This window comes from Drosophila bipectinata, chromosome 3R, assembly GCF_030179905.1.
Source record: "Drosophila bipectinata strain 14024-0381.07 chromosome 3R, DbipHiC1v2, whole genome shotgun sequence".
Taxonomy (NCBI): Eukaryota; Metazoa; Arthropoda; class Insecta; order Diptera; family Drosophilidae; genus Drosophila; species Drosophila bipectinata.
This window is the reverse complement of record NC_091739.1, coordinates 8300865-8436373: the sequence shown is the minus strand read 5'-3', so window position 1 is coordinate 8436373 and position 135509 is coordinate 8300865. Positions and strand designations below refer to the sequence as shown.

General features: G+C 42.2%; 22 protein-coding genes and 1 long non-coding RNA gene across 30 annotated transcripts in view; 12 read left to right on the top strand and 11 right to left on the bottom strand.

The window, feature by feature from the left end:
• Nucleotides 1-15337: 15337 nt before the first annotated feature.
• On the top strand, nt 15338-16050 carry LOC138926780 (uncharacterized). Its single transcript, XR_011443431.1, has 2 exons — nt 15338-15483; nt 15598-16050. It is a non-coding gene; the product is annotated as an uncharacterized lncRNA (long non-coding RNA).
• Leash (leash) lies at nt 15875-26788 on the bottom strand. Its single transcript, XM_017246560.3, has 3 exons — nt 26244-26788; nt 16078-17460; nt 15875-16015 (listed from the first exon to the last, which is right to left on the bottom strand). The coding sequence occupies exons 1-3, from the start codon at nt 26356-26358 to the stop codon at nt 15957-15959; spliced, it is 1557 nt and encodes a 518-aa protein (XP_017102049.2). The 5' UTR covers nt 26359-26788; the 3' UTR covers nt 15875-15956.
• LOC108128767 (tetratricopeptide repeat protein 14 homolog) lies at nt 17731-21564 on the top strand. The gene is made up of 7 exons (XM_017246559.3): nt 17731-18256; nt 18321-18532; nt 18587-18798; nt 18858-19076; nt 19195-19685; nt 19740-20034; nt 20268-21564. The coding sequence occupies exons 1-7, from the start codon at nt 17989-17991 to the stop codon at nt 21358-21360; spliced, it is 2790 nt and encodes a 929-aa protein (XP_017102048.2). The 5' UTR covers nt 17731-17988; the 3' UTR covers nt 21361-21564.
• Ak3 (Adenylate kinase 3) lies at nt 22863-25201 on the top strand. The gene is made up of 2 exons (XM_017246563.3): nt 22863-23189; nt 24011-25201. Exon 2 carries the CDS (start codon nt 24043-24045, stop codon nt 24697-24699), a length of 657 nt encoding a protein of 218 aa, XP_017102052.2. The 5' UTR covers nt 22863-23189; nt 24011-24042; the 3' UTR covers nt 24700-25201.
• Nucleotides 26789-27146: 358 nt separating the features above from the next.
• Nucleotides 27147-28304, top strand: LOC108128598 (pre-mRNA-splicing factor ISY1 homolog). The gene is made up of 4 exons (XM_017246275.3): nt 27147-27265; nt 27326-27348; nt 27413-27573; nt 27638-28304. Exons 1-4 carry the CDS (start codon nt 27263-27265, stop codon nt 28270-28272), a joined length of 822 nt encoding a protein of 273 aa, XP_017101764.2. The 5' UTR covers nt 27147-27262; the 3' UTR covers nt 28273-28304.
• Nucleotides 28305-29140: 836 nt separating this feature from the next.
• On the bottom strand, nt 29141-32072 carry LOC108128918 (probable ATP-dependent RNA helicase DDX43). The gene is made up of 5 exons (XM_043212240.2): nt 31925-32072; nt 31075-31807; nt 30510-31018; nt 29816-30451; nt 29141-29744 (listed from the first exon to the last, which is right to left on the bottom strand). Exons 2-5 carry the CDS (start codon nt 31678-31680, stop codon nt 29390-29392), a joined length of 2106 nt encoding a protein of 701 aa, XP_043068175.1. The 5' UTR covers nt 31681-31807; nt 31925-32072; the 3' UTR covers nt 29141-29389.
• A 231-nt stretch (nt 32073-32303) lies between these two features.
• Nucleotides 32304-47370, bottom strand: puc (puckered). 2 transcript variants are annotated; one of them, XM_017246532.3, is made up of 4 exons: nt 46642-47370; nt 44647-44805; nt 41832-42056; nt 32304-34028 (listed from the first exon to the last, which is right to left on the bottom strand). In XM_017246532.3, the coding sequence occupies exons 1-4, from the start codon at nt 46895-46897 to the stop codon at nt 33172-33174; spliced, it is 1497 nt and encodes a 498-aa protein (XP_017102021.2). In that variant the 5' UTR covers nt 46898-47370; the 3' UTR covers nt 32304-33171. The 2 variants fall into 2 exon arrangements, with proteins under 2 accessions (XP_017102021.2, XP_070138259.1); XM_070282158.1 differs by lacking the exon at nt 46642-47370 and having other exon boundaries at nt 32304-34026; nt 44647-44787.
• An 803-nt stretch (nt 47371-48173) lies between these two features.
• On the bottom strand, nt 48174-50321 carry LOC108128557 (fatty-acid amide hydrolase 2-A). Its single transcript, XM_017246234.3, has 4 exons — nt 50125-50321; nt 49518-49961; nt 48769-49461; nt 48174-48492 (listed from the first exon to the last, which is right to left on the bottom strand). Exons 1-4 carry the CDS (start codon nt 50302-50304, stop codon nt 48202-48204), a joined length of 1608 nt encoding a protein of 535 aa, XP_017101723.2. The 5' UTR covers nt 50305-50321; the 3' UTR covers nt 48174-48201.
• A 486-nt stretch (nt 50322-50807) lies between these two features.
• On the top strand, nt 50808-53175 carry sav (scaffold protein salvador). Its single transcript, XM_017246690.3, has 3 exons — nt 50808-51740; nt 51824-52759; nt 52828-53175. Exons 1-3 carry the CDS (start codon nt 50926-50928, stop codon nt 52886-52888), a joined length of 1812 nt encoding a protein of 603 aa, XP_017102179.2. The 5' UTR covers nt 50808-50925; the 3' UTR covers nt 52889-53175.
• A 104-nt stretch (nt 53176-53279) lies between these two features.
• Gr94a (Gustatory receptor 94a) lies at nt 53280-63210 on the bottom strand. 4 transcript variants are annotated; one of them, XR_011443425.1, is made up of 3 exons: nt 62959-63210; nt 53632-54519; nt 53280-53452 (listed from the first exon to the last, which is right to left on the bottom strand). XR_011443425.1 is itself a non-coding variant. In XM_017246654.3 (3 exons), exon 2 carries the CDS (start codon nt 59864-59866, stop codon nt 58652-58654), a length of 1215 nt encoding a protein of 404 aa, XP_017102143.2. In that variant the 5' UTR covers nt 59867-59946; nt 62959-63210; the 3' UTR covers nt 58395-58536; nt 58609-58651. The 4 variants fall into 4 exon arrangements, 3 of the variants coding, with proteins under 3 accessions (XP_017102143.2, XP_070138261.1, XP_070138260.1); XM_017246654.3 differs by lacking the exons at nt 53280-53452; nt 53632-54519 and adding exons at nt 58395-58536; nt 58609-59946; XM_070282160.1 differs by lacking the exons at nt 53280-53452; nt 53632-54519 and adding exons at nt 58395-58536; nt 58609-59224.
• On the top strand, nt 54259-57196 carry Ctns (lysosomal cystine transporter cystinosin). The gene is made up of 8 exons (XM_017246691.3): nt 54259-54378; nt 55427-55533; nt 55600-55696; nt 55761-55946; nt 56007-56367; nt 56437-56725; nt 56784-56886; nt 57004-57196. Exons 2-8 carry the CDS (start codon nt 55494-55496, stop codon nt 57104-57106), a joined length of 1179 nt encoding a protein of 392 aa, XP_017102180.2. The 5' UTR covers nt 54259-54378; nt 55427-55493; the 3' UTR covers nt 57107-57196.
• p53 lies at nt 57500-61818 on the top strand. 2 transcript variants are annotated; one of them, XM_043212277.2, is made up of 9 exons: nt 57500-57627; nt 57687-57968; nt 58346-58456; nt 58515-58551; nt 58611-58637; nt 60363-60672; nt 60733-60982; nt 61066-61484; nt 61548-61818. In XM_043212277.2, exons 1-9 carry the CDS (start codon nt 57584-57586, stop codon nt 61568-61570), a joined length of 1503 nt encoding a protein of 500 aa, XP_043068212.2. In that variant the 5' UTR covers nt 57500-57583; the 3' UTR covers nt 61571-61818. The 2 variants fall into 2 exon arrangements, with proteins under 2 accessions (XP_043068212.2, XP_017102142.2); XM_017246653.3 differs by lacking the exons at nt 57500-57627; nt 57687-57968 and adding an exon at nt 58049-58190.
• A 29-nt stretch (nt 63211-63239) lies between the features above and the next one.
• On the top strand, nt 63240-66904 carry LOC108128833 (short-chain dehydrogenase/reductase family 16C member 6). The gene is made up of 7 exons (XM_017246655.3): nt 63240-63744; nt 65302-65457; nt 65521-65697; nt 65945-66017; nt 66082-66259; nt 66316-66441; nt 66513-66904. The coding sequence occupies exons 1-7, from the start codon at nt 63451-63453 to the stop codon at nt 66598-66600; spliced, it is 1092 nt and encodes a 363-aa protein (XP_017102144.2). The 5' UTR covers nt 63240-63450; the 3' UTR covers nt 66601-66904.
• On the bottom strand, nt 66858-68602 carry LOC108128834 (uncharacterized). The gene has a single exon (XM_017246656.3). The coding sequence runs from the start codon at nt 67586-67588 to the stop codon at nt 66890-66892; it is 699 nt and encodes a 232-aa protein (XP_017102145.2). The 5' UTR covers nt 67589-68602; the 3' UTR covers nt 66858-66889.
• A 143-nt stretch (nt 68603-68745) lies between these two features.
• Nucleotides 68746-69238, bottom strand: LOC108128835 (uncharacterized). Its single transcript, XM_017246657.3, has one exon. The coding sequence runs from the start codon at nt 69128-69130 to the stop codon at nt 68858-68860; it is 273 nt and encodes a 90-aa protein (XP_017102146.2). The 5' UTR covers nt 69131-69238; the 3' UTR covers nt 68746-68857.
• A 6391-nt stretch (nt 69239-75629) lies between these two features.
• LOC108128526 (estradiol 17-beta-dehydrogenase 11) lies at nt 75630-78614 on the top strand. Its single transcript, XM_017246204.3, has 5 exons — nt 75630-75955; nt 76594-76749; nt 77572-77748; nt 78058-78130; nt 78197-78614. Exons 1-5 carry the CDS (start codon nt 75788-75790, stop codon nt 78586-78588), a joined length of 966 nt encoding a protein of 321 aa, XP_017101693.2. The 5' UTR covers nt 75630-75787; the 3' UTR covers nt 78589-78614.
• A 6513-nt stretch (nt 78615-85127) lies between these two features.
• lmd (lame duck) lies at nt 85128-90722 on the top strand. The gene is made up of 3 exons (XM_017246809.3): nt 85128-86903; nt 87781-87942; nt 89502-90722. Exons 1-3 carry the CDS (start codon nt 85458-85460, stop codon nt 90399-90401), a joined length of 2508 nt encoding a protein of 835 aa, XP_017102298.2. The 5' UTR covers nt 85128-85457; the 3' UTR covers nt 90402-90722.
• Nucleotides 90723-96420: 5698 nt separating this feature from the next.
• On the bottom strand, nt 96421-99642 carry LOC108128585 (uncharacterized). Its single transcript, XM_017246262.3, has 4 exons — nt 99343-99642; nt 99171-99239; nt 97944-98066; nt 96421-97889 (listed from the first exon to the last, which is right to left on the bottom strand). The coding sequence occupies exons 1-4, from the start codon at nt 99538-99540 to the stop codon at nt 96861-96863; spliced, it is 1419 nt and encodes a 472-aa protein (XP_017101751.2). The 5' UTR covers nt 99541-99642; the 3' UTR covers nt 96421-96860.
• Nucleotides 99643-101596: 1954 nt separating this feature from the next.
• Nucleotides 101597-112424, top strand: LOC108128934 (uncharacterized). Of its 2 annotated transcripts, none has more exons than XM_017246819.3 (5): nt 101597-101740; nt 104358-104677; nt 105949-106038; nt 109328-109499; nt 110880-112424. In XM_017246819.3, exons 2-5 carry the CDS (start codon nt 104363-104365, stop codon nt 112121-112123), a joined length of 1821 nt encoding a protein of 606 aa, XP_017102308.2. In that variant the 5' UTR covers nt 101597-101740; nt 104358-104362; the 3' UTR covers nt 112124-112424. The 2 variants fall into 2 exon arrangements, with proteins under 2 accessions (XP_017102308.2, XP_070138042.1); XM_070281941.1 differs by lacking the exon at nt 101597-101740 and adding an exon at nt 102540-102605.
• Nucleotides 112425-114254: 1830 nt separating this feature from the next.
• On the top strand, nt 114255-131035 carry Nha2 (Na[+]/H[+] hydrogen antiporter 2). 2 transcript variants are annotated; one of them, XM_017246753.3, is made up of 11 exons: nt 114255-114444; nt 114608-114877; nt 120910-121312; nt 125440-125727; nt 125785-125967; nt 126395-126570; nt 126638-126744; nt 128441-128629; nt 129300-129443; nt 129783-129884; nt 130613-131035. In XM_017246753.3, the coding sequence occupies exons 1-11, from the start codon at nt 114429-114431 to the stop codon at nt 130871-130873; spliced, it is 2139 nt and encodes a 712-aa protein (XP_017102242.2). In that variant the 5' UTR covers nt 114255-114428; the 3' UTR covers nt 130874-131035. The 2 variants fall into 2 exon arrangements, with proteins under 2 accessions (XP_017102242.2, XP_070137762.1); XM_070281661.1 differs by lacking the exons at nt 114255-114444; nt 114608-114877 and adding an exon at nt 118813-118963.
• Nucleotides 121897-123113, bottom strand: Or94b (Odorant receptor 94b). The gene is made up of 2 exons (XM_017246754.2): nt 122013-123113; nt 121897-121950 (listed from the first exon to the last, which is right to left on the bottom strand). The coding sequence occupies exons 1-2, from the start codon at nt 123111-123113 to the stop codon at nt 121897-121899; spliced, it is 1155 nt and encodes a 384-aa protein (XP_017102243.2).
• Nucleotides 124019-125296, bottom strand: Or94a (Odorant receptor 94a). The gene is made up of 3 exons (XM_070281624.1): nt 124554-125296; nt 124134-124500; nt 124019-124072 (listed from the first exon to the last, which is right to left on the bottom strand). The coding sequence occupies exons 1-3, from the start codon at nt 125294-125296 to the stop codon at nt 124019-124021; spliced, it is 1164 nt and encodes a 387-aa protein (XP_070137725.1).
• Nucleotides 131036-135346: 4311 nt separating the features above from the next.
• Gbp3 (Growth-blocking peptide 3) overlaps nt 135347-135509 on the bottom strand; it is a 618-nt gene continuing 455 nt past the window's right edge. Inside the window, exon 1 of the mRNA XM_017246271.3 lies at nt 135347-135509. This exon is cut by the window's right edge and continues 455 nt beyond it. Coding sequence (XP_017101760.2) covers nt 135451-135509 — 59 coding nt within the window. The 3' untranslated portion in view covers nt 135347-135450.

Below are 135509 nucleotides of genomic sequence, written 5' to 3'. Positions count from 1 at the left end.
CGGGTGGGCGAAGGCTTGGACCTGTTCATGCAGAAAATTATATGCATTAAGACCGTGATTATGTTGTCCAGACTGGCCTGTCGTTATTACAACTGGGAAAAAAAAGCCCAAAGCTCAGGAGAGGGGAATTGTGACAAAAAATGCACACCAAGCATTGAATACACTTTCTAAAAAAAATGTTTTAAGAAATAACGGTAAAGACATTTAAAATATATTTTTAAAAATTTAAAATATATTATTAAAATTTAAAGATTATAAATACTTTCCAGCTTTATCCTTTATACTTTAATAATTTGTAACCTTATGTAGTTAATCCAAAAGGCTCCAATACCTTGTCTATCACAAACTTTTAACATTTGAAAGGACCTCGTGTAAGGGGCCTGGAAAACGCAAACACAATACGGGAAGTTTGTGGGCGTGGCCTGAACTTGCTCAGGTACAAGCCAGCCAAAAGGGGGCGCCACTTTAACGCGACAATAGAAACACAAAAACTTAACCTAAAAAAAAACGAGGAAAGGAGGAAACAAACAGGCTCAGTTGCTTTATGGAAAGTCATTTTGGTTGAGTTTTCCACTGCCAGAAAGGTAACGCCACCCTACCCTTGCACTCGCTCTGCAGCCGTAAGCCTGGGGCAATTATAACACGACATCCATATGTTGCAAGTGGCACTAAGAGCTGTGGCAGCTGTGTTCTAGATTCATTTGCCTTTTTCTCCTGCGCTGCGGGTTGCAAGTTGCAACCCGTTAATGTGTTGCACTTAAAATTTATACGCCCCAAAAAGGAGAAAGCAGACAACTTTAACTTTTTTCAGTTATGATCCTTTTTTTTAAAAGGAGAGAGTGGGCTTTAAGTGCTGTGGACAAGCCACAGGACATCGCACGGGCAATGTGCAATGTGCAGAGTTCTCCCAGACTTGGGGGCCGTAGCTGTGGTCGACCGCCACAGGTGCAATATATAATTCAACCGCAATTTTAATTATGTTGGTAAAAACAAGCTGCGGCAGCACCGGAAAAAGCACAGGTCTTAAGACACCATGCTGCGTATCCGTAATCTTTAAAGGAAACTTTAAACTAAATAGTTTTAAACTCAAAAACTATAGTTTGCGTAACATAATTAGCATCCATAAAATAAATTTATAAAAACTTACATATTTTTTAAGTATACACTGCGTATACGTAATCTTTCATCTCTACGTTTAACAAGTTGCCTTTTAATACCGTTTTAGTGGTATTGCTTCCCTGATCAGTACGTTTTCAGTAAATTTATGTACCTGCACTATCGGGTGGCCAGAGATTTATAGAACTGCATTAAATTTCCATTAACGTTAAAACTAAGCAAATATTTTAGCCGCCTGCCTTTAACAAAACGAGTCGAAACCAACCCTTTGACAGAAAGGGTAAATAGATACAGACACAGACGTGGCTTAGATGCAGATACAAATGCAGTGGTAGCTACAAACACAGAAACCGATACAGTTGCAGTGGCAGTTGCAAAACAAACTCAAACAAAGCACAAAAGCTGAAGAGCAAAGGCGACGGCCGCAGTAAATGAACATGGAATTGTGTGCATCATGGATTCGTTTTGGCAGTGTGTTTAAAATGTTAATTTGCTTGTTTAACTTCGGTTTGGCTGCATTATAAAGCAAACCTGGCAAAATCTCTTTTGAGCTGCTCTCGAGTCTCTGTTCTAGTCCAAACTAAATGCATAATTTATTTCCAAGCCAGATAAATTGCCAACTATTTATTTTGGACTTCTTTTGAACAACTTAATTTAATGTTCGCCAATTTATTTTGCCTGCAAGCTGTTTTCAACCTGCACTTTGCTTAAATAACTCGGAAAATCCATAATAAATACATATAATAAATGTCACTTAGAGGTAGACTGGTCGACTAGCTCACCGAAAGAGCTTTCAAAACATTTTCTTTATTTTAAATCGCATTAATACCATACAAACGAAGCTTATAATTTATGATATTTTTCTGTCTTCTGTTTTCGGCGACAGATTTTATGTTTGAGTTGGCATTTGCCAGAAAATTAAGAATAAAGACAACATTTTCTTTCAAATCTATTTATAAAAAGTTAAAGTATTTAGCAATCGCTTGCTACTTTCCGAACTATTTAATTTAAACGAAAATAATCTGCATGTTGGCAGGCATTTAACCAATTAAACTTATTAAATCCATCCCGACGTTCTATCAGATTTCACGCTTTTCAATTTTAAAAATAAAAAAAATAAAACCAACAAAAGCAGTCAGAAAGTAAACAATTTTCCATCCAAACATACAAAAACTGGAGACTTAAAACATGTTTGCTTGAAATTAGATACAATATACAATAATTAATTAAAAACAAGCAATCGAGAACTCAACGAGAAAAAATAAGGTCAAAGAACTAACGATAGCAATTATCATTATCATCGGCATAAATGTAAATTACACTTTTGTGTTTTTCCATGGCCGTGCAGGAGGAAAAATTGCAAACGAACCAAAACAAGCCGGTCACGAAGACGGGCCCAAAAAAGTGTGCTATAAAGCCATGCACTTTACAATTGCACTCAAAACGAGGCAGCTGAAAATATAGAAGTTGTGGGGAAAAACGGAGAGATGAGGAAGCCAGACAATACATAACTGTGAATTTAGATTACTTATGATTATTATGAGGCCCGAGTTTCGTGCCAAACCCGTAAAGTTCTCCTTGGCCCGTGCATGTGCAATGGACTATTCCAACAAAGTGCACTTCCCGATGGCTCCTTAACGATCTGCTGTTTAGCATACCTCGGTTTTTGGCTCAAACAAGCCCAGGGCACTAGTGCGGATCGTAAAAAATACCCCCAAGCGGTCGAGTGTTCCTTTATTACCTTCATAAAGCGGCAACAGTCATTCCAGAAATAAGTTAACACTAATGCAATCCATAGCTGAGCTGAGCTCACTTCTCCTCGGTTTATATCATTTTTAGTATTTCCTCATTCAGATCCCCATAATTGCTTCAAGGATTTACGGCTCGAATATGAGGTTGTAATGAGAAAGCTTCTTATCGAGAAGCTTATATAATACTTATCGTAGAGCTAAGTATTTTTTTAATAATTAAAACGAAAATAATTTGTTGTACGTAATTCACTCGGCCAGACTCTGGAAAAAACTTTATTCACTGGCAATTTATATTATTAAAATGTAATGGAGCCGTTCAGTCTCTGGAGCGTCGTTATTCGAGTCTGTACTTATAATTAGTGGCTGTAACTGCCGATTGCCAATGCCATGCCCCCTACCCCGATCCCAAGCTGTGGCCTCGGTATCTTTTGGTTACTATTTGGACCCTGGCCAGTGTTAAGTTTAATTTAATTGCCCAACAAAAGGCCGAAAGGAGCAACAATGTGGCCCAAAGCAACAACAGGAGATTCCCAACACCCGCAATCGCATACTCACCCATTTATCATTATTCATGTGCGGTGCACACACACTCACACACACGTAGACTTATTACCAACAACATCGCCCACACATTTGTCGCCGCTGCTTGCTGCCACATTCGCAAGCCAGGGATGTGTATGTGTAAGCCATGTTATATTGAGGTCGCCACTTTATGTTTGTTCTTCCCGCCCAGCATGCCTACGCACATGCCAGTGTGTGTGTCACATACACGTTAATAATTGTAAATACGCACACAGCCATACATACAAATGTACCTACAGACAAATTGCGTGAGCTTTATTATTGCCCAGCGTTTTTGGCGTTTGTTGGCTTAAACGTAACCGCACATTTGGGGCAATTATAGTTAATAAGCAGCTGCGTTTTGCCATTAAACCCAACCTCCCATCCAGCCGCTAAAATCCCAGCTGAATCCAATTGGAACTCCATTTCAATCACCGAGCTTACCATCGAAAATGTCCTTTGGTTGAACAAAAATAAAATAAAGTTTGAAATTATTTTGCAGAATTATTATTTTGCATATTTTTCCGATTTGAAACAAAGCTGTTGATATACAGCATATATAGTTTTCTGTCCATAAATCTGTATTTTTGTTATTTTTTGTATACCGTTCCGCTTAAAATGGCAACAATATAAAGTATTAGCATTCCTTCTAGAAGCCTACCATAGTTTGTCTGAGCAGTTGCATTGTATTTTTAATTGAAATATCAAAAAGATAATTAGCATAATAATATTCCGCTCCAACATGACTCCCACGCACACACAAACAAGCCGACCATGCATACAATGGAAGCTGAAATAAATTCAAAATGGAAGGCGAAAATAGCATAGCATAGCGCCTGAGGGGAGGGACTGAAATTTATTACCGCCAACACACGTTGCGCTCCCATAAAGCGCTTTTTCACATACATTCACACGTCTGCCCACCTACACACCCACTTCTCCACCTACACCAACCACATTAGCGTTTTAAAATCAACTCATGGGAGCGGGAGACCCAGAATTTTCTTCTCCCCTTAAAACTCTTTGGCACAAATTTGAATTTTATTTGCTACTTCCGTCGCTATATTGTTTGCAGGTGGGGTCGTCTCCAACTTCTACTATTTCAACCTACCCAGCGATGAAGCTGCATATGCATTATTGCCAGCCCGGCGGCGTTTTAGCTATTGCCACTGCCAACTATAAGTTAGAGACAAGTCTGCAGGCTAATGTGCCGAAAATTGGCGCAAAAATTAGATAAGAGTACATTGAAGAATTCCTGTGAAGAAGATAGTTCAGTTGGGGAATTTAAAGTCTTCTTTTAACCGCTTGTGTCTATTTTTCACCCAACTACTGGCAAAGTCTCTGATCCTCAACGAAATCAATACTTTTTATTCACACATATGTACACACATATTACTTTATAATCCCTACAATATTTTTCGTAATTGGAAGAACATCCTGATAAATTTTTCCTGAATATCCTGTTGCGTCCAATCCCTTCACTTTATTAAATATATTTTCAGAAATCTGCAATGACTTTATTCTAAAATTGGCTTAATTCAACTGTTAGGCCACACAGCTCAACGAAAACTTTTACATTTTCGCCATTGGATCCTGACAAAAACGACACTAAATTAAAAAATCGCAGCTTTGTGCAGATTTTTTTAATTAAATCCCTGCATATTTGACTTGTTCGTAAAGCTGTAACTCAGCTAAAAAAAAAATTAAAATAAATTCCAGTCGCTGAAAGGAGGGCATTTCGTTTATGGAAATGTTTATATGTAGGCATGAATGTTTATATATTTTTATTTCCGTTATCCTAGTTTATAATTGAATTACAACAGATTGGAATGGACGCGTACGAGTGCGCATTTTAGCATACATTCAAATATATGAATGTATATCCACGAATATATATATGTTTTTAGAGAATAATTTGCATGGCCTGGACGCTGAATCTAGCTGACAAATTGCTAATTGAAAGAGCACGGCAACTTTACATGAACGAGGCGTGGCAGGCACACATACTCTTACATAGTACCATACAAAAACTCCAACAAGCAGTACACTTGGCGAAAAAGCCGAACATGCTAAGAGGCTTCATTTAACACCCTATCGTTTGACAAACTAGGCTTAGATATATGGATACTTATATCTTCTAAACCTGCCGGGCTATCTATAAATACTTCTAAGCATATTAGGTAGACATGTATACCACTAGTTTTTTCAAGCGTATCACACAGTTTGCTCTGAATACGCAGTGACCTGTACGAATCGCGTTTGTTTGCCCAAATGCAGAACATGTGAGCTTTTGAGCTGGCAGCGCCTAACTCGCCGCGATTCTGCCCTGGACATTGGATTGGGTTTTTGGATTGGATGCCTGGCAAACAGCCCCGGCCCGTCCCACACCTCCCCCTACCCCACTGAAAGCCGATGCAGCGGGTGCCCCGCCCCCTCGGCTCACTGATTTATATGCAAAACGCGACGAGCGACGAAAAACAGTTTTTCAATTAAATTCGTTTGAGTTGTCGTCTCTGGATTTCAATTTGAAGGCTGTCGTATAATTTATTAGCATTAACATTAACCCCGCCACGACTTGATCCGCCTCCATAGCATTCACCTACCAGGCCGCCCACCACCCAAGCTTCCTGCAGCAACCGCAGCTTTATCAAATGCGGCTCAATCCAATAACAGAATGTGAAAAGAGAGAAAATGTGACAAATTTGCTTTTCACTTTGCAAAATTAAAAACGCTCACATAAAGTATACACCCACGACAGTAAAGTGGAGCGAAAACAAAAAAAAAGACCCAAGAAATTGAAAGAATATATTTTCATTCATCATCGCAAAAATTTGCTTGATGAAGCCGGCGGCAATAGACGATTTAGGTGCTTTATTCAGATGTCCTTTCCGAGGCTAATAACCATCTAAGAGGATTTCTTTTTGTAAAATTTTGTGTAGAATTAGCATTCCAATTTCGGAGAGTGACTTATTAAATATGAGATATTGTAATATTGAGGTTTACAAAACCTCTTCACTAGGTTTTCGCTAAAATAAAGCTATTCGGAAGAGCATAAAACTTGCAGTCTATGCCAGGAAGTAAATTTGTCCGCTTCTCGGCACTGTGACTTTGCAAACTTAAATCCCAGGCATTTGATATTGATTTACTTAAAAGGCAATATCAGTTTGCAAAGCAGCAACCCTTAGCCCTACCCTGACAGAACTCCCCCAAAATGTCCTTCTCCAAAAATCTGAGACCCCTTGGAAACATATCGAAAAATGCGAGAATTGTACAATGAAAATTGAAGTGAAATTAAACTAAAGCCCTGGGGCGATAACGACTGGCTTGTCACCCTCTTCGGGGCACCCGCCCCACTCCAAAAGTCCTAACCTCCTACCCACAGTTCCTGCAGTTCCTGCCCCGACACAGACTCGACTTGTTGGCATTCATTTAGCTCTGTGGCCGGCACAACTTTGGGACACTTAAGCGTCGTTGGCCACGTTGACAATGTCTGAATGTTCGAGGGCCAGGAATGTGATGGCCCGGGCCAGCCCTTGCCCCCTGCCACACCAGCAATCCATACCCTTCGCATACTTTCTAATGAGACAAAAATTGCGATTTGAATGCAAATAACTGCAGGGCTGCTCCAGACGGACAACAATTACATGGCTTCCCATGCGGAGAGGGGCTGGAGGATCAGAGTTACACAAGGGAAAAATTTTTGAAATATAAATCATAATCAGTCTATAAATTATAAAGAACTCTTGGACTGGTAAAACTACCAGTAATTTATTTTTTATTAAGCCTATTAGAAACTATTGTTACATGGTAACAAGATAAACTTGCTTAAAATTTATTTTTTCTACAAAACTCACTTGGATTTTTTATGCTGTGGATCAGAATAAATTCTTAATAGGCGTATTGGGTAGAAGCTGTTGTCAAGGGGCATTTAAATTTGACAAAATGAAATGAACGAAATATTTGGTTTTGGTTTCGAGCTCTGCGTCGTCCGACGTCGGCTGTTGGAATTTTAATGAAGTTCTTAAAACTCAGGGGGGCAAGATGAGGCCAAAGGGAAAGAGGAGAGTCTCGGTGAGTTTACCGAGCAGGTGGGACAGGTGGGCAACTTCTATTTGCATTTAATTAAATGCCAATAATTGAATCAATTTGCACATGGAATGTGAAAAATCCTTGGCATTGTCATGGCAGACTAATCAACTGCTCCTGCTGGTTAACTGACGCCCAGCTCTGTGAATATTTGTATTATATTAATTTGGATATTTACCGGGCAAGGACTGGCAGCCACCGCAAGAATGTGGCCAGCAGTGGGGACAGGACTTGGACTTCTTCAGAGGTATGATGGTGCAAACGTATTTTGTCATGGCCCAGCATACCGGAACATTCCACTTTAATTTGATTTACTTGTCTTTGGCATTCACCGAAGTTTACCGTCGGTTGTCGTCCTGCGGCCGAAAGAGAATATTCAGATATTCAATTTGGTGCACATTCTGCCCAGATAACGAAATAACTCGGTTCAAAAACCAACATTCATACCTTTTATTTTTCTAAACGATCGAACAAAATGAACTGGATTTCGAATGGAATTTAAAACTTATTGCAAGCCTGGTCAAAGATATTGAACTGACTTTTGATAAATTACCAATTTAACCTCATATATTCGACTATTAAAAATATATATTAAAAGGTGTAGTTTTCGATTCACCTTAACCAGTTTAACTTTTTTGCAGCATCCTTTTTTTCTGATAAATTGATTTTAATTCCATTTCGTTTTCATTTCCGAGATAAATTTTGCTGGTCAAATCAAATTTCAACTTGCTACTAATTATATGCATATGTTTTTATTTACTTTTATTCATTCATTTTTTCTATATTTTTTGCATGAAATGCAATCAAATATTTATTGTTTTTTTTCCATATCATCGTAGTCTGGTGTGAGTTGGGGTTTGTTAGCTTGTTTTGATTTGATTAAATGCTAACATTTTGCACAAGTTAACTGCAATAAATTCGAAATTTTAAATCGACGAGCGGAAAATGGGAATGAACGTTCATTACGCAAATATTGCAATTAGTTTTTTTCGCATTTGTTGGCAAATGTTTTCAGCAAATATCTTTAATTCAATTGAGCGCATAAAATCAGCCCTGTCACAGATTAAAGTGTTAATGCATATAAATGTTATTCTTATTTGCATATATTTTTATTCGGCTGGTTTTTTGCGTGTTTCTGGTTTAGCGAACAATTTGAATTGAGCCGCAGATACTTTCGGTATTACAATGATAAACTGATTATCCAAAAGAGAAAACGGTCCGGTCCGGTCCTGTCTGGCCATCATTATAAATTCAATTTAACCAATCAAAGTGTCGTAATTTGATTATGTTGATTCTTGCACATTAATTGCATATTTATTGACTGTGAGCCACAAAAAAGTGCAGCTATTTCCTCACTGTTTTTAATGTTTCATCATCAACGAAAACGTTATTCCTGTCATTGCCAAAGTATTTTAAATGCCAATTAGAATGATTGCGTTATAATTGACCAACTATAGGGCCAGTACGAATTCTCAATTAATTAGGAGTCTTTAAGGCAGTGTCCTAATCTTAGTGGGTGATTTTGACTTATTTTAATTGCTTTCCAAAAACACTGCTGCCCGACCAATATATTTCACACTCAAATGGACTTGGCAAAGGTAATTGGCCAAAGCCAAAGAGCAAGTTGGCTTGCACAGCACGATTGCTTTTTAAACGCTCATAATTTCTCCACAGCCATGTTCTTTGTTGTGGCCTCTGGCCATTGGAAAATTGGCTGGTGGCTTACGGATTTCTTTCTTGGCCATTTTTAGCTCACTGGCATATCAAATTATATGCACACACCGCAAGCTTTTGCTGTGGCTTCTTTTGCCAATCGAGCCGGACTCGGATGGACTGGGCCGAGTCGGTTCGGGCTTTATTTCGCCAGCTTCCATTCCTCCAGCTCGTCCTCCTTCGGCATCAATCAGCCGGACTCTCGAGTTTAGTTTGGAAACTCGACCCCACTGCACATTCCACCCGGCAGGCGGCAGTCCAGCTACACCACTATCCGCCGGACAGCTGCAGTTCATCTCCGGGACCGCAGAGGGAATTCTTTCACAAGCTGTGCCCGCCCGCAGTTCGTGCGAACGTGTCTCAATAACGAAATTAACAGAAATTGCAACATATTGTGTGTGTGTATGTGTGGGGGGTCCGTGTTGTGCGTGCCACAGGGGCTAGGTTTGTGGGCGGGGAAGAGGTTTTTGCGGGGTGGATGGCTTCAATCAAATTGCACAGAAAAATGAACACACACAGTACGTGGAGGCCAACAACTGTGTCAAATTGATATTAAAACTAAAGTCAAGATGTTGCACCTTCGTTGGATTCGCAATTTAAATTTAGGTTTGAAAACTACATTTTCAAATTGAATGTCTTTACGGCAATTAGGATTTGCCCACTATACGGTGGAAATTATTTCTGTTTTCCTTATTTAGTATGTACATACAAAAGAAAAAATAGGAAAACCTTTTCCGTTCTATTGTGGAAAATGCATGGGAAGATCCATATGGCCCCCCTCGAAGGCTATTTCTTTGCGAATTATTATCTGATCCTTGAGCGGAAAACATTAAACAATTTGTGGATCGATTCTCCACAAATCTGCATCAAAATGTCAGAACATAATATTTTTTAGATTTTTTGTCAAATTTCCTGGATTTCCTTCGAAAATCCCCGAAAAGGCATGGATCCACTATATAACCCACAGCGATAGCTATATCTTTACCAAAATTCATCCGATTCTTGAACGGAGTACCTTAAACGATTTTTGGGTTGATCTAAATCTTAAATTAAATCTGCATCAAAATCTGAGAACATAATATTTTTTAGATTTGTTGTTAAATTTCCTGGTGGGTCCCCCTGAAAATCCCCAAAAATGCATGGATCCACTATATGGCCACAGCGATAGCTATATCTTTGCCAAAAATCATCCGATTCTTGAGCGGAATACCTTTAACGATTCGTTGGTCGATTCTCCATAAATCTGCATCAAAATCTAAGAACAAAATATTTTTTAGATTTGTTGTCAAATTTCCTGGATGGTCCCCTTCGAAAATCCTAATAAATTCATGAATCCACTATATGGCCCACAGCGATAGCTCTATCTTTGCCAAAAATCATCCGGTTCTTGAGCGGAATACCTTAAACGATTTGTGGATCGATTCTCCATTAATCTGCATCAAAATCAGAGATTATAATTTGTTTTACATTTTTTGTCAAATTTCCTGGAAGGTCCCCTTCGAAAATCTCCAAAAATGCATGGATCCACTATATGGCCCACAGCGATAGCTATATCTTTGACAAAAATCATCAGATTCTTGAGCGGAATACCTTAAACGATTCGTGGGTCGATTCTGCATAAATCTGCATCAAAATCTGAGAACACAATATTTTTTAGATTTTTTGTCAAATTTCCTGGATGGTCCCCTTCGAAAATCCCCATAAATGCATGGATCCACTGTATGGCCTACAGCAATAGCTCTATCTTTGGCAAAAATCATCAGATTCTTGAGCGGAATACCTTAAACGATTTGTGGATCGATTTTCCATAAATCTGCATCAAAATCTGAGAACACAATATTTTTTAGATTTTTTGTCAAATTTCCTGGAGTGTCCCCTTCGAAAATCTCCAAAAATGCATGGATCCACTGTATGGCCCACAGCAATAGCTATATCTTTGGCAAAAATCATCCGATTCATGAGCGGAAAACCCTTAACGATTTGTGGATCGACTCTCCATAAATCTGCATCAAAATCTGAGAACACAAAATTTTTAATATTTTTTGTCAAATTTCCTGGAAGGTCCCCTTGAAAATCTCCAAAAATGCATGGATCCACTATATGGCCTACAGCGATAGCTATGTATATTTTTGCCAAAAATCATCCGGTTCTTGAGCGGAATACCTTAAACGATTTGTGGATCGATTCTCCATTAATCTGCATCAAAATCAGAGATTATAATTTTTTTTACATTTTTTGTCAAATTTCCTGGAAGGTCCCCTTCGAAAATCTCCAAAAATGCATGGATCCACTATATGGCCCACAGCGATAGCTATATCTTTGACAAAAATCATCAGATTCTTGAGCGGAATACCTTAAACGATTCGTGGATCGATTCTCCATAAATCTGCATCAAAAACTGAGAAAATAATACTTTTTAGATTTTTTGACAAATTTCCTGGATGGTCCCCTTCGAAAATCCTAATAAATGCATGGATCCACTATATGGCCCACAGCGATAGCTATATCTTTGGCAAAAATCATCAGATTCTTGAGCGGAATAACTTAAACGATTTGTGGATCGATTCTCCATAAATCTGCATCAAAATCTGAGAACGCAATATTTTTTAGATTTTTTGTCAAATTTCCTGGATGGTCCCCTTCGAAAATCCTAATAAATGCATGGATCCACTATATGGCCCACAGCAATAGCTATATCTTTGCCAAAAATCATCAGATTCTTGAGCGGAATACCTTAAACGATTTGTGGATCGATTTTCCATAAATCTGCATCAAAATCTGAGAACACAATATTTTTTAGATTTCTTGTCCAATTTCCTGGAAAATCGAAAATCTCCAAAAATTCATCGATCCACTATATGGCCAACAGCAATAACTATATCTTTGCCAAAAATAATCCGATTCTTGAGCGGAATACCTTAAACGATTTGTGGATCGATTCTCCATAAATCTGCATCAAATTCTGAGAACCGATAGTAACATATATTTTTTTTTAGATTTTTGTCAACTGAGTGTCGCCCTCAGAATGTGGAAAATGCATGGGAAGGTTAATATGGCCCACTTTGAAGGCTATATCTTATTATTATCCGAATGTGTTCCAAATGTGAGAAATGAATGGGTAATATGGGTAATATGGGTAATATGGGTAATATGACTTTCCGCGAAATCTACTGATTATTCTATTCTATCTGAGATTATTCTATTCTTAAACGGAATACCTTAATTATCGCTTGACTAACTTCCCTTCCTGGAAGTTCCCTCGAAAACAAACTTCAACTCCTCGTATCCGTCACAGCTGGCCCCCAGCAACAAAAAAGCTTAATGAAGCGACCAAGCTAGGAACCAAGAAAAAAACACGTATTTTGGGGACTGGGGACCAAGAAGGTCGCAGTCTTTGGCAACTGTTGCCCAAAACGAGAGCCGAGCTCGTTGCGGGACCATTCACATAAGTGGGGGAGAGTTTCAGGAAAGAAAAAAAACATGCGAGGAAAGGAACCCACTGTGACCACAACGGGCAGAGACACACATGTGTCCAAGAGTTTTTTTTCTCTGGGATGGCACAAGCCAGAAATTGGAGCGACCATTGAATATGATAGAAATAGAAATACGTACGTGCAAAAATTTCAACGCTTGATTAAATTTCAGTCACAGTCGTGGAGGATGGTGGACGGGATTCGGAGGGACGGGGACCAACTGTGGGCCAACTTGAAAGACAATCAGGCAGCAATTTAAAACCATTTTCACTGTGGGCAGGGCCACCCACAAATCCCTGACAAGTCGGATGCCACCTGCTGTGCGGCAGTTGCAGTAACTTCTGCTTGATTAGTTTTGATTTGGTTATTTGGCATTAGCCCATGTGCCTAGCCTTTTTTAACATGCTCCTTGGGTCTCCCTCAGCTTCCCTTTGAATTCCTCTTTTTTTCTGTCTCTCTGGCCAATGGGATGAACTAATTCCCAGCCATTCGATGTCGCAGCTGGCTTTTGGTTTCGACCAATTTAAGGGGCGCCCAAAAACTACGGTGAAGGGTCTTCGATTCCTGAGACATGTGGCTCAAGTTTTAATATAAACTTGATCATTGTGGGCTACATGCCATGTGCGTCGCAAGTTGGGCCAAAACATTTCGATTAAGTGAGAAATGTACATGAGATAGTGTATAAATATCCATTTTCTGATTTCTGCGTATTTTTTGACCCAAAATATGTTGAGAACATAAAAATATAATTGCATGTTCCAATGTCGGCCATAGACATAAGTGGTACGTGTTTATAAATCTGTATTTGTTTCAGGGCTGTGACACTGACACACATGGCGTATACTTAATATCCGTTAGTAGCACGTTTCGATGCCGAAAAGTAAAGCTTCAAATTGCTTCAATTGCACCGCAGCCCCGCGAATGGTCAACAAACCATTAACCTGCCACCCTCCCAGAAAGTCAAATAGAAGTTAAACCCAACCGCGATTAAGACATTTAAGTACACGAAAACGGGTGAGTGGCTGGGGAGTGGGGGAGGTGAGTTTGCTTCTAGCACCTCTGTAATTTGACGAAATGGAAACGGGGGCGTGAGTCGGAATGAGTCCTGGGGGTAATCCTTGGGGGGGACAATAACAAAGCAAGGCCTTTGGCCGAGGACCTGCGATCGTTTGTCGCGCGTGCTGAAGTTTGCAGAATGCGGGAGGCACTACACTTCCGCTAAATGTCGCTATTATTTAACAATTTTGTTTATGTATGTATGCCCCGCTAGGCGGAATATAATTTATGGTTACTCTGATTCCCCCCAGGACCGGCGTCCGAGCCAAATTGTCGCCCTCGGCAGCGGCAGCTGGAAAAATATGAAAGAAAACAATTACACCCGACTTAACACTTCCGTTGCTTGTTACAAAAGCCGCACACGTCCACTGAGGTAGTACGTCCACACAGCTCAGTCACTCGCCCCACTCGCCTGGCCAAAACGGCATAGACAGGTAACATAGCTGCGTGGGCGACTGCGACGCACTTCCCTCCAAGCACTTGAAATTGTAATTTAACACGTACCATAAGTACGTTAGTGGGCATTTTTTCCTGCTAAGAAAAGTTTCTGGGGTTGCCCGGGGACTGGCCCGTTTAAACATTCTGGAGTGATATGCAAAGATTGTTACCCTGGGAAACGATTTTATGAGATTCTTCTTGAAGTAGTATTTAAATAAATAGATAATATAAAAATAAACACAAATCTTAACAGATTATATAAACTCAAGGTTTACCTAAAAGATCAAAAATACTCATAGTACACTAATAGTATAATGATTATACTATAATCATATTGATAACGTTAATATTTATAACTCACCCTTACCTTTAAGCTGATAGGTACCCCCATTTCCCCTAACTAAAATTTCAACACCTTTGCTTTGTAATTATATTAACATTTTATTCGTTTCCTTGCTTATTTAAATCATATTGAAATTTAGTTCACATGCACTAAATTCAAAGAAAACACAAAAAATTGGTATCCAAAAATAGTGTGATTTGTAAAGCACCTTAACGAAATCCTTTGTTCGTACGTAATCTGCATATGTGCGCTTAAAACTAAAAGATTACTCTGCTCTCGAATGATGTGTATAAAATTGGTTTCTCATCAATACCATTCATCATTCAACACATTCATCATACAGAGGCACTAAAGCTTATCAATCAGATTCTTTTGCGTTGAAAGAATCGACTCTCATTCAAAGTATTCGATTTGTGCTTAAGTACTTAAGTTCTAACAATATATTCCAGTGGGAGAAATAAATATTAATGGTACACCTGTTTTGGTTTAGAATATAATGGTGTGTCTCAATCCTTCGTTTCGATTAGAATCTTTTGATATGGACGTATTAAAAGTAAGAAATGTTGGATAAATAGGCGGGTTTGGTGCGAAAGTGTGATAAATAGTCATGGGATGAGTAATGCTCAAGATGTAATTCATATAGAAATGCACAAAGTTTGGCTCTTCAGATATTCAGATATTTTGATAAATTAATTTGAACCGAAGACAGACTTTTGGAGATATCTTTAAACTCTTTTTAAAAGCAGAAAAATGTTCATATTGCGATTTAATATTGCGATTTATTGCGATTCTCTGATAATATGCATAGTTTAATTGCGTGTATAGTTTTAGTCTTGGCTCCTTCAAGCTAACTACAACATAGATCTTAGACTTTGGAGATTCTACATAACTTAAATGTGTGTTTTAAGCTCAATTTTTAGTACGAAAGGACAAGGCAAATAGTCGGGTTAGTTTATTGTCATTTAGAGAATATTCTACGTAATATTGTACGTATCAAGTGATGAAAAATGAATATAAAAAAATGCTGAAAGAGAATCTCATTTATGAATTTATATTTCAGACTTTGAGGAACCAGACTTTTGAGAAAAAAGTGGTATTATTCGAGCGGCGTATAAGAGATATGAGATTGCACAAAATATAACTTTAAGGAAGTATTTGCCTTATCAAAAAAATAAACAAAAATGTGAAAAAGAAACAAATCCTCATCACAATAAATCCGTTCGATTAAACTTTTAACGATTTTTAAAAAGCAATCGTTAATAAACAAAAAAAGCTGACTTGTGCACAATTTGCATATTTGTGGCTCTCGAACCTTTCTGTTATCAGTATCAGTAACACTCTAAAGTAAACCTGAAGCTCTATGTCTAGGCAAAGCTTGGACGTAACTGGGTGGCTTCTTATAAGGACTCTGAATCCCCTTCATTTGGGAGTTTCCGGAGGAGCATTGGCCATTCCAAACAATTCCTCATAGGAGGGAGCTGAAATGAAATAAAAGAAATAGATTAAATAAATCCTTTTTATGAAATAATTGAATCCTTACGAAGCTCATGCGCTCCTGGAGGCTGACGGGACTGCAGAAGCGAAGACGATCCTGAGGTGGATGGCAGCTGACTGTATGCTGGGACCCCTGATCCTGCTCCGGCTGTAGCAGGAGATGGTGCTGCATTTGGTGGCGGTGTCAGGGCAAGGAGAGAGTACTGGGGCGACTCTGGCAGGGGATAGGCGGGCAGGTGAGGAGGTGGATATGACTGCACCATCAGGGGGCTGGACGAGTAGGGCATGTAGGGCACGTTGGAGCTGCGCAGACTGGTCCTGGCCGAAGGACTGCCGTACTGCGATGACTGCGAGCCGGAAGTGTAGGATACCTCGACACCACCCACGCCACCGCCCACGGCCGGACTCAAAGTGGCCGCCGAGGAGTCGGAGGTGATGGAGTTGATGCTGCTGCATTCACTAAACTGCGAAGAATGCGACGGCGAGCCTATCGAAGAGTCCAGCGACGGGTAAACGGGGAGCGTGGGCTCGAAGGGATTGCCAGTGCCCACATCGGGACCGGGAGGCCCATCATTTGGGCGCGGTGGTGGCGGTGGACGCACGGCTGACTCTCGATTGGAGGTGTCCTGTGAGTACACCTTAAAGGGAAGATTTAGCACCAGATTTTTAAAGAATCCTCGCAGCACAGCCTCCACACGCAGCTCATACACGATGGTGATAACTCCACTCATTTGATCATCCGTGGGCTGGGTTCCCTCGGGCAGGAGCAGCTCATGAGCGAAACTGCGCTCGCTTTTCTTCTGCACCGAGCCGGTTTCCTTGTTGGCCACAGAAATGCACTCCACCTTCTGCACACGGAGCGGCACGTGACTATAATAGGTGACATACTGGAGTACAGTGAATCGCAACTTCTCCACGGCCGTGGTGCTGTTGTTTATCACGGTGGCACAGATTCTTAGGGGCTCGCCTCGGACAGCAAAGTCCTCTGGCAAAAGGGCCAGCAGGCTTATGGGTCGGGTGCCAAACAAGCTGATCGTCTTGGTCACCTGCTTCTCCAGAGGACTGGGCACGCTGCGGTGCGATGCTCGCAACGGCATGTACTTCACCACCGTAAACGGAATTGTGTGCCGTTCGTCGAAGGTCCACGGCCGCTGGATGAGTACCCGCATCTTGTACTTGATCCCGCCGTAACTGCCCTTGAAGCTCGAGGGCAGTTGCCTGCCAAGCGCCACCTCGAAGATGAAGGTGTGCTCCCCGGGCGAGAGCTCCAGGCCTCTAGGCTCGAAGTCCGGCAGAGCCGTCTCACTGTGCTCATACACCTCTTTGCTGGTGTAGAACAGACTGCGCGAGTATTCATTGTTGTTGGAGTTCTTCCGGAGGATCTCGATCCACTTGCACTTTCCCTTGCCGGTCACCTGGACTTTAATTGCTAAAATATACGAAAAAATAATTTTATTTAATATTATAATTTTACAAATACTTAAATTTCTGTAATATTTGTGTAATATGTATTAAATGTTCTTTTTATAATTAACTAAACCAACTTAAATACAAAATTTTAAATATTTTAACTATCAATAAATGGTTCTTGTCTTGACTATTTTTGACATGTACTTATACATGGGGGAAAAAACAAATACATGCAACGGTCACATCCTTTTAGCGTGGTCGGGTGGCAACGCCAGACGCAAATTTCCGGCAACATTATCGGAGCAACACGACTTGGCCGAAAATATTTAATATTTTTTGCTAAAAAATTACAATATTGATTAAAATATTGTGAAAAACAAGGAAAAGGCAGAGCTATCGTTGGTCAAAGTTCACAACACAATAATAATAAGTGGCACCCTCTTTAAAAGGTTGAAGTTTTCTTATCGTCTTCCTTTTCCAATCGGCTCCCGAAAAAAAAGGAAAAAATATACAAATGTTCTAGGAAGTAGAAACGAAAGAGTTCAAAATGAACTTTGAGTATATTGGCCACGCCTTGGGCTACCATGGGCAGCCAATGCAAAAGATTTGGGATGACGAAAGGGGCGTGGACGACTTGCGGCTGATGGGACTCACCCAGGTGAACTACAGCGTCTACCTGGAGCGCCAGAAGTACTTGACCTTCCAAGAGCGGGCCAAGCGCCTCAAGATGCACCAGTTCCTGGCCAGAAAGGCTACCGATCTCTATGATCGCAGCCTGGTGGCCAATACTATGGAGGATAAAGTTCTGGCCCAAGGTAGGATTAAGTAACCATCCAAAAAGTAGGACAAGAATGAACCTAAAGAACATAATTTTTCTAGGCAAGAGTAGTATGGTAGTTCAGCCACCCTACGAGTTCTTCCTGTCGCCGAAAGATAGACACAAGGCTTGGACGCAACGCCTGGAATCTCTGAAGCAGGGTGACATCATATACGCCTCGGTGATAAAGGTGACCTCTACAGTTCGGCTCATGGTAAAGCCGCTGTGCACTGCTGAGCCCGTTTGTTCCTACTTGGCTGACATACCCATAAAAGTAAGTACTAAAATCTTACCAAGTACTAAGTACTAAATCATGTATTTCTTGCAGGCCCTAATCATTCAGGACTACTGGGGACCTCTGCCACTGGACAAGCAGGGTAATCCGCGCCCCTTCACAGTCAACGACATTCTGCGCTGCGAAGTTTGCAACATCTCCGCGGAAACGGAGCGAGTTACTCTCAACATGATCGGAATGTACAACAAGTCACCGGACTTGAAGTTGGGGCTCTGCAGTATTGAGGACTTGCCAAAATACTACAAGTAATGGTGGAATTGGAAACAAAAGGCACCACAAAACCTAATCATTTCAAATCTTGCAGGAAAATACACAATTCTGAGCATCCATCAGCGGTGCACTATGAGGATCGACTCACCGCCGCTCTGGAGTTCCAGAACCCCAACTGCGACGCCCTCTTCCAAATGAACGGTCTGCAACCGAATGAGAACCTCACCCTAATGAGCCACTTGAAAGCCGGCTTTCCAGATGCAGAATACGCCACGGAACTGCGACAGAAACAGGCCTCCCAATGGGCATTCCGGTAAGTAAAGACTTAGTATTATAGTTTGAGTTATTCTACAGTAGAGATTGTGTGTGCCAATCATATCATCACAAATCACTCATCCATTGCACCGATCCCACCTTTTCCGACTTATCAGCTCCGTGGCTGATGGCATTGAGCACTTTAAGAACGGCCAGCAGGTCGAGGCCTTTCAGTGCCTGAACAAGGCCCTGACCATTGATCCGCGCAATGTTGAAGGCCTTGTGGCGCGTGGGGCTCTGTACGCCAACCGCGGCAGCTTCCTCAAGGGGCTGCAGGACTTCGAGAAGGCGCTCCACCTTAACAAGTATCATGTGAATGCGCGCAAATACATGGGCGAGACGCTGGTTGCCCTGGGTCGCAGCTACGAGGAGGAGAACCGCATCCCCGATGCGGTGAAAGCCTACACCGACTGCCTCAACTTGCTGCCGCAGCATGAGGAGGCGCGTCAGTCTCTGGATCTACTGCAGCGCCCCCAGTTCCCAGGGCCGAGCGGTAGTGGCGTTGTAAGTGGGGACGGTAAGCCTAGACTAAGTACCGCGCCTGGCGGACACTCTTCAGACGAGTCCAGTTCCTCGAGTGGCAGTGAAAGTGAAACCGAAGATCAGAGTAAGTTCCAAGGCGTGGCAGGTGTTCCCAACTCTATCCTATTTCCCATTTTAGCAACCAAAGGAAAGGTTAACTTTAATAAACCCTTCTATGCCCAGTCCCAGGCGAAGGGTGGGGACAAGCTGGCGGTTATTGATGCCCAGAAGGCCAACGAGTTCCGACTGGACGATGACGAGACCGTGTCCAGTGTTCGCAAGCTGCTCCGCGAGGCCAGCAAGCACAAGAAGGCAAAGAAAAAGGGGAAGAAGAAAAAGGACAAGAAGGAGAAGGAGAAGAAGCCCAAGACAAAGACCAAGGAGGAGGATCCCCTGGAAACGCTCAAGAAGCTTGACTTTAACGAGGCCTACAGGTAAAGTGCCATTGAAACATCTTTTAAAATGTTTAAATATATGAATTCTATTGCGATTTCTCTGCTTAAACCATTTGATAGACAAAGCAAGTATGTACCAAGAATATTATTAAAGTTTTAAGCTGTAATTACACCACTTAAAAATAAATATTAAGAAATTCCAGCTCTCATTAGCGGTGTAACTGCAGTTTAAAGTTCCAGACTACATTTTTTTACCCGCAACTTCTTTTTAGGCTCATGAGCAGCGCCGGAAATGAGGCAGAACTGAAGGCCAAACTGAAGAACTACTTGCAACAACAAGGTGGCGGTGGCGGTGGCGTTGCCGGTGACCGTGATTCCCCTCCGCCTGCCCCACCGTCTCTCAAAAAGACAACCGCTTTTGAAAAGCGAGCCAACTTTGACGACATGGGACCCAGCACTTCCCGCCATGCGGTGGCCAATTCCGTATTGAACAACGAGGAACCACCTCCGCCACCAAAGTTCCAGGAGGTACGGAAGCCCCCGCAACCGGCAACCAAACTTTCGTTCCAAATCAAGAAGCGTCCGTTGCAAATGGATAAGTTTGGACTGATTCGTCTCGCTGCCCCGCCTGAGGGAATGCCAACAAGTCGGAGCGGCAGTTCCCGCAGTCGTACCAGGAGTCGCAGCCGCAGCCGGAGTCGTTCGCGCCATCATCGGCGTCGTCGTGATTCACGGCGTCGCAGCTCTTCGCCGAAGCGTAGAAACCGTCATCGGTCACCATCCAGGTCCCGCACTCGCTCCCGATCGAGATTCCGCTCTCGGTCAAGGTCTCGCAGAAATCGCAGCATCTCGAGGTCGCGATCGCGCAGCCGCTCCCGTTCTCCTCCTCCAAAACGCTATGGGAGGGGCCGATTTGTTAATCGCCGGTCACGCTCTAGATCACCACATCGTTGGAATGCTCGGTCACCGTTTGTGAAACGGCGCACTCCCTCGCCTTTCGATCCCAACCGTTCGCCCTCGCACTCACCCGCGTCCCGACATCGTCGCCACCGTTCCCCATCCCGATCTCGTTCGCGTTCTAGGAACCGCTCGCGCAGCTACAGTCCGTACCGCTATTCGGGACGCTTTCAACATTGGGGTCGGGGTCGAGGTCGTGGTCGTGGTCGCGGGCGATTCAACAACCGAAATGCTTGGTATAACCGGGATGCTCGCTCAGGCTCGGACTCGGATCCAAATGGTAGGGACAGAAAGAGGAGTTCATCGCCGGAAAAACAATCCCCACCGCAGAGTTCGGACAGACGAACTGCTAGTGCAGGTGGTGATGAGAAAACTGAACTGATCAAGGATACCGCCAGCAAGGATTAGGGCCATAGGAGCTGCCCATAAACATAAACATTAACTTAGATGTATAGGGTTCCTTTCAGGTGTAAGAATTACCTTAATACTTAATTTTGACATTTACGATTTGCGAAATTTGTGAAAACAATACCAATATCGATGTTCAGAAACCAACTAATAAAGAAGCTTTCGAAGCAAACTTTTGGCATTAAATGATAATCCTTAAAAAAAGTGTTTTATTTCGGTTCCTTTGAAACTTTTAGGTAATTCGTTACTCAAATGGCAAGTTTATTTTGAAGTTTACTCACAATTTTTTAAAAATAACTGGTAAGTTGATAATACTTTTACACCTATTATCTATTACACTTTAAGTTTAAATTTAAAAGTTTAAAATTTAAATTTAAAAATATATTTTATTTCAGTTTTTTCTTCATTTAGTTTAGAAATAGTACGATAATGGAATACCCTAGCCAAGGACTGGGTAAGTAATGATTGTGTCAGTAAGACAGATATTAAGGGGCTATACTCAGTTGCACCCAAAAAAAATCAGCTTTTTTTTAAGATTTTTACGAAGAGAACTTAAGATGTTTCAAGACAATTACTTACTTTAATAATTTAATTATTACCTTAAGAAGAAGCTTTTAAAAGAAAATAGCATGAAGATTATAAAAAAACATTTCCAATTTGACTTCTGTAGCTTTTGTAAAAAAAGCCTTCGAAAAAACAATGGAGCTTTGCAGTGATCTCGTTTTAGTCGGCTTAGAATATCCCAATTCGAATAAATTTATTGATTCTTTTATTCTTTACGTACATCAATGTACGTAATTAACGAAGAATTTAAAAAAAATCCCATTTTTGGCAAAAAAGCTTAACTTTAAATTAAAAATTCCTTTTTTTGCTGAAATGTTTCCATTAAATTGAAGAAAAAAATAGTAATAAAATTTACAAAATAAATTCCTACCTGCAGAATATATCCAAGAAGATTGTGTATACATTTTAGACCAATCATTTTATTCATTTTTGAGAAATCGATATCACCGACTTTACAAACACTGTATATCTATATAACACTATACATACAGTGTTCTGAAAATATTTATCGGATGGAGTTCAAATTGTGAAAGGACATAAACATTCATATATGAAGATAAAAAATGTTTTTGAAAATCCAAACTGAGTATAACCCCTTAACGCAAAATGATTACAAAAATAAAATAATTTTAATGGAAACAAGCGATTAAAAATAAGAAGATAAGTATTCGCCAAACTACTCGATTTTTTTTCAGTTTTTAGTTGAAAATGAAAGATTTATGTAAAATATCTTTTAGCCCATGGAATACCGGCCCATACCGAAGTCCAAAGTCGGTGCAGTTGAGACCCCCTGTTCGTGTTGCACCCACTCACACACACACCCAAACACGAGAAAGGGGAGCCGCGGAGAGCACCCAAAGGAGAGCTGAGAGCGCAGAGAAAACCCCACAGCAGTTGGCCAAGTATTTGAGATGGCAGAGCGAGGACGAAATTGAGAAAACGAAACGAACACCGGCTGTCAGTTTTTGAAATTGTTGGAGAGGAGAGGAGAGTAGAGCTAGAGCTCTGGCATGGAGAGCCAAGCACAGACCAGATAAAGACTTGTTTCATTTGATATTCGCGGCACTACCAAATCAAATACGCTGGAGTTTACGGGGGAACCGGCAGCGTAGATGTGACGCCGATTTAGCATTATTAGCTGGCAGTTATCGCACAATTAGTACGCGGGCGAGAATTAAAATTGAGAAGTCAGGCCAGGCACCTGTGATACGTTTTATTCCCAAATCGGTTCGGTAATCGGAAGTGTCGGACAACAATAGTTTGGTGTAAGTGTGAGAAAAAATCGTCTTTAACAGCTGCTACTTTACATAACGAAATGCTAATGCTAAGTGAAAGAATGCAAGTGCAAGAATGCAGAATTGCACACCCCAAAAATATAATAAAAAGACACGCGCGACTTTTAACCTATTCCATAATTTTCCACTTGGACTTTGAACGATAAGCACGACAACAACTGGTAGTGCGGAGACAAAGAACATACATAGGACCAACAAGCCACGCTTGCCTCTCTTTCCAATGTTTACTACCAGTTGTTGTTGTTGTCTGCTCTCTGGCCAGTGCGGTGTGCGCTACACTTGTTGCCATGCGGCTTATTGGCACGCATATGGCGACTGCCGCCTTATGATTTACGGTTTTATCTCGAACCCGGGTGATAGCCAACAGTTGACAAGTGTTTTATTATAATAACAATAAATTGATAGTGTTCTTGTGCCAAACTCAATGGAATCTGCTCAGTCTTGTGATTCAGTCTTCATAAAAGCCAGAAAGAAAATCAAACTTCGGGCTAAGCCGAAGATCATACACTCTTGCAGTTGCTTCATACTGAAAAATATATGGACTTTATAGACCCACATTTATACAAAGGGTATACAAAATAACAAGAACTATTTGACCTTCATCAGTGGGTATTGTATTATTAAAGCACCTGGCAATCTAATCAAACCCTGGCAATAGATTGTGAAAAGCGGTCAACAACTTTATTCTATGTAGTCCTATTTTTGGTTTTAGTGGTTTTAGCCAATCAGTTATTAACCTCAGCGTCACTTCCGCATCTTGTAACCTTTCTTTAAAACTTTCTATATTGCAGCCCAAAAATATTAGAGGGAGAGGAACAAAACCATGTATTCAAAAATCTTTCGCACTGTGATAATCGGAGCTCCAGGCTCCGGAAAAGGCACCATTTCCGAACTTATCGTGCAGACCTTTGGATTCCTGCACATTTCGTCTGGGGACATTCTTCGCCAGAACATCCTGAACAACACCGACCTGGGCAAGAAAGCGCGGCAGTACATCAGTTCTGGAAGACTAGTGCCGGATGATATTCTGAACAAAACAATGCTTGGTCGCATCACAGAAGTGGGAAACAAGTCCTACATCCTGGATGGTTTTCCACGAAACAAAGCGCAGGCCCAAGTGCTGGCGGGCAGTGAGCAAATTGATGCCGTCATCAATCTCGTAGTTCCCCACGATGTAATCATTGATCGAGTCAAGAACCGATGGATTCACCAGGCCTCAGGAAGGGTCTACAACATTGGCTTCAACGATCCCCAGGTGCCTGGAGTAGATGATGAGACAGGCGAACCGTTGGTGCAACGCGAAGATGATAAGCCCGAGGTGGTGAAAAAACGGCTGATGCTGTACGACGAAATAATGCTTCCAGTTTTGGATTATTACAAAGAACGGGGTTTAGTCAGCACGTTTAGGGGTTCCAAAAGCAAGGAGATCTGGCCGCGAGTAGAGCTCTTTCTCAGAGAAAAGATCCATAAGTGCCGTTGATCCATATGTGATCCAATGCCCGTACTGACATTGAATTCCACCTATTGGGCACAAAATACCAATAAGTAACGATTTCAAAAACAAGTCTAGAGGTATAAGAAATAAAAAATTATTTTTTAATGCTTTTCAGGATAATCATGGAACTTTCATAGAAAATTTAAACAATAAAGCAAACCCCCATTGAAAGCCAACCTACAATTGTTGCATTTTCTATGAGAAGCTATGGCTATCTTGAAAATATTACGTCATGTGTTTAATTAAGTGCATAGTTTTTCTATAAATGTGTGTATATGTACGTTGTACATATGGCTAAGAGTCAGATGGACGCAAACAAAATAATTGAATTTGAGAAGCCTTACATTGCGAAATCGAAATTGAACCATTTAGCCAACAGATACTTTCTTACTATAGTCTCCGCAGCTGTTTTTTTATGAACATATTTTTGTAATTGTAGTACGTGCTCTGATAATAAAGTGTTTGTTATATTTGGCGCTGATAACAACCGTCTTTCAGTTTGCGGATAGCTATGCATCTATTTTTAGCGCCTAAGGCGAGCACTCTACTCTGTGCGTGGACTTGACATTTATGGCTTCACCTGATGACACACAAATGCCCTTCTACTTGGGAGTAGCGCATAAGAACCCGAAAGATACGGGATAGGCAATCACAACAGAGAGGTTGAACCTTTACAGTAAAGGTCTCTAAAGTGTGTCAGGTATAAAAAGTAGCTTAAAAAGGTCAATTAAATTATAAAGTAAATCAAAAAAGTTTGTTAAAAAAAAGATTGTATGATTACATTTGTAAGAATGATTATTTGAATATATTTTTATTTTTATTAGCAATGTTTAAGCTAGTTGTTTTATATGAAAAATCGGCGTTGAATAGTTTAATTAAGGGTTTTAAAGTTTTTAATTAAAACATTTTTAGTGCTACTTTGCTGATGACTGGATGTTTTTTCAAAAACACCTTTTTAAAAGTAACCTTTATTTTGTCCATTATTGTGCTGAGAGTGACTCTCTTACCGCTCTCAGACCTGACTTGTCGCTTGGGCCAAATTACGGCATTTTCGGCATTGGAGCAGAAACGCTTGCGCCTCTCTTCGCACGGCCCCCCTTCCATTCAATCGCACTCTGGGAAATGCGCCTGCCATTTCCTGAAACAAATGCCAGAGCACCAAGAGGCGAACCAAGAAGGAAAGTAGATGCAATTGAATTCTTATCGATGAATGAAAGGCGGGTGCAAAAGGCAATTGGAGGAATTCGCCAGGGCCGAAACAATCACAGCATCTGTGGGGGTAGGGGGAGGTTGGGTCATAAAATGGCTGCTTGGCTTTGCTTTGCTTTGTGGAGTTCTTTGTTTATGCGAATGGGGCCGCAACGAGAGTCCAGGGGGCTAGCGGGCAAACAATGGACACGACATCGAAACCACAACTTGCTGACTGTGCGGGAGTTTGAGTCATGGATGATGCAAGCCGGGCTTACGGGGAAATAGTGTTTCAGGGAACTTCCGGTATCCATCCAGAGGTATGCTTGACCTTTACTTACCGCGTATTTTGGTGCGCTTGCTAAGATTCATCCAGATTTCGCCTCGAATTATGTCGCCGGCGAAATAGACGCGATCCGAACTGTCCAGCGTGATACGCAACCGCTCGCTTTCCATTCTGCCAATAGTGCCAATGATGAAGATGCCCCCTCTCTCATCAAACGCTTATCCAAAAATAATTTCGTCATCAAAATGCCGCAACATACAAAACGATGCACTACCGACTTGTATGCAGAATAATAGTACTACACCACACCACACACACACACCCACCCAATTATAACCAGGCCGATTTACTACACACCGCGAGCTTTTTTTTCCTTTTGGGTATAACGTGAGTAGTCAGTCCACTTCTTCGGCAAATTGTAAAACTTCACATGCAAGTTGACACCAGCACTCACAAGTGTTTTGCTTTACGAACCCTGTCGCACACTTTGGGTAATTTAATTCGATTGGCTCGGTTCGGGCGGGTTGAATAATTAAATTTCTTATAAATTTAGGAGATCCGAGCGTTCTGATGTTGTTGTAGTTGCTCTCTCAGCTGTTTTCCGATAGGCGAGAGAGCGCTTTTTCGATAACTAAAAGAAGATTGTGGGACGACGATGCCTGCAATAAATCTCAATTGTTTTTGTTTCAATAAAATATCAATTTTACTCAGCATAAGACTAATATTTACCATTTACCTCAATTTTACTTTTTTTGACTAAAACTTAGGTCAGGCAAAAAACCTTTCTATTTGTGGGTTTCACGTATAATATCAGGAAATTATAATTTTTTAATATAAAATGAATCTGTTAACCTGATTTAACATTAAGTAATACATTTTATCCATACATTTTTGAAAAAAAATATACTTTAAAAAAGAAGAAAACAAAAGTTTTCAAAAAAGGCTAGATATGGCATCCCTGTTCAGGTGTTAAAAAACACAAGACGATAAAAATTTAATTTGGTCATACTAACTGTGCAACCGATAACTGATAACCGATAAAGACGAGGTAGAAGAAGCAGAAGGTAAACAAACATGGTAAGTCGCTAAATATTGTATTTATTATGAATAAAATCTATAATATTTGTACCATTTCAGGCAAGAAATGCAGAAAAGGCAATGTGAGTATGCATATTGACACAACAAACTTAATGGTTTCTTAAACTGCCACTTTATTCGCTGTAGGACAACCTTGGCACGTTGGCGGGCCGCCAAGGAAGTCGAGTCCGGCGAAAAGGAACGCCGGCCGTATTTGGCCTCGGAGTGCCACGACCTGCCCCGATGTGAAAAGTTCCGCCTGGAGATTATCAGGGAGATATCCAAGAAAGTGGCTCAGATACAAAATGGTACTTATAATATACAAGAGTTGTAGGTTCCATTTCTAATCTTCTATTATTTATCTTCTCTCAGCCGGCTTGGGGGAATTCCGCATTCGTGATCTCAATGATGAAATCAACAAGCTACTTAGAGAAAAGCGCCATTGGGAGAACCAGATTTCCTCACTTGGCGGCCCACATTACAGAAGATATGGTCCCAAGATGTTCGATGCGGAGGGACGCGAAGTTCCTGGAAATAGGGGTTACAAGTACTTTGGAGCTGCAAAGGACTTACCGGGCGTTCGCGAGCTCTTTGAACAGGATCCACCTCCGCCACCCAGAAAATCCCGCGCCGAACTCATGAAGGATTTCGATGCTGCGTACTATGGCTATCGAGATGACGAAGACGGTGTTCTGATTCCTCTTGAAGAACGAATTGAACGAGCTGCCATACAGAAAGCTGTGCAAGAGTGGCGCGAAAAAATGGCCAGAGATGGCCGCATCATCGATGACGACGAGGAGGAGGACGAAATATATCCGCTGTCAGGACCTGCTCGTGAAGCTGCCGAAGATGCCAAAGCCAGGGCAGCCGTGGAGGATCCACATGGCTTGTTGGCACCCAAATTTACGGCCCATGTGCCGGTTCCGACGCAACAGGATGTCCAGGAGGCCTTGCTGCGCAAACGAAAACAAGAACTGCTCGAGAAATATGCGGGAGGAGCTAATTAATTTAAATAAACGTTCCATCTTTTGATTTTTAATTTAAGGTGTGTGCTGCTTTTATTATACCCGGTACTTGTAGAGTACAAGGGCCGTTTGTTGGGTATATTGTAGTCGTGTGAATGTATGTAACAACGAGAAGGAATCATCTCCGACCCCATAAAGTATATATATTCTTAAACAGCCGAGTCGATAAACACATGTCCGTATGGACGCATGGATCTCAGAGACTATAAGAGATAGAGCTATAGTATTTGGCATGGAGACTCCTATAATAGCCAGGCAGTTCAGGCATTTTGCCATGCCCCCTCCCGCCCCAAAAAATCGCGAAATTTCTGTAGCGTCGGTACAGGAAGGTTTTTAAAAAACGTTTTGGTGCCAAGCTATTTCTATAGTTAATATATCCAATGAAGATATACACATATACACAGATCAAGTTTGTGTCAAACGCCCACTCCCTCACCCAAAACAGAAATCTTATGTTATACAGTTCGGTAATGTTTTTGGAAAATGTTTTAATGGCAAACTGTTCCAATGGCTACCATACCATACCATACACCTACAAATCAGCCAAATCGGATAATTTTTAGAGGAGTTATAGACTTTTTAGTCTGCTTCCCAACTGGATCGGTAAAGTAATCCAGAAAACATAAACCATGAATAATTATGAATGTGTTAGGCAATATCCGGATAATCCTCAATAAGTTGTTCCGCAGGATTGTTTTTGTTGTTTACTGTTTAAGTTTAAACTTTAAGATTTATTAAATTGTGGGTGGAAGAGATGAGTACCGGGTATAATATAGTCGGGAAACTCGACTATAGCAGTCCTTTTGGGAACGTGATTTTATTTCAAAACTAAATCTCTTCCAGTAATCACTTCTAATAAAACAAAATTATTATTTATTCGATTCAAGTAACCTGAGAGTATTCGTTCTTAAAATATGATACAGACCTTTTTTTTTTTTTTTAAACGACACTTCAACTCAAAACTCGAAAAATTATGTGTTAGTTGAAAATTATTTTTTGTGGGTATCCTACCCCATTGTTTCTTAAACAATTACAAGGCACTTCAATGTGCTGAAGTCGCTTACACTAGAAAAATGGCAAAAAATGTGTTGGTATTAAATTAGTGCTGGAAACGGCCAAAGTCGCGTCCGCCTCCTCCTCTGTTTCCTCCAAAGCGACCTCCGCCAGAACGACCGCCTCCCCCGCCGGAACGACCGCCGCCACCTCCTCCGAAGGCCTGTCCCTCGGCAGCTCGTCGGTCCTTCATGGCCTGGAAGCGCTTAGCCATATTGTGAAGCTCTTCAGGAACCTCTTGCTCTGCCTCCGTCAGGATATCGATGAGTTCCTTGGCCATACCCCAGTCTTCGCGGGTAATAAAGCTAATGGAGGTACCTTTGCGTCCGGCGCGTCCAGTTCGGCCCACACGATGCACATACTCCTCAATATTACGCGGAAAGTCATAGTTAATGACGTGCCTAAAAGGTTAAAAAAAAAAATTATATATAAAATTATATAAAAACTTCAAAATATTCCCATGCAGGCTTACGAGATGTCCTCAATGTCCAAGCCTCGCGAAGCCACATCGGTGGCAACGAGAATGCGCACAACACCAGACTTAATGTCGGCAATGGCTTGCTCACGATCGCTCTGGTCCCGGTTTCCATGAATGCACTGGGTGTTAAAGCCATCCAATGTCAGATCACTGGACAAGTCGTCGGCACGAGCCTTCCGCCCGCAGAATATGATTATTTTGTCCGTTTTAGTCATATTCTGCACGAAGGACTTGATGGTGCGGAACTTCTCAGCGTCGTCCTCGAGATGTTGAATTATTTGCTTCACCGAATGAGTGGCCGCCAAGTCCAGAGAACCCACACACACCTGGATCGGGTTCTTCATGTAGCTCTGGGCAAGCCGACGCACACCAGGTGGCCATGTTGCCGAGGTCATGATTGTCTGCCGATCCGGACGGATGTCCAGCAGTACCTTTCGGATCTGGGGCTCAAAGCCCATATCCAGCATACGATCGGCTTCGTCCAGCACCAAGTACGTGATGCTGCTAACATCGATCACATTCGCCTGCACCAGGTCATTCAGCCGTCCCGGAGTGCAGATGATGATCTCTGCGCCGCGTTCCACGTCCGAGATTTGCATGCGGCGATCGCCTCCACCATAAACACACACACTGAAAAAAGAAATAAAAATTTTAATATTTAAAAATATAATATGTCTCTGCAACTTACGCTTTCATGTTACGGAACGTGTATTTCTTGACCTCCATTTCGATCTGTAGGGCCAGCTCTCGAGTAGGCGCCAGGATAAGGACGTTAGGGCCACCCCTCTTGCCCCTTGGAATACTTTGATACTCCGTGTGTATCATTCCGGGTAGCAGGAAAGCCAAAGTCTTGCCAGTACCCGTTTGGGCTATCCCAATCATATCGTGACCTTTTAGGAGAATGGGCCACGCTTGGGACTGAATGGGCGATGGTTTGGAGAAACCCTGTTTCATGACCTCGCCCAGTAGGTCCGGGTACTTTGCGAAGCATTGCTCAAACTTCCAAACTGGATTGGGAATAGGAGGCAAAGTTTCCCCCTCTTTTGCCACAAAAACATGCGACACCGTAGTCCCGTTGTTCTCCTTCCGTATCTTTTCAGCCTCGGATGCGCTTAAATCAGCCACTTCGGGTGATTCCTCGTAAAAGTCCTTTGTTAGAGGAGGACACTTTGCCCAACGAGCTGCAGCAGCTTTTTCCTAAAAATTTAGTTTAAAATGTAATACTTAGTCAGGTATAAGGATCTTTCAATTACCGAAGCTTTGTTCAGAGCATCCCAGTCAATGGTGCCCGTAAGATCACCCGATTGGGGTGTTTCCGCCGTGGGTGGAGGTGCAAAATCATAATTGCTTCCACCATAGGGGCGTCTAGACCCGCCATCATCAGGATCCCGATCACGACCTTTTCCGGAATCGGAGACTTGTTTTCGTACAGCATTCATTGCATCGCTAACGTTCCTCTGGATACTTCCGTAGATTTTAACCATTTGGTCGCCCCTGTCCACCTTGACACGGACATTGAAATCATTCTGTAGGCGTTTGATGTTCTCGCCGGCCCTTCCGATAACCTTTCCAATCATTTCGGCGGCAATAGAGAGCGTCTCACTGAAGTCGCTTAACTCGAAGCTGCCACGACGTGCCCCACGTCCGCCGTAATCATCACGACTGCCCTTTCCGTAGGAATTGTCCCGGTTATTACGTTTTTCGCTCCCGTAGTCATCTCTCCTTCCTCCATCTTGATATCTACGCGGCTCAGCGTCACGACGCACGCTTCTCTCGTACTTCTCATTCATCGCAGCATGATCTCGGGGCTTTACGGGACCTTCAACATAGTTTGGATCGTCCCAATCGAGGTCGGACATATCAGACTCAAAGCTGCGCTTTATTTTGAAGAAATTTGTTAAAAAAAACAAGACGCACGTGGAAAATGCTGAGTTTGCAACTCCTCCGAGATTCAAACGGTAAAACGAGCGAGAAGAAAAAAAAACGCTGACAAAGTAAAAGAAATATGAAACTTTTTGTTTAGATTCTAAAGTTTAGATCATGTTTTTCTTAATGATACTTATTCACTGTAATTCATTAAGAAAAGAATTAATATTTACTCACACAGCTTTAAAACAACTTATTTCCTCAACAAATAGGAGCTTTGCGAAAAATTAAATGACCGTTTTGATGGACGCCGTTTGAACAGGGTTGTCAGTCCCTTAAAATTGATCGAAGCTTGCCAATTCTTCAGGGTCTAATCAAAATAATTTTAAACATAAAAAAACAAGAAATTTAAGCTTTTCAAAATAATTAAAATGTACATGTAGCCTAATACTTACTGATTTTGCACAAAAGTTTAATTAACGCATTTATTCGATAAATAACGATATTTTGCGTAGCCCTGGTCAGTGTTGTTAAGTCGACAAACCCAAAAGCTTTTGCAGCACTATCTTTGTTTTGAGCGGTTCTGTTCAAAAGTTGAAAGAAAAAGACCATCAGGTTTAGTTACTTTTCAAAATTTCCATTTACTTAACACAATGGTTACACTTTATGGATGTGTAGCTTAGTCTAGTTGCTTACAGCCTAATACATGTGAATTAAATAGCATTCATGACCAACTCACGCGCTCGCTTCATATAAATAACTAAAACTAGAAAACACAAACACAAACTCTTTCCTTATTTCCAAAAGATACTAAATTAAATGTGTGGGTGGCTAAAGCGGTTTGATAAAACTTAGAACAGTTTTGATAAGATCTTTGCAGTGTATATGGCGGATTTGTTTCTCATAATTGTTGAAACCATAGGGAGTTGGAGAGGTTGGTGGTGTGTGGTGTGTGGCAAGTCAGCAGAAATTGTTGCAGTGCATTTCGGATTTTCATTGTTCTATTTAAAGTTTAATATATAGTTTATGTGTGTATAGATATAGTTAAGAATCACTTATGGCTAGGTTTATGCTAAATTATAATATACGAGGTTATCTTTCATTTTGCAACAAACTGTTGATGGGTTGCATGTTTTGGATTAATTCTTCAGGGGAGAAATACATTACAAAAGCTCTTAGGCTGCCCTTAGCATTCCTCATTCCTTGTTTTTGTTTTTAGGTACGTTTGTATGTACAATATACACAGAGGTGGATATCATCACCTTGCTTATATAGGAAGTTTTATCAGCCATTTTTACGACTTACATTTGGTAATGATAAAATGTAATTTGTTTTTTCCTAAAAAACTAAACAATTCCTCAAAATAGTTTTTAGTTTTTTTTGGTAAAAAAAAGTACAATTTACAATCATAATGAAACCACCTTGGGGCCGTATCTTTTCTTTCTATTCACAGCTGCTTTGCGGCGGCTCTGGCTCTTTCTATCTCAGTCCCGCGACAGGTGATTGCTCCTGTCCGCCGGCGCCTTCTCGCCAGTGGGGGTGGATGGGATTGCGATGCAGGAGATGGACTTGGGGAGGGGCGAGGCGGGGCAGTAGTTGGACGCCAGGTCCAACCTCAGCTTGGCCGGTGAGTTGCGCTTAAACACCGCCAGCTGCCGTGTGGGCGAGAGCAGCGACGAGGATGATAGCTTGCTAGTGGTGGCAGCGGCGCAGGATGCAGGAGTTGGGCTGTTATTCGATTGCATCAGGGAGCACATTCCGCTTGACGAGCTAGTCGATCCCGGGGAGTCCAGTTCCGACACTGAGGACGCAGCCGCTGAAGTGCTGGGCGCCTCGTCGTCGGGCGTGATCGGGGGTGAGGTCAACCGCGAGGAGCAGTTGCTCCCAGCCAAGCTGCCGGCTCCACTGTCCACATCGTCATAGTCGTAGACATCCTCATCCATGGCCTCGCTGTCCGACTTGGACCTATTCTCCCGCTCCCGCTCCCTCCTATTCTGTCTCTGTTCCTCGATTTCCTCCTGCTCTGGCTGCTCCAATAGTTGACTAGATGATGCTACACATCCTCCCACCGTAGTGCCTGCATGAATACTGGGACTATTCAGGAGCGGAGTGGCTGGCGCCAGGACTCCGCTCTTGCGCAGACTCTGCTCCAGCTCCAGCAGCTGGCCCATGAAGTTCAGGTTGGGCGAGATGATCGGCCGGGCCACTTTCACCAGCTTGTAGGCCTCCAGGAGGGAGAGTGACTTGTACCGCATCACATAGGCGATGGCGATGGTGGCGCTCCTCGAGATGCCCGCGTGACAATGGAGCAGAACACGAGATCCCGTTATCCTGGCATCCTCTGTAAATAAAATAGAAATAATGGATGTTTTAGTTAAGCTGCTCAACATTATTGATTATATTTTATTATAAGATCTTAAATATTATTTAAAAGTTTAATATTTCAGCATCTCTAACTGGAGGGAGAAACTTTCAAGTCTCTGGCTGTCGAATTTCGATGATGTTGCCTTCTTCTTTCTCGTTGTTGTTTTTGTTTTTGTGCCTGTGCTCTTGATGCGGCTGTCGATAGTGGTCTGTGTGTGTGTGTGTTGGTGAGTGTGGCCGTTCTCACTACTCGCCACCTCTGGCGCGCTCTCCCACCTCAACTCTGCCGCTCTGCCCACTCTCTCCCGCTAAACTTAACTGTGTGAATTTTGCTGGATGAGTCATCATCGTCCATTGCTGCCAGCAACAACAAAAACATTGAGCACAAAGCTTATTGACAGAACATTTTTATACCCTCACACGAGCACACACACACACTCGCACACACACACACGTGGGGCACATTAACTCATAATTTACGTTGTTATTTTTGGGCAAGATAAGCAACAGCAGGAAGAAGCAGACAACCAGAGAAGGAGGAAGAGGAAGAGAACCCAGAAGAATCCACAGCATACGGCGTACTTTTTTTTTTTTTCATCCAAGGCTCAAATAATAAAGTGTATAAAATATCTTGCAGATACATTTGGAAGTACATATCTCTCCCCCGCTTCTAGAACACACCCCTTAAACTAGAATTCTTCGTATTTTCGGGTTATGGAAGCCTGCCTGTAATCACTGCCACCACCCCACACCCCACTGCCCACTGATATCTTATCGGCCAGGAGTTGTGGTGTGATTTTGGTGACGGGCTGAAAAAAATATACAAAAAAAAAATATAATGAAATGAAACAAAAACTGAATGGAACGGAGTAGGGAGGACGGTGGGTTCGGGGAGCCTTTCCTAATCGATGCTTACTCATAATGCAAACAAGTCGACACTTGTCTGATTTCCAAACAGTTGATAACTCGAAAGAAGCCTTGTTAGTCACCATGCCCGTGATGGGCCTCTAAAGTTCTACAGACATGTTTCATATAAAACCCTTTCCGATGATGGTGATATCAGCGATAAACATGGAAGGCGCGTGTAACGCACTTGGAATTGCAACCAGCCAGCCTGCCCCCCTCCCCCTTTTTTCCAATTCAAGTGGCAAGAGCGGCCAGGTGAGATAACACACAGTATTCCCGATTTATCAATGAATGGGTGCAAAGTAGACACCGATAAGGACACCATTCCCACACAACGCCAAACTAGGGATTCGCATTTTCAAACACCATTATGAATTGCAGTTTCCACTCCACTCCACCCCACAACCCCACCCCACTTAGACTAGTGATATCACATCGTTCTACCATGATATGGCAACTAAGTACAGCCTGGGGAAAATCCATCATAAATAAATAATCGATGATAACATAATCACTAAAATTGAAGGCCTTTGAGTACATTTGCACGTCAGAGTTTCCAAATAGATAGATATTATATATCCCCTAGCTTAAGAAGTCTTTTTTCTTTCAGTGTATTAAAAATGAATCAAAAATTAAAAAAGAAATAAAAAATACCAACCTATGTATAGGCTGGCCAAAAATAGCCCCTCAGATAAAGAAAGATGATCATTAAGCGTACAATGGCAGACAATTGGTCACCGTCCCGTTTCATTCTGGCCGTGTCACCTCTCCCAGCCCCCTTCTTCTGGGCCATAAATCCTCTTAGTTAATGACCCAGTCGTTCAGTCAGTTAAAATCGGACATAAAAACGCGCTGTATGTCTCGCGTAGACGCCATGACTCATGTGGCTAGGAAAACGGCCCCGAAACGGGGGGAGTTTCGAAACAAAACTCCCAAGAAGTAACTGAATGGATTTCGCAAAATTCTAGATTGAGTAACAATAGAGTCAAGTGTGGGGTGTACCTATAAGGTATAGTATTAGGATAGGATCTGTATTAGGTTAGTAACTGTATTAGGAGTTTAGGTGGTTAGGTGGTTGGTTAAACTATTAGGTTCAGTTAGGATAGGAGTAAACAGGTCCTAGTCCTACTTTAACCCCTATATCTTTTTTTCTTTTTAGCATCTTTAGTCTGAAGTATCTTGTAAGGAACTATCCATCTAGGAGAGGAATGGACAGGACCTAGTCCTAATCTTAGCCTCTGTATCTTTTCTCTTATTAGTATCTCAAGTCTGAAGTATCTTATATCTTAAAGTATAAGGAACTATCCAATTAGGAGAGGATTGGACAGGACCTAGTCCTATCTTAGCCAATGTATCTTTTCTCTTTTTAGTATCTCAAGTCCCAAGTATCTTGAAAATAACTATCCATCTTTGTTCCATTTATAGAAACTGGAACTCGAAACTAGATACATATGTTGAAGCTTTGTCAGATTATCGGGAAGCCAAGCTTAGGTAATTGTTTATTTTTCAAATGACACATATATGTGCAACATGCTGGGAAGCTTAGTAAGCGCCAATAGTGCCGCACTTATTCATGACTAAGTTCCAGTTTACCGGCGCGGTCACATAGTCCACCGATGAGTATGGCTGAGTGATCCCTAAAAGTCGTGCCCACCATTACCATACCATTCCATACCACAGGGCTAATAGTCGTGACTCCCCATTTTAGGGGCGATGCGTAATGCCGCCGCCGTCAACCCCCAAAAAGCCTCCCACTTTCATTTCTCACCGATTCTGATTGGGATTCCTATGATTAAGTGCAACAGTAGCCGGTCCCCAGAATGCGTATGCGTCATCTGGTGATTTCGGCCCAGAAGTGGGCCAAGTGGCAGACAACTGTCTGACAGCTGCGAGGCAGTGGAAGTGAATCTGTATGGTGCATACACTGAACAAAAATCTAACTAAGTTCTTTTTTAAAGTTTATAACTAAATGAGGAATAAATTCTGTATTTTTAGTATAAAACCTTAATAGTTAGTTAATAATATTATCTTTTTTGTAGAGTTTTTTTTAAGTGTAGTAGACATCCATGTCTCTCCACAATGATGATGACTCGGAGTTCTGGTTCTCAATGTCCGATTGGCCAATATATCACTCCCGTTTCACTTTCCACGCGATGATTAAGAGCCGGATCTCGGATTCCGGACCTGGGAGTCTTGCTTTTCAGAACCCAAGGGTCAACCCAGGCAGTGTCAGTGTCTCCCAGGGCGCTAAACTCTGACTCATGTCCACAAAACAATAACAATAACAAAACAGCAAGCCAGAGTTGAAAAAAAGATACTTCAAGAGAACCATCAGTACCTGGAAGCTAAGAATATAGGACTGATCTATTGATGATTATATTCTAATAAGAGGAACTAGACTTGAACTCTATTATTATGCAACATGGATCAGGATAGTATATGTTGTCAAGCAACAAGTAGTTTTGTTTATTTTTTTCAAAATATTTAATTACTTTCGGCGACTGTTTATCGGCGACGAAGAATGCCCGCTTACTCATCCCTCCGTCCGTCCATCCATATTCTGATTCAGCCAGAAAGAGACAGCATGAGTGCGACGGCGGCAGGTGCCAGGACACTTAAATGGCGATAAGGCGGCGCTGAATCATTCGAGAGACAAAGGCAGTTTGGAGAGGGGGGGGGTGGGGGATACTCTCGGCTTGACCTTCAACTTGGCGAAGCTCGACTTTGACGAGACGAGTCATACGGAAACAAACAAAAACAAAAACAACAACAACAAAGCTCACAAAAACTCTGCCTGCACTTTGAAGTTGGCAACAATCCGCAAAGTAGTAGGTGCGAACGAGAGGGGCAGAGGTAGTGGTGAGTGGGTGAGTTACTGAGTGAGGTGTGAGGGGGAAAGGTGATTGAGTGGGGCTCTCCTCGAGTGATTCATAAAGAGCATGCGCAAAAGTCTCATAAACAAATTGCGCGCAAAAACAGTGCGCGGGCGCAATAGCGGCAAAGAAAGGAAAATAAATAAAAAGAGGAAGTACGATATACGTGGGCGTGGTTCCCTGTAAAATGATTAAGTGCCTTATAATTCGCATTTCTCATGCGCCCGGCACAACACCAAGACCCAAAAAAATAAAAAAAAAACCTGAAGTCGTATTCGAAATTCCTGTGCGAAGATTTTCTGTTTATTTCTCGCTGGGTCGGTCGCTTTTGCATTTTAAAAATAGCCGGCTGACGAATATTGAAATTATGCGCACGGGGGCCAACAAAAATGTCACCTCGGATTTTTGGTTGTTGCTGCCAACGGATTTTCGATTACTCATTAGTGGCAGGACTGCTCTTTTTGGGGGCACAAGTAGCATATACTATTATACGAGTAGCTTTTATTAAAAGATCCCTCCTTCAAAAAGGTATTCCAACTTCATCATGTTTAGAACTCCATATGTATGTACGTTTGTATAGTTTTATCTTATCAGCTGTATGTAGAGTATATAGAACACTGCTATCACCAAATGTTCTAGAGGTGCCTCCCTCTAGCTGTTTACTTAGCTGCTTCATAGGTTGTGTGAGTGCCTCTACCCGTAAAAGTAACCCGTATTTACTTCTGGAATACCTATGCATAGACTATACGTTATATAGCCTTTACTTAGATTAAGTAAGCCAAGAGGGCTGGCAGATAAAAGTTGATGTCTTGATATCTTGACGCACAAATAATACTAATACATACATACATACATATGTACAATTTGAAGGTAAATAATGGTTCATATGTATCTGTGTATGTGGGTACAGTCAGCACAGACACCGTGGCGATAGCTCGACCAATTGATTAGGCCTCCAAGTGATAAGAAAAAAGCTAGAAAGCGCTAGATAGAGCAAGTTTTGTAGGTAACCAACTAAAATAAAGGCTAAAATAATTCCTCAAAAAACGTCCTTTAGAGAGAGTGAGACAAAAGATAGCTACAGGTACCGTTTCCCCACAATTGAGGCTTTGATTGCTTTCTAGGCCAAGTGACTGTCTCGGTTTATCATTCATGTTAATGACACAGCATAATGACATTAGCATTATCCGACAACAACAACAACTACAACTACAACTACACTAATGAGCCTCGGCCGGCGCCTCTGCCAACGTTGAGCTCATTTTAAGCTTGGCATAGCGGTGCTTCCTCCCCCCCCGTTGACCCCCTCCTTTTATCAAAAAAGAGTGCTTTTGCAGCACACAAAGTGCTGTTATAATGAATGGAGGCGAAAAGACGTTAAAAAATCATAAGAAGAAGAAGAAGCAGCAGTACACTTGGACAAAATAAAACAATAATAATAGGCATAAGGTGACGACGGCAAACCAAAAAATGAATGCGCAAAAGGCAGCAGCAAACACAATCACAATCATACAAAAGCAAACGCAAACACACAAACACAAACAGAGAAACGAAATCATGAGTCATGCACTCGGTACAATATTCTCCTTCCTCCTCGGCTTCGACCTCCTCCTCACCCATCACCGTTACTTCGTGCCTGAGTACTAATGTGCTTTGAGTGAGAGGCAGAGAGGTAGAGCATTTATAAAAATAATACTTGAGAACATGGGCGTACGCATTATTTTATCAGGGTGGGAGGAATACAACAAGGGGGTGTCGTTTTCAGATGCCAAGGAACAAAATCCCTAATGGGCTTAACCCTTAAGAACATCCTGCTTACCACACTCCACCTTTAGGGGTGGGTGGGAGTACAAACAAAGAGAAAGATCTGTAGGATGCTGTATAACAGTTAATAGAGTGATCTGGAAAGAGAGTAGCGAGAAAGAGTAGGAGCAGCTGTTGCTGCTCGCACACCTGACATCCGCAACAACAACAATAACATAAACATCAGCCGTCGTCGGGGCCACACGCACAAGGATAACCCAAAAAAGCAGAACGATGACGACGATGACTCATAAACAGGAACAGAAAATGTTTACAAAAATAGAACATATGCCAAAAGAAACCGAGCTGGCGGGGAGGATGGGGGGAGGGGGGCGAAGAGTGCCGTTCGTTGCTGCTGGCGGCGCAATAAATAGCAACAATAAGAAGCCAACTGAAAAATCGATGCGGCTGACTGAATGCTACAAACAAGGAGCGCGTGCTATCCCTCACTACCACCACCATCACCACTGCCACCGCCACCTCCACCCCATCCACCCACTCTTGTTCGCCGTCTCGCTCTTTGTGTTCCACATTGCACGATGAGTCATCATGCTAACGGCACACAGTGCTGGCCGAAATTACAGTGCTGCCCAGGAAACCCGAGGACAACCCTTATCAGAAAGGACGTTTGCGGTTGGTTAGCGTTGTTGCCTGAAACTATGTTGTTGTTGTTGTTGCTGGCAATATGCATAAAATTTCCATTACCCGAGGTACACTCAGGAATAATAATAAGCTCAATAAAGACTTTAAATAAAGAATTTAAAATAAAAAGTTAAAAAAAAGTAAACTTTTATAAGGATTTAAAAGGAGTTAAATTATTTAATTATTTTTGAATATTTATTTATTATTAAATTTTATTTGCAGTGTATCTTGGTCTATTATGCAAACCAAAGCAAAGCGAGTAAAAGCAAGAGGGAAAAAAAAAAGAAAAGCCATTTTAAGCGCAGGAGCAGCAACGTCATAGCAGCCGAAGTCGCAACACAGTAACAGTAACAGCAACAACAACAATAACAAAAAAGCTACAGAAGCAGAGACATTGCTGCCGCCATGCTGTCTGCCAACGCCAACACGCAACAGCAAAAACAATGTGCCGGCGAACGAAGGAGGAACGGAGGAGGCCCAAGGAACGATGGCTGGCAGGAATCAAGGCAGCGATAGCGTGGGAGCCGTTATGCTGCTGCCCCAACAACAAAAACAGTGAAAAGAGGAGGAGGCATATACATACATAGCTTCCTTGCCCACTCTAACCGATTTCTATAACATGTAGAGAGAGTGAGAGAGAAGGATTATGGATTGGAGCCTAGGGTTCCCTATTTTGTCGAATCTTAAAGATACAATATTTTCTGGAAATTACGCAGTAGGGTCTTAATATCTTAAATATCTCAATATCTTATATGAATTTTAACTCAAATATTAATTATTCTCAAGTTCTTGAGCTTCCAAGTACAACCTCAAAATACATACTGTTTGGAGGTCGACATCTGTCGCCCACTCGGGCTTTCTCGCGCTTGTTTTTAAATGAAATATTTGCACTACTTAACTTAAATCAGAGAAAAGCTAAAAAAAAAAACAGCACAGAATGACAAAGCTCGTGCACACGTGCCGAGATATTAGCTGCTGCTTATAAAAAATAAATAAAAAAAAATGCAAAACAAAAATACTTGATGAACAGCTTCGGACATAGAAAATGGAAAAATGCGATTGACGTCAGCATTTTATATTCCACGGCTATAGCTATATATATCTCTCTCTCTCTCTCGTACATATTGTACATATTATTTTCATTTAAAATTAACAAAAGTATAGTCTGCTGAAGGCAGCACAAATAATAACCAAGAACAAAGATTTTCCAGCAAAAAGAAAGGCTGGCAAGACTGGCAAGTGGAAGCCAGACTAAAGCCGTTATGCAAAAATACAGTGACCAGTGACCAGTGACCGCCAGGCATCCAATAACAAGTCACGTTTAGCAATCGCCAATCGGCCCAAGATGATGACTAAGCGTAACGCGGATTCTCCGGCTCGGTTCTGGGAATCTTGGACTTGAAAAATATTTTCCAGTTAAAAGATAATTAGGCAGCCCCTAATCTCAAAGAAAGTCTAGCTAAATTTCCTAGAAGAATTCTTATCTTGAAGTTCCTAATAATATTTTTTATACATAGATAATATCCTTAAATATTATTTATTTGCTAGAAACTCACCAATAAAGTCGAAGGCCTCCTGGAAGTACTGCTTGATGTTCTGGTGAGGAGTATCGCTGGCGGGGATCTGCATGTACTTGAGCCCCTCCAGACACCGCTCGCTGGGACTCTGGCAGGTAACATTCAGCACGCAGTTGGCGCCCACGCTGCTGGGATCGTCGGCGTCGCGGCCATTGCCCAGCAATAGATGCGGGAACACGGGCGAGGCGGGATGTGTTTCTATATCTGTAAGATACATAGATAGATACAACGGATCATTAGTTTTGATGAGTAAATAATGGAAAAGTTCTGCACAATACAACTCGGTACCAAGTGGTCGGATCGGATAGGGTCGGGTCGGATCGGGTGGGATCTTTGCCAATTCGCGATGTCATGCAACAAAAAGAGTCTGGCAAATGATCGGCCTGGCCTAGCCTGGCCCTCTTTTTCTGTATCTGTATCTGTGTATTTGTATCTGTATCTGTATCTATTGTTGTATACAATGTCTAAATTTTGCTACAACAAATTGTTTATTTTTTTTTTCGTAGTCTTCCTCCCTCCTGCCCACCCAGTAGTTTCGTTTCGATTCGATTCGTCTGCTGCGGCTGTTTCTGTTGCATGAGTCATGCCACATACAGGGGCATAATAGTCGCAGTTCAGTTGGGTTCACTTTTATTGGCAGTGGGCGAAGTTGAAGGGTGGCGCGGGGGGCAGGCCAGAGGGTGGTGTTAGGGGGGCAAGGGGCAGGGGGTGCCTCATGGCCGTACCGAGTTCGTAGCACTCTCAATGAGCCGCGCAATTGTTTTTTTGTAATTTTTTTGTTGTTTTTGTTGTTTCCTCTCTATGTGTGTATCTATAATTGTTAACAGTCTAACTACACTTGAAAAAATTTATTTTTATATATTTTTCTTAAATTATTCATATTTATTTATTAATTTTTTTTATTTAAATACATAATGGGTCTTCATATAAAAATTTTTTAAAAACTTTATCAAAATATTTCTCTAAGTGCATTACTTAGATTGAAGTGCGGGCTGCCAATGGGCCCAGCATATGCCCTGCGGTTTTGGCTATTACCTCCCCACTCCCCACCCCTCCACTTCACCACCCGGCTCATCGATTATTTGTCATTGGGTTGCGTGTTAATTGATAGCACTCTGAGCCATGGCAACTTGAAGTCGTATATATTTAATTTCTGTTTGGTTTTTTTTTTGTTTATTTTTTTGGGTACTGCACTGCACTTTGTGGGTCACACGGAAATCACTTGCATTAGTCATCGCAGCCAATCGCAGTGCCAACACCACGTTGGAACTTTACACGTAAAGATGATTGTCATTGCGGCATTTACGCAAGCTCGGAAAAGCTGATAGTACGTAGTGCGATTGCAATTAAGAGAATTCATTAAATAAATATATAAATATTTGCCAGAGTGACTCAGTGGAAGTGTATTTTGGTAGTGGGAGTGGTGGTCATACATCAATCGATCAATAATACGTGATTTTTAAAGGGTATTTGAACGGTAGGCCAAGTAGGTGACGAACAGCAGTCCTTAGTGTGACCTAACTAAACAAAACTAGTTCCTTTTTGAGTTATGAATAAAATATTGATTATAGAAGTATATTTTGGTAAACAGAAATCCGCAGTAGGAGTGGTCCTCCATCTATTGATCAATTATCAATGATTTTTAAAAGGTACTTCCTATCATTTCTATACTATTAGTGTAGCCCTTAGTGTGACCAAAACGATCAAAACTAGTCCTTTTTTCAGTTATGAAGTAAATATTCTTTATAGAAGTGTATTTTGGTTAACAGAAATAACCAATGGGAGTGGTAATACGATCATCAATAGACCAATAGTACTTGAAAGGGTATTTCCTATAATTTCCATACTATTGTGAACGGTAGGTCAAGTAGGTGACGAGCCCTTAGACCTTAGAGTGTCCAAACTAATCAAAACTAGTCCTTTTTCCAGTAATAAATTAAGTTTCTTATGAATTACAATGTTTTTAATGAGAATTTCAAGTTAATAAATATAAATATTCTATTTTTACAGGAAAACTACATTATTTGCTGAATAACAGCTTTGATTCCTGAGAAACACGACCTAATCAGGTGGAAAAATTCAACAAAATCCAGGAAGACCCCTGAAGCATATTATTCAAAAACTGAAATGAGTAATGAAAATAAAGTTCACTGGAGAGTATGACATTGAAATGATTGCTCTTGTTGGTTCTTGCTTATTTGCATGTGTTTCCATACACATGTATAGTACATATAAAGCTCGATTTCGTAACTAAAAAAAAAAAATGAACGAGTACGGGAGCGCGACAATAAATTCGCATTTATCTCACAGCACGTGCCGAAGCAAAAACAAAAATGTTTGTTTTTAATGTTAAGCAGAGCTTAAACGAGAGCTGGGGAGGGAGAGATTGTATGACAATCTCAGACAATTTATCGCCATGTAGAACTATATCAGAAGGGGGTAATTGGGGGTCGGGGGATGGAGGCCTAAGGCCGAGTAGGAAATAAAATGCAATGATAAGCACAAATTCATATATTTCCCGACATGCAAATATGCAACAAAGCAGAACAATCGAGAGACTGCTCAACAGTTCCGCTCGAGATGCACAATATATGTATGGTATTTATCTCAAAAATGGAAAACTTAATGCTTGGAGAGTAAAAGTGATGGATATTTCATGAATCAACCAGAGATTTGGTAAAATCAACATCGACTATAGATTATATTACTTTTTCAGACATTTTTTACGGGGTTTGAGTCACAAAGATAGATAGTTTTAGGGGGAATCCCATACGGGTTAGCTTTCACTACTTACCGTATACCGCCGGACTGGAGCAGCTGCGGGTCAGCGGCGGCGTCCGTCCGCCGCCGTTCATTGCCGTGGAGGATGACGTCGTCGATGTCACTGGTGACGATTGCTCGTCACATACCAGATTCTCCCTGGACCGCTTGTTGGGATAGTCCTTCTGATTGGCTGCAAAAAGTAAACCGAATTAATATTGTTTCTCTGATTTAAAATGAGAGTTTGCTTAATTTTATACCCTATGATGTCAGCACCACACACTGCTGGACCGGACCGCAGTGCAAAAAAAAACTTGTCGCGCCAAGTCTGTGTTCAAATAACTCGCAAAATACAACAAAAAATATTTCGTTTCGGCTGCCAAAACTGACGTAAGACATTAATTTCGGCCCGGGAGTTGTTGGCTGATTAGCGGACGAGCCCGAAAGCTTTCCACATACATACCATACGCTGCCTGGGAAGTCGCTTATCACAATGAACGGGCACAATTAGAAAACGCAGTGTAAGCGCCTCCGATACCGATATGGCTTGAAAGCCCAGCAAGAGTAGTATTAGTAGTAACTAAAAATTAGTTGAAATAATAGCTACATTTCCTCAGCCTTTTCAAGGGGGTCTTGACGGGTTAAAGCACTGACATTATCAGCTCCACCACATAAACAGTAGTGTGTTGGGTGTTTATGCTGAATAGAAGCGTTCTTATCAGCCAGGCGACCTCAAAAAGAAAATATTTCAAAAAAAGAAAAAAAATACAACGAATTTTTTTCCACCGCAGGCAGGAAATGTTGGCTCAGTTATGTTGTCGTTGGCTGGTTTTGGTTTTAATTTTTTTTTTTTTTTTTTTGCGGCTAGGAAAACAAGTAAAATTGCATGCCAATAGTGCATTGCCAACACACAGGGGCGTCTGGAGACAAAGTGTGGGCTTAAAGGGGGTTTAAAGGGGGGTGGGGGGCGCCCAAGTGCCAATTAGCAGAAAACTGAAAAACAAGTTATCAGCCTGGTTTTTTCCTCCTCTCCTCCTCAATATTGGGTAGTATTTTGTATCATTTATATTTTTAGTTTCTCAACTTTTATTGGATCCACCTGACGTAATATCTTAGTTACTTGTTTTTTTTGGTTTGTTTATAATGACTTATGACTTACTTTATTCTAACAATTAGCAATAAAAGATTAGGTTTCTGTGTTGACTGCCATTTTTTGCAATAGAATGTGAAAGATTTGCAATTATTTTCGCAGTCTTTGATGTGGAGCCTTTGGGGGGACACTACTGGGTACTGCCACTGCACTCTCTCTCGCTCTGTCTCTGTCTCTGTCTGGCCTGCTCCCAACTCCAATTCGTTTCAAGTTGTTGCTGAGGCTGTTGCTTTTTCTCCTCCTAACCCTCTCGTTCTTCTGCCTCTTCTGCTGCTTCGCCCTCTGAGGCTTGTTATTGCAGGCTTGTTATTGTTGTTGCTGTTCTTGTTGTTGTTGTGCCGATGAATTCGTACTCGAAAGGTCGTTTCAAAGCGGGTTTTCAGTTGGTTTCTTTCAGCGTTGCCAGGCCGCTTCAGAAACCTGCTTTGCTTTACATTTTTTTCTGTGTTTTATTTGTACTCGTATTTATTATTTTTTTTTTTGGTTTTTTCTGTTTAGCCAGCCAGCCAGCGAACGAAACGAAACGAAACGCTTCTTTGCTTTTATTTTTGAAAGACACGCGAATTGTGAGTCACGTATAAGTAACTGACTCCGAGTCTCTGATCTCTCGAGCTTGGCTTTTTTTTCTGTTTTTTTTGTTGCTTTTCGTGAAATGGAGACGCTGACGCTTACGTGTGTTCCCCCCCAGAGGCGTACCTACGATTGGGTTGATTTCAGAGGGGGATTGCTTGCAGAATACCCCCTGTAACCTACACCTCAAGCTCTATATAGCTCTACCTCTAGCCCAGCAGCATGTTCAATAGATTCCCCGCTCTATTGTAATCTGTAATTGACGAATCTTTTCTGTTGTTTTTGTTGTTGTTGCTCGATTGTACTCACCCCCAATGCGATTGTTGTTGTTGGTATTTTGGATTGGCATAAATAACAGAAGACACGGCGCTTCTCTCTTTATCCGCATTTTCATTTCACTTTTATGACTCACGCTGTTGCTGTCTCCGTCGCACTCACAGCAATTGTTGTTGCGTGTTGTTGACGTTGCCGTTGCCGTTGTAGCTTCGTTGTAGTTGTAGTTGTAGTTGTTGCTGCTGTTGTTGTTGTTGTTGCTGCTCAGCGTTTCTGCTCGATTCACACACATATGCAAACACTGATATACACAGAGGCACACTCTCTCACATAAAACTGTTTCAAAATTGATATTTATTCCCCGTTTCTATTATTTTTTTCTATGATTGGTTTATTAGATAATCTCCGACACTTGTTGAGCCACTTCCCGTTATAATTCGGGGCAAGTTGGCTGCTATGAGTGTGTTGTGTTGCAACCAAGTCGGACCCAAAAATCCAGTTGTGTGTCCACTTGTAGCGCGCGCACTTTTATTTTTTTTATTTAATTGATTAAACGCGAGGGAAAACGCGGGCTCCTTTCTACACCACCACAATTGGTCCAAGCCAACGTGCAGTTGAGTTAAAGTTCCTTTTCTTCTTTGCTTCTCACCCACGCACGAAACACGTCCGCTCGCCGCAAGTTGGTTCTCGGTTTTGGCGGTGGAGACTTTCTAGTGTCGATGGCAAGCTCGAAAAAGGTGGGTGATAAAACACGGCTGTTCCTCTGTTTTGTTCCACTGTGGTGCGGCTAACATATGTTGGTTTCAAAAAAGTGTGACCAATGTTAGTCGAAACAGCTGTTTTGTATTTAATTTAACCGGTTCGTACTTAACCGCTCTGATTTTAAATGCAAACTAAGTTCGTTTTTCTTGAGGGGATTAGAAAAAAAATTACTGTATAAGTTAGTTATGACTTCATAAAAAGATTTGTTAGTCCACTTTTGGTTGTTTAATTCCGATTTCTCCCAACCGGTTAACACATAAGAATAGGTTCCACAGGGCAGTGCTGCCAAATTGGATCAACCTAAATCGCTTTTTAAAGTTGTAAGAAACGAAGGCTATTTAGAAAAATCCTTAAGAACAATTACAACATAGTAAGCTTATTCGAATTAAACTACTAGAATGAAGCTATTTTTTATTCATTTATATTTTATGAAAAAAAATAAACAAATAAAATCCATCTAGTACTAGCACAAAAGTGAATAAGTAAATTATAATACTGAAAAAATTAAACTTAAAAGCTTTAGTTAAGATAACAAAATTTATTATAAAATACAATATACTAATCAACTTTTCTTTTCTATAATTAAAACAATTTTTATTAATTAAAACTTGGCAGCATTGATCATCGTTACGAATAACGTTCAAATATTCATCGAAGACGAAAATTCGAAAATTCCCGCCCGGTTCGGAAGGAAAAAATGTACTTTTTGTATATATTCCGATATTTTTTTTAGATCTGACTCTCAGCGCGCCAAGTTTAAAGATCAAAATATAATTAAAAACAAAAAACTTTTTTTTTGTCATTGTTTTCTTTACTTTGGTAGATAAATTATATTTATAAATTTAGCTCGTTGGGAACCGCTGGCTTCCAGCCTCCAAAAGCCCTTTCTAGCTCCACGGCAACTCGAAGGCACAATCGGTCCTGATTTGGACCAGCGATAATGGAAAATCCGTACGGAAGACCCCGTTCATCCAAGCCCATGGGCACATGGGTAACCGGAAGACCCAGAACATTGAAGATCAGGGTATAGTCGACGCCCCAGAGGGAAAATACTGACCACTTGTGTCGCGGAGCCGGTAAATTCAAGGTGGGAAACAGTAGGACGCCATTATCGCCGAGAAGTTTCTACAAAGATAAGATACATAATTCTGTTATTACAAAATACAATAATAGTTGAAGTAAAAAAAAGTATTTTACAATTGGTTATTACACGAAAAATAACGATTGCGACATAAAATGTGGTTTCTCATAATTTTTTTTACAATTCAGAATAATAACTGGGAAACCAAAGTACAATCTGATGACTATGATGACTTTACAAATAACAATTAACCTGATTTTAATGTAATTCCCTCGAGCACAACTGGCTATAACTTGCGTGTTAACTAATTGCTCACTTACGCTGAACTCTCCGATGAGAAGCCGCGACTCCTCCAGATACTGGTTCACCTTTGCCCTGGTCATGAAGGCGTTTGTACGTCGCAAAAGTTCGAACATCAGAGCATTTGTTGTGTAACTGGACTGACCCACCAGACTGCGTAGTATCTCCCAAAGGTTCTGCTTAACTTTACCCGACTCCTCGGATCCTCCTTCCAGCAGGTAAACCATGCCATATTGTGCAGCGATTCCCGAAAGGGCCATTTCTACAGAGTTGTTCAGATTGGGCAATTGGGACTGAGTCACCTCTAGGCCAAGGGTCTTCAAGTGAGTGGCTGCTCTGCAAATGGAGTTCCGTATGTTCTCGTCCACAGGCATGTGTATGAGTCCATTCAGGCCTTCCCAGCCGAGTGCATAGTTCACTTTTATTTTATTCAATTGGACTGGTTCGGCTAGACGTAACTTTTTAGAGTTTTCTTCGCCTGCCATGACTCGAAGTAGGTCGGTGAGATCCACGGCGAACCGGGTCATGGGTCCCTCCACCAGATAGTGCTCGATATCCGAATCTGTGGAGTCGGGAAAGTGTCCTTTAGTGGAAACAGCTCTGCCCGAGGGTTTGTGCCCAAAGATGCCACAATACTGGCTGGGAATACGAATGGATCCTCCAATATCCGATCCAATGCCAAACAGAGAGGCTCCAGCGCCATTTAGAGAGCCCTGAGGATGGGAATTATTGGATTTTATTCATGAATTATTCATTTTTTTATACTCACCTCACCTCCAGAGCTGCCGCCCGGAGTCCTCTCATCGTCGTACGGGTTGACAGATCGTCCATTCAGCAAGGTGTCCGTTTCAATGCTAAAACAATACTCCGGAGTTGCAGAGATCAGAAGCGGAATAGCTCCAGCAGTTTTCAATCGTTTCACAGTATCGCCATCGGCTTTAGCTTTTACATTTTTTCTGAACAGGCTGCCCACAGAGAATGTCATGCCTTCGATGCCACATGACTCCTTGACGGTCATGGGCAGACCCAGCAGTGGACGCCCTTCGAAAAGCTTCTCCACCGCCTCTGAAGATGCGCATCCGGCTATAAGGTCATCGGCATTTTGGGCTTCCTTCAAAGCAGCCGGAAAACGAGATTCAATCACCGCATTTAAATGGGAATTAACGCTCTCGATTCGGTCGATGTAGGCCTTCACCAGTTCCACAGAAGTCAACTAAAAGGGATTGACAAATTTTATTTATATTTTTAAAGATAATACTCACTGGCTAGACTGTTAAATGATAAGCTCTAATATTGACCTTTAGTTTTATGATAAGGGCACGGAATTAAGTTCTCATGCTCGGTCAACAAATCTGTTTTTTTAATTAAAGAGTTACCTGACGTGATCGAAGGCGACTGCGAAGCTCCTGAATACTCAAAAGGAGAAGTGGATTTTTGATCGGAGGTACTAAGGTCCTTTTGGGTTTCTGCGGATACACAAACTTATCCAAAATCGGAGTGATGATCACGGCAAGCACCTTTACGACTATCAACAGCAACCGGAGAAATATTTCCATTGTGGATCGTTCTGAAGCTGAAAAGAGAATGAAAGAAATAAACAAAAACAAGCGGATGACGGCATGGCGGGAACTAATGCTATCGGGATCACGCACACACAGATACAAATTTTCGATTGCAACAGGTGGGAATATGGCGGGAAATTCAAATATTTATTGTCTATCATCATTTAAAATCTACAAAACGTCTTAAATTTCACAAAATACCATTTTAGACTTTTGAAGATTATTAAAGAATGCGTTCAAAGAACTCGGCATCTTTGTTCAAATAATTTTATTTGTATAATTATTTTTAAATATTTCGTGTCCGATTTTAAAAGTAGAGTTAGCGACAATAAATTTAATATCAGCGGTGAAACTTTTTCAATTTTTAAAATAAAATCAATTATAAAAATATTATAAAAATAAAATATAATTATAATTAAAATTAAATTAACCTACATATAAGAACTATCGATACATTATGACGATCGATTGTGGAAGACGCGCAGTGCTCGTAAGCGCCGCTAAAAGTGCTGGATAATGCCACCAGAATAACAAAAACCTGGAAATAAAAATAAAGAATTGGCTTTAACAATGGTGTAAAAAAAGAAAAAACTTTTGAGAGCAAAGAGAGTCTGCATGAACTATTTAACAATTCTGCTGTGCAACCGAAAACCGACGATGCTCTCGCGCCGGAGCAAGGAGAAACAGCACAAGGAGGGCGTGGTGGGAAAGTATGTGAAGAAGGACACTCCGCCGGAGATACCCGTGATCAATGTGTGGTCCAGTGACCAGCGGTCCAAGAAGAAAACGCTGCAGCGCTGTGCAAGCACCTCGCCCAGTTGCGAGTTCCATCCGCGCAGTTCGAGCACCAGCAGGAACACATATTCCTGCGCAGACTCTCAGCCGGATTACTACCATGCCCGGCGGGCACAGAGCCAGATGCCTCTTCAGCCGCACAACCATCACTCCCACACCCATATGCATACGCATCCGCCTCTGCCGCCCCATCAGTTCCGGGCCAGCAGCAACCAGCTGAGTCAGGGCAGCGCTGGCAGCAGCAGCAGCAACTATGTAAACATAGAGCAAATCGATCGGATGCGTCGCCAGCAGTCATCGCCGTTGCTGCCGACCAGTCCGTCACCGGGCCCGGCTGCAGGTGGATTTCAGCGCAGCTACTCCACCACCCAGCGCCAGCAGCATCCGCATCCGCATATGGCGGCAGCTAGCTACGATGCGGATCAGGGCATGCTAAGTGCATCCTATGCGAATATGTTGCAACTGCCGCAGCGCCCGAACTCTCCCGCCCACTATGCTATCCCCCCACCTCAAGCCCAGCAGCTCCAACAGCAACATCACCAACAGCATGCATCCACCCCTTTCGGGTCCACATTGCGCTTTGATACGGCCGGCATGTCGTTCAGGGATCGCCAGCCAAGGTATCACCCCACTAGGTATGACGAATTCGCTTCATACATCTGATGATGAGTCACTTGTATGGTGTTTCTATAAACAATCTTTTTTTTCGCTTTTGTAGGTCACCCATGCAACAACAGCAGCAGCTACAGCACCAGCAACTGGCGGCCCACCTGGGTGGCAGCTACTCCAGTGACTCTTACCCGATTTATGAGAATCCGTACCGCGTTTCCTCGATGCGAGCCACTCAGTCGCAGCGGTCAGAGTCGCCGATCTACAGCAACACCACGGCTTCCTCTGCCACGCTGGCCGTGGTACCACCGCCCCATCACCAAGGTCATCTAGCGGTGCCTGGTGCCGGTGCAAGTGGTGGGGGATCTCTCAGCGGAAGTGGCCTTGACGGCAGCTCGGGCAGCATTCGTGGCGCCTCTACCTCAGTGCAGTCTTTGTATGCACCACCCCGCACACCTCCGAGTGGAGCGGGCGGAATCGGCGGCAGTGTGAATGGATCTCTTCAAAAGGTGCCATCGCAGCAATCGCTCACGGAGGTCGAGGAGCTGCCCCTGCCTCCGGGTTGGGCCACGCAATACACCTTGCATGGACGAAAGTACTACATCGACCACAATGCTCATACGACTCACTGGAATCATCCCCTGGAGCGGGAGGGTTTGCCTGTGGGATGGAGGCGGGTTGTGTCCAAGCTACATGGCACATACTACGAGAACCAGTACACTGGGCAGTGCCAACGGCAGCATCCGTGCCTGACCTCGTACTATGTTTACACGACATCCGCGGAGCCGCCAAAGGCCATCCGCCCGGAGGCTTCACTCTACGCCCCGCCCACGCATACCCACAACGCTCTAGTGCCGGCGAATCCTTATCTACTCGAGGAAATCCCCAAGTGGCTGGCCGTCTACTCCGAGGCGGACTCTTCAAAGGACCACCTGCTTCAGTTCAACATGTTCAGTCTGCCGGAACTGGAGGGCTTTGATAGCATGCTGGTGCGACTTTTCAAGCAAGAGCTGGGGACCATTGTGGGATTTTATGAGCGCTATCGGTGAGTGGAAGCCCACTTGCTTTGAATTTCCCCTTTTATCATTCTCTGTGTTCTTGTTTTGCTTGCAGTCGCGCTTTGATACTCGAGAAGAATCGGCGGGCCGGCCAGAATCCCAATCAGATTCAGTGACGTAGCAGCAGCAAGTGACGACTGAAACAGACCACATACTCGCCAGCAGCCTGATAGCCTATATCCTGCAATCATTAACTTATTTATCCATCGACTCATTGCGATAATCAGTGCCTTAGACTTACGAAGACTACGAAGAGAGCAGATCAGCGGAGCATCCATTTGACCAATCGAGTGCCTAGTTTTAACGTAGAAATGTGTTACGTTCGATTACCCCCTTTTATTACTGTGAATTGAGCTGCGTTTTTGTTTGTAAAATGTGCAAATTAAACAGGTTTAATGCTCAATTTATTGGCCGGCATCGCTCAGTATGTTCGGTATGTAATCAACTTGTAAGGTGAGCCACCCGCGGTCCGTACCGGGTGATTGCTGCCGGGGTCCGATTCTCTCCAGGAAACAATACCATCAACAATAAGGTCTATAGTGGAGCCGCAGGCGGCCAAGTCTTGCTTGGCTTGGCACATATTTCCGATTCCATGCCAAGTTTTCGATTTGCTTGCAAAAATTTATGCATTTGGCACAAGTGGATCGTCGATCATTCTGCATCGCCAACGCAAAAAAAAACTGAAACAAAGCTCCAATAGAAAGTGAATCTTATAATTTGGTTTGTTTACTCCGACACATTATTTATACTATGGAAGATGGGGTGGTCGTATACCATTTCGTCAAACTTGATTATTCTGAGTCGCCGCACAACATTATCAAACTATAGTATAAAACTTGAGTGCCTTTTATTTATTTACTTTTTTTCTGCAGGTCCATGAAACTGTTTCTTCAGCTGATAACGCCATTCAAAGCTTGTTCTTCTATTTATAGGAAAATGTGGGGAATGTCATTAACATAAGTATGGAACCCAGACTTGGATCTGGGAATGTAAGCTATTAACTGAAAAAATATTTTGAAGAAATGGATATTGAAAAGATTATAAAACCGAAACGACATTACATAAAACGAGGATGGTTTAGTTCTTAGGAATTTCAGTTTTCCGGTTAAAGAGTTAATCCATTTATTGCCATTAGATAGAGTTCTTAGATAGTCCCCTTTAAGTTAACGAAATCTAATATTAGATTTTTATTACTTTTTTTATACAATGACCATTATATTTGAATGGTTTATTATTTTGCTAACAAAAGTAATCCTCATTTTTTGTAATTACTCACTTTTTTTTTTGGAAACTAAAGTACCTGAAGTACCTGAGCTGAAGGGTTCTTAAAGAACAGAAAAAAAAAATATCATAAAATATAAGAGTTTCTGTTGTTGCCTTTGCGTCGACGCCGGCTGCGCGGCGACTGCACGGCTCCACCGTCCACCACCACCCAGTTCCCCAAGCCCTCGAGCTCCATAGCTCCATCCATTATTTATACGGCTCCATTCATGCGCGCGTTCAGTTGCTGGAGAGACGCCATCGGTACCAAATGACATTGCCACCGCCGTTCATTTCAAGCTTAATTGTCAGTTAGGAGTATTGTTTAATTTTGGTTTTAACGCGGGTGAGTGTCGTCCGACGGATGAGTGATGTTTATGACTTGGTAAACACCCAGTTCTGGATGGGTTTTATCGCGGTTTTGGTCGGGATATCTGGAATCAGTCACACACTGCTTTCCCAGCCGCCAGTGAAAGTTCTAATCCGGCTAAAACAGACGCAAAAAAAAAGAAAATAAAAACAAATATTCGATCAGACTCGTGTGTTGAATTATGTATATTTGTTAGACGGGTATTGAAACAGTTGGTTTTCCCAACCTGTTATTATCAGTTTAATAAACTCTGATTACTTACCCAGAAGAACGTTACACGTTTCTACGAAAAGATTTAGAGAGATTTTTGGAAAATGCAGTGCAATAATATTGAGATCAGTGTAGGTTAATTAAGATTCATTTTAAAATAAAAAAATATGAAACTCCTAGAATTTCTTTTTAATTTAATAGACTTAATGAATTGTCTTTCTTATCTGAGAGCTGCATTGCCCAATCTATAGGTCCGAGGTGTACTGCCGCAATAATTCGAAAAAAGCGATTGACACTATCAGGTACTATGTATGGTATTGCTTGAGATAAGCCAGTTCTCACGCGCCTTTATTTAATGCCATGTCACGGTCCTCCCAATGGATCCAATATAACCGTCATATAAAAGTCTGGAATCTTTTGTTTTTACGACTGACCGACAAAGCCTACAGAACAATCATTTCCTGCTGTGACCAAACTACATTATTAGGTATGTGCTCGGATTCGTGGGCCGGGCAAAAAAACAACAAAAAATTGTTCTAATTGCAAAGTTGTAACATTGAGCGAGAATTTTTGAAGGTTGCCCCTCTCCATCGCATAGCAATTTTATCTCAAAAGTAGAGCGAAACACAGGTAGATTGATAAAAAAGTGCCACACATATTTCAGCGAATACTAGAAAGCATTCATTTCAAATGTCAGCGGGAGCTCATAAATTTGCATTTTAAACTCAGCCAGACAACTCCTTTCCCGCAACTCTCCTTTATTGGTGTAAATTGATCAATTGATTTAATTTTCAATTACATCGATACCCTTCAGTTGGCCCGAAGAAAATGCCAGCAGGCCTCAAAACATTCGACTGAATCAGAAAAGCAACAAATCAAGAATGGACCTGGCGTTGGTACTCCTTCTGGTTCTGGCTGCAGGTGAGATTTTCCATCATTTACTCCAGATATGGGATGGGCTAATAAGACGGATTCTTTCACCAACAGCTGGCCTGGGAAATGGACAAACCGGTCGGCTTACCGTCGATTCCCATGACATCACCGTTCTCCTGAACACAAACGAGACATTCGTGGTATATGCCTAGTAAGTTCCAATGGCCAGTTATTAAATCTAATTACATCTTAACCCCAACTATTTAAAATTACAGCGAATTGTTGGAGCAAAATGTGCGAGTTACTCTAAAGACGGATTCGGACGATCATTTGAGACTGGATCCTGACTCTTTTGATTATCCTTCCGGTAGTAATCAGAACCAATCGGTGGTCATAACGGGTCTAAATGCTGGCTATGTCCAAGTGACGGCCTCCAGTGATCAGGAAGCCAATCAGGCGATGTTAGTATTATACATACATTGGCTTAGTTAGTTACCCATATTAAATATTATATCTTCCAGAGTGGATGACGTTTTTCTGAGAGTAACGGTGGCGAAAAATCGAGGCCTTATCTACACTTCGATTGTTTTTGGATGGATTTACTTTGCCGCCTGGTCAGTGTCCTTTTATCCGCAGATCTGGATCAACTACCGTCGCAAATCCGTGGAGGGACTGAACTTTGACTTCCTCACCCTAAACATTGTTGGCTTCACTCTGTACAGCATGTTCAATTGCGGTCTGTACTTTATTTCTGGACTGCAGGACGAGTACGAGGAGCGTCATCCTCGTGGCCTGAATCCGGTGTTGCTTAATGATGTGGTTTTCTCACTGCACGCCATGTTTGCAACCTGTATAACGATAATACAGTGTTTCATTTATGAGGCAAGAATATTTGTCAAAATATTTAACTTTTATTTTAAAATGAAATGTTCATTTTTTTTATTATTCCAGAGGGGACAACAAAGAGTTTCATTTATCGCCTATGGCATTCTGGGCATCTTTGCCGTGGTGGTGGTGGTCTCAGCCGGTCTGGCTGGCGGTGGAGTCATCCACTGGCTTGACTTTTTGTACTACTGCAGTTATGTCAAGCTGACGATCACCATTATTAAGTATGTGCCCCAAGCTTTGATGAACTATCGCAGGAAAAGCACGTCTGGCTGGAGTATTGGTAACATCCTGCTGGATTTCACTGGCGGCACTCTAAGCATGCTTCAGATGATCCTAAATGCTCACAATTATGGTAGGAAAAGGATAACAATATTTGAGCTCTTATATTAAAATGTAAATTCTTTTTCCAGATGATTGGGCTTCATTGTTTGGTGATCCGACCAAGTTCGGTTTGGGTCTATTTTCTGTTCTATTTGATGTGTTCTTTATGCTTCAGCACTATGTGTTTTACAGGTAATATTTGGTTTGTTTTAAAATATTTCTCCGCACAACTTTTGTAAAATAATATTATCAAAACTATTTCCACTGTAAACTTATCATTTTTGTGCTGTTCCTTTGTATATCCTTCAGGCACACCAAAGAGTCCTCGACCTCTGACCTCACCAATGTCACCGAGGCCCAAAATCGAGCTACAGACATTACACCTAGTGAAGAAAATTCTGTGAAATATTAAAGCTTTATAGTCCTTGTGCTAAGAATGCTTTTTTGTACTGTTTTGTAATTGTAAATATATGCCATAGCTACATAAGCCTAATCTACAAAATATTTGAGTTTTATTTTTCAGTAAAAGGGTATGGTTTATTTATAGGACCCGTCGTTCATATGGAAATCTACGCAGATACTCCAGGGCACGTTCTTGGCAACCAGTTTCAGTTATTTGGAACAAAACCAACAGTGAAATTGATTAGTCGCTAAATAAATATTAAAATTGTTGTTTTAAATTCTGGCGCTTTTTATCGAATTATTTTTTTTTCTTATCGATATTTTATAAGATTGTTTGGTTATCGATATTTAGTGGCGTTTTACAGTACTAAACTTTTTAGAAACTTCGCGCACAGTAATAAGCGCAATTCGTTTTCTTGGTTATTTCTTGAAAATATCCATCCAAAAAGAGTTTGACGCATAATTTGGAACATTTGAACCTCGCAAGATGTCTTTGCAAGCATCGTCATCGTTTACGATGATCATCAACCAGTAAGAATCAAGTCGTTTTTCAGAAAGTTGTCAAAAATGAATCCTAATCGTCCCGACAGGAATTCTTGCACCATTTCAAGAACCAACAGCCAAACTTACTTCTTCGACGATCCGTCGGGTGTGGACTTGAGCCCCATCTTCGACAGTGATTTGTTTCCAGTGGAGTCGCCTGTGAACTTCCCTGATGCCAGCGCTCTTTTTGCGTCTAACAGTAACCAATCCAGCTTGAATGAGCTTCAAAATAATTCGGCTGGAATTGTGGCTTTGCCCTCCAGGATATATGTCAGTGATACAGGAACATGGACTGATGTTAACAAAAGCTACCAAACACTCCCCGAACGGTGAGATTTTTAAAAAAACCCGCCCTTGACGATATCCGATATTTGGCTGCACAACTATATCCGATGCGCTGTGACTGGCAAAATCCCACTTCCACGGTCTCTTCCTAGTTTTTACCGCTCTCGTACTTAGATCCTTTTATTGCGTTTTATCCTGATTGTAATTTTAAAGCACTAAATTATTGAAATGTACATTTCCCAGCCAATGTCATGGCACAAAGTCAGGTATTGCAGAATGGTTCCCGGACGTAAACATGCATGAAGCAACACGCATGTACATGCACCATTCACGTCGCGATTTGATTGTATTTGTAGCTAAGATTACTGGATCGCCTTACACACGATTTTTGACTAACTTAAAATGTGGTTCTCCGCAACAGCCACGACTCTGACGAGGAATACCAATCAACGGCCAATGAAGCATCCTTGGGATCGGCCCCGGAGGCAGCATCGGAAGGCATTGAAAAGGCTGTCGCGGACACGGGTGACTTGTGAGTACTTGCATAAAAGTGATCAACGTCTTTAAATCATTAATTTAATCCTCTACAGAACTACCGAGCCGATGGCCTTCCTGCAAGGATTGAATGTGAGTATATTCGGGCAAACCACATGGTTCAACCACTAATGTTTTTCAAATACTTACAGTCCGGAAACCTCATGCAGTTCAGTCAGGTGGGTACCACGTCCTAGAGCATCCTAAACCGTTGCGAGAGATCCGCTTGCACCAGGATGAGCACAAAGCTGGCCACCGTGGAGAAGACATTCATAATCAGGGTCATGTCTAGTTCATACAAACCCAAAGGCTTGATCTTGAATCGACTTAGTGTCACAAATAGGGTGAAATCGTGGACAGATTTTCGAAAGCGGGGGTCTGCGTGCCGCAGGTTCATGTCCTGCAGAAGTGTGCCAGTTCTTTGGGTAGCAATCAACAAGTTGTTGCACAAGTGGGTCAGTAGGGTGATTTCCGCTAGCGAAATGAACAGAAAAACCAGGTTTATCAGTGATCCCAAACCGTCGTATGGTTTTCCGCCAATGAAAGTATCCGCCACGGCGTAGTATAGACTGTAGAATCCAACTGTCATTCCCAATAGGTGACAAATCAGTGACAGGATCATGGAAAGCGACATAGGACTTAGGTATTTTCCGGCATGAACATATATTAACTTGTAGTAGATGGCCAGATTGTCCAGTTCATCGGCCAAGGAGCAAAATCTCTGCATGCGATAGTAGGTGGTGTTCAACTTTAACTGCTCCTCCCTCTGCAATATATTAACTTCTTTAAGAACCGATTCCACACGCAAATTCAGGGCCTTGAGAACTTCCAGGACTACAATCATTGCTCCATAAAAACAATTATTCAATAGGTTCGAGATGACCAACGGAAACAGTCTGTATATGGTCCAAATTAAGCTCAGTTCGGGATGCAGGCGTCGTTGTTGAAGGATAAATGCCACCTCCAAGATGAAGGGGAAGCCAATAGCTTTGATCAAAGCCGTCGAAATAGAAATGTAGAGGGATTTGCTATTGAGGCGAAACTTCCGCAGAGTCTCGAAAAATGGGACGGCACTCATCGTCTTGGCCACATGGTCACTTATCATCATTTGTGTTATAAAGTTAATAACCGCCACTGTGATGTTCATGTAACTGTAGAGCGTGATGGCATCTCGAAGGTTAATCTGACCTTGGTAGTATTCCCTCACAATCTGATGTCCATAGATTAATGTAAATCCAACAGTCCAGAACATGTCATAAGCGAGATATATCCTTGAGAATCTGAACTTCTGACGGCTGCGAGAATAGTATCGGTTGGATAGGAGCCCAAACATTGTCATAAGGGCTACCAGTGTGATTGTTAGGAACTTCACCATGCTACGATGGGTCGAATCGCTGGACATGTTCATCTTGTCGGAACAGTTGATATGGAGCTACTAATAGTGGCCTAATTGTTTTAGTCCTCATCGCGCTGATGCCATCCGGCCAACTGTCAAAAATAAAGACACTATCTGGACACATCGCACATGCCTTGCGGCCAGCTAGAAGGCTAAACATCAACTGCGCATGCGCCCGACTCGGCACTAAACGATAAAATGACCAAAAGTCCCGTGTGACTCAGACTCATATGGGTAGCAATTTCATAAGACTGACATGACGTCACATTCAAGAGAATTCACTTTTACCCAGAGAACTGATTCGCACATTTCGAATATTCTTATCTGGCAGATTAGAAACAAGTTGCATTCTCTTGTGAAAGACAAGAGCAAAACAAAACACCAATTTAGTCAATAACTAGTCAGGCAAAAACATGAAGCTCTACCAGCTCTACGAACGAAAAGTTCGAACTCCATATTAATCCCCTGTTTTTGGTAATTATCTTTTTTATTTTTATATACTTTCCAGCAATCTGTGCTGCGCGAGATGATTCTGCAGGACATCCAGGCTCAGGTCAGCACTCTCCCAAAAATAGAGAAACACAACACTGGTGGCTACAACTTCAGCTTTGACTTGGTAGAGCCACCCAAGTCGGATTGGACCGTCTCTAAAACGCTGAATAAACTATACATCCGAATGAACAAGGTTTTCAACGTAGATATACAATTTAAAGCTAGGATGCCCATTCAGCCGCTGAATCTGCGCGTTTTTCTTTGTTTTGTCAAAGATGTCAGTGGCCCAGTGCTGCGTTGCCAGAATCACCTCAGTGTAGAGCCACGTGAGTCCACTCTTTGGTCTACTAACAAGTCCTTTTAAATATTCGCATTTCCATTTTCAGTTACAGATCACAATGAGAAAGAGCGGGAAAACCTACTGCGGTGCTTGAATCCCAATACCATTTATTGTGGAACAGCTCAGGGCAAAGGTATTTCCGAACGCTATTCCGTTCTAGTTCCTTTGAATGTGTCCCGGTCAGGGAGTCGAAGTGGCGGATACGTGCGTCAGACCCTAGCATTTAATTTTGTATGTCAAAATTCATGTTTTGGTCGAAAGGAGAGCTGCTTGGTCTTTTGTTTGGAGAATGCGAGGTAAAGTAATAAAAAATACATTGAGAGCTATCTATATTATGGAATTATGGTATAATTATTTATTTATGGCTTTTCCCTTTCAGTGGTGATATTGTTGGACAGGACTATTTAAATGTTAAAGTCTGTACGTGCCCGAAACGCGACCACAAACAGGAAGAACGCCAAAAAGGTGCGTTGAAGCGCAAAATTCATGAAAGCGATACTGAGGAGGATGATACGGAGGACCATCCGCCCAAGTCGCGCCGGCTCGCTGAGTCGATGCACATCAAGGAGGAGACCGCAAGTAATGACAGCTATAATGCCACCCACCGAGGACTGCCTCAAAATTGGGATGTGTCTCAAACCGATAATGGAAAATACCAGCTGTCCATTACCGTTCCCAACAAGGAGTGGCTCCTGGACAGCATCGAAGGCATGGTCAAGGAGGCGGCCACTAAAGTGCTGCGCAGTCCGAACAAAGACCGTCTGCGCAGCTATGCCCAAAGTCTTTTAAAACTAAAAAGTAAAATATTTTTATGAATTTCTCTTTAGTAATTGGTATTAACTGATTTAATTTCGTTTTCAGAACGTGCCTATGAGTTGCCATGACCCACTGAGAAGAGTTCAACACCTAAGCTTAAGATCCACGTGATTTATTTAAGACACTAAGAGACATTCATAGAAGTTGTCGGAGCTCGTAGGTTAATGTTTGAGAGCCTTTGTAAATGCGATATTTCAAAATGATAATATTTTTTATGCGGGAAGGAGGAGTAGAATTGGATGGATATTTTGATATTCCAATATGTGACTGTTGGATTTGTATTTAAATGTAAGAAATAAATTCCTGAAAATGAAAATGTGTATCGACCTTCTAGAGGTTAAACCTTCGTTTTCCAATAATGAGTGACTAAGAAGAGCCTCGTGCTGTACGCTTGTGGCAGACCGTACTGTACGTGGAGTACAGTATAGCGCATGCTATGGCCTAGCCATGTGACATGTGTGGCTTGTGCGGTCAATGCTCCTTTTTATCCGGCACGGCTCCGTCTCCGTCTCTGCAAGTCTGCAAATATGTCAAAATCGCTTGGCGCTGCATCTACATATTTTATTTATACTCCTATCTGTGCGTCTTTGGTTTTAGATCGTTGCTTAAAAAACTATCTTAAACGGGGCGCATGCGTTTGCCAACGCTGCACATGTGCGAGGATGCAAAAAAAAATTGCAGTCTAAGATAAAAAAAAAAAAAACAGATGTTGAAATTGCGGTGCAGCTGCAGGCGACTTTTGGATTTTTTGCCACATGCGGCAAGTAGGCAGTAGCTATGTTTACTCTGGTGCTGTTCATTGACCTAGGGCACGGCAATTTTAATATGCCATAATTGTAGTGGAATAGGAATCTCTCCGTGGCCATATTGCATGCAGAAGCGGATGTATCGGCTTCCATTTGGGGCCTTTCCTTTTTCTCTTTGGCTGCTTTACCAGTTTGGCACCACGAAAATGGGTCGACAGAAATGCTCACCAACCCAGCCACATCACTCGATTCTCGTTCGGCGGGTGCCTAACGAAGCAGTTTTGGCTTGAGTTCCATAAAAGCTTTGAGTCAAGTTTTGAGCTTAATGCGGGGTCTTTGAGATACACGGAGAAAAATAGTGTTTTTGGTTAGAGATTCTTAAGGTAATTTCTATAAATATTTTAAAATTGATAGAAAAAGTGATGGATTTTGAAAAATAATTTTAATATTTTTAACTTTAATTTAAGTGGAATTCAGATATATTCTCCCTGTGTACGAGGCATAAATCTCGGAAATACTGCAATAAAATATTATATTAGCTTGTGACCAAACCCAGAGTGGGTGACGTTCAGTAGGTGGCTGCTGATTATGATTCAGCAGTAACTGAGACTCGCGGGAAGCTGTTGGTTCCCAACTTATTCCCCCAAAGGTTACCTATGTTTATGGCCCAAGATAAAGGGAAAGTAAACAGCGCCGATCTCTTATCTTACCATACAACACATAGCACGGGGCCCGGGGAAAACAATGGAATTAAACACGAAAATTAAAAACAGAAAGCCCGGTAGAGACGTCAGGTGAAACCGCGAGAGACTGCAACTCCATTCCGAGTCCACGGCCGATTCGATTCCACTCAAAGGGGCCCACTGCCCACTCAAATCTGCAGTCGTAGATACAAACCAGATAGCGACGAGCGATCTTCACTCGATGTGGAATGAGTCGGTTGAAAGCTGGCGCGGCCCAAGTATTGTAGTTTGGCTTTTAGATTCGCATTCGGTTGTTGGCGTTGGCAGTTGACGTTGTCGTTCCCGTATTAGTGCCCGATCTTCGTTTTGCCGGCACGTCGCGTTGCAGCTGTTTGGAGTCGATTTAAATAGCCATATAAGCCATATACGCGACGACCGCGAAAATATCTTGGCTGAAAACGAACCGTTTTACCTCGTTTTTGTGAGTGTCGGTGTGTGTATGGTGGAGCTGCTGCAGTGATGGTGGAGACAGCTACAACCACGACTATAACGCGTACCACCACCCAGGTGCCGGCGGGTTCTGGAACAGTGACTCCAACTCCGGCTACCTCTACGGCCACGCCCACCGCCGCCCAGGTTGCAGCGCAGGCGCAGCGGAATGACGAAACCACTCGAGCCATCTTTAACTTAAAAATCATCGTATTTGTCTTGCTGCTGCCCCTGATTCTGTTTGCTGTCCTGCTCAAGCATCTTTTGGATTACCTGTTTGCTTTGGGCTTGAAGGAAAAGGATGTCAGTGGCAAGGTGGCACTGGTAAGCTCACATTCGACAGATGGTATCTGAGAGATACAAACTTTTTGGTGGCGACACTGCAGCGCAACGAAACGAAACGTCACGCACTTTTCTTTTCCAGTGACGGCCCACCACCAATTCCACTCCCACCTTTGGCCCACTCTCACCACAGCGTTTTCCAAACCGCTTTTTTCCCATTTATTTTTTTATTATTATTTTTTTTTGTGTCATCTAGAGAGGGTGCGGCCAATGATCGGGGTATTACTTGAGTAAATATTTATGCGTTTGGCACCAGCTCATTGGATTGGTTGGCCAACTGTTTGGGATTTGTGGTTACTTCAGCTAATGTGGCATCATTTCCATGTAAATATACCCTCTGTCCGAGTGTAATTAAATTTCGAAATAATCATGTTTCCCTCATCGCGGCCCATTAATCGCATATGGACAGTCTGACACTGATCGGAGGAGGCGCGCACATCGCGCTCTAGTTAAGAAAAAGTCAATTGGCGGTCGTCTTCGGTCAAGGTTTAAGTGAGTAGGTGACAGTCTGGCGACTGGAGATGATGCGATGCAACGAACCTGATCGAATTTTTCGGGCTTCATAAGCATTCCATTCCATTCTCGGCTAAGACGTGGGCAGCACACGTAGCGTATTAATGAGTCATTATAGCTCGATTTTTATTTTAGTCTCAACTTTTACGATTGTTCTCTCAGATAGGAGTACTCCAAACACAGTTGCACATATCACGAGATAAAGATACACGCTTTCGGCCGAGTCTACAGTGGAGTAATGTAAGGGAAAACTCTCAGGCTAGTTGTGAGAAGCGACTTAATTACCAGATGAACTTAACAAGATAATTTTGATTGTTTTGACTAGATTTAGGGATCCCCCGGGTAATCGGCGCCCCTGCCAGCCGCAAACTGGTTTTGCGTCGCAAAATACACAATAAGACAAACCGAAAGGCGCAAAAATGCAAAGCTTAGGAACTTCACTTTTGTTTTCAGTCCGAACACGATCGGTGACGTTTGCTGCCGACTGGAATGTAAACAAAAAACGGCTTCGGCAAGGGCTGGGAGAAGAATGTGTCTCCAGCATGCGGCGCCGCCGGGTATCTGACAGATGCGTAGATAAAAAACAAATGCTAGTACTAGTTAATTTGCATATGATATTGAAATTCTTCAGCCATGCTATAACCACCAAAGTGACTACAAAAACAACTGCGCACTGCCATGTGCCGATGACATGTTATTGTTTTCAAACATTTTTTTTGAACGAACGTGCCAAAGTTTTGGTTTGCATCACAATCATACAATCGAAGCACCCCCTACCGACTGAGGTCACTCAAATTTCGGTTTAATTACGGTCAAAAGTCATTCAATTGTGCCTGAGAGGGTTGGCCTACCGGGCGTATGAGTAATGTCATTCATTCAACTACCGCCGCTACATAATTGCTGGTAAATGGGCTTTTTGTTCAATGCAAGGCGCATTAGCCCCAGTTGATTGTTTGTAAATTAAGCTAATTAATTTGTATAATTGTAATGAGAGTAAACTGTGATTTCATCTTTCTTATCTCACAGGTGACCGGCGGGGGCAGTGGCCTGGGTCGCGAGATCTGCCTGGAGCTGGCGCGGCGGGGCTGTAAACTGGCAGTGGTGGATGTCAACTCCAAGGGCTGCTATGAAACAGTGGAGCTACTCTCCAAGATTCCCCGTTGTGTGGCCAAGGCCTACAAGGTTACATCCAACTAAAACTATACTTTTTCTTTTAAAACTAAATTTTGTTTTTTTCTTAAACAGAACGATGTCTCATCGCCTCGGGAACTGCAACTAATGGCTGCCAAGGTAGAGAAGGAACTGGGTCCAGTTGATATCCTTGTCAATAATGCCTCCCTCATGCCCATGACTTCCACGCCGTCTCTAAAAAGCGATGAAATAGATACTATTCTTCAACTTAATCTTGGCTCTTATATTATGGTAAGACTTTTTATAGATGTATGTATTTATTTTCATATGAAGGTAAGAGTATGAAGCCTTCTCATATTTAAGAGGAGGTTTTACATAAATTGCTTTCCACTTATCTTATATTGATCCTATTTTTTGAAGCAAATTCCCATTTGAGCTTAAAATAAAGTACCTCTTTACAATCAACTACAAACAAACTATAGAAATTTAGTGATTGCTAGTTTCTGATGTATTGATGATTTTTCAATTTTAATTGCAGACCACCAAGGAGTTCCTTCCCAAGATGATTACCCGGAAATCAGGTCACCTGGTGGCGGTAAATGCTTTGGCAGGTAACTTTTGGCTTTGTATGAGTTTTTAAGTCCATCACTCATTCTGAAAATTATTATGTTACAGGTCTAGTGCCCCTGCCAGGAGCTGGCATCTACACGGCCACCAAATATGGAATCGAGGGCTTCATGGAGTCGCTGCGGGCGGAACTGCGTCTCTCGGACTGCGACTATGTCCGCACCACTGTGGCCAATGCCTACCTTATGCGGACTAGTGGCGATCTGCCTCTCCTAAGCGATGCGGGGTGAGAACTCTTCAAAGATGAACCAATCCTCTTGCTCATCCAAAATGTCCCTTTAGCGTGGCGAAAAGCTATCCCGGCCTGTCGACGCCGTATGTGGCGGAGAAAATAGTCAAGGGCGTGCTGCTGAACGAGCGCATGGTGTACGTGCCAAAAATATTTGCACTCAGTGTATGGCTGCTCAGGTGAGAATTAAATTAGCCACGGTGCCTGATGATTATTTCTAACGATTATTATTGTTTTCCCTCCCCATCAGATTGCTGCCAACCAAGTGGCAGGACTATATGCTACTGCGCTTCTACCACTTCGACGTGCGCAGCTCCCACCTGTTCTACTGGAAGTGAGGTGGGATAGGACCAGAGCCCTCATTCAGCAGAAACCCCATCCAGCCCATCCCAGGAGCATTTAAGCGGAAAGCGCTTGTTTGTTTTCCCCTTGCAGTTCTTAACTTAACTGTTGCTTACACTGAGTGTACATGTTTAGCTATTTATATGAATCTTTAACATAAAGTAAATTTATTTTCCTAACAAGTAAAGAAAATTACAGTTTCAGCTTTTGGAAAATTTAATTTAGAGGTCAGTTTCGAGTGAAGACAAATACTAATATTGAAATGTTTTTGTGGAAATATAATATTTAATTTTTATTCGATTTTATAGCCATATTTTTTCTTAGCCTAAGCCCCTGACTGTAGCACTTCTTCTGCAACTCCTGGACGCAAGATCTACGTTCATTGTGCCAGGTATAGTTCCAAGGACATCGGTGGATGAGCTTGTACCCATTGGAGCAGTAGTAAAAATATGCACAGTTGCGAGGATGTGGCATGAATCCATACACTCCGGTTGTACAGTTGGTGATTATTTCTGGCGATTGCCTTCGGCTGCAGGATGCTAGCTGGGCAGGAGTGCAGGCTTTCGGAATACCAGCCCCTTCATAACAAACCATATATGGATAGCACGGACCGGCATTCGAAAGGTTTCTCAGGGTTATGGCCAAGGGTTGGGTTGTTTTCACAGCCGACGTGGGCTTGGACATTGGGGACCTGGTTGTGGTTGTGGAAATTTTGATACCAGGGGCCTGGGATTGACATCTTTTAACCAGTTTCTGATCCACACAACGATCCAGCTGGTCATCGTAAAAATTACCTGCCAGACACTCCGCCTCGAAGGAGCCAGGCCCGGCGCAGTATATGTATTTGGAGCAGTTACTTAAGCTGGCTACGTAAGCGCCTATTTTCGGGGCACTGGCGCATTCTTTAAACTCCACTGATAAAGTACCATGACCCATAAAACAGGTCAGTATTGTGATGGCTAACCATCTTAGAGTTTTATCCATTTTGAGGCACCCTTTCGCTGCGATCACATCTCAAGACTGAACTCAAGGTTCGGGTGTCTTTGAATATTTTTGCATGTGCTTTGAAATGATAAAGAGATGGCATGTTTCAGCATCGATTATTGCGTGGTTATCGCACTCTAGATACGGTTAATGAGTTTCAGAATTACGGGGAGACTGGCGGGCCGGGAGCCCGTAGCCGGGAGTGATGCGGTATGCCGGCAATTTGCGATTTCGTAGCCTACTTCGCAGCAGCGACGGCCGCAGATTTAATGACCAGGCCGCACCGCAGCACAATTCTCGGATGGATTCAGTTCGACGCGCTTGGCGCTCAGCGCTCAATAAAAATTGAAAATGCACTCAATACGCAATTAAGTGTCGCCACTTCCGCCGGGACAAACGGCGGACAGCCATCGATACACACGCAAATACGCGTATGTGTGTGCACAATCATGGCCATTCATCGCCCTCATCATGGACGCGGACATGGACATTGGTCGTGGCTTGTCGGAGTTAAACGATAGCCATCGATTTAATATTCGATGAGATATTCATAACTTGCAATTAGGTTTGGCGGCTCTGCCTCACTTTTCCAGCAATTTCGTTCCGTGCCCGATTAATGAAGAATTACCACGGCAAATGGCAGGGATTTCTCCGGCGTATGCTGGTCCATCTGTCGCATTAACATTATAGTCAGCAATGCCATCGGCATTGTGCAGTGCAAATTAAAATTTAATTAATTGTTAATTAAACGCAGACGAGTGCCAGTTGTTCCAGCAGCTTATGTGGCATATTTTTCGGCTTTCGACAACAGGTTATATCGGATTGAATATCTTTTTATATGTTTATCTTCAGATGCTCCGCGACCCACAAACAAAAAAAAATAAAGACAATGAAGCGAAAACAAAACAGAAAAAAACGACCCCATATGGTGATGACGACGAGTCAAGTGATTAAGTGCACGCTGAAATCTTCAAATGCAACATGTGCATCAGCCCCCGGAGAAAATTCTAATTACAATTATGGAGCCGGAGACCCCCAGCACCTGCACTCACTTCAATGCGCAGGCGCAGCGGCATCAGCAGCATCGCCCGATAAAAATAGCCCACTAATTATTTGTGCGCTAGGGTTACAGTTCCTCTCATAAAAAACAAACAAACTTCACTGTCGGCCTTTGGTTTTATGGATATTTTGTGCCCCCGCGAAGTTTTTCGGCACGACTGTTCCTTCTACTTGAATTTGTATCCACAACTTGTCCATTGGGCCCTTTGCCTATGCCATGGAATTGTGATCTCCGCACCCATCATGGAATTCTTGGTCCTCCGAATCGATTAGGTGCCTTAGCTCCAGAAGCACTCGCTCCGTGCGCTCTTCCAACCGATCCAGAGCTCCGTTGAGGGCGTCCAGATTGGAGTTGACACTGGCCATCAGACGCTCCGAGTTGTTGGTCAGAGCCATAATATCTTCAAAGGTGCGAGTAGGTTGACCTGCACCCGCAGTGACCCTAGCCATCTCCACTGGGCCTTGCTCCTCGGTGCTTTCCATTAGAGATGTCCAGGCAGGCAAAAGAACCCCGGATTATCTTAAATTTGAAATGTCCAGTATACAAAGGCCTTCAGTGCTGACACATAACTACAGGGTTCTTTGTGGAAGCATAGGAAAAACTTTGCCCAAAGTTATCCATTGTTTAGTAAAAAATTTAATTTAATTTATGATTGTTGACTTTTACACAAACTCCCCCTGGTCATTATTGCTTTTAATAAAATGTGATAGTTAAAGGTCATGGGGTATATTGGTTGACAAAAAGAGATAACTAATATTTGATTAAAATACAAACATATTTTATTTAGGTTTAAGATTTTCTTTATCAACCATACTACTTTAAAATGATAATAAAATATACTGAAAGTCTTTAGCTAATTAATTTTCTAAATTATGGACTTAAGTACGCTTAAAAGCTTTGAAAATGTTAAAGGGTACTCCAGATTTCTGTTTGCCGCAAATTAAAACCTTTGTTTATTTTGCCCTTTTATTATTTTTGTTGTGGACTAGCTTTTACAAAAAGCATCTCTTGTTCATTTCATTAAATCCATTTACAAAATGGCTTTGTCCATTATTTATACGTATCAATTATAAATTGAGCCCTGGTCCTGCAATATTCATATTCACTTGTCAAAATGTCAACTCAAAATAGAATATTTATGCATTTTTATGTGTGCGTATCGGTCCATGATTTGTTTGCGTTATGCTCTTTCATTTCAAGAACTCTATGTATATCGGCATAAAAACCAAATAAAAAAAACTAAAAACGTGAAAAGGGGAAAATGACAATTCAGTTTATAAATACACGCCGGCAACCGAAGTTAAAATCAATTTTTTTGGCCCCATACTGCGGTGGTCGCGTTTCGTTTTCGGGTGGTGTGGGGCAACCGAGTGAAGCGAGCTCCTCCTTCCTATTCAGCTTGCCGCAAAACAAGGTGCCTCAATTTATTTTTAATTGAAGGCAAATTGAGGCAATCGCCAAGCTGATAGAATGGAGTTGGCTGTTGCGGTTGTCCGACGATGTGGTCTCTTCCTGTTAATAACTGGAAAAGGCTACGCCTGTCAAGCCGCAGTTCTTCCTATTGCAAGTGCATTTTCAACTTAATGAAATTTCGCTCCAAGTGACTGGCAGCATAGATGTGTCAGGAGAGTACCACAGAAAGCACATGACAATGTCCGGACTCCGAAGTCCTGCCTCCGAACTTCCTGCCACAAACACAAGCCATTAACCAACCTGAGCCAGACCAAGGAGGCCTTTCGAAGACGGCTCTCTTTTTGGTTGCCCAAAATCTGCTATTATTCTCATTAAGCAGGCTTTTGTTGCCGGACCTCGCATGGACGAGTATGCTAAGGACTTGTAAAGGCGTTTGCATATTCATTTTTCTTACCAATATACTGCATTTTGGTTGCTGGTCTTGTTGTTTGCATGGCTTTTCAGGGATTTGCTGGGATCTGCTTGTGAAGCTATCATCGGTTTGGTTATTGAATTTCATGCTCAGTCTCCACAACCTCTAGTTTCACCACTAACTTGTTGCCATGGTTGTCATAACCTTTTTACAAGCACATTTTCAATGCATTTTGGTTTCTGGTTGTCGTCATTAGTTGGAAGCGCCTAGTTTGCCTCGTTTGTTTGTCGAAAGTTGTCGGAAGCATTGCTGCCTCTGCTCCTGTTGTTGCATTGTCATCAAGCTGATCATGTTGCTGTTGCAATTGCTTTTTACATTGTTTCGCCTAAATAGAGACCTAAAATTTATATGTGTGACCTGTTTACATGGGCATGAGATGTCTGAACCACAATTTCCAGTGTGGCGGTGGTAGTGGTACAGTATCGGACATTGTGTATACGCCACGTCGGCTGACTAAGTCGAGGGCTGGTCGAGCTGTTCACTAGCCTTCACTGGCTGTGAGAAGGTTCCATGACAAAGTCCCTTCCCTTCTATATGCGGAGCGTATCCCGCCCGAAGGACTCAGGGACACCATTGCTTAGGCAGTACATGTGTGCGTCGCTTCGTTGCCTGTTATTGTTTTCCAACTTTTCACTTTGGTTATGAAATGTCCAGCGCTGCAGTCACTTGCACGTTTGGCTCTATATCGTCCTTGCCCGTGCTGTTGACCACAGAGGACAACGGGAACTTTTTGACCAAGCTAAGCTGCCATGTTCGTGTTCCTTTTGGGATGCACTGGCAGAAAAAATCCCTAGGAACTAGAAATAACTATTTTGAATGGCTCTAGCTATCAATAGAAATAATAAATGCATATGTATGTCTACCTTATAAAGTATTTGGAAACTTATATGATATCCTAAATTATCGTCATTACTTTCCTTGCAGTGCAAGGATGTGTTTGTTTGAGTATGCTGTTATGCTTATATCCTGCGGCTTAAGCATTTGTTGTTTTACAACGTTTCAGTCTGTTTGCCAAGTAAATAAAAGCTGTTAACTAGTTTTTGCACACCACGACGAAAACTGGTAGGGGTAGGGGCTTTCTAACACGTGCTGGACAATTTTTTGCTCCACTTGGCCTCTTCTAAACGCTTTTGTGCGTAGCACTCGTGTATGAGCAATTATTTAATGCCGTCCGCCTTGTCGGTCCTTTCGTCCTTTTGTCATTGTTGTCTTTGGGCCGTAGTGTTGCCGCTTTACCGGCTCCTATTTGACTGGCATTGTCTATGCCTTGGCCCACTCGTCCAAGTCAGTTGCAGCCGTCTTGTCGGCTGCCCCTTTTGTGTCTCTCATTTATTTGTGTTTATCCTTTCGCTTTTAATTGCGGCTCCGTCCTACTCCCTCGCTCCTTTGTGTAATTACAAGTGTTTGTTGTGTAAATAATAGCGTTAGCTGCCTGGGCCGAGGACCATCGTTGACGCATCGTTTGCATGCTCAGTTAATGCCGTGCATCAGGGCTCCTGCCATTGTCCTTGCCCCATGTTGCTCGCCTGGTCCCTGTCTCTGTATCTGTGTTTGGTATCTGTGTGCAAATGTATCTGTCTGTGGCATGGAAAATTAATTACGAGAATTAAGCAGCGCAACGCCCGATCTGTCGCATTGACACAGGTGTTGGCTGGTTGACGTAACGTATTTTCCTTAGATAATTCCCATAGAACTCGACAGCCATGTGCTGCACCTTGAACCCAAAGGCAAACACAAGTCATTAATGCACAGGAAAAAATAGTGTATGTCTATTAAATACATTTATTGCTCTATAAAATATATAAAAATTAAATCATCTATAAATTACTATAAAAAAACTAAGTATTTTTTAAACCACATAAGGATTGTTTAAGCTAAAAAAATAAATATTCGCCTTTCTATTAATTTTTTTGTGTATCAATTGCACTATTCTAGAGGATGTGGCATTAATTCATTCCCTTTGAGGCACTTCCATGTGGTGCCCATTAGCCCAGTGCCACGCCCCCAACGAGCAGCAAATGCCAGCGAACCATGCGACGCCAAAAATTTCCATTTCGTTGCTTGAACCGTGCATAAATATGTCAATAAGGATTATCCCATCCGGCGGTAGTAAAATTTTGGGGAGCCATAAAAAAAGGGGCTCACTCGGGATCGCTGCCTTGGTATTGATGTTGGAAAACCTCAGCTAAATAAATATCTGGCAACGGGAGCAAGAAATGCAATTTGATTATCCTGGCAACCTGCCGCATCCGTTCGCCGACTGTTAAATTATGACATGCAACTGTCAGTGCGGGTTCAAGTGGCTTTAGGATGGGCGAGGATATGAATGTGGATGCTGCTGGCAGGCGTGAGAAACTGTTATCCTGGCACCTAAACAAACACATCCGTGTGCCTGGGATGCAGTAGCTGCCAGTGTCCTGACGGGTGTCGGATTGCAGAATATGTTCGATTCTTGAGACTCTTGCGCATAACACGACCAGCTAATTTATTTACTTTACCGACTCGCTGTACTTGTTGCATCCACACTGTAAACTGAAACATGTGTTCAAGGATCATAATCGAAATGGCCTGTTATCCTGGGTTGTCTCATTAAGACCTATGCTGGTAGCTGCTGTTGTTGTTACGGCTCATTCTACTTCTGCTGCTGCTGCGGTAGCACTTCAGATTGGTGTTGACAGTCGTGTTGAGAAATTGCCTCGATTCCCCGCCTTCCTGTGCCCCTTTACTTTTTTACAAGGGTTCTAAGCTCTAAGTGCTCGACACGCTAATGTGAAATATTAGAAAAATAATGGAAAAAATGTAGAAGCCATCGAGATTAACGCGTTTGAGCTCTCAAACCCCTTGACGCTCTTTCCACTTTCCTCTGCCAGCTGCAGCATGCCATTGCCTCTTCCCCCTCAGTACCGTGTTTTATCCTTTGCCGTGGGAAACTCTGGCGCTCAGGTTTAACCAGCTCTAATCCTTTACCTTAAGTACTTTTCACGTTTTTCCGGTGTTGGTGGATAGTACTGCGCACTATCAGTGTTGTTGCCTTAGCTATTTTTAAAGTTAGCATAGTTATATAGTGGCTATATAGTTAATCTACAAGGTAAACAAAATATTTACATATATATGACTATTTATTTAAATGTGAAAAACCTGGAATATCATCTTAAATGAATCTTAATCATATTAAATGAACATGTTAAAACCAGATTTGTAGGAATACCTAATGAAAACTTGTTAACTTTTATAAAATAAATGCTTATAACATATGGTTATAAATATATACACTGGATATAAAAGCTAGAGGTTTTATCGCAATCAAATAATAGTTGACTATAGCCATGTATACTTGTTGCTGCCTCTTTTAAGCTGTATTATCATCCCTTAATTATGGCTTTTTGTAGCAGTTGGGGGACCTAGGTTACTCGATTAGCCACCAGCTCTTTTTAAAGGTCACTTGAGCTTGAGTGTTGTTGAGGCAGCTTCGAGTGGCCCGGAGTTTGTGACAATTAAAAGGGTCACCACGGCGTGGCATGAATCTCCTTAGCTTGTGACTGCGAATAAAATGATTGGGGCACCCGAATTCCAAGTGTTCTCCGTGCCTCGAAATTCCCAGACGCCTGCCACATAAATCATCGAAGCTCAATAGCCCAAAAAAAGCCGCATGCAAAGCAACACCACGTGCATGAAGTGTGACCCGATTTCGGAGCAATTTCTTAAATAAATACAAAATTGCATCACGTGCAGCTCAGAGAAAAATGCAAAAAAAAGGATAAAAACCAGCAAGCGAGGTTCGGAATTGTGCCAAAAAATGTGCAGATGTACATAAAAAGCGACTCAGAAGTTGCATATGTAGAGCCATAGAGTTGGCATAGGCAGAGAAAAAAACTCTACAGAAATTTATAATTAAGATTATATTTTAAAATTTTAAAGTAAATAAATACATTTTTGTTTAAATTTAAAGGTATTCTATTCTACTTCAAAGTTTAAACATCTTAACCTCCGATAAAGTGCAAGGGTAGGTTTCATTTGCCGCTTAGCGAGGTCGGAGTAAAACTTGAGCTCAGGCAGCGATCGACACATGCCCTCGAGTGCGTCAAGTGCAATAAATTGAAACGCAAACCAAAGTGTCCCCATTGAAGGGCGAGAGGGCAGTGAGAAGGCAGGAGCACCTTGCCGATCTAGAACTCTATTAAAATGCCATTGCCAGAGTGAGAAGGAGGAAAGACAGCAGCGTAACCTATAGGCCATTTATACATTCTAACCAACCGACTCCTAAATACTCTAACAGCATTTAAAAAAAAAAATAAAATGGGTATTATCTTTTAGATTAGTTCATTATTTTTAATATCTTTTGAGGATGAACTATAATATATTTTATTTATATTAGTATGACCTACAAGCTGCATCCAAAAATCTATGGTCTTACATTGAGGAAAATAAACTGAATATGAAATATACATTTTCCACGATTCTCGTTTTTGTGTCGCGCTCTGTTATTTTTAACTAAAACCACAGCCGGCACAGCTCCATCTATATTTTTTGTTTACCCCTAGCCCCCTGATATATGAAATTATCCTTTGGCTGCCTCTATTTTCCATTCCTATGTGTTCGTATATGTGCTTCATTTTTTTTGTGTCGTTTATGGGAATCCACTTTATTGTCAGAAAATCATTTTTTCGTTGGCATCTCTTGATGTTTTTTTGTGTCTTTTTTATTGAGCTCCAGCTCGGAATATTTGTATATATGCCGAGGTATATGTACTTTTCATGTACCTTGGTGGCTGTTCTACAATTGTAGTCTCTTTGCTGGTTTTTGTAGTTCACAAAAAATTGCTTTTATTTATTACTAATGGCCTGGCTCGGGTTGAGCGTGTTGTTATTGGAAGTGCTGTTGTTATTTTTGTAGTTTCTGCTGCTGTGCATATTGAACATTACTTACCGCAACCGGCACAGAATTGGGACCCGGCCTGGGACAGGGACCGCGGGCTTGTCTCATCTGTGCAGGAGGTGACTTTTCTATTTGTTTGCCGGGGTTGCCTTCGTTTCAGCTTGTCACTTCGGAGTTCATGAATAAATGCTTATAAAGACACGGCTAATAGCCGAGCTCAGTTAACCGGGTCAGTGAGAAATAAATTCGAATTCATTGCGATCTTTTCAGAAAGCCAGTTTTGCTTTTGGCTTGCAGTCGATCGCTGCTTGCGTTTGGCGATCAAAGCGTTTTCGCAACTCTCGCGACTCGGACGTTTCTTAAATCAGCGGAAGGGAAAATGTCGGAAGCGGTGCGAGATGCTCTGGTGAAGCTCAAAGCTCAAATCGGTGTAATTGGCCTAGCAGCTCTCACGCCACTGCTCGTTTTGGCCGCTATTTTGCAAAAGCTCTTCGCCACGATCTTCTGCTGCCAATCGCCGAAGAGTATTTTGGGAGAAGTGGCTGTGGTGAGTTATTTTTACTCAAAAGAAGTTCAAAACAAAATAGTTTTTTAAACAAAATAGTACATATTACAATATACAACAATCTAGTTCTAAAATAACAATTCATACAAGCTTATACCAGTAATAAGGTTAAAAAACAAGTCTTGAAACTTACTCACCTTAGTCAGTAATTAGAGGCTATTCCATAAAAATAGTAGTTTCATCAAGAGCCTTTATTGTGGATATTAAAATTTTAATTTTGATAATAGCAACATTCTTTAAAGTACCTATTACCAATGTTTTAATGACAATTCAATTGTGGAATATGCACAAAATTTAAATAACGAAATGTGTTAAAAATTCGACTAAAAAAAGGGTAATGGACTGGTTAAAAAATACAAATAATAAATAACATTAAATGTCCCACGCGACAACTGGAGCAATGCACCCAAATTTCTCACCCTAACAAATTGGAATAAATTAATACGAAACTCAGGTAAATACTTTTACAAGGAAAAGGTTCTTTTAAAAGGTTAGGACTTGTATTAGGTATTAATTCATTGATTTTAATTTCCTTATTTTATTTAATTTATTTAGAAACTTTTTTTTAATTACACGGTCCAGTTCTAACGATTATTGCAAATTGCAATAAAATTATTAAGGTTACAGGTGGTGGCCATGGACTGGGAAGAGCTATTTGCCTAGAGTTGGCCCACAAAGGCTGCAACGTTGCCGTGGTGGACATAAATCTTTCCGGAGCCGAGGCCACTGTTAAGCAGATCCAGGACAGCTATCAGGTTCGCGCCAAGGCCTACAAGGTAAAATAATGCAGAATATTGTGAAATGAATTAACTCATTAACTCATGAATTAAGGGGAGGGTAAGGTCAAATCATGCGAAAAAAGCCATGTTTTTGTAATTTTTTTCCTGACGACACAGTTAAAATTTAATTATTCAACCAACGGTATATTAAAGTATGACATTAGAAGAATGTTTTATCAAATTTTTACAAAAAAATATTTAAAAATATGGCAATGGTAGCAATTGTCCGGACGTGTCGCCAAAAAAAGTTGAATTGCGGTGCCCCTCATAACTCGGTGCTGGATCATTTGTAATCAAAAAATGAAAATTCATTCGTTAGATAATAGTTCGCCCCAGGTAACGCTGTAAAGGTTTTTTGAAAATTGCAATTTTTTAATTTATTTGAAGACTTTGAAGTGAAAAACTCAATATTTTGGGAAAAAATCGGTTAATTTGTCATTGCGAAATCAAGATTATGAACAAAAAAAAAAAAAACTCGACAGCGTTACCTCGTAAAATATGTACAAAAATAGTGTTTAAAATTTCAAAAGGATCGGTGCAGTAGTTTTGAAGTTATGAGGGGCACCGACTTTGAAAACGTGAGTTGTGGGAAAAACGCTTAAAAGTTTTAAACACAAAACAAATCCAGTGTAAAACGTTTACAAGCAACTTCATCAATAACTAATAACTTCGTCAATTTTTCTTTAATTGACTTGAAATTTTGACACAATATTCTTCAAATATTATGCATTCAATTTAAAAAATAAAAAAAAAATTAAAAAAAAAAATTTTTAATACCTTACCCTCCCCTTAACTCATATCTTCAACCTGCTATAATAGGCAAATGTCACTTCCTATAAAGAAATTGTTGAGCTAAACACCCAGGTGGTTCGTGATCTGGGACCGGTAACAGTACTTGTGAACAATGCCGGTGTATTGCTGCTCCGAAAACCATTGAACCCTGACCCCGCAGATGTCCAGCTCATGATGGATGTAAATCTAACTTCGCATTTTTGGGTAAGTTAGTAAAAACTTTATAAAGTAATAAGAGACATCGCCGCCAAAGCTTCAAAATAAAAATCTTAACTTTTTTATTGCTTTTTAAGTGTTTCTCTTTTTAATTAGCTACAAGGTCAACAGAAGTTGAACTATTATATGGTTCATATTTTTTTAATTGTTTAAAATTATGTGTGAATATTTGCTTGGTGGCAATTACACTTTTTTAGTAGTAGATTACGCTTTCTGTGTTCTTTTTTATTGTTAAAAATAATTAGTAATAACAATAAATACACAATTAATCAATAATCAAACATTTTTACCCACCAGACCAAAGCTGTTTTCCTGCCAAAAATGAAAGAGCTACGACGGGGCTTCATAGTAACTATCGCCTCATTAGCTGGTAAGATATATTTTTCCTAATCCTGAAATAACTCTTAATTCCTAAATAACTTTCCTAAATTACTAGCCCTTTTCCCGCTGGCCTATAGTTCAACTTACGCATCCAGCAAATCTGGAGCTATGGCTCACATGAGGGCGCTGCGCTTGGAACTGGCTCTGGAGAAACAGAAGAACATCAAGGTGACTACCGTGTTCCCCACATTCCTGCGCACCAATGACGAGGTTAGGGAGCTTAGCAACAACATCGGAGTCCGAAGTTTCTATCCTCTGATCAGCGGCGAGGAGGTTGCCCAACGGGTCGTTTCCGGGATGCTGAGGGGCGAGAGTGAGATTCACCTGCCAGGGCTGACCTGTATCTTGTACAGATTGCTCCTGGTCCTGCCCGCTGATTGGCAGGATTTGGCAGTTCGGGTTCTTGGGCGTCGTGTGTTTAATTCTTTCCGCGAGATACAATCATAAGATTAATAGAAAATTTTAAGATTTTGGGACAATAAAATAATAGATTCGATCGGGAGGAGAAAGATGAACTCTTAAATACATTCCATTAAAATCCTATTAAATATACTTTTGCAACCGACTGACCAGGACACTCGGCCACAGGCCAGGGACTTTTGTCTTGTCAACGGGCTGTGTTCATGTGTTTTTCATTTAATTTCTGCCAGCCGGCATGGCTTTAATTTTGCTGCTCAGAGTGTCCGGTCTGGTGTCCGGATCTCCACTGCTTCGATGTCTGCTTTTGTCAGCTGGCAGGGGGCTGGTGCAAAGTGGGCGGTGGGATTGCAGCGACATGCAATCAACTTGTCAGCAGACGCAGCCTCCTTTCCACCTCGTCCGTACTGAATCTCATTATGCAACTTTTATGGGGTCATTGGAGTTGCGTGATTTATATATTTTGCAAAATTAAAAAAATTTTAGCAACGGATTTAAAAAGTTCATGTTCTTATGTTTTATGCTTTTACTTTTCTTGAATTTCGGGTAGACTGACTCGAATGTATTTGTCCCCATTCGTTTTAATATTCAGGGTTTTGAGAGCAATTTTGGCCAGAGTGCATATGGCATATATGCCAAAGGAACACCCCAACGTTTTTGCTGCCTCAAACGAAATTGTTGTCTAATAGGGTCGAGTGAGGGCCATTAAAAGAGAGTTGCTCAGGGAAACTATTTCGGTTAAAATGATTCCTTGCTGAAAGGGAAAGAAATATTGTATATGCATGGTTTTGTTCACCATGACAGTTTCGCTGGCGTTTTTGCTTTGTTCCTTTATCTTTATGCTGGCAAAATTAATGCAACGCATTAAGAGAAATATTGCAACAGCGGCAGAGGACTTCTTCATTTTTCTTATTTTTTATTTAATTTTTTGTTGTACAGTGCGAGCTTTTCACAGACATACACAGAATTTCTTGCATATTTTCACGTTCTGCTCTGCACGCGCTTTTCCTCCTTTTTTTCTTCTTCATCTTCCTGGCGCTTTTATAATACTCTTATAGAGAGTATAACGATATAGTATAAGGTCCAGTATAGAAGTGAAGAATACATATATATATCCTTAATTAACAACGGAACGTAAAATGACGAATGTAGAAGAAATCCAGGTGATGCTTTTGGAGAAACCCAACTAATACTTCCTGAAAGGAAACCTTCCACCATATCTCTTATTTTAAGATTTGTAATATGGTTTTAGAGACGAATTTAGGCCTACCTAACCGTTCTAAAACCCGACTATAAATTCTTTCTGTTTTAAAACCGTGCCATAACTTTTGTTTAACTGTATATTTATAAGGGTATATAACCTTCGTTCCCGACCAAAATGTATCTTTCTTTTCTTGTTTTATTTATGCTATCACAGCAACCTGAAATGCTTTAGCCACACTCGCACACAAAGACACACTTGCATAAGGATGGTTGCCATGGCAGGACAGAATTTTCTTCCTGCTGCATCTGCTTTTTCTTTCAGAGTTCATCCAGGACATCATGGGCATATGCATGAAAATTTTTAGTAAAATTAAGAAAAATATAAAAAAGACAGGAGCGGCTGGCCGAAGAAACGCTTTAGGAAAATGAAAAAATAATGCTGCGAAATGCAAAAATAACATTCAGCCTGATGTGAACTCAGCCTGACGGACTGCAGGACATGTGAAAATATTATGTCAGCACATCGAGACGTTTGTGTGGGAAAGAAAGCTATAATCAAATAGCTAGGGAGCAGCCTCGGGGGATTTAGGGGGAAGAGAGTCAAGCACAGTGCCTCGCCCCGTTGTGATTCTCCAATTAAAAAGCCGTTAATGATGCGTGGCCCAAAAACACGACCAGTGCAACCCCAAGGCCCAGACGTGTCGCCCGAAACGCCTCAATGGCGGCCTGATTGAAAACTCAAATGTATGCGATCCGCCCCCGATGTTCGGTGCTCGGGTTTATTGTTTGTCTTTGACACTGACGTACACTTTTTAATTTCGATGGGTTGTCTGCGGACAAACGAGGCATTTCCGGGCCCGATTAACGCCATTCAATTGGGATCTTCGCCATGGGAACTCTGCTCCTGACTTGGTCCTAATTATGAGCTGCCAGAGAAATGCGTGGGAATTCCATTCAGCACTTTGAGTTCTCTGTGGATATAGCCTGCTGCTCCACCTGTGGTTTCCTTATTTCAATATGAATTTACATTAATCGGGAATACGATATCCCGGAACCGACAGTCTAGGCCATCCCGAGGTCATGTCATTGCCATCCACTGGAAACTCGACAAAATAAATTTTATGAAGAGATGCTTCTACAACCACAGGTCATAGAGATACAGAATGCTCACAAAATTCGATTAGCATTTCCATTTTCATTGGCCTTGGATTCGCGAAATGTCCACTGCTGGACTGCCCACTGTCAAAAACTAATTAAAAAGCTCAGCTAGGAGCTCGGCCATTGCCACGGCTAATGCCAACGTAACTAATTTTGATGGCCCATTGATTTGGTATGCAAAACACACACACTGCCTAGCCGAGAGGTTGTACCGGTGAGAAGGCATTAAATTCCACATGGCACAGGTCCTGAAATGCGATATGAGTACACCTAGTTCGTTCGGGTGCATAAATCACATGTTTAACTAATTAAACGAAACAGTAAATAACCATCTACCGGGTCCGGTCAACGGGAATTTGGTGGACTTAATGACTAGACGAAATGCCACCGTAAACGGGAGTCTCCGATCATAAAAACGCCCCAGTATGCTCCGGTTTATCCTTTGGACTCAAATTCAGAGGGAGATGCAGATGTGATCCCCAGGCGCAATAATCGTAAAAATTGCATATTAAAATTCATTCGGGGGGCGTGAGCCGCTTCAGTTTTCTTTTTCTCATTTGCTTGCTTCTTTATTATTTCTTTTTATTATGCTATGCCTTTAAAATGTTTATAAATACAGTCAATTTGCTGTCAACTTTTGAACTTGCCACATGTGTTCGGCTTCGGCTTTCGAGCTCTAAAATGTCAAGAGGTCAACGGCAACAGCTCATTATAATGCAACCGACTAGGCCCAAGTGAGTGACACTCTCTCCATCGACCAACAGAGATTTGTTCGAATTGGAAATTATGCTAAAACATATTCGGCCGCCGCACATCGAAGAGCAATGCTTCGATAGCAATAGTGGCTTTTCCGACACGCATGTCAACGCAATCATTTGACATTTTGACAGGAATCCCTTGATTTTTGGGGGAAACAGAGAAAAGGGATCAGGATGCGATGTGCTAGTTCATGTTGGTGTCGCGCCTGCGCGGCTCAGGTTACAAATTAAACAGCGACAATGTCAGAGTTTTCCATTTTTCTTGGCTAAACAAAATCAAATTACGGCCTGACAAATTTACTCGCTTAACACGATGAATGATAGGACTGAGATATATTACTTATCTTATCTTTTAATACATTTTCTATAAAAAAAAAGAAAGGGAAAATGTTTCAAATTAAATATCCATCAAATCACAATGTCTTCTATTTAATCCTATTGTGACAGCTAATTAAAACTCGACCCTTTTAGTTGGAAATGTATTTATTTATTTAAGCACAGCCCCCAATCGCATACAGATGATGTTTGGGGTTAGAAAACAAACAGAAACCATAACAATATCTTTCATGGATGCATCTTGTTACCAAAAACACCCCAACTCCGATTTAACCCGTCCTCACATCAGCAACACGGCTTATGGAAAATATGAAGTAAATAAACTCTACCATTTGCAGCACTGTCAAGTGGAAAATCATTGACAAATTTATGAAGTCAACATACACCCAATGTGTTTATATATACGTATTAAAGGGACTGCAGAGCGGAAAACATAAAGTTAAAAATTTCATTAACAAATCGACACCGCGCAGTCTCATTACTTGGCAACAAATAAATTTTATAAAGTACGCTTTTATTGTGTGCATTTCCTCTTGTTTTATTTACGATTTTCATTAAAGTCATCGGACAGGCGGCATAATACCACCATCCGGGCCAGACCATAAGCCCATAATATTGACCAAATACATTCAGGACCCCAGTTTAACCATTAATGTTGCGTTTCAAAAATAATTTCATTGATAAATGAAAATTGCTTACATTTGCAGGAGCTGTGGCAAGGATAAGGGCCATTCAATTGCTGGCAATGGAGCCAATTAAGTGGATGGATTTCGAACACATATCGTATCAAGTGGAGGTGCCAAGTGAATCATTGCGCGTTTTAATTGAAACTGAAACTTGCCTCAGACAAATCATAAATTGGGCAGCCGCGACAGCCAGAGCATCGCAGGCCTACCCACGCACAAGACAAATTACCTTAAATCTTAAGAAAATTAATAATCACCGGGGGAGGAAAGCGATCTTCGGCAACGGAAATGGCTGAGTGTTTTCCCAAGAAACGTCGACGCGCGTCATCGCCACAAACATAAACATCAAATCGCATTGACATCAGACGCGGACCAGGTCTATAGGTCTTGGCCAAGACCAGCGACTAGAATTTACTGCAACAAAAAAAATGGTTGATTAAACAACAAAGTGTTTCTAATGTAACAGGCCAAAGAGCATTAATTTATTTTCATACAAAAATCAATAATTTTTTCTTATTTATTCGGAAACTTAATCCCATATTAGAGTATAATTTTTTTCTCAGTGCACTGACGTTAAAAAGTATGGTCAAAAATCGCCTAATTTTAACAATGATGTAACTTGTCGCAATCGGGCGACAACAAAGGCAATGGCCACACAGTTTTGGCCACGAGCCCAATCTCTTGGCCAGCCAGGCAGCCAGCCAGCCCGACTGCCAGCACTCCGTTCGAACCGATTCGCGAATGACAAACGCGCAAGTGGTAAAAATTGTGTGTTAAACGTTTCTGAATTGACTTGACGCGACCGGCCCGAAACCAGAACCTCCGACCAGGCCAAGAACCAGGGGGCAGGCCAGCTGCCATCCCATCTGAACTGGCGAACGTGCGCCAAAGTGCGGCGCTTGCCAAAAATCATAAAAAAATATATTGCGATTATGGCGGAGATGGCATCATTTAATGATGAAGTGCAAAAGCTGGGGCTGAAAAATGGTATGGTTGGATGGGATGGCAAAATGGTAAATGGGAAATGGAAAATGGGAAATAGGCGGGAGCAGGAACTGACTCATGCTCCGGAAATGTCACTATCGCAATTACAGTCACAATGGAAATAGCTGTGGGCCTAGGACAATGAGCAAATAGTTTTGCAATTGTATTTTTGCAGCGCAAATTAAAAACATATTGTCAGGCATTAGCTCTCAGGACAAATTGCTATAAATAGGCAGAAAAAAAGGAGTACGAGATGCATTTTCAGTTGCACTGGAGGGAGTACAGCCCGATGTGTGTGTGTGTGGCTCTGAAAATGGAAAATGAGTCTCCTTAATAAATTTAGCTCATACTCTCTCTCTGTACAGTACAGTACTTACGCTCGCCTGGTGAGCAAAAAAAAAAACAAAAAAGTAGAGGAAAAATAAGGAGGAAAATTATGTGGCAATAAAAAATAGTGCTAAAACATTCGACAGCCTAGCTGCTGCAAGAGGAGCAACAAACACACCAGAGCATCACACTTGCACACCATGTGTGCATTGCCAAGATCACAGTCGAGCAGCTCGGCGGTGCCTCATTGCTGGAAATGTAAAAAGTGGGCGGGGAAAGGGCGAAGCCTGGGGATGGGGGCAAAGGGCAGGGGCTCAATGCAGAGGAGACACTGCCACGGTCAAGTGCACTGTGGAAAATGCGATGATGGAACAAGGGTGATTTTAAATTAAAATGATTATGTCATATGTTCATCATATTTCAAATAAAAATGCTTATATATTATTATTAAATTAAAAATAACAAATATAGATAAGCAAATAATCAGAATAATAAATAATAATAATTTCTGAATAGGTTTTTAGACAATATTTTTTAAAGGGCTGTAACCATTTTGTTAAAGGAAAAATATATAAACAATAACCAAATAATTTGTAAAGTGCCAAAAAAATAATCAATAAAACATTTGCATTTAGCTACAATTTATGAGATAGTTTTCATGTAATTGTTACATTTTCCATTTTAATTTTCGAAAAATGTTCATTCCATTTCCCATAGGGCATGTTTCGTACAACTCACGCATAATTTCTATACACAAACATAAACCTAAAATAACAGTATTAACGAGAACAACAACAAAAACAGCATCGAGTAAAACTATATAGCATGGGTGGGGGGAAAATCGGAAAAGCGATGGGGGTGAGGTAGTCAAGCCGACTGAGGCAGAGACCGTATAGTGGTCTGAGGCAGGAGCACATGTGCGTGCCAAGAAGGCAACAACAACAACAACAACAGAGAATGTCGCATCACCATCAGCAGCAGCAGCGCGGCACCGGCACCGGCAGCAGCAGAAGCAGCAGCAGCGGTAGAAGCAGGATCCAATGCTCCTCTGCTCTGCTCCCGTAAAATCAGCGACGATCCCGTTCCGTTCCGGGCATTTAAAAATCGTGCAGCAGCCGAGATGCGGCTTATTGTCAGCTAGATCGCGGTGGCGTGAACATCCAAGCATCCCGACGAGTGCCAAGTACTAATGACACCCAAGAAGTCACGTCAAGCGAAACAAGATTTTTTGGACTAGAAGCGCGCAGTACAATTCTTCGCAGATTTGTGTATTTGTGTGTTTGGTGTGTGAGCTCCCTGGGATTTCCCGCGTTCGGTGGCCGTAAAGAAGAATTGGCAGCCTTCCCAGTTTGGGCAATACGGTGACAAACTGCCGGAAATGCGAAAGTGAAAGCAACCGGCGGACAACAAATCAGAACATAGAAGAGCCCATAACACAATATATAACATGTCGTCTACGCTGAAGATCGCCAGCCAAAACGGCGGCATGTACGTCAAAACATCGGAGATTTCGGGGAAGGCAGGTTCCTGCTATGGGGGCTTCATGTCGCCCCCGCTAAGTGCGAATATGTGCTCGACAGCAGGACCGGATCGCCAGACTTTCCGAGTGCCGGCCAAAGTTGAACCAGGAACCGCACATAACAACTTCGTGTCGGGGGATCTGCAATTCCCGGACTTCTCGCACCTTTGCTTTGCTGCCGAGACCCCCAACTCGGTGTTTAGTGATTGCCATAACTATAGCGGGCAGGATCAGCAGCAGGAGTCGGATCAGGATGATATAGTGTGTGCGGCAGCGGGAAACAGGGGTATTCTACCCTACCAACAAGGCCAGTATACTCAGCTTAACCGCGAGGACATCTTCCGCTTCGAGCCGGAGGACATAGCCCGTCTCACTGGAGACTCCACCGATTTAAACGGGGTGCAGCCACAAACTCCGTACACCCCCTACACCCCATACACGCCGTGCAGCGCCCAAAACACGCAGTTACCCGTGCAAACTACCTGCGCCGAGTCAATCAATCTGGATATTGATTACTTTAATTATGATGAGATTAATTGCCAATCAAAAAACCAATCTCCGTGCTCATCACCGCACCTGGATGCCTGGCTGAATTTCAATCTCGGCGAGATTGGGGCTTCGGCCGATGAAGGTGCATCGCCAAAACTGGGCAACGTTTTCGAGGAAGAGATCATCAAGCAGGAGCAATCGCCCACACAAAAGTTGCCTTCGATGAACTCCACCTTCGGCACACCCAAGTGCATTCCCATGTGCGCGGGTAATTACGGTGACTACTCGAATATGTACCAAGGACCTTCATATCCTGTCGAGAATTACCAGCACAATTTGGCTCAAGTTATTGAAAAGCCAAATCGTGAGCACAAGGACATCTGGACCATTGATGAGCTGGACGAACTGATGCTAGGCGAACAGCAGCAGCCACAAGAGTCACAGCAACATCAGCAACACGAGCAACATCTGTCAGCGCAAACCATACAGTCTGATCTAGTGGAGTATTTTGCAGAGGATCATATCAAGACAGAGGAGTTCCGTAACCTGGACAGTGACTTTGAAGAAAACTACGAAGAGGAGGACGACGAGGTGTTCTCGCTGCCGGCGGAAATTGAAACCAAACCGGACTCTACCTGCTGCGACCCGGAGGCCGAAACTGAGGCTGTACCGCTTATTTGCCGTTGGACCGCCTGCGATGAGGAGTTTCCCAACCAACAAACCTTTGTGGAGCACATCGAGAAGTGTCACGTGGATGTGCGAAAGGGCGAGGACTTCTCCTGCTTCTGGCTGGATTGCCCTCGGCGCTACAAGCCCTTCAACGCACGCTACAAGCTGCTCATTCACATGCGGGTCCACAGTGGAGAAAAGCCCAACAAATGTCCGGTAAGAAAATGTTATCATGCACTAGAAAAAATTACTAGGGATATAGGAGGGTTTTCATTTTTTTCATGAGGGGTTTCTCTGCTACTCAGAGTTACTTTATTTACCACAAAAAATTCTCCTATAATAGCTGTAGAGATTTTGTTGTTGTCGTGTAACAACCTTTCCCATTTCGTCCGGAATATCATTTTTCAAAATCAAACAATAGATTTGGTTTTTATTTTTTTGTTGTCCGAGCCCAGCTGCTACATTTGTTTATGCGGAGCGACTACGCATCTCCAAACAACAAATTCTTGACGTGGGGATACCATTTCGTGTTTTAGTTTCTTTTCCATTTTTACGTTTTTGTTTGTATCATGCACGTGTTGACATTCGGCGCTGCCATCCGAGCGATGATGAATTGTGCGGCGCAAGGCAATCACGGAAATTGACAGAGTGAAAAGCCGGAGTCGAAAGTCCACTTGAAATAGAGTTGCTGGTAATGTTATTAGGGCCACACTCTATCTTCTATCCATCCCATACCATCCCATCCCATCCCATACCATTCCATCCCATCCCTTGGTTGGCATGGGCGTGCTCTTTCATTTTGATTTTTGAGTAATTGATGGATTCATGCTTGGCCTTCCTTTTTGTCGAGTAGGAAAATGGACTCTCGCTCAGAAATGGTATCCCTCCCCACTGTCCTTTGCCATGGCACTTGTTTCTGTTGCAAAAGCGTAATTTTCAGGGCAGGTGGGTGAAGTTTTTTCATGACACCTGCGGGCGTCTCCTGCGAGGTCACAACTTTATGCGTATTCCTTTTCGCAATTTCTTGCTCCCCTTTTGGTAATTGCAATTTTCGATGACACCTTGTCCCTTTTTTTTTGTTTTTCCATTACAGTTTCCCGGCTGCAATAAAGCATTTTCGCGTTTGGAAAATTTAAAAATTCATCAGCGCTCGCACACGGGAGAACGGCCTTATGGCTGCCAGTATAAAGGTTGCCTCAAAGCGTTCAGCAATAGCTCGGATCGGGCGAAACATCAAAGGACCCACTACGACACGGTGAGTACCCATCAACCTCTTTGCTCCCCCTTTATCGCACCTTTTTCGAAGCACACCTGTGGTCAAAATTATAGTATAGATGGGGCAAAAGCTTAAAGGGAGCCAATTAAAGTGGAACTTTGTTGCAATAAGGGAACTGCATTAAAGTACTGAATTAAAGTCTGCAACTAGGTACGGGTAGAAATTAATGTTATTTGTATATATAGTGCTTGCAGCTACTTATATAAAAGTTATATTATTATAGTTGTCTCTTAAAAATTAAACATCTTAAAAAACCTGATTAAATAAGCTCCGAAGTCTGGCACCAAGTAACCACAAAACAAGCTTGCTTTTCAGTGCTATTTTTTGACCAAAGGTGTGGATTTTCCAATGAAATGTAGGGTAGGGGGTGTGGTGTGTGTGTGTGTGGGTGTGCTTGTGGGGCGAGCAATTTGCAATGCGTGTCAAAAGGAAATTGAAGAGCTCGCGGCTGCAGCGGCAGCGGCTGCCAAAGGATGCAGCTGGGACCAAGAGCGGCTTTAAGATTTAATGGCTGCCAAGGCGCTTAGCGGCCCAGCTTGCAAGAGTCACTCTCTCTAAAAACAACAACAAAAAAATACAGCTAGCTACTAAAGCAAGCAACAGCAACAAAAAAAAAAAATGAAAATTGAGAGAGTGTGGAGCAGCTACTGTTCCTGTTGCTGCCAGCATGACATGTGCACATTTCGCATTTCGCTGCCTGAGTGATTTATAGTTTTGCGTGTGTTTCATGTCTGTGTTGGTGAGCCCCGATGGCAAAAGTACCAGCAGCACCAGCAGCAGGAGCAGGAGCAGCACTACCAACAGCAGCAGCCGCGTCAGCGCGTACGACAACCGGAAAAAAGGTCAAAACCAGCAGAAAAGGCCAGAGAGGCAGCCAGCAGCAAAATCAAAATCAAAAGCAATAGCAGCAACAACAGAGGCAGCAGGCAAATCGAATAAACTAAGCGAGTTACTTTCGTTGCGGAAGGGAATGGGCGGTTGTGAAAGGGTATCCAGGGGGGCGTGACAGCCAATCAGGATCACAAAAGGATACATGAGTGTGTGTTGGCATGGTGCTGTTGCCAATACCATTCACACACTTGGAGAAATGAAACATTTTAATTGATTCGTTAGGACTTTTAAGGACTAGGGACTTGAGGTGCCAACTGAGGGGTATGGCCCGATCTAAATTTAAATTAAAAAACCAATAAGCCAAGTTGGTAATTCTTTTTTTTCAAGTGTATTTGAATTTGCTATTGTCGCTGCTCGCCCGCGGCTGCTGCCTGGCCAGAATAAACAAAATGCAGCATGACATTTCAAAACGATTTGACTTGGCAAATACGTTGGTCCTACGCCCCATCTGTTATGGCTGAGTGTGCGTTGGTTTTGTTGTGCCTTGATTGTGTGTGTGTGTGTGGAGTGGATAGCCTTGGGGGGCGGGACAAATCAATTGCATAGTTTTGGGCAGCGCCATTGAGCCGCTGCGGTTTCAATTGGAGAGAAGGCAAATACTAACGCAACGCTTTTACCCTATTCTCGTTTTCGGTCGAATGGAACAGAAACCATATGCCTGCCAGCTACCAGGATGCACGAAGCGCTACACGGATCCCTCTAGCCTCCGTAAACATGTCAAGAACCACGCGCTACGCAACGCCAACGGACAGCTGATGCGCCGCAAATCTGCCGGAGGCTCAGGATCCGGCAACGGCAACAGCTCTATCAATGGCTCCGTCTCCGGCTCGGGCTCGAGCTGCACATCTTCTGGCAGCGGAAGGAAGTCGGCCAAAACACGCCGCCATTCGGAATCTGCGGTGGGCGGAGTGGCAACGATGGCAGGTGCTAAGCCAACGAGTGTGACAGGCGACCAGCAACGGCAACAGCGCAGCAATAGTTGCAGTGAAGCCTTGCTGCGCATAGACCGCAATGATGGCAGCCGTATTGCGACTGGTGGTGTTGCAGCTAATAACAATTCAATGAACTTTAATGAGTTGTCAAATTGCATTGTCATCATTGAGCACAATCAGAATGGAGCTGCAGCATCGGCAACCGCAGCAGCAACAGCACCAGGAACAACGGCAGCAACATCGACAACAACAGCAACTTATGCCGCAGCAACAACGGAAACGGATGCTCTAAGCGTTTGCAGCAGTAACAGCAACAACAGCACGGTCAACACCCACTACAATGGCCAGGGAAATATTAATCAATTAAGCGAACTCGAACAATTGCTGAAGCCGGCAGTTTCTGGGGAAACAGCTAATGGAATTAGCTTGGCCAGGAGCGGCGGCAATATCACCATTAGCAACAACCATTTGAGTGAATTTGTGTCCTTCGAGTACGTGACAAAATACCTCGCCGACGCGTACGAGCCGTCAACCAAGAGTTCTGCGGATAATTTTCATCTGCAGCCAGAGTTTGACAATAACTTTGATATGCTGGACTTTCAGCAATTCATTTGAATTAGAATTAGTTATAAGAACTAGTTTTAGTTAGCCTACCAGAAAAAGTCAGCAATTCAATGTCCAAAGATCTCAGTGCCTGAGCCCTTATAAGAATGCCCACCATTAGTAAGAGATATTGTTTTGTAAATACCAGTTTTAGTTGTAGATAAAGCCCTGAACACGCCAAAAAAAAAGAAACGTTCCTGTATGCCATTTTGATCCAGTGATTAGCAGCGTCTTCCTCAGCCCTGTACCACCACAGAAGTGAATCATAAATTTAACTAGCGTATTCTACTTTAGTATTTGGTTAAGCACTATTTGTAATTGCTTTGTTAAAGTTTGTCAACAAACGCATTGACCATAATAAATAATTTAATTTACATAGTTTTTTCTTACTGGCCAGCGTTTGAATGCGTAATTTTATTAAAATGTTCATGGTAATTACTTGGCCAAGCTTGTGAAAAGGATTGAAAAGATTGCGGACGAAGTTAATGAATTAAATTATGAAAGGAAGCAAAAAAGGTTAATGAAATGGCATTATAATTAAAGGTGTCGCAATAGCTCTTTTTTATATGTATGACAGATTTCTTTTTTCAATGTCAGATTAGCATGAATTTTTTCGATTTGATTAAAATAATACTAGCCAAAAAATTGTTCACCAGACTCCAGTTTAAAATCGTTAAGCCAGTGCTCAGATATAATTCCGAAATGAATGAATAATTCCTGTTAACACAGCGTGATTACGGCTATCCCCTTTCTTCTTCGATTTTATGTACAGCCCATGCGTGGTTCTGACTGCAAAATATTGGAAATATCGGACTGGGAGACGTGCACAACATGTTGGGATTTCCGTTTCATGTTTGGCCGTCTGATTTTATTTAATTGCCAGGCATTCAAAAAATAATTTACAACGCTTACAACGAGAAAGAGATTTCATATATGTTTATTTATATAGTTAATTTATTATTCGCGTTTAACACATTCTCCGAATTTATTTATGTGCTTACACGTATTCATAAAAAAGCACCTTAAGCCCCAAATTAATTTCTGTTGAGCATTGGGATTATGTCAATGAATATTTTGATTCGCCTAATTTGATTTAAAATGCCATTTAATGAATATTATCGAAGGGCCCGGCCTGCTTAATACCTCTGCATCTTATTAATGGTTCAATTAAGGCTTAAACCTTGACTTGCAGCCACCATGTTGCATTGCTGATGCAATTTTAGTGACTTAATAAGGCTCAAATGGCCGCTTTCGTTAACTGGCTGAAAATTGCTATGGTCATGGTGCACAGCGGGCTTTTAATGTGTAAACAACTGGCAACATATCAATGAGCAACGGGAGGAGGTTCAGGAGGCGGTGGCGGTGGCGGGATCGGGTCGTAACCAAGCTCGGGGGCAGTCAGGCAAAAATAAAGTGGCCAGAAGCATGGCCCCGTTAAATGAGCAGTTAACACTGCCCGTTATGAACTTTAATATTAATAACCATTTATGCTTATGACAGACAATGAAAGCCGTGCGCAAATTTACTTCCCGCATCCGCAGTCCCCTCTTTCACTGCCCCGCCCTCTTTTCCCGCCCATTTCCCTTGATCCCGTATCCACTTACAGCCCCCGCTTCACCGCTGCCCCGCTCGCTTCTGTTTTCGCTGTTGAACTACAGCCCTAAAATGCTTAGGGGTTGGAGTGGGCGGCTCGCCGGCTCTGCCAGCCAGGCTGCACTATGCATTTAAAAATACTGCAAGTGTGCCAGTTAATATGCAGACCGACACGGGTCTTCATTACAGCCCACAAACACAGACAGGCATACCCTGACACACACCCTAACACACACACACTCGGAACAACAGGGACACCGTCAACAAAATAAAAAACAAAAATGTAAAGCAATTAAAAGCAGCCCAGCAGAACACAACGGAATATACCACATAAAACATGAGCAAGGCATGATTTTGACTTTTTTTCTTGCCAAAGTACTTTCTAGTCTTCAGGCCAAGGATGATGGTTTAAAAAGATGCTATTACCTACTTATATTAAATTATATTAAAAAGTCAATACATTTAATCCAATATGGCATTAATTTAAAAATTATACCATGTTTTTCCTTGATTTATAATGTTTTAAGTTGTATATTAAATTAATTGTCTTCGAAAATGGTCCCCTAAATATTCAATATAATGTATATTTTTACTCACCTTAATTACTAACATTTTAATAGAATCAATATACCTTTTCTCTACCGCCAATTACTGGGCATCTGAATCACTGTGGACTGCCTGCTGGGGGCTACAAGTGGTCATTGGCTGGTTCCTGGTGCTTTTTGCACTCCGGATTTTAGTTGCTCCCGAAAAATGAGAATTTTTTTTTGTTTTTTCGTTTGAGGTTAAAGTGCAAAAATTGTGCAGAACTGGCACACACAATGTGGCATGGCCAGCTAAATATTTACAAGCTCAACGAACACACCCGCAAAACAAAAAGCACAGACAACACCACTCAGACACACGCTCCCACACTTTAGGGGGGCGGTGGAGTTTTATGAAAATGGCCGCTGCTGTACCCGCATGTGGCTGAGTAATTGTTATGCCAAAGTCGCGCTCACAATTTATTTTTGTTAATCAGTAAGCCCCCCGTTCCGGCGGCCACGCCCACTTTGCTGCACACGCGTGGCAAGTGGCAACAATTCGACAATTATGTGGCATTTCCATTGCAGCCTTTGCCACGTTCGTTTTTATTTTAATTAAAAACTTCCCCTTGGTGAGCGAAAAGGATGCAAAAAGCGACGACCAGGTTCCTGGGTTCTCACACCTGCCTGCAGGCTGCCGAGTTCCCCCTAGCTCCAACCATGTGTTAGAATTTTTGATATTTATGGGCCGCGGCTGGAGGTTCTAGCAAAGGGGCCGCGGCCGGGACAGGGACTAGCTTTGGTGGCCAGTGGGAAAGTTACAGTCGGATAAGCATCTGCACCGCTGCAGCTGTTGTGGCTCAGATTTTCGGTGCGTTGGGACGGTTTGGTTCACAATTATGCAAATCGAAAGATCGCCACACAGCGATATCCTAAAATTCCATGCATTTACAATTTTCTAATCAATGGAATTTTAATTTTAATTTCCCGCTCTCGCTCTGCCGGCTGTGGTGTGGTTTGGTTATGGTACGGTGCGGTGCAAATGTATCTTTGCCACTTTTGTGGCCTGAAAATTGTTTAATTTGCTGGTCACTACCAGAAGCATAAATTCAAGGTCTTCTCCTTTTCCGATTAAATGAACGCGATGTATCAATTAATTCAATCTCAGTGTGAAATGTGTCACTCACATGTCGCGACGTCGTTTTGTTGCCTATTTACAGGCGCCGCCGACACGAATGCGAATCGCATATTCATTTTAATTTAATCAGGCTCCGAGGGGAGCGGCTTGTTGGTTCGGACATCGCTCAACCGTAATTAAGTTTCTTTGCAGCGGTCAGGAGCTCTGAGGGGAAAAAAAATCACAAATATAATGGGGAAAATTTAATAAATCAGACAAATATGCGCACCGTATTTTGCAGAGTGGCAAGCCCGTAGTGCGACTAATGCAATAAAAGATGTCCGCAGCACGTTTTTTAATATTTAATTAAATAAATAATTCCCATTTGGTAGTCGAGTCGACATCTCAAATATTTGAATGCGAGAATTTAAATATGAAAATACTTTGCACGCAGCATGCTGAATATTGAAAGCTGAATAGCGGAATTCTCTTTGCATTTCCGGTGGCGGCGGCGACTCGTCAAAAAGTTTCCAGTCATCTGCTGTTGCAACAGGAGTTGCATGCATGAATCATCATGGGTGGCCCCAAAGTTTTCCCTCAGAGTAATTAGAAGACTTAGTCCCCTGCCAAGGGGACTCAGTCAGACTGCTTAAAATGCTCTTTTGGCGTTAAATTTATGACAACCGCACATGCTGTTTGCCAGCTGAAACAATAACAATAACAGCCCGCCAGGCTCTGGCCAAAGGCATGCAACAACAAAGGTCCTACACCGTTGGATGGTAGGGAGGAGATCGCAGGAGGGGGCGATGCCAGAATGCTCGTTAGAAAGTTTCTAAGGTTGCGGCCGCACACGAAACAGCTGCGCCGCCAAAAGGAAAGGATTCTCCAAATTGTTGCACGCTTTCCTTCGCTTCAGGGCGGTCACATTGTTGCTAAGCTATACGAAAAAACACTAGAAAAAATTAAAGATTTTTAAACAGACAACTTAACCTTAACCTAATACTTACCCTATAAATAATATTGCGATTTTGAGCTTCATTACGGTTAAAAAAATGTCACTAATGCAATAATTTACATTAAGCTCTGACAAAAAGTTTTAAAATTTTTTAAAGAGAATATTTGATATTAAAGAACAATATTTGTTATCTTTTTCTTTATTCAGTTTTGTCAGTGCACTTACAGTGTGCTGCTGTTGGCCGATAAGCTACGCAGACTCAAACTCAAACTTAAACTCAAACGCATACTCATTCGCCGTGTGGTGCACTGACGTGACCTCCAGTGGTGCAGCAAGTGCTCGAAAGTGGGCGTGGCAGCGAAATTTCTAGCTCCAAAGTGAATTTATTGTTTTGCCCATTACCACTTAGCGAACCCTTGCTGCAGCATGCCCCAAAAGTTGGCCCAAAGAGCCGTTTATTTTGACGCAAGCCAGCAACTTCAACTTTCTGCTCTACCAGCTCGACCAAGGATGCAAATTGGAAGCTCACAATACGTTACCATCTGAAGTCCTGTTTATCCAAGGAAAATTGTACTCGATAATGAGGGCTTCAAATTAATTAAATAACCAATGGATCGCTACCATCGCCATCACGTTTCAAATTATTCAGAAGGAGGAAGAACTGGTACACTTGTCGCGGCTTTTGCTCCGATTTCTTTCCATCTCCACAGCGCGAAATTAATTGCAGCGCACCGCCGCGTTTCACGTGGAGAAGCACTTGTTACGGTTGCCATTAGCGGTGCCATCATCGGCCCTCGAAATAGCTGTAATTTCCAATAGATAATGAAATGCAATTAGAAAGTGTGCGGCTTACATATACACACCTCTGAGTCGGAAAAAACTTGTGCAAAACGCAACAATAACAGCAATTTTAACTGATTTTCCCACCCACTGCTATAAACGTTAGGCTACACTTACAATTTTTTAAGATTACTAAAAACTGATTAAATATTAACTTATTTCTATAAATTCTATTGCTATATTGGCCGCTTAAAAGTGAGTCTGCTTTTAGGCTTTTGCCTTTAAGTTGTCATAATTTACATAATTTTTTCTGGTGCATTGGCTGAGTGTATAATAGCGCATAGAAGTTTGTAATTAAAGTTTGCCGAGGCTTCCAGGTGACGACTACGGCACCACGGGATACGGCCGGCCATCCGCACAATACTGCACCAGCAAATCAATTTCCGCATCGCACTGGCAACCGGACCCGGGCCGGATCCGGTCCACAGGCTATGCTCTCTGGACTTGGACTTGGTCTTCGGCTCCTGCTCCGGCTCCTGCTATGGGCTTTGTCGGAGCGATCAACAATGCAGAAAATAAAATTCAATTAACGCGCTTAAATTAAACTGCCACTTCCTGTTTTGATGACATTTTCATAGCAGCCCGGCCCCGTAGAAGCAGCGGGAGGCCTGCTGCTGGGAAAAGAATGCGGTTGCCGTATGGACGGAGGATCCAAAGGATGCCTGTTGCTGGCGTTGTTTACTCCACCGTCTGACAGGCTTCTTTTAGCGCCTTGCATCAATATTAAATGGTAAATGCCGGACATAATGGCTGTCCAACTGCGGCTGTCATTATAGTTGCTCCTGGGAAGGGATCAGAGACAAGTCCTCTGATAAATAAAGCTCATTACGAGCGCGTCCAACATCCTTTACTGTAATGATTGACCCGCAACTGGGAATGACAGTCATAATAGCCAGAGCACCGTAAAAAAGGGCTATGTTTTTAATCAAAAATAAAGAGTTTGTAAATTAGTAAAAATTCATTTAAATTGTCAGAAAAAAATAACTTATAAGGACATAAAATGGATTTTTATTTTATTAAGTGTCAATGTAGTCGATTTATTTTTTTCCATGTGTCTCTAATGCACGCATCCATCAAATGGACTTCTATTGTCGACCAGACCGAGGTTCATTATCGAGGAGCACAACCCCGAAGCCAAATGACACAAAGTCATTGGACCGTTCAGGAGTGATTAAATTAAAAGTCCTCTTGGTCGAGCTTCTTCCTTCAGCGAGGAATAGTTCTGTCTGCAGTTCACAGAGGGCAGTCAGCTCGGGTGCAACTTGTTTGCATCTTCGTTTGCATCTATTCAATTCCATCGTCATTTCGTTTCCTTACGCGATAAGCAACTTTGGCAAAGCAACTGGCATTTAATTTAATTAGTAACTTGAAAGGGATTGAGTGGGTAGGGGTGTGAGGCGGCACTGATAAGAGAATGCCATTGATTGAGTTGTTGGCGGAGCTCAAAGCAAACGGAAAGCGGATTTATAGCAGCAGTTCTGGTGGAGGTCCGGCTGCTCCTTTTGATGATCATGGGGCTCCAGTTGGCAGGGACATCGGTAGAGCAGCGAGGCGGCCGGCTTAGTTTGGACAACCTGCTTCAGCTGCGTCAAGTCCCCGACTTGGCCGACAGGAGGTATGTCCCCGGGAGATTCATTGACGGGCCGGCTCTTGCCCACAAAGAGCAGGCTATCCGAGAGGGGGCGTGGCTTGCAAATGGTGGATGGGGTAGATGTTGCAGATGCAGTCGAGGATGTGACTGAGTTGTGGCTTCTGTCCGAATTCGATTCCTCGCCATCGTCCTCGTTTGGCTTAACTGCCGCCGTCGTCCGCTGTAAATCATTCGTCGAGAGTGAAAGATGCTCTGGCCCCCTCCCGTCAAGTGCGGAATGCATGGTTGTTGCCGCTGTCTGCTGTCCTTCTGTCAGAGGCGATATGTCCGGGGAAACTGATGGCATCGTTTCACGCGACGACACCCTCAAGCCATCCGTAGAGCTGGTGCGCAGCAAAGTGGCGGCATTCGAGGGCGAGAGATTGTCCATCGAGTAGGCCCGTCCCTCTAGGAGCTTGGTTAGGAACTTGTTTGTGGGCAGCACCGGCTTCCGTTTCCGCCAGGTGTCCTGTCCGGCTGCCACCTGCTGTTGCTGCTGCTGATTCTGATGCTGCAATTGCCCGTGGGCAGGGCGTGTGATCCCTGAAAAAAGTTTGTGGCGCAGCTTATCCTCTGAGCGACACATCTCGAAGGCGTTGGCGACGGTCAGATGGATCTGCTCGGCCAGCAGGGCGCGGCGGGGTGTGTAGAAATCGCGGCAGACAGGACAGCGCTCGGAGCGAATGCGGCAATCGACGCAGAGTAGGTGTCCGTTCTGACATTGCATTGCCGGCGGAGCGATGGTGATGTTGCACACGGGACACTCCACCAGTCGCAGGATGCTCTCCACGACGAGAGAGAGGCGTCGCAGACTTGTGGGCATTGGTGCACAGCAAATGCTCTGAAATGTTTGTTTTATTTACAATTAATTTAATAAATCGTACGAATTTTTTACATTTTTATCACAGTCCTTTTCACAGCCACTGTTCCAACAGAGAATAGTAACGGCGTCCTTTTGGCTTTTCACTATTTTGGCGATTTCAGCCACTCGTAAACCCAAGACATCGTGCCCGTTGACCTGTAATGTTAATGCTCACATTACGTATACGTAATACATTTATTAAGTATACGCACTGGTTAACGAGAAGATAAAACGGCTTGAGACCTTGACATAAAAAAGGTTTTATATTTATAATATTGCTCAGCTGTTAAAACTTAATAGCTTAGTTAAAGACACTTAGAATTAAACAAATAAAAACATAAACATACTCTTTAATTTTTAACTGCTTGCTCACACTGCTTGATTATGTTAATAACAGAACTGTTAAATGCTTGAGGCTAAGAACCGGCTAGTCGCGGCTGCAAGTTTCTTGCCTTTTGGCTTTGTTAGTTTTCAATATTTACTTTGCGTTAATTAATTTGTTCCATATGATATTTACTAGGCTTGCTTATAGTGACTCTTGCATACGCCAGCTGTTTTTCAGAACATGTGTTGTTTCCCGGCAAAATCACTCAATGCATTTAAGTTTTGCTGTTTTGCTCTCACAAGCTAGCAATATTCAAAAAAGAATAACAAATGCAAAGCGATTTCAAAGTTCAGGGCTAAGTATACAGTTCAAGTTTCATAGAATCGTTAATAACAACTGTCAATTCCATTTTCTAATTAAATTATAATATTTAAAATCTTTCTTTTGATCTTTTTTTGTTATCAGATATTTAGTTTAATAAAACAAATTATTATCTATCCAATTTTGATTACTTGATTACAATTTGATTACTTTTCCTACACCCTATTAGTCATTAATATCTTTTTTGGGTCGATGGGGAATTTACCAAAACCCATTTATTTGAAAAGTAACTTTTCCACGCTGATAAGAAATTTAAAAAAAAAAATTCCACTTTCTGTGGGATATCCAATTCTTCTGCTCCGAACAGGTGTACTCTAATTATAGCTGGTTCTTTGAAATTTTTGATTTTGAAATCTAAGCTCATCCCTTTTTGCTAAACCTATTTATAAAAAGTCGGAGGTAATAGTAGAAAGCCTACTGCGTTTCATGTATTTTTCCCATTTGCGGGAACTGCTTGGCGTGTTTTTCTCAGTTACGAGAACTGCCAGCCGACTCCAGTTGCCAGTTGGTAGTGGGCTTGTCTGTGGCAACCTGGTAATTGGACGCGGACTTACCTCCAGAACACAGTCGCCGGGTCTGAGGCCGCAAAGCGCCGCCGGGGTGCCAGCTGCCACCTCGCATACCTGTCGGTGGGTGGAATGGGGATGGGATGGGATATCGCTTTAGCACGAAAGAAACTGAAACAGAAACTATTGTTCTGTTTTGTTTTGGTTTTTTCTTTGTTACCCAGGGATAGGGGTCCCACTTGGTGCGGGTCAGATGGAATCCGTAATTCTCGATGCTGGGGGCGGCACGGGGAATCCTCAGTAACCGCACGGTAGAAGCAGATGAGCTGGAATCGGCACTATCATCACCTTCTTCTCCGCCATCGACGGGCGGTACCCGAAAGCCATTCATTAGTTTTCGACACTGGGCTTGCTTCATTTTGGCTGGAAAAACTCACGTTGCAGACCTCTTTAAAAAACCCGATAAAGAGCGTTAAAATAAAGCGTGTATATCTTGCGGGAGACGTGTTCAACGGGCGCTCTCGCTTGGCAAACTGTTTTTCGTGTGAGTTTTTTTTTAGCCGAGTGAGTGCCGCATGCTCTGTCAGCTGAAAAGTTGCCGAGTGCTTTGGGCCGACGCAATCGGCTACGACAAACATTTTGGCCACAGCTTTTGGTGAGCTCACAGCATCACCTGTATCACAAGCCCCTGGCCCCCGTCCTCTTTGGCCAGTATTTGGCCATCTGCGGCGATGTTGTAAGTCAACGGCGCCAAAATGTTTCTGAGACCAGGGCCAGATTCGCTTCTGATCCGCTGACACCGGTTGAGATGTGTGCCCGCCTTTGGGGATAAGTAAATATTTGATCTTTTGCCTCGTAGCGGGACTTAGATGTTTTTTTGGTGCGCTAACAAATGCAGAATGAGTCATAATTAGCAGTCTAAGAAGATAAGTAAATAGTGAAAAAGCTTATCAGATACTTAGATACTTTGTTGGTACTTCTAAATATTTTTGTGACGTTAATAAAATGAACAACAACCCATGTTTTAGCTACTGGGGGTATAGGCACTCATAACTAAATAGTTTACAAATTTGATCAGAAACCGCCATTTAGCCATAACGTAAATGTAACTTAATCAGTTTAATTCTGTGGTGTTTATACTAAAAGTTTTTCGACTTTGTAATTAAGTTTGAAAATAAATAGCTTTATTTTTCAGCCTAATTGCGTTTGGCCAGCGCCAAATGGCTAAATACATTGTCACCGGTCACCGAGTGTGAACCAGTGAACCAAAATATTATTATTTGAAATACCGAAGAAATTAAAACAACAAACATGACAGTATATGAAGGTGTCAGGCCACGATAAACATACACAATGGGGCCCTAAATAAATAACGAGCCTAAACCAGCTCGTCCATTAACCCTAACAATGATAACTAATGGAAATTGGCAGCTGACAAATGGATTTGGCATTGCTACTTGCACCAAAACCATCGACACGGCAATCGCATTGGCCCATTTGACTTTCGCTTTTTGTTGTATTTTGATTTTTGTTTTAGCTTTTGTAGGTTTTACGTTTTTGTTTTTTGCCTTGTTTGATTGCCATTGAGGAGGTAATTTCTGTTTGGCGCTAAGCGGCCTGGGACATGAAGCATTGCCTCCGCAAATAACATTGAAATTGGTAATTTCATTTAATTTTTGCGCCCTGCCAAGTGACCCTGGTGGCTAGGGGTATGGGTATTGTGTGTGATTTCGCTTCGGCTTTTCAATTGCGAGTTCAATTAGATTTTGTTGAATTTATTTGTGCAATTGGTTGTTAGTGCGGCTGGCGGCGGTTGGAATAAAGTGGCCGACAGAAGCATTCGGCAGCCGAGAGCCGTCAGCATTGTCAAAATTAACAAATACTTACCAAGCCAATAACATTAAATTTCATGTTTCTCGAACGCCCACCCCCTAATCCTCTGAACGGCGCAGAGGCAATTGACTTTTATTAATCGGTTGGCAATTAGGTCTGGCCCAAAGGCAAATGGCCAAATTCAAGTGCAGTCACGCAAGCCGTCATTGACCATTCTTTTGGCTCAGTTTACAAATTGTATTTCATTTGTATATTACCTTAAATATATACATTATATATGTATATTTCTACATTATATGAATGCATATATGTACATATATGCATATATTTTATTAAAATGTATTTTTCAACTTTGAAGTCATTATTATATACATGTATCTTTTTTTCCTTTCTTAGATTATTAAAAAAGGATTTATTAAAACACTAAAAGTCTCAAATAAGATATTATTAATTTTAAACAATAATTTTTATTGGCCTTTCAAAAAACTGTTTAAAAGCTCGCCCTCTTAGACTCAAAGCTTCGACAACAGGCGGCGCTGCTGTTCGGCTCAAAGCCCGGTTTAAGCCAAGTCTGTTGGTCAGCTGTGCAGAAAACGCTTGTCAGTTTCTAACCAGCTCGCAGCCAGTGCGCAAGCGCCGCAAGTTCCGCCAGCAGACGCGAAGTGCGAAGTGCCGGCGCCACGATAAGCCATCAAAATTAAGCCATTTGGCTTGGCTAACGCGCAAAGAGCCGCCCAGCGGAGCGAAGAGTTGTGAAAATTGATTTCCCAGCGAGTCCAAAAACGGTGTGTAATTATTAACAAAGCGTACGAGAAACCTTGGTGTAAACAATATGATTCTCTAATGGGCCATATGACCTTACGATTACCCAAAAAGCCCTGCTGGGCCTGGCCCGAGTTCAGTTTCTTAATGTTGTGTTAGGTCAAGGCAGCTACCGACTTAGATTCCCCTTTCAAAAAATAATAATAACACATTGAAACGCGGAAGTGTAACGCACAATTATAAACGCATTTCGCATAATTAAAGCCGTAAAACAAGTTTGCTTCTATTTGAGTTTTCATTTCCTATTTGCTAAGCAAACAAACGGGTCTAAATTCAATTAGAAACGCGTCGAGATCGGCGCATAAATCATACGCATGCGCAATGCTTGCGCAAAAATTTTGTGAAATTGTGTGTGCGAAATCCAAAATAAACGAGAGTCAAAAATCCACAACAAAATTGTCTGTAACAGCGACTCACGCCCAATTGGGAATTTACACAGTAACACCAGCTCCCAGGCTGCTAATTGTAGTGGCTAAAAAGAGAGGGGCACTGAGGGGGAGACAGAGATGCAGCAACGTCAATGGCGCATGCGCAACAGTTTTGCCGCTTTGGGGTTTCTGGGTCTCTGTATCTGGGCCTGGCTTTGCTGTTTCGCTTGCGGTTTCTTTCGTACGATCGTGTAATTGTGACGCAATATTCGTGCGAGTTTGTTTTAGTTTCGCTCCGCCAGCGCTAGTACACTGAAAACGAAAACGAAAGCACCAAAAAGCCAGTGCAGCGAGCAATGCAATGCTAGGCAGCACATCCAGTTAGTTGCAATTCACACGCGCCTGTGCTCAGTTCGCTTCCGATCAAAGGAAAACTGCGATTTTAAAAGGAAACTTTACGGTAATAATGTGGCAATTAATTAATCGAGTTAGGTCTGCATTGGAGCGTTACTAGAGCCTCTGTTGGGCAATTGTTTCGTCCGGTGCCGCGCTTCATTGACTTTGGCCCGAAACAATTATAATCTCTGTGTTCTGGCTATATCGGTGGCTAGGTGGCTTTATCTTCGTTCGGCTTATGTGGGCGCAGCAATATAAAAATAATTAAATCTGCCTTTTTTTATTGAAAAAGTAAACTGTAATGAAAACACACATAACTGAATAGTGGCCAGACGCGAATGAATCGAGTTTAATTGCTGCCGCGGCCCCAGTTCAACTTATTGTTTAATAATTTATTTGCTTTTGCTGTGCCCACTTCACTTCGTCGACGTCATAGCGACTTCATGGTCAATGTCAGTAAGAAGTGTAGTGAAGTGAAGTGATCTGAACAAGTTTGCCGCACTTGTATCTGTATCTCAGTACCTGTATCCGCGTGCGTAGACAGAGGAAACGATAGATATTCAATCTCTGGCCAAGTAGAAGCTTTATGTCTAGGAAAGAATCACGTTGAGAATCTTCTCAACTGACAGATTCTGACGCAATTTATTTCGATTTCGATTGGTTCTGACACTAGCAATGACTAAGCCAAAGAATTCAGTTCCTTTAACATTTGGTACTGTCTCTGGGCAATACTGTACTCGTTTAACATATAGCACTCCACTCCCAACTCGATTGCAAGTTCCGGCTCGGGGGCTTAATTGATTTTTCGCTCGGCGTTCAAACTTTGCAAAGAAACCCTTTTGGTTTTTTTTTGCAAAACAAACTTTTGATTTATGTGCGCAAATTTTACGCTCGGCGAACGTGGCGTATGCGTAATTACGACCACTTGGCACAAAAGTTTCGAGGGCCCGAGCGCTTGCTAATTAATTGGGCTTCGACGCAGCTGCCGAAAGGTGAAAGAATAGCCCACAGAAAGGTGCAAATGAGTCAAGTGGCAAAATCTGAGCTGGCAGCCCCACTCGCTCCCATCTACACGCATAATGTATGCGACTGTGTGTACGTGATGGGCATGCCGAGCGAAGTCAAGAAAGGACACGCCCCCTTCGGCATCGAAATAAAACAGTTTGGCACCATTTTTCAAAGCCAAATACACGCATGGAGCTTTCTGTGTGTGTTTTGGCCAGGTAATTAGATGTGGATGGGGGGCGTCGGCCATATAGGGTGTGAGTTATCTGCCAGACGCCTCAAGTGTTGAAAATTGGGCAAATTTATGTTGGCCTGCTTAACGTGAGTGTGTGCCCTTGGTCCAGACATAAATTCCATGAAATGCCTACAACGTGCGACCTTGAAGATTCCAGGTATCTGGGCCAGATTAAATGTGCCACAACTCAAGGAACTAGTAGCATATCTTTGGCAGTATAATTTTTTTCTAATTAATTTTTTCAATTCTTTAAAAGATTTTATAGGGATTTTTTAGGGATGGAAAAGTGGAAAAGGACCAAATCTTTGCCAATAATTTTTCGATCCCTGAAAGGAATACCGTAACCGATTTATAGATGGATTCCGCACCAATCTGCATTATCATCTGCATTAAGCACAAAATATATTTTCGATTTTATGTGAATTCTTTTGGAGGATCCCTTTCAAAAATGGGGAAATCGCATGAAAAGAAAATGTGGATCCCCGTGAAAGCTTCATTTTTGTTAATAATTAATTGAATAAATAAACCATTTTTAGATTTATTCTTTTTAATAGTATATTCGTGCTTTATTTATAGCTAATATGCTTCAACTATGCACCATCTATGCCTGTGCCAATGGCACCCTTGGCTTGAACTTGAGTCGTGCCCCCTGGGACCCGTACCCGTGGGTCAGCGGGGTGCAGGAAAAGTCAAGTGCGGAGCGGGGAGGTGTTCGAATGGGTGATACGCTCCTGGAGCTGAACGGAGCCGATGTTCTCGGCCTAAGGATCAGCGAGCTGGCCAGCCGGCTGCAGGAGCACTGGCAGAGCGGGGCGGAGCACGTGACGATGACAATGTGGCGTCAACAGGCGACCAGTTCTCTAAACGAGGATTCTGCGGAGGCAGCACATGCTGTGGTAAGTGCTTCATACATGTATTGGTGGCTCTGGGGACGGTGAATAATTGACGGTTTGCTCAGAGTACTTGCCACTGATTTGGTGGCGGTTAAATGGGGCATTGTCATAGACAAGAGCATGCAAGTGCAGTTGTGGCTTCTCGTGATGCCGTTGTTCATGTGCCACATAGCGTTACATAATGCTGATTGGCTTAATGACTGCCGATGTGGCCCAGTAATTAGACGCTGAAGCTTGGTCCACTTGCTTTGTGGGCTTAGAGCCGGCAATTGCAGTTTCTTAGTCACTACCAAGGTTGATGGTCATGCACAAAAAAACGAAAGCTCCTGCCAATTACCTTTTTGCATCATGCTTAATCATTAGCCGGCCATAAAATAATATTTATGGATTCTAACATACTGATTAGTAATAGAAAAATTATAGTCTGTGGCAGTAAAGTTGGCAACATTTAAAATGAAAATGTGACTGTCCACATGTAGTGTAAGTAATTTAAGAACAAAATAAATAAATAATGAGTTGAGGAAATAATCACATAAACAGTCAGGTATAATATTCAATGAAGCAAGGTGTTGGGCCATGCACAGGATTTTACCTGAAGACCGTCAGGTGTTTATCCAGCGACCAGAAGGTGTTTATTTTATTAAATGCAATCGAATTGAACTAACGTAATTTCATCCCTGACACTGCGCTTACTTTATTGCAATTAACTTGAGTCAAAGCCCTCAAAAAGGACTGACGAAATATTAGCCCCAGACTGGAACTCATACGAACACCTGGCTTGCACGAAATTTCCATTTCAATCACTGCTGAAGGCAATGCATCAGCACCAGAATAAACATCGGCAGGCTCAAAGTGTGTCGCTCCTGTAGCTGTATCTTCATGTTCAGGCGAATCTGTATCTGTTAGCTTGACCCGTGAAACAGATTAAATTTGCAACACAGCTCAGGCGATGGTCATAATGCGTCTTCCGAATGCAGACGCCCTTTGAACGGAAGTACCAACACGTCACTGCTCGTTTTCATAATCGAATTCAAATTGAATGAAAATCGGCTTAAATAGGGAGCCTTTCATATGCACTGTTGCGTAAATTATTTACATTCAATCAGATCTGTTCCCCCCAATGTTTGTCACGCAAAAATTTAAATATGATTAAATGCAGGTGTCGGATGCGATTGATTTAATTTCGCAGAAGTGTGTTTCGCAAAACCTTGAAGTGAAAATTAAAAGCTTAAATTAACCATTGTTTTTCCTTTATTTCTTATTTGTAATTGCAGCAGCATGGAATTAATCAACAATCGCTGCAAAAGTTTGCAACATGCCTGCAACATATTTCCCAATTACTGGAGTGTCCTGTGTGCCTTGAGGTAAGTTGGGCGATGCGGGAGGTTGGATACAGTACGTACAGAGTGGCTGTGTGGTTGAGTAGGGATGCTGGGCCTCAAGGGAAACCTACAGCTAGCCGCCTGCATGTGAATTGCATATCGATGAGGCTAACTGGGGATGGCTTTAGTTTTAGTTCGTCATTATCTAACTCAGCTGGGCTCGAACTCGCCAGAAACTTGGCTCACCAGTTGCCCCTTGTTTGCCTTTGTGAGCAGCAGTTGGCCGTTTCTACTTCAACACGGCTAAAAATCTTACAATAAGATAATAAATCCTTAAATTAAACAAAGAAATATATATTTTTTGTTGGTTTATTATTTTCAATTAAAGTTCTTTTAAATTCAATTGTCAATATTATTTATTGCCAAATTCTGAATTTATTTGAGAGCCATTTTATTTCGCTGCTTCTACAATTTCAGTGGCATTGATAGTCGCAGTGCCACTCTCTTCTTCCGGGCCTGCGTTGATTTTGCAGCGCAAGTTTGTTGCTAATCACTTGACTGTATATAAAGTTTGCAACGACGGGGCTGCCAGTGATTGCGTGCCCCTTGCCCCCACTGCCCTACTATCCGGCTGCCCCTCCCTGCCGGATTTTTATTCCCTCCCAGGTATGCCAGGCTTGTTGACTCAATTACTCAAACGACGCACATGGCCCAATCTGCCTCTCGGACCCATGTTGCCGGTTAATAGCCGTCGGTTATGTTGCTGGGCCAAGTTTTCAATTTTTTTTTTGTGTTCCAGCCTCTATGCTTGCTGACTTTATTTTGTCCTATATTCGATGGCAGGGTTTTTGATAAATGTTTGCCCTGGCATGTGATTTGATTAGTTTTGTAAAATATATGTGTACGTGCATATATGTATAAGGGGAATGTGATTGATTATGTCGTTTAAAAATCAAATATTGACGATTAGTGTGTGCAAGTGTCGTTGCTTCAGCGTCGGAAGTCAGGCTGAATAATCGTGTCAATCGCCTGCGGGCCCGGCTTCTGTTTTTTCAACATATTTGTACGTATGTATGTCTGATGTTGCCAAGCTCATCGGGCATTTAAATTAAAGCTGGTGACGAGGTCCGGGCTTTAAATTTATTTATACCCAGCTTGTCAGCAAAAACATAAATTTAATTAATTAGACAAGATAAACAGGGAGGAGACGGTGGTCGGTGAGCTAGTCGGTCAGCCGGTCGGTCGCTCGGTCACCCACTCCGGCCATTTAAAATGTAAAGTTATTTTCAAATGAAATTCTCGCCTGCAGTGCTGGAGTGTCAGTGTGTAAACATAAATTAAGCATGTGCAGGCCACCCGGAGAAGCAGTAAAAGCAAGAGCTCTAGGACCAGCACCAGCACCAGCAAGGACATAGCCTGGTGGTAGTCATGCTGTAACGCCTCCCACAGAGCAGCTTGAACTCCACTTGCAGCTGCACTGAATAATTTGTTTATTAACCCAAAATCAGTTTATGCCGGATACTTTCCCTCTCGCTCTCGCCAACTCTAGGTTCGGAAAGCCTGTCTCTTTCTGTCCTGCGGCTTAGTTGCTGGAGAGTCCTTCAGATTTGGGCATTATTACTGAGGCACGAAGCTGGCATTATATTGTATTATGAGCATATCCTGAATGCTTTTCCATCTCTTTCGTTATGCATGCAAGGATGCGTGTGTGTACGGGCGTGTATGGGTGTTTGCTGGTATTTATGTATGCAAACACGAACACAAGTCCATTAAGTTATTAAGGGATTTTGTTTTGCTAGATTTCCAATAGATGTGCATTCTCGATTCCCTTCAATGCTAATCGCCTGCATTAGTCTCCGGCTCTCCGCTCGCCTGGATGAGGATTTGCCACATCCTGGCCTTGTTTGGCATTAAATCGGGCATGAAATAGTTTTTGTTTCATTTAAATATGCATAAATTTGCAGGCCATTTGATTTTCATAAATCAGACAAACAAACAATGGAGTGGACGAGTCGCCTAATCTTTGGTTTGATCTTTGATGGATATATTATTAATTTATTTTGGTAGATTACTATCGGCCGTGTGGTCTGGGCATTAACCTAAACGTTTTCTTAAATCCGAATCGAGGAGATATTTTCCAATATGCCTAAAAGCATGCAACTCCAATTCATAGACTGCCGTGCGATACTTGCAGAAAGGTGGCTGGGGGACGTTCGGTCATTTCCGTTTCCACTTCAACCATTTTGTTTTCGCTCAGCTGCATTTAATTGATTTCTGTCACTAATTGGCGTCTTTGTTTATGCATGCAAGAGTATTAAAATTAAAAGCATTTGCTCGTGCCATCTAAGCCAATTAGTAACAATAATAGACGAACAGCATTAAAAGTATTTGCCACATCTGTTCAATTCTTAAATACCTCATGTTTTTTTTGTTCATATAATATGTGTTTCTATGCACAAAGGAGCCTTCAATGCCAATTTTCCTTAATTTTAAAAGATATGTAGCTCAAGAAGAAGTTGAAGCTTTTTTACTCGCCCAGATTGCAATCCAATTGTATTACATTTGTAATACTTCAATTGCATTTTTACCAAATCATAGCAAAAAGTTCGGGAGCTGAACGCCAGAAATTGTTTCTTTATTTCGGTCGTAGAAAATTTATGTTTGTCTGCATATTTACAACAGTTTTTGCCCATTGAGAGTGGAGGTAGAAAAAGCATCATCCCAATTTCGATACATATTCCTCCGTCTGCTCCGTCAGTCTATCCGATTGCCAGTGTTATTCGTGTTCACATTTTGTATTTTATTTTTATGTTTTATTCTGATTCCCTCCTGTTTTTGAGTTTTTGTGAGCGGGCAGTCAGCTTCAAATGCGCAAAAGTATTTTGCTGCGCATCAAATACAGTTGTATTATTTTAAATCCGCTTGCAATATTTTCAATTTGATTTTCAATTTAAATGGAAAGCTTCCTGCGCTCCCTATATAATACATTTTTCATTTCAATGCGGCCACACCATGGACCATGGCAGCGACAGAAAATATGTTTTTTGGCTCAAAGCTCGAGGATTGCCACTGCATTTTCGGCAAAGACCAAACCATAATCAAATTTCGTTGATGTTTCTGAATTAACTAAATGTTACTTACAACAAGTCTAAAAAGATTTTATTTAAATCCAATTAAGATAATTCAAAGAAATTAGATCTTTTGGAAATTCTTAGTTTTTGCATTGTTGCACTCTCTGAACAATTATTCATTTTAATTAATTTAATATACAATTATTTTCTTGCAATTCTCGGGTTTCTTTGCATCTTTTGTTGTTCCCCGTGGAAATCAGGTCATCAAACCACCTGGCTGGCAGTGCTGCAACGGACACGTGCTCTGCAATAATTGTCGTAGTCGCTCAGTAAAGTGCCCAGTTTGCCGGGTTCCTTTGGGACCGCGAGGTCGCTGTCTACTCTCCGATAAATTATTCACCCTGCTGGCCGAGAGCTTTCCCTGCGATGGAGGTAAGAGTAGCACTTAAATAAATTTCTAAAAATATTTTTGTTTATTTTTAGGTATAGAAAGAAACTTGTATAATCTGCATTAAATTATAGACAAATAACAAGTCACTTTTGAAACGAAATACTATTATCTGCCAACAAAACATTATTCGCCCGAGAGTGTACTCATTTTTCTTGGCATTATTAAAGCGCCCTAAAAATAGCTGATACCTACACCTACGCCATGCTGAAATGTATATCCTGCTATTGGCAACATCCTGAGCCAAGACGTCATTTACTTTGGCCAAAAAGTTTCCAGCTACAGCGGCAAGTGTCAATGTTTCACTTAAATCTCAGCCGAAAGGCGGCGCAAATGAAAGAAAAATGCGTCAAGACGCGGAAAAGGAAAACGAAGCCGGGTCAAGAGTGCTTGAAATTGAGCGCAATGGCTCATCTTCTCTTGTTGTTCTTTTTATGGCATAATTATGTAACATAAATTGCTAAAGTTTTTCGCGCTCTATGCCGTTGCTGTTGCCATCTTGCTGGCATTGCGTTACATATTGTGTTGTAGATGCCGCTGTTGCTGTATCCTTTGTAGTTGGTGTTGGTGTTGCTGTTCTTAGCTGCTTTCGTTTAAAGTTTAGCCGACCTTGTTGCCATTTTCAATCTGTGTCCGCCAACTTAACTTCGAGTGAAGTTTACAGCGTAGGTAACAAGCAGCAACAGAATGTTCTGCCGTTGTCTGCATTTGCTTTTACTTGGTCTTGTTTTTCTTTTTTTTTTTATATATATTTTTTTTTTTTTACTTTTTTTTTGAGATTTTTCTTGGCCACGTTTGCTTTTGTTTTTCTTAGCTTATTCTGTGCTTAGTACATTTTTATTGCTTCTACATTAAGTGTGCATTCTTTATGTTTCGCCAAGATTTTTCTAGCTGGCTCTCATATTTATACATATAGAGTATATGTATCTGGAAGCTACGGGGAAATTTATTTACTTTTTTCTATTTTCATTTGCTACTTAAACTTCTTGGTAGTTTCTTTTCAAGAGGTTAGTGGGGGGTCTTTGAGGAAACCCTAACGAGCACAAATGGACAATTCTAACTAGAGGAAAACTTGTGAGATTCTAGCCATCAACAGTTGTGCGTAACAATAAATAGTGACGGGATGTAGCCGGTACTATTAAGGCCTTAAATAATCAAACCAGTGATTAAATTTAAATTAAATTAGTAACATAATGATATTAAAAATTTATACACGTTTAAATTTTCAGCTTTATATTTTTCTCCATTTAGAAAGCTTTCAGGACTTAAGATATCTTCATAGAATTGTATCCTTTTATATTTTATAGCTTATCCAGTGCCTTGGGATTGTCATCATTGCTGATGTTTTTCTTGGCTCTTTGCAGGGAAAACCAACAAGGTGACCACAGCCCAGGGCCATGCCAAACTGAGCAGCGTCAACAAGTGCACAAATGAATATCATAATCAACCAAAAATGGCGCTGGCCAAGTCAAATTCTGGCCAAAAGAAATGCGGCAAGCAAATCTCCAGGCAGCTGCAATTGCAGTTGCAGGGAAATGGCCAAACCGCTCGACTTCCAGGTGCTGTCACCGAAAATAGCAACAACCACAGTGAAACCCCCGTGGGGAGAAAAGGTCAGGAGGCGGCACTGTTGATAAAAGTGCAGCACCAGTACCAGGAGAACTCACGGGAGGAGCTAGAAGCGGAGGAAGAGGAGACGCTGGAGGAGAGCAACAATATGCTCGTTAAACCAAAGTTAAAGTTGAGCAAGAAAAGTTGGCGGATTACAGGGCAAGATCAAGACGGATTGCGCTGCAATGAAGTTGCCACCATAAATAATGGACACCAGACGACGACAACGACGACGGCGTTGTCTGTGGGTGAGCAGGTGAACCAAAACCAGTACCAGGAGCAGCGAGACTTCGGGTCTCAAAATTATCATTGCCCTACTGGGAAATCATGCAGCTACCAGCAGAAACTGGCCAACAAATTGTCAACAGTCGGGCAGAAGGCCACCACCGCAGAAGCAGCAGCAGCTCGGGGTGCCAAAAGTGCAGATGGCGCCTTATCAACAGGGAGCCATAAACAGGCGCCAGCATCCGGCGTAAATCAGGATGCCGCGGATGCTGCAGATGGTGTGGATGCTGCGGATGCCGCGGGGTCGGGCGTGTCATCAATAAACTGGCAGCACCGGGAGTGGCAGCTACTGAGCCACCTCAGTGCCGAGCACCGCCTGGCCGTGGTCCACTTCTATGGCACGTTCGGTCAGCGGCTGAACGTGCAACCTCAACAAATGAGTGTAGCCTGCCTCCGGCTGAGCGAGCAGCCACTTTCCAAAGACCTCGTGGAAGTGCACACATTTTTCTTGGCTGTCATAGAGATCGGCGGTGATGAGGCGGCGCTCTTCCTGTGGCAGCTGGACAGGCCAGGTCAGAACCAGAAGCCACTTTACGAGACTGTCATCGAAACAGAATGCGGAGGCGTCAAGTGGTTCGGACCTGTACAGTCGCTCCGGCGCAGTTGGCCGGAAATAAGGGAATCCGGCGAGTTCCTTCGGTGGCGAAATTCGGGACTATGCCCAAGCACTGCGTTTAATGTGACAGTAAAAAGTAGATCGCTACTTTCCTAATTGTTTTATATATAAAATATTGTGAATAATATCAAATCCCTTAGAAAAATTTGCAAGAAAATTATCGTAATCAATTGGAACTGATTTTGTTAAATGTTGCTTTTGTCACCCTCGCCTTAAGACTGGCTCCAAAGTATTGTATTGAATAATTTGTAGCTCCTAGATAGCCTTAAAGATTTATGTTTATTTTAATTTTAAGTGATTGCCTGGCTCCTGTGCACGTTGAACACCTGCTAATCGGAGCAAACCAAAAGTTTGCAAAAAACCAGATCAATAAAAAGTGAAATCGGAATCAACTCATGGTAGCTGTATGCTTTGTAAATTGTATTTGTACTTTTTTATGGCTGGTCAGTGTTTCAGCGGGTGTTTGATCGAAAAATGCAAAACACAGTTTGGAAATGTGTTTAATATGCAATATTTTTAATTAATAAAAACATTTAGAAAAGTGCTGTTCTGGCAGTTTGAAAGTCGCGCCTTCCAAACACCAACAGTTTTAATATGCGGGTATGATGCAGCCGTAATACCCTAGGATTGAAATAACCAGACTGTTGTGACACTTTCCATTGTTTTCGGGGCATGCTTTCTGTTGCAGGAGTATTAAAAAGTTTCAATGATCAAACGGTGATATGTTGTGGAGTTGAAAAATAATTTTGTTATTGGTGCGGCGCGGCCCACGCATCAGCATGACCCTGCATCGCGGGTAACTAGCGGTTGTCTGTTTGCTGCCTCCTGATAATTGACTTGCATGCAAATTAATGTTTTTTACCTCTCGGCCTGCGTGGGGGCGTAAATTGGTGGCCTGTCGGACAAACTGCAAACACGGCCATTGCTGGAGTCCGTCATTTTCATCAACGCCCCGCCATGAATAAATCTCGCCGCCATCGATGTTTACTATATTTAAGGAAAAAATTCCAATTTGATACAACAAAAATCACTGCACTGAAATGAATGCACGACTGTGTGTCTGTATCAAATAAATAAAGCAACATTTATGTCACCTTTTTATAATACTTTTTTCTCAACTATTTTTTGGTTTTGCGCCATTTTGCAATTGTAGCCTTTCCACACTATCGCCTGTTTGTTTTTGATGAGCCATCACCATTGCCATCATCCTTGGTCGTCTTATGTACTGGGTACAATAGAAAAAGTTTTCATAAAATAAATTAAACATTTTCAACGCCAGTTTTTTTTGGTCAATGTCCGCTGGTGACGATGTTGATAATGGGGCGGGGTGATGATCTGGCTGCGACTGCAATATTATTATTAAAGGGGGCTGAAAGCCATGGGTGTCCATCAGGTAAATTAAAAGAGATCCAGCAGAGCAATTAAATTATAGCCCTGGTGGGTGGAAAAAAACAAACTCGATATAATGAGACTCTCAAAATGCAAATTATCAGGCAGAAATTTACAAGACAAGGTACTATTTTGAGAATATGGATGCCTATATTCCATCCAAATGGACATTTAATCACAATAAAGTTAAACTAATAAAGGTAAATTAATAAAGTCAGTGGTGTAGGTCAGTAATCATACGGAAGTCTCTCCATTAAATTCCCCCTGTTACCACGAAAGCCAAACTACCGTATGATTAGATAGCTAATAATAGACATGCCACCTACTTGTTTATCAATATAAGATATACATATTATGATTGTATTTAATTTATCAGCTAATTGGCTTACCTTAGGAAACTAAGGAAAAATAAACGATATGGGTCCCACGCATGGAACCTTTTCTATCTAGCCCAAGAGCTCCAAGCGAGCTTCCCTCTTTTTCGTCGCACATTATAACATTCTGCTCATTTTTCCCGAAGCCAAGAGGGAACCACGTTGGGTTTGCTTTTGCAACGCTTATTTGTTTGCCAATTAGTTTTATTCGCAGAGCGCTGGCTGGCGGCGCTTCCCGATTCTCTGATTCTGATTCTTCGCTCGCCAATCGCTTGTTTAAATTGCTTTTCTAATTAATGCGTTGCGCAAATATTTGCCAGTGCATGTTCTGTAATAAAAAGAAGCTCGAAGTACTCGCTGCGGGCCGGGCACTTCGGGTACTTTGAATCCGACTTTCCGACGCGCGTGTTCTATTCGATTCTATTCTATATATACATCTGGCTATTCTCTTTGGCGTTCGAGTAAAGTGTATTTTCGATTTTGTAGACATTCGTCTCCCGCCGCTTTTCTCTTAGACTGTCCATTTGTGTCAAGAACTGGAATACGTTATCGTCAAATTACGTCAGTTCTGTGCTCTTTATTTTTGGTATTGGGACTTTGTACGGTTTGCTCTCTTAGCTTTTTTATTTGGTGCCGACATGAGCCATGAATTGGGTGAGTTTGAACCTGGCACGTTTTCGATTTTGCCAATTGCTGCTAATTTACGAGTTTATGGTTAATCAATTAATTTATATATTTTGCTGACGTTTAATAAAATAAATCTGTGATTTGTCAATTTACAAAAATATCGTTTCAAACTTAAATCAATCATTGACAGAAGTACGAAATGAGGTAGCCGGCAATGAGGATCCTCCTCTGCAGGCATTCCGCAGCAGCAATCCGTTCGATGAATGTTACCAGGCTCCGGTGCTAGCACCTCGGGAGTCGGATGCCAACCATGTGCCCTTGCAGCTGCTGCGACGTGCCAGTGAGACGGTGACCGCCAGCATCCTGGCGGACCTGGAGCCGGAAAAGGAGCATTTACTAGGCGAGCGCCCACTGCCACCCCCCCGTGTTCACGGGGCTCCATACCAGGGAATAGCAGAAGGTGGGTGATACTTATTAATAGCACTAGGTTTGGTCTTACTAGTTTGTTCCCAAAATAAGTATGATTTGCATATGCACTCTATGCTTGGCAGATGGTCACTATTTGTTTAAACATCGGAATATTATTATAATCATTGAAACTCCTTCCGAATTCGCAGCTCTGTTTTCGCAACTGTTGGAAAGTGGGATTTCGCATGGCCTTTTTGCTCGCCGAGCTGCAGAATTTCGCTCCAGGTCCTGGCCAGTGCAGAATTCGGGCGGGAATAATGAGCTGTTTTAGTTGCGCCCAAATGCCCACAATCAGACAACTTACACGAATGCCAAATGCCAGGGGGCTTCGCCAAAGTATTTTTCCATGAATATGCATTAGCCGGGGCTCATTTCCTGTGCATTCATTTCGCATTCGTGGACTTGCTCTGGAGTGCTGCCTTGGCCCTGCTGCCTGCAGCACCGATTCTAACTCTGGCAGTGATTTGGAAGCAGATTCACATTCTGCTTCTGATTTGGATTCAGAAAGTTCTTTTTAAATGGGGTTCGCCGCTGCAGGCTGCAGGCTTTGCTTGCATATGCTGGCTCGTTTATATTAAATAAATTCCATTTAAATGCAGCGTTTCATGGCAATTCCTCAAGCTCAACCTTGAATGGGTGTTCACCTGTTCGGCGTCACTCAGTCTCCTCCCGCCCATGCTCATGTGCTCAAGTGTCGCTTTTCTTCATGAGGGAAATGCGACATTTCTGTTAACTAAAGCCAACATGATATACGCTGGGCACACAAACATCCACGACTATTGATAAATGCAGGGCATGTGTGCTTGTGCGAGAGAATTGTGCATCCGAACTGTGGGCCCGGCCAACTCAGTTCATTACGTATACGCAGTGTGTGTGACATTTGTAAATGCCAGTAGAAGCGACGCGCCGCTGTGACTCGGCATAATGACTGCCAAATGAATGGGAAAATTTTAACTTGAACGTGCTTCAAACCATTTCGACTCTGATGCGTTTTGCCCAACAGCGATGTAAAGGTTGGCCCACTCGAGAGGTCCTTTTGACAGCTTCTGAAGGATGTCGCACTCGGCGTCTCACTTGGTCTGTCACTGGCAGTCGCAACCGTCCTAGCACTCGCACTTGCACTTGCACCTTTGCACCTGCTCCCGGCTAATTACTAAACTGCGCTTAATCGGTACTTTCTGCGACTCGCCTTTGACTGCCTGTCAGTCAAAACTGAAGCTCGGGGATCTGTTTATCTTGCATTGAATTTGCTTTGGCGTTTTCAATTTGTAGTTTTATTTGCCGAGTGTTGAAAGACGGCTTATGACCTGGTTTTTTTTTCTACCTTTTTCTTATATTTGCTCGGAGCCCGCAGCCAAGAAAGTGCCAGTTTATACTGATTTGCTGCGGAGAATGAGCTCTAAATTAGATGCGAATCGCTGGGGCGTGTGCTCAACTCCAGGTAGGAAATGCGTGACAACGGAATGCAATCTTTCCTTTTCTGCGAAAAGAAATTATTCCCTGAATGCAATGCCATGCACTGGTTAACAGGCAAGAGGAAAACAGCATTGCAACAGGACTCACATCCAGAACGCGAGAAGGATGCCGGCTGGTTGCACGGCTGGCATAGTTAAAAGGTGGCACGCTTAAGTAAACATAAATAAAATAAATGTATGCTGGATGCAGGATGCAGGATGCGGGAAAAGTGAATTGATATGTGCCAGAGAAGTGCAGACAGAGACTCAGACGAGCAGGGAACTTGAAACTCTTTGGCAAATAAATGCATAAAATGTGTAAAAGGAAAAAAAGTGATTGAGACCACGGCTGTAGTAGGAGCTGGAGCAAAAGTCATCTGAAAACTCATCGCCGTGTGCAATTTAGCGTTTAAACATATTGAAAAAGCAACTGACGTTTGCATGTAAATAATGAATAGTTGAATAACAGATATAAATCATTGAAAATACACACTCCGGGTAGTTGCTGAATGCTTTACCCTCCTGAAACCAATTTATGGCACTTTTTGCAGCAGCTCTGTAATAACAATCTAAATGGCAAGTGACAAGGAAAAAAGTTTCAAAACTTTTTGAAAAGTACAATAAATTTTCCATTAGACCTTAAAGTACTTGAACTACTACTAGCTACTCGAACTTGTTTAGTTTTTGCTCAGGCTTCATCTAGAAAGCTACTCGCCTCGACTCCAATTAACACCTCTGGAATTCAGATTCTGAGTCGTATTGTCGCATATATGACAAGAACTTGGGCCACTTCGTATCCATAGTCCTGGATCCTTTTTTCCCATCATCACATCTTTGCAAGTTGAGCTTTTGCACCAGGCTCAGTGCAATAATTTGTGTGAAAAGTTCTGCAGCAATTGAAAAGCGAAGACTTTCTGGGCATCCAGAACGAACTGGCTTAAAAAAACTTTTGCATTATTTTCATGCGCCTGGTCACTTGAAAGTTGCAGAAAATATGACAAGATAAAATGCCAAAAACTGCCAGCGGCCAGTGGGCAGGGGGCGTGGCTGCGAAGCGATAGTCCCCCCAATGGGCACAGCGGAGAGTGGTGGCGTATAATAATCAATGGGGCGAAGGCAAAGAAAGCCTTAATGACCTGGCCAACTTGCAGTTCAAGTTGTGTGGCTCAACATTCTCTTTTTTCCAGTTCCCTGCCGCTGAGTGCAGCGCATGAATATGAAATATGAAATATCACAGCAAAGGAGCAGCTTGGAGTGGAGTGGAAAGGAGTGGGGGTGGAGTGGCGTGAAGTCCTGCGAAAGTGCTGTCTTACAATACCTGAGCTCCACTCGCTATCTTTGCTGACACCTTTGCACAATTTATGCACAATTTTTTTCATTGCACCGCCAGAAACGCTGACAAAAAATAAAAGTAAGTGCTGCAAAAACTTTTAAATGAGGCACATAATTCAAAAATGTGCCGGAGACCAGCAGAGAAAATCTCACTATTCGACTATCATTGCCATTCGTTTACCATCTCGCTCCGAACATTTGCCAGCCTCGCCGCCCCAAGACAGTTTGTTATGGCGCAGATATTTTAAATTAATTAGCAAAACTTAAATATTTGCCATAGTTCAAACGCGAACTTCGCATTGAACTTGTAAATATTCAATGAGCCAGGAGCTGTAGGAAGCCTATCTCAACTGAACCGCACCGTGCTCAACGCTCAACGCATTTAACCCCTGCTTGAGTCGGCAAATATTTGCGGGCGTACATAAGTTTCTTGTTGGTCAGGGCTAATTAATTGATAAGCAAATGCTCATCATAATTGCGCCGGAGGTCAAACAAGTGTTTGTATTGAAAAGCGCTGAAGGGCCTGGACTCCTACTTCCCCAATTAATACAGGCGAAGTGGGGGCTTTCCGTTTAGTTCTCTAATTTGTGGATTACTTTGTCATTAACATCTTCATCTTGATCGGTCTCTGGTAGCTCATTGGATTAGCACTTCTAATAAAGTGCCAACTCTTTGAAACTTACCCAATTAATTTCCTCTCTTAACAAAATATTTCAAAAGTGCAAATTATAAACATAAATATTATAGATAAAGAATTGGAGAACATGTATTAGACAAAAAGTAATCTTTAAAATGATTCCTACCTTACAGATTTAATTCACAATTTATAAAGAAATATTTTAGGACTTATTATTTTTATTCTTAGTTATCATTGTTCTTCCGTCTTAAATAATATCTACTGTAATACAATATTTTCCCATCGTCACACATTAGCGCTGTTCTCCGCTCTCGCGATCCGCTAATTTTAAGTTATTAAACAAATATTTTGTGCTTTTTACTCGCGTGTCCACGAGAGTTCTCCACACGGCTGGGAGTATGTTTTTTATTAGCATAAGATAAAAAATATACACCGGATCGGAGTCTGAGAAGCTTTCCAGGAAAAGTGTTCGAGATGCTCGGGCTCAGTAGTCTGCCGCAATCGAATGCGATTAGATGGCGCTTGGAATTTAATTCGCACGGTTCGGTTTGCTGAAATTCTATTCAACGCGAAATTTCCATATAATGGAATATGTAATATTAATTTTATGAGTGCTGTGGTTAACACAACTTATTTAATCATCCTCACTGGCGAGGTAAGCTACCCACAACATTACTCGGAAACTAAAGTTTCAATTTAGACGTGAGCGTATGAGCTTTTTTCATTGGTGTGTTTGTTATTAAAATATCATTAAATTTCTAATATGTGGCTTTATAGTTTTGTAACTTTGTGATTAAATATTTTATATTTGGTAACAATTTCAAACAAAACTATTATTAAAATTCCGTCATACTTACCGAAGAAGCACGAACTATTTTCATAATTGTTTTTTTTGATTGTTGATGTTTTTGAATGTATTTAATCTCTTCTAACAGCATTTTGAGATTCATTTTGGCTGTGTCCCTTTGATAGAGATAGTTTATATTTCTAAACTTATCAGCTGTTTTGTGTTTTTATTTATTTGCCATGTCTGTTTAAGTGTTTACTTTGGCTTTAGGTTCAAAATTTAATTTTTAGGTTCTCCAAAACTTGGGAAATTTAAGTTTTTTTATTGGAAATTTATCCCTATATAATGTATTTATTGTAGATTGATATGCTAATTTAATTTAATTTGTTTTTCTTTTAAAAAAGTGATTTTATGAATGTACAATTGAATCATGCTGATTGAGATTTAATTTAAAAATAATTTTGTAAGAACACCCATCCGGTATATGTAAATGATTTCATCAACCGTATGTGCGTCCTTTAAGAGAGTCGCATGATACTCTGAATCACAATCGACACGTGATCGATGGATTGATACATTTACGCAAACATTGGTATTGTCACACCGTCAAACTAGAGCTCGAGTCGGCGAGAATTGGCGCTAAATATTTGCGCACAATTAACACGTAGTCATCGGAGTGGTGACAAATGACAAGCAGATTGTCTTCGCAAATCAAATACCAGCCCGGTCGGAGGCTGTGAAAAAAAACAATATGGTTCAGAATCTGAATCAAATCAAGTGTTGATTGCACAGCCTAACATTTGAGTCGGCAAACAGAGTTCGCATAATAATTGTGAGAACGGGGCTATTGTAAATTGTCGTTATTAGAACATCGCTTCATATGCAAATAAGAGTCTCCAGTCCAATTAGCCTGGCGGCGGGAGACTGTAGCCAGGAGATGCCAATTGGCCGGAATGCTTCCACCGGTTAGGCGAACCGACATTAAGTGCGCTAATTATAAATGGAAATATTTATGTATTTCCACCTTTTCCTTTTCCGTTTCGCCTAAACGTCGGCAGAAGTGTGAAGTTGTCGCGGCAACAATGAAGCCAATTATGGAGGCTGGAGACTGGAGACTGCCGGAGCACCTGTCGGTTGTCGTCTGGCTGCCGTGTTCTGGCCCAGGTGAAAACAGCATCCTGTCGTCCTCGCCGGCAGCGTGTCTTTGTAGCTTTCAGGTAGCTGCGGCGCAATCAGCGGTTGTCAATCTTTGTTGCAATCTTCATTTTGCCATCGTCGACAGCGCCTTGACTTGAGTGGAAAGGGCTTTCAGGACCTTCGCTATAAATCGGTGTATATCTACATTCGAATGTATGTGTGTGCATCTGCACTTTGCAATTTAAAAGCGTCGACTGCTGCTGTCTCTTAGTTATGCATGAGCAGAAGAATTGAATGGGAAATTATTTAAATGCAGCCTTATAAGCTTTTCGATGCTCGCGCTTTAGTTTCTCGACTCTTTCTTCTCAAATGTCAGTGAATTTTGAGCGTATTTTTGTTTTTGGTTTTTTGTTTCACACTATATAATTTTTATTATAGTATAATAACACTATAATAATAACTCAAGTTTCATTAGAACAATAAAATATACAAGGCAATACAATAACATCAACAAATACTAGTCGCAGGCATTAAAAAAGTTTTTCCAAAGTCATAATTAGATTTTGCAATCTATTTAAATTTTGTGAGTGTTACAAAGTACTTAGACTTCCGAAACTCCTTTGCTTCCTGACACTGACATATCTATTTAAAGTTCCACTTCTTTTTTCCACCTACAGCTAAACGCAAACAGCAGCAGATCCAGAATTTCAACCAGAGGCAACTGCAACAGCAGCAGCAGCCCAGCAACAAAGCACTGGCATTGGCGCCAGGTGACAACATGACACAAGGAGCTGGCAGCGGCAGTTACCCTGCGCCGCAGGCTGGATCGCAGGCCACCCCCAACCAGGACCTTGCGCCGCCGTTGCATACAAAATTAGACATACAGAAGCTCCCGGAGGGCATGGGAGCGGGAGCTGCCGTACAAAACGCTGCAACAATAATTTTAACGCCGACATCATTAAATTTAACAAACACAACACAAAATGTTGCCGGCAACAATGCGGGTCCCGGCAGTGGGAACGGGAATGGAAATGGAGCCGGAGCCGGAGTTCATGGCGACGAGTACAGAGGACCCAAGTGGTAAGTGAAAAGCTCATGTGGCCAAAAATGGGATAAGGACGTGGGGAGGAGTTGGGCATCGCCATTCCATTGTGCAGATTTGTGCTTAACCCTTTGAATGCACTTCCGGCGGGACAGCAGCGCCGCCATTCACACTTTTTCCCTGTACGCGTTTTTCGCATATCCGCTCCTTGCATTTCGTTTTGTATTTGTATATTTCTTTTGTGCGCCAACAATGTCCTCGTGGCTGTTGCCGCTGCACTAGGCAGCGGCGCGTGCTTCCGGTCTTGTCGGGTTTCGGAGCTTCTATTCCTGTGCTCAGGTTCCTGGTCCCTTGTCCCACAACCCATGTCCCAGACCCCGGTGGTCATGTCCCCGACGTCTAGTCGCAGTCGAGCCTTTTCTTTCTTTATTTTATTTTTTTGGCTATGACACTTACTTTAATAGCTGGCGAAATGCCTTGTTAGCTGCCGGCGTTTATTTCAGCTTGTTCAGACATACGAACAACAATGTGGCGTATGAGTTACAGCACTGATGGCTTGCAGTGTTACGTATCCGACCCGTGGGATGTTCCATTGTGCCGGAATCTGTGTTTATGTCTCATTTCACTTGGAGACCTTCAGAAGCAGGGCGAAGAAACTGTAGGCATTGTTGATGGTCTGCCAAAAAAAGGGGTTTCGTTAAAATGGCTAGAAATTGTTTTAGAAGAGAGGGACTTTACTTTTACAAATATTGGCAATCCTATTTCAAAGAAGACTCCTGCCCGAACTTTTACCGGCTTCTTTAAAAATTCCATATAGCAGTTAAGTAGTTTTCGAGTGCCCACCGAATATTCCAGCCAGTTGGTGCCAAAAACGCTATCTGTAAGAGCATTGGCATGGATAGTTATTTCATTGCCGTAGTAGCAGGGAAGGTAGATTTGGACAATCATCACGGCCACGAACTGCACAGTTGTGACAAAGAGCCCAGGACGCTGACTGAAGCCCATATGCACCAGTCGATAGGCACTGAAGCAAATTATGAAGGCGCTAAAAACCACCTGGGACAGGACATAGGGTGACACGAGCAATTCGCATTCCCTGGTCAACGTCCGAACCTTTGCGTGGAGCTGGAAAAGCCTTCGTAACTCCGGCTTGGCCTTCTCTTCAGGCACATCTTTCAGGGATTGAAATCGCCGGCTCATCAACTGGAAGGTCAGGGCGATCTGGAACATAAAATAGCAGCCGAGTGTGTCAAGCAGTATGTTGGACAAGCAGCAGAGCGTCATGGCCACCACATTATAGCTCCAGGCGTAAAAGTAACGCTCTCTAGTGCGCCACTCAAAGGGCACAAAGTATGCGAAAGGAAGCTCGTACTCTTCCTGGAAAAAAACACTGACATACCCCATTAGCGCCACAAAGAGGCTACCGCCAATGTACCAGTAAAATATGCGCTTAAAGCCTTTCTGACGCTCTTGCCAGAATCTGATTTCGTGGGAATTCCGTAATTCATAAGCCGGATCATGCTCCAGATCCCTAATGAACTTGTCGGCCTGCTCCCGGCGATACCAAATATTAATGAGCTTCGTAACCAGAGCCAATTCGGTCAGCGACATGTACAGAACCTGGCCAGCCTCCTCGAAGTCCGACGATGTAATGGCTTCGAGCCACATCAAAGCAATGTAGGTAAGGGTGAGTGGTAAGTGCAGAAAAAATGGATAAATCCGCTTTAGCCAGTACATAATACTTCCGGACTCTCTCTCGTTTGGCCACTTTAGTAGTCCTATCCAGCGCTGGACCACAATCAAGAAGTGCATTGCAGATATACGATTTGTAGATTCCATTCTGGGTTATATCAAGTACTTTTTAATTTGAAACTACAGGTTTTCAGGGCTTTTGTAACCTCCTGATGACTTCCAGGGGTATTTATAGCTCTCCCTCGGGATTTTCCTTTAATAAAAGCAGAACTAGGGTAGTAATGTCATACTGGTTCACGTCGAATCTAACTTTTAACATTCCAGTTCATAGAATTGTTAAAAATTTGCCTCTAAAGCGGCCTGCATCTGCAAAATAAGATACTTTTTAAGGTACTTGGTCTGAGTCCTTTGGAACCGGTTCTTTTGGTGAGCCATGATTTCGTGGTGCTCCGTCCCTAATTTGTTTAGGCAATCAGCCAAAATATTTAAACAAATAATAGGCAGGCAATTATAATAATTTGATTTCTGACATAATGAGCTTCTAATTGCTGGCGTCTTGAATTCGAAATCACGCAATGAAAAGTCAAAAGGAGTTTGGGTTAACCCCATCATAGAAGCTCCTTTCAAGGCTATTTCATTTTTGAAATCAGTGCATTAAAGGCCTAGGAGCAGTAAAGAGGTATATTGGTGTTTATTGTATGAAAAATAAATATTCAAAAATAGCTAAGACTCAAAATATCTTTCCTTTTTTATTAGAGATTTTATTAGAAAATCCTTAAGTTTTCAATTTAATTATATTTTCGTTTAAAAATGAATATGATTACAAAATGGAGTATGGTTAAAAATTTATTCCCAAATTTTAGTTGCAATGAACTAAAATCAAAAAGCTTGAAATATTCATATTTCAAAATAAAAACCATTGGAACCATTATTTACTAGAAATTTTATTTATTCGTTGCTTTTAGTGAAAACATTGGTGCAATATTACATTTAACTATTTATTAAAATGAAAAATAAAGTACTGCCTTTTTTGGCATTTGAAAAATTTCATTTCATTTGGATACATTTAGTAGAAGAGCCAAGAAACTGTAGGCATTATTGATGGTCTGAGGAATAGAAAAACTATTTTAAAGGAAGTGATTGAAGCCAAAATTAAAAATAATAAACCTTAACGAAAATTGGCAATCCAACGGCAAAAAAGTTTCCAGCTCGAATGTTAACAGGACGTTTCAGGTATTCCATGTACGAATTCAAAAGCTTTCGAATGGCCGGCCGACAATGTAGCCAGTTGGTGTGATAGACTTCGTTGGTTAACTGGTTGGCATTGACGGTTATTTCGTTGCCATAATAACAAGGCAGGTATATCTGGAGTATCATAACGCTAACAAACTGCAACATGGCTATAAATTGCCCCGGATTCGCGCGAATTCCCACGTGCTGGAGGCGATAGCCGCTGAAGCAAATGATCAAAGCACTGAGAATAATCTGTGATAGAATATAGGGTGAGACGATTTTCTGGCAGGATACAGATAATCTAGAAAATTGAAAGTTTTAGATACATATACTCAAATTTTGACATCCAGTTACCTCTTAATGCTCTGATGCAACTGGAAGATGTGCCGAAGCTTCTGACCAAAATCGAAGTCATCTTGTATATCCTTAAGAGTCCTCAAACGAAATCCCAGCAAGCGATACAAAAGAGATATGTGGAATAGAAAATAGCAGCCCAGGGTGTCGAGTGTTATGTTGGAAATACAGGTCAATGTCATTCCAGCCATATCGTAGCCATAAGCTAACCGGAATCCTCTTTTGTTTTGCCACTCAAAGGGCACATAGTATGCAAAGGGCAGTTCGTAGTAATCTAAAAAAAGGACACCCGTACAGCCGCTGTAGACGACGCCCAGACTTATCAGGATGTAGATGTAAAAGAATCGCTTGAAGTAGCTTTGCTCCTTTCGCCAAAAATCCATTTCGACTTGGCTGTGAAGGCCGTAGTGCGGAGAACTTTTCAATTCTTCCATAAGCTTCCAGGCTGCTGTGCGGTGGTGCCAAATGCTGAGAATCTTCACCACCAGCGCCATCTCGGTAATCGACATGTACAGAACCTGGCCGGCCTGCTCCAGGTTGCTGGACACCAATGCCTCCAGCCACATCAGCCCAATGAAGGTGAATGTTATGGGCAGGTGCAGGAGGTAGCGGTAGTTCCGTTTCACAAAGCCCGACAGCGTCCATTGTTCCTCTTTATCCAAAGACCAGGGCCACAGGCCGAATAATTGCATCACCCTTAGAATCAGGTTCATGGATTCAATGCGATCCTGTTTATTGTCCATTAGGCTTGCCTTTGGCTTTTAGTGTTCCACCTGTTTGGCTTTTATAGCCATAATTGCCGTGGTAATTATGAACAATTACGACTACATTAATTAAACAAAAGCTATTAACATGTTTGTCTTCACTTTCGAATGACTTCTTTCAGGTGGCTTTATTTGACATTACATTGGAACTTGATTTCTGAGCATGTGGGTCTGCTGGCCATATTTTTGGGGCTCTGGGCCATGGCCTTTGTACTTTTCCCGGACTATGCCCAACCACAGACAGCGATCATGCGAATCGCATTCCTCTTCGTTGGCGCCCAGATCGCCGGCATTCTGGTCTCCTTCGCCCACTTGCCCGACATGCTGGGCATGCTTTTCTTCGGCGTGCTCTACACCAACGTGGGTCTGGCCAACTTTGAGGGCTACCAGCGTCTTGAATTGTTCCTGAGGTAAGTTTTTTAAAGTCTTAGTTATCTTTAAAGCCTTAAACTAACTATTTATATTAGGGAAATGGCTTTGATCAACATAATGCTACTGGCTGGCCTGGGTCTGGATGGCGACGCTTTCAAGCGCCTTTGGTCTATGATTCTGCGACTGACTCTGCTGCCCACCATTGTTGAGGTTGCCGTCATTGCCGGATTGGCCTACCTAACTCTCTCCATGCCCTGGCTTTGGGGTATAGCCTTGGGGTAAGTGATACCATGAATATTCTGTTTAACAATAGAATTTGTAATAAACTTGTCTAGAAACATAATATTAAAGTAATTAGGATTTTAATTTGTACAAATGCATTGAATAATAATTAATTTTCAATCACTGGCCATATTTTTGTTCTCCGATTTGCCTGAAAGCAATAAATATTTGATGTATCCATTTTGTTGTATATTTTGGTTAAAATTAGCAAAATTAGGCAAAGAATTCTGAAATTCTATATTGATATTTAATTGATTTTGTATTTAAATTGTGTTTGGGTAACTACAAAAACTTCTGAATACAAAGCTTTAAATGAATTTAATTATTTATTAACAGAAAAAACAAATCCAAAATAATTAATAATAAATTCTACATAAATCTGAAATATTGAAAGTATTAATTTCTTGCATCTTCATCTCACAGCTTGGTAATCACTGCCGTGTCCCCGAACGTTGTAGTGACTGTGATGCTGAAGCTGAAGGAGGACCGACTGGGTCTCAATAGTGGCATCCACACGCTCATCTACGCCATGACCACATGCAACGATGTGGTGGCCATCTTCATGTTCGGCGTGATAATCAGCGTAATATTCTCGACGAGTGCGTGCCATTCGCGTCCCCCCATCCGTAGACTCGAAATAACCCCACCAATATCGCTCTCTTACAGCCTCGCTCACCCAGCAAGTGCTGCAAGGACCCATTGGCATTGGGATTGGACTCGTTTTTGGCTATCTCTACGGCGTGATGCTCCAGTACTTGCCGTCCCGCCACGCGGTAAGCATTCTTCTCTTTCGCCGCCTTCTGGAGAAGCCAGACAAAGGCGCGGCCCAGACGAGCGGACTGCACTTAAAATGCACATTCAGTGAACACTTAGACACTCAATCAGCGCATTTAATGATGCAAAACGCGCACAAGTCCCACGGGGAGGCGCTTGACAGGGGGCGGCCGGTCGGCTGCTGTGCCATATGTACATGGAGACTGTTAAAGCCAGTGCACTGAAAAGAATTATTCATGAAAGAGTTACAGTAGCTCTGGGTTATGTAAAAGTCAAAAAAGTCAATAGGTCAAAAAAGGATTATTAGGAAAGGATTGTCACCAAGACTATTAAAGAATAGTAACAGCTTTTTTTGAAGTGCATTCTTCTGCAGTCACCATCCCTTTTGGGTGAAATGTTTGTGTGGGTGCATTTTGCATAAAAAGACACTTACATGCACAGAGGCAGCTTCAACGTCGACGGCTACAACGACACAAATGCAACGCCAACAAAAACAACAGATAGAAATGCAACAACGACAACGATGGAGGGAAGCTGGCGACATTTGCGACGACAGTTACTGCCAGCATCTATGTGAAGTTATGCCGGGGACATTGAGGCAGCCACAGCCCGAGCCACAAAACTCATTGCCGCAACTTACACCGCTAATGGCGCGCATAATCAAACGCCATGGGTGGCGGTACTGGATGCACTGGCACATCCCCTCTTCCCCTGCTTCCTCTTTTTATCACACATACCCACATCGACTTCTCATAACTTTTGTTTTCTGCAAGTCGCGCTCGCCTTTGCCACCGTCAAGTGGCATCCGCATCCACGCAGGGCTGCAGTTTGTACAAAAATTTCACGCTGTGCGCCACTTGCATCCTTGCATATTTTACACACCCACTCCGGAGGCGCCCAACCATCTAGTGGCACCCACAGCCATACATTGCCACGGGCTATTCACAGTCCTTCCCGAGGAGGGGGTGGTATACGGTTGTCATCAGGCCTTCTCGGTTTGGGTGCCAGCATCTTTTCGCATGTCATTGCTACCGCTTTTATTTTATTATTATTACACAGTCTCTTGTAATTTTGCATTCAACGTCACCTTTCGCTACTTTTTCCCACCACTTTTTTCCGAGCTAGTTGACAGTATTTTTCAATAAGATATTCGAGAGAAACTTTTTTATTCAAGCGGTGCGGAAGAAAACTCGAAGTTGTTCGAGGCGGAAAATTAAAAGTCCCGTCTATATCTACTTTAGTTTTTCCCATAATAAAGGCGTAAAGTGTCCCGCCAGTCGACAGTAACGAAGCAGACTTCATAAAAATTGTATGCTAGCAGAGCAATTACCTAAAAATCTTGTTGAACTAAAAGAATTAATATCTATTGACGAAGTAGATGAAAAAGGGAATCAATATGCTCTATGGGTATTAAAGCATGATGACACAAGTAAGACTTAAAGCAGAGCCAGAGACCTGGAACATTTTGCTTCAATTGCAGTATACGTTGCGTATACGCAACGTGGCCACATGACCGCCCATCAAAACAGAAACAATGCCCAGAAAGAGTGGTCTGAAAAACAAAGCAGGATCCATCAGAGTTTTGTAAAGTGATTTTCCCCCTTCGTTCGCTTTTTGTTCCACTGCATTCGAACTCACCTGTTTCGACATTCACATCCACTCTCTTCATATCTGTCTTTTGGCCATCCATTGCAGACCTACGCAAATGGTCTGCGCTTCGTTTTGACCGTCTTGGGAGGCACCATCGCCGTGATGGGCAGTCGCGTCATTGGCTACACGTCAGCCGGCGCTCTGGGTTGTGTAACGATGGCCTTTATTGCGAGGATTGGCTGGCGGCGGGAGGAGGCCAAGCTGACGCCCGAACAATTGCAGGCCCAGCAAATAGTAAGTATGAAATAATAAATATAAATGTATGCTTAAAAATAATACAATTTACTTTAAAAAGTTTTAAGAATTTCGTTAGAATATGCAAATAAAATATATAAAACCTTTCTTCCAAAGACCCTATATCTACTTTCTTGCAGTGCATATCTGTCTGGACACGGCTCAGTCGGTTAGCTCTTTGCGTTTCGAAGTGTTTTGGCCTTACCTTTGCCTGACTGAGTGCTTTCAAGGTATTGGCCTTCCGACTCTTTTTGCCGTGTTGTTTTTTATTGACTTCTCTTCTGTTTGGTTTTGGGTCAAGAAAAATGTTCCATGCTAGCATTGCCATTTTTTAAGGCTATATGTGGGATTTTGCCAGGCAATTTGTGACATCACGTCCTTGTCCCATGTCAGAGTAGACTCTGGCTGGTCCTCGATTTGTTTCGAGCATGTGTTTTTCTTCTTCTGGCTGTTTTCCATTTACCTTTCAGTCTAAACTTTTAACCCAGCTGTTGGCCAGTCGATGTTTTTTACGCTTCTTCAGCACTTGGTATCCAAGGCAACACTGAGCCGATTCCCGTAACTTGTTCACTTTCTGGACCCGACAAACAAGCTAAGAGCAAAGTTATAGAAGGGGCTCTAATTATGATAACGAATCTCTTTAATGGCTGTACATTGATTTGTTTTTCAGGCTAGTGTACCCAAGCGTCTGGACCTCATGTGGAAGTTCCTCAAGCCCGTCTCGTTCGCCCTCATCGGAAAGGAAATTCACTTCGCCGTGCTGGAGGGCCATGTAATCGGTTATGGGACCTTGCTGGTCCTCGTCGGAAGTCTGGTAATTAAAATGGTCGCCGGCGGTGCAGCCGCCGTGCCACTTATTTAATTTCTTTCGTTTTCCAGTTTTGTGTGGGGAATACTCTGCTATGCGACGGTCTTGGTCCCCTAGGGTTTCGGTTCAAGTTTCCCTCAAAACTGGGGCTGAAGAAAAAAAAAAGAAAACAAAGAATTCCAGAGATGGCAGACGGGGGGAACCGAAATGAAAATGTTCCGACACCGCAATGCAAATGTTACCTGCACAAAACAGAAAACGAGCAAACGGATCCCAAATGGGGCTGGATCGGGCTGGGATACCAACTAGAGATGACCACTTTCTTTTTTCTCTTCTGTTTTCCAGTTTCGCTTGGCTTTTGCATATTTATCCACATATGGCGGAAATCTGTCGAGAAAGGAACGTGCCTACATTACAATTTCCGGTTTTCCCAAAGCAACTGTCCAAGTAAGTTTCCCGTTCCGCGTGTCATGTTTCTGCGGTTCCCGTGCCACCTCGGGCTGGTCTGGGTTGGCACCATCCATTTTTGCCATCCTGTGTCTCCTGGCCCAACGGTGCTTGCGGTCCTGGCGCTTTTTATTTCATTGCCGGCCATTTGGCCCTCTTGCCACTGGCAACCGGACAGGTCAGCCCGGTCTGTCCGAGTCCTTTCGAGTTTTCCCCCATGCTTAAGTTGTACACGTATTTGCAGGTCATGTTCTCTTGGCCAGAGTCACTTCTACAGCGACTGCAGTTGGCATGGCAGCCTTTTGTTTGCAGTTTCACCGCAAACGGACATTTTGTTTATGTCGCCTGGCCAGTGAGTGTGTCTGTGTCTGCATCTGTGTGTGTGTGTTTGGTGTGTGTGTGAGTGCGTCTGTGGTTGCCAGAAATTTAAATGTTCCGCTGGCTTACTTACTCGCCGACAACCAACAAAAAGAAGGCGGTGTAGGTCACATGTGCCGCTGTTGTTGGCTGCTAAACTTTGTCCTAATATGCGGTTGTGCATATTTCACTGTCCGCCTTTTTTGTCCTGATTTAATTAAAATATTACAAGGCATACAGAGCTACTGTGTTTAATCCGCCCCTGCCGCTTTTGCTGCTGCTGCTGGTGTTGCATATCACTCATACGCAGTGGTGGCCGCTGCTGTTTCCTAATTTGAGGCATCTAACCGCTCGTACTCTTTCACTTTCAGGCAGCTTTGGGCCCGGTGGCCCTGGATATGGCACGTGCAGCGAAAGAGTCCAACCAAGCCCAGTTGGATCTGGCTAGCAATGTGCTCCTCATCTCGGTCCTGGCGATTATCCTTACCGCCCCCCTGGGCGCCATCCTCATGCTCCGACTGGCCCCCCACTGGCTGAAACACGGTGATGAAGTGGAGGCGCTCGAGTCCCCCACCACACCCACACCCACCAACCAGAGCAACGCCAACTCCAATGCATTCGGAAGGAAGTAGCATGCGCGGCAAGCAGCTCCAATCCGGAGTTGACCCTCCGCTAAAAGTTTTAATCCCACTGTGCTTATCCTAGCCATTCTAGCCATCCGTACTTATACGTAATTGTACTTAGAAATACACAGCATCGGAAATAAAAGTGAATGCGAAAAGTTACAAACATAATTCTATTGAGAGTTTTTCAATTTCTTTTTCTTTTCAATGCAGGACCTTTTCTAAATGTCACTCAAATAATTTATACCCGAGTTCCGTGTCATTATTCTGCAGAGGGAGGTGAACATTTTACAATTCATTCTCAATTCCTTGTTTGGAAAAACCTTTTTTATTGGTCTAATTCCGCAGTTATTTGCTTACTTGTCCCCAAATTTCGGCGAATTAACAAAGTTTAGCGTTAATCCTGAAGGACGGTGGATTTAATTGTTTTCCCCGACACTTTGGCCAAGAACAGCATTTTCGGCAACTAATTATGACTGGATCTATGTTAATCCCTGGCCCGAGCCTCTGCTAATTGATTTTATAATTAATTTTGAGGGGCTTTAAACGATTCCGTCTCACAGAATGGCTGTATTTTTTTTCCATCTGCCAATACAATCCGAATTAATGATTGACAATTGAACAAGATTTTACTGCTGCTGGTATATTTCTTGGCCTGGTCGATTAAATGAGCGAACCCAAAATGATTTTGTTATTTCCAAAGACCAGCCATCGGAGTGACTTCCACTTCCTTCTCCAGTTTTTACGCCTGCTGCTTTTGTGGCAGCAGTATTTCGCTTCAGGGAAGCAAAAACAGGACCAAAAGCAGGAAAAAAAACACAATATAATGGAAAGCACAAGAGAATGGCATTTAATTGAAAAGTGATTGTGGGGCCAACTAGAATCGAGTTTTTCCGACCCCTTTTCAAAGCCAAGAGGATGTCGCCAAGCAGATGCAGAATTTGCAATGCAAACGGCTTAGAATGAACTTGATGTTCTGACCGCCTTTGAAGCCTTGTTTTTATTGCTCCAGCGGTCGCTTGCATGATGACCAAGGCTGCAGTGAGAAAAAAATTTCCATAATTTAGGGACTTTTCAGGCAACAAACTGACTTTTGGTCTAGTACGCTAAAATACTTTCAACTCTCTAGCTTTAAATGTTTATCCCTTAAAAACATAAAAAAAAATCGTATTTATTAACCGTGTATAACCTGAGTTTCATCTGTGACCCGGTTGAGTGAATGCTGAAAGGAACGATATTAAAAGATGGCAAAAATAAAATAAAAGAGTACAGGAGCAATGTCCACTGAGAATCTAAAAAAACCTATTATTTTTATTATCCTGCAGCTGTTCATTTTTTTCTGTATGACCTCCCCTAACTTTTAAACTCCGCCCCTATTTTTCACCCGCATCGGTTCCCTTTGTGCGAGGCAAAATAAAAACAAAAAAGAGTTGGAAATTGAAGGTAAATTAGTGTTATTAAAATGGCTGCACAAAAGTAATTGCGCAACTAAATGAAAATTTTAATGAAAATTCTTTGGTTTCTACCTTAACCGACCTGTGCTTCGTTTCGTTGTTTTGTGCCCTTTGCCCTTTGCTCCTCAGCTCTCCGTTATTAGTTGCATTGTTTTCGCAGTTGATGTCCGTGCAATTAGCATAATGAAAGCATCTACCCTACCCTAAGCCATACCCCAAGCTTAGGACCGAACAAGCGGCAGACAAAATAAAATTAAAAAGTGACCTGAAACTAGTTTTTTGATCTAAAGGGGCTTCTCAACTATTTATTTTAACAAATACTCAGGGATTAAATTTCGATAAAGGTTTTTTGGCATAATGAAGTACTTGAGAATCCAAAACATCAGATTTTGATTGTGAAAGTACTTAACAATTGAGTTATGTTGGTTTGCGAAATGGGCGCATCGCATGCGGAATGGCGCATCAATTATGCTGCCAGTGGAATAATCCTTCAAAACTCATTGCCCTTATCGCGGCCATTGAAATGCCACCGGCCATAGATCAACCTTATCAGCGCAGCCAAAGCATTTTCCTGTGCCAAATAAATTCAGCAGTTTATTATTCTAATTCGCATGCCGAATTCCGGCAGAAAAAGAACGCCAGGCACGTCACCACCTTACGCTCTAAGCCACCCACAAAGTCCTCGTGCGCCCCGACTGGGAAAAGGAGTTCGGCGAGTGGAAAACGAAATCAAATCAAAAAGTTCACAAAAATGCCAAACCAACAGAAATTAAGTTATAAAATTTTAAGGACTATGCGCAGTTTAATTTCCAAATGCCATGCCACCCACGCCAGGCCACAGATATACACAGGTGGGCGGGGTTGTTGTAGGCTGGGCAGGTGACTCCCAGAGCTCGAAAACTCAAGGGCCCGGCTGGGCAGGAGCGTATTGTGGTTTTTGTTATGCGCCGATTACCATAAAAACAAGCTAAAGAAAGTTGCGTCCTCAGACCTCCCCGCCTAAGAGCTCCATTCTCAGTCCTCAGTCCTCAGTCCTCTGCTCTCCGTTCTCCTTCAACGGAAACGGAAATCAAGAAAACAAAAAGAATGAACGAACCCAAATGAAGTCAAACCTGACGCGGCGCCCGCTCCTTCAGTTAATAAAGTTAGTTGCGTTTGCCTTGACGGCGAAAGTTTTGAGTTATAAGCGCGCAAATTATGGCTTACAACAAAGCCAGTCGGCAATAAGCAGCATTGGCAGAAACAAACACAAAAAAATACAAAAAACACCAACAATGCCGAACAAAGGAAAACAATTAACATGACGAAGACACATAAAATTTCCACAACCACTTCTCCGGCCGGCAGCCTGCTCGCCGTGGATTGAAGACTGTGGATTGTGAATTGTAGATGTAGTTGGGTGCGTCGAATTAGCGGTTATATTTGCTGGCTCGAAATGTGCGTCAATCACGAGATGGGAGTCACCCGGCGCTCCACCAAAAATCCTGATCCATACCACGCACCCCCCACCCACCACTTGGCTCTTGTCTGCGCGTCTTGTTGTTTTGTTAATTTTAATACATGTACTTTTTATCGCTCGGCATTCCCCGGCAAGTTGCCGGCTGAATTAAGCCATTTGTTAGCCTGTATCTGTAGCTTAGCTTTTGGCAGCTCCGCCCCATCCTTTTGCCACAGCTATCGGTGGGTTTTCGGGGTCACAGGTCACAGCACATCACAGTTATTTTCGTGCAAATGGCATATTTTTTATGGCTTGTCGCTGGCGTCTTGTTCCTCGCGCTGTAATTAGACAAAATTGTTGGCTGCCACGACTCCACCCAATTTCCCGCCCTCTCAAAAACAAAAAAAGGAGGGAGGAGGTCCCCGCCCATTTATTCTTTTACTTCCTCCTTCTCCCCAAGCCCTCATCGCATTGTTCCGTCAGCCCTTAATTCCGCCACTCATGTCCGAGTCTCCTGGCATTGTTTTCCTGTCGCTGGAGGAGTGTTTGACACTTGGAGTTCAGGAATAGAAAAAAGTATTATTTCTGCTATTGTGTTTTCAAGGAAAACTGTTAATTTTGAAAACAGTTACATATATGGTAGCCTTTCAGGGGTCATTGCATTTATAATACATTCTTTTAAAAGTCCGACTAGTATTTCCAAATATCAAATACTAGTATTTTTAAAATATAAAAAAAAAATGTTATTTTATTCTGGTCTACATATACATAGATACATGGAAGTACACGACATCTCAAAACTTAAGGAGCTATCAATTTATATGTACTCTGCTAAGGGCCCGAAAGGATAACTTTGAACCCGTTTTTCTTAAAACAGCGTTTCTAAAGTCCAAAATCTCGACTTTTGAAACTGATTGGTTGAAAATTGGTACACAATTTTCTTGAATACATTTTCCCCAGGAATTGTGGGTTTTCCTCAATTCCCCACTTTTGATCCTTCCGATGGCCATAGCTCTGCCAAATTGTATACGATCAGGACATAAAGTACTTTTCAGTAATCAGCGCACCCAGAAGCGACTTTCCTTATTCAAAACATTGCTTAAATATCGTTGTTGAATTCTTTGAATTATTTCCAAGGGGTACCCCCATAAAAGTGTGGGTTTTCCTGATTTCCCCACTTTTGCTCCTTCCGATGGCCATAGCTCTGCCAATTTGTATCCGATCAGAAATTAAAGTACCTTTTAGTAATCAGCGAACCCAGAACATTTCCTCATTCAAAACATTGATTGAATATCGTTTTTTAATTTTTCGAATTTTTTCCGAGGGGATAGGGGATACGCTCAATCGGCCGATTCTTTGTAGGTTGTAAAATATAATATAATCTGTGGGAAGATCCAATCTTCAATTTCCAAAAACACTTTACTATGGTTGCGTTATGTGAAAGCTATGGATATAGTCAGCCATATGTAGTTGATAAGCTTTTAAAATAGTTTTTAAGCAAGATGACAATTTGGGAAATATTTTAGATCGGGACCATCAAATACTTTGTGAAAATATACAACACTTTGCAAGTATGTTTTGGGTTTTTAGTTTTTATTGTTATCAGTTGGGGTGCTCAGCTTATTTCAAAACAAATATTTTATAAAACGAAATGATTCAATTACACATATCACGAACGAAACTGGCTGTGCCATTTACCAGATTTCCCGACAGCGTCCGCGGTGGTCGGGAAGGTAACCCGGCTGGCAGGGGA

Coding starts and splice junctions, on each gene's coding strand:
- LOC108128834 (XM_017246656.3), bottom strand. CDS start 67,588: ATGGATAAAACTCTAAGATGGTTAGCCATCACAATACTGACCTGTTTT.
- LOC108128835 (XM_017246657.3), bottom strand. CDS start 69,130: ATGGAAAGCACCGAGGAGCAAGGCCCAGTGGAGATGGCTAGGGTCACT.
- Ak3 (XM_017246563.3), top strand. CDS start 24,043: ATGTATTCAAAAATCTTTCGCACTGTGATAATCGGAGCTCCAGGCTCC.
- Or94a (XM_070281624.1), bottom strand. CDS start 125,296: ATGGACAATAAACAGGATCGCATTGAATCCATGAACCTGATTCTAAGG. Junction 124,501..124,553: donor TTGCATCAGAGCATTAAGAG/GTAACTGGATGT, acceptor TCAATTTTCTAG/ATTATCTGTATCCTGCCAGA. Junction 124,073..124,133: donor GATTGCCAATTTTCGTTAAG/GTTTATTATTTT, acceptor TCTATTCCTCAG/ACCATCAATAATGCCTACAG.
- LOC108128526 (XM_017246204.3), top strand. CDS start 75,788: ATGTCGGAAGCGGTGCGAGATGCTCTGGTGAAGCTCAAAGCTCAAATC. Junction 76,750..77,571: donor TTCGCGCCAAGGCCTACAAG/GTAAAATAATGC, acceptor CTGCTATAATAG/GCAAATGTCACTTCCTATAA. Junction 77,749..78,057: donor ATCTAACTTCGCATTTTTGG/GTAAGTTAGTAA, acceptor TTTACCCACCAG/ACCAAAGCTGTTTTCCTGCC.
- LOC108128934 (XM_017246819.3), top strand. CDS start 104,363: ATGCTTCAACTATGCACCATCTATGCCTGTGCCAATGGCACCCTTGGC. Junction 104,678..105,948: donor CGGAGGCAGCACATGCTGTG/GTAAGTGCTTCA, acceptor TTGTAATTGCAG/CAGCATGGAATTAATCAACA. Junction 109,500..110,879: donor GAGCTTTCCCTGCGATGGAG/GTAAGAGTAGCA, acceptor GGCTCTTTGCAG/GGAAAACCAACAAGGTGACC.
- LOC108128598 (XM_017246275.3), top strand. Junction 27,349..27,412: donor AGAAATGCAGAAAAGGCAAT/GTGAGTATGCAT, acceptor TATTCGCTGTAG/GACAACCTTGGCACGTTGGC. Junction 27,574..27,637: donor AGTGGCTCAGATACAAAATG/GTACTTATAATA, acceptor ATCTTCTCTCAG/CCGGCTTGGGGGAATTCCGC.
- p53 (XM_043212277.2), top strand. CDS start 57,584: ATGTCTTTGCAAGCATCGTCATCGTTTACGATGATCATCAACCA. Junction 58,457..58,514: donor GTCGCGGACACGGGTGACTT/GTGAGTACTTGC, acceptor AATCCTCTACAG/AACTACCGAGCCGATGGCCT. Junction 60,673..60,732: donor TCACCTCAGTGTAGAGCCAC/GTGAGTCCACTC, acceptor TTCCATTTTCAG/TTACAGATCACAATGAGAAA.
- Nha2 (XM_017246753.3), top strand. Junction 114,878..120,909: donor ATACCAGGGAATAGCAGAAG/GTGGGTGATACT, acceptor TTCCACCTACAG/CTAAACGCAAACAGCAGCAG. Junction 125,968..126,394: donor CTTTGGGGTATAGCCTTGGG/GTAAGTGATACC, acceptor TTCATCTCACAG/CTTGGTAATCACTGCCGTGT.
- LOC108128918 (XM_043212240.2), bottom strand. CDS start 31,680: ATGTCCGACCTCGATTGGGACGATCCAAACTATGTTGAAGGTCCCGTA. Junction 31,019..31,074: donor ATGCTCTGAACAAAGCTTCG/GTAATTGAAAGA, acceptor CTAAATTTTTAG/GAAAAAGCTGCTGCAGCTCG. Junction 30,452..30,509: donor ACGTTCCGTAACATGAAAGC/GTAAGTTGCAGA, acceptor TTCTTTTTTCAG/TGTGTGTGTTTATGGTGGAG.
- sav (XM_017246690.3), top strand. CDS start 50,926: ATGAACTATTTAACAATTCTGCTGTGCAACCGAAAACCGACGATGCTC. Junction 51,741..51,823: donor CCAAGGTATCACCCCACTAG/GTATGACGAATT, acceptor TCGCTTTTGTAG/GTCACCCATGCAACAACAGC. Junction 52,760..52,827: donor GGATTTTATGAGCGCTATCG/GTGAGTGGAAGC, acceptor TTTTGCTTGCAG/TCGCGCTTTGATACTCGAGA.
- LOC108128833 (XM_017246655.3), top strand. CDS start 63,451: ATGGTGGAGACAGCTACAACCACGACTATAACGCGTACCACCACCCAG. Junction 66,018..66,081: donor GGCGGTAAATGCTTTGGCAG/GTAACTTTTGGC, acceptor ATTATGTTACAG/GTCTAGTGCCCCTGCCAGGA. Junction 66,260..66,315: donor CCTCTCCTAAGCGATGCGGG/GTGAGAACTCTT, acceptor ATGTCCCTTTAG/CGTGGCGAAAAGCTATCCCG.
- Gr94a (XM_017246654.3), bottom strand. CDS start 59,866: ATGAACATGTCCAGCGATTCGACCCATCGTAGCATGGTGAAGTTCCTA.
- LOC108128585 (XM_017246262.3), bottom strand. CDS start 99,540: ATGAAGCAAGCCCAGTGTCGAAAACTAATGAATGGCTTTCGGGTACCG. Junction 99,240..99,342: donor AGTGGGACCCCTATCCCTGG/GTAACAAAGAAA, acceptor ACCCACCGACAG/GTATGCGAGGTGGCAGCTGG. Junction 98,067..99,170: donor CCGGCGACTGTGTTCTGGAG/GTAAGTCCGCGT, acceptor TTAACATTACAG/GTCAACGGGCACGATGTCTT.
- LOC108128767 (XM_017246559.3), top strand. CDS start 17,989: ATGAACTTTGAGTATATTGGCCACGCCTTGGGCTACCATGGGCAGCCA. Junction 19,686..19,739: donor AAGTGAAACCGAAGATCAGA/GTAAGTTCCAAG, acceptor TTCCCATTTTAG/CAACCAAAGGAAAGGTTAAC. Junction 20,035..20,267: donor GACTTTAACGAGGCCTACAG/GTAAAGTGCCAT, acceptor ACTTCTTTTTAG/GCTCATGAGCAGCGCCGGAA.
- Leash (XM_017246560.3), bottom strand. CDS start 26,358: ATGGAAAGCGAGCGGTTGCGTATCACGCTGGACAGTTCGGATCGCGTC. Junction 17,461..26,243: donor CAAGCGCACCAAAATACGCG/GTAAGTAAAGGT, acceptor CGTATATTTTAG/CAATTAAAGTCCAGGTGACC. Junction 16,016..16,077: donor TCCAGGAGCGCATGAGCTTC/GTAAGGATTCAA, acceptor ATTTCATTTCAG/CTCCCTCCTATGAGGAATTG.
- Or94b (XM_017246754.2), bottom strand. CDS start 123,113: ATGGAATCTACAAATCGTATATCTGCAATGCACTTCTTGATTGTGGTC. Junction 121,951..122,012: donor GATTGCCAATATTTGTAAAA/GTAAAGTCCCTC, acceptor TTTTTTTGGCAG/ACCATCAACAATGCCTACAG.
- lmd (XM_017246809.3), top strand. CDS start 85,458: ATGTCGTCTACGCTGAAGATCGCCAGCCAAAACGGCGGCATGTACGTC. Junction 86,904..87,780: donor AAAAGCCCAACAAATGTCCG/GTAAGAAAATGT, acceptor TTTCCATTACAG/TTTCCCGGCTGCAATAAAGC. Junction 87,943..89,501: donor AAAGGACCCACTACGACACG/GTGAGTACCCAT, acceptor CGAATGGAACAG/AAACCATATGCCTGCCAGCT.
- LOC108128557 (XM_017246234.3), bottom strand. CDS start 50,304: ATGGAAATATTTCTCCGGTTGCTGTTGATAGTCGTAAAGGTGCTTGCC. Junction 49,962..50,124: donor GTCGCCTTCGATCACGTCAG/GTAACTCTTTAA, acceptor AATCCCTTTTAG/TTGACTTCTGTGGAACTGGT. Junction 48,493..48,768: donor TTCTCATCGGAGAGTTCAGC/GTAAGTGAGCAA, acceptor TTATCTTTGTAG/AAACTTCTCGGCGATAATGG.
- Ctns (XM_017246691.3), top strand. CDS start 55,494: ATGGACCTGGCGTTGGTACTCCTTCTGGTTCTGGCTGCAG. Junction 55,534..55,599: donor CCTTCTGGTTCTGGCTGCAG/GTGAGATTTTCC, acceptor TTTCACCAACAG/CTGGCCTGGGAAATGGACAA. Junction 55,697..55,760: donor ACATTCGTGGTATATGCCTA/GTAAGTTCCAAT, acceptor TTAAAATTACAG/CGAATTGTTGGAGCAAAATG.
- puc (XM_017246532.3), bottom strand. CDS start 46,897: ATGTGTGTGAATCGAGCAGAAACGCTGAGCAGCAACAACAACAACAAC. Junction 42,057..44,646: donor CTCCAGTCCGGCGGTATACG/GTAAGTAGTGAA, acceptor TGTATCTTACAG/ATATAGAAACACATCCCGCC. Junction 34,029..41,831: donor GGAGGCCTTCGACTTTATTG/GTGAGTTTCTAG, acceptor TTTTATTTACAG/AGGATGCCAGGATAACGGGA.